We start from the raw sequence: 141,963 nt of genomic DNA on the forward strand, positions 1-141,963 counted from the left end.
GAGACACTTGCTGCCTCAATTCAGGTGGGGCTGATGCCATGACATCTAGAGGGTAGACCCCAGCGGCTCTTCTGAGTCTTCTACAAATGCATTACTGACCCCGCAATAAGCAGTTATGGAGACCCGAGTGGCAGTGGCTCCCTGACTGAAGGGCTGCCTCAGTGCAAGCCCTCAGCTGCAGGGACTTTTGCTGGAGTCTTTTAAAATTGGCCTTCAGCCAGCAAATCTTCCTTACCTGTCGCTCCCCTGGCCCCAGGTCATTTCTGTGGGGTAGTAATTTCACCTTGGTGGCTTTTCTGTGAAACCTCTGCGCCTGCCAGTCTCCATGTGTTTTTGAATCTGTGGTTTATATAATGGAGTCTGCATCATTTTTCTGTTTACCCTTTTGCTTTTTGAGCTTCCTGGAAAAGAAGAGTGGATTTGCTGCCTCCCGCTTCCCCATTCCTACCCAAATCTCTGGAGGCCCACTTTAATCTAAAACTTCAGCTTCAGATGTTTCAGTTTAACCAGGGAATGTGAATTCAGGCCTCAGAACCACTGACGGCCCATTTGGGATTATGAATTCTCAGGGAAAATGCTTTTCCCTCAACCCAGTACTGATTTCTTTGTAGGTCTTGGTGGCGATGGAGCATGGAAGTGGGTCTTGTTCTAAGGATGTCGCTAACCTGGCAGTGGAGACCACTAGTTTTGTGCCAGGGGGGACTCCTGTTAGACCCCACCTCAAGTGGGCTCTGGGAGTGGACTCCTGTTCACATTTCTGTCAGTCCCTGGGGAGAAGGTAAGGTTCACCGGATGCAGCAAACCTCTCATGGCGAAAGGCCACCCCGCCCTGGCCACTGCTCAGGATTTCTGCTTTTACTTAGTTGTTGGCTTCTGGGTGTTCTGAACTTTCTTGCCAGATCACCAATTGTTGTTATTATTCTTTTAAAAACTCTTATTTAGCCAGATTCTTAGGTTGCTTGTAGCACAAGGGTCAGCGGGTGGGTCTCTTCCTCTGTACTGCCACAAACAGAATCTCTGTCCTCACCTCTCTAGGCCTCTGTTTCCTGGCCTCCAGAATGGGAATAATGGCAGAGGCCAGCCCAAGGATTTCTGTGAGGATGAGGTACACACGTCCATCACCGGAACAGAGCTTGGCAGATGGCAGGTTAGTGGACCAACTGAAATCTCCTCACCTTCTGCCCACACCCCGCTTCCCACTTCCCTGGCGCCAGCCCCCAGGGACCAACCCTGGCCTTACTGTCCCCTGGCTGTTTCCTCCCTCACAGGAAAAGGGCCAGAAATAAGGTTTCTTTGAGTCAGCACTGTCCCTGTGCCTGAAGCAACTCTGTCTGTAGAGAAGCCCAGTCCTCGGTGGGTTTGCAGAGTCCCCAAGGGATCTCAATTTCTCTGCCCCCTCGCTCCCTCCCTCCCTCCCTCGCAGCCACACTATCCCCTACCCCAAATAGACCTAAGGGGATGGTTGGAGTTTTATTGATATGGGGGGATAGCTTTTCATTTTAATTTTTTAGTTGTAGATGGACACAATACCTTTATTTTATTTATTAATTTTATGTGGTGCTGAGGATCAAACCCGGTGCCTCACACATGTGAGGCAAGCACTCTGCCACTGAGATACAGCCCCAGCCCTTAATTTTGATTTTTAAATGATTTCAGATTTAGGGGGGGAAAAAGGGCAAAAATACACAGGAACTTTTGTGTGATTTTACCAGGTTCCTCAATGGTTCACATTTGACCTTGTGTGCTTTATCATTTCTATCCATCAATCTATCCCTACCCCAGCGGCTCAGGAGGCTGACGCAGGAGGATCATAAGTTTAAAAGCCAGCCTCAGCAAAAGTGAGGCCCTAAGCAATTCAGTAAGACCCTATTTCTAAATAAAATACAAAGTAGGGCAGGGGATGGGGCTCAGTGGTTGAGTGACCCTGAGTTCAATCCTGGGTCCCCCACCCAACAAAAAAATCTTTCCATACGTACAAAACATGCACACATCCATTATCATCACTCCCATCACCGTCACCATCCTTATCATCATCGCCATCATCGTCGTCATCATTTTCTGGACTATTTGGGAGATAGTCGCTTGTGTGAAGCTCCTGTACCCTTTCATACCCCTTTAACAATAGTGTCCATTCCTAAAAACAAGGATTTTTTTTTTGTATTTTCAGTTTGATGATCAAATTTAGGAAATTAACATGAACTTAATACTATGAGGTAACCTAGAGACAGTCACAGTTTTTCCGTTGTTCCAATCGTGTTCCAATCTTGTTCCACTGTAGCAAAAATAATAAACCTTCTTTCCTGGCCCAGGATCCCATGTTCACTTGGCTGCCAGTGCTCTGGTCTCGAGGGGCCCTTGGCCTGCTTTGTCTTCACATCTTAACATCCTGAAGGTTACGAACCAGTTATGTTGAAGAGTGTCTCTGGCTTCGAGCTTGTCTGATGTGTCTTCAGGGTTAGATTTGGGTTGTGCACATCCCATTCATGATCACTCTTCCACTCTGTGGCTCTAGCAACCATCAGCAATTCTTGCTTGAACTGTTTATTACTATGGTATTTGCCAGTTGGTGATTTCTTAAAACTTCATGTCGCTTTCTCAACATTTACTTGTTTGTTGGCATCCTAACATAGTGAATAATTTTCCTCTTCCCACCCTGTTTATTTATTTGTATGCTAGCTTGTTTACTCAGTGTGGAATCATGGATTCTTGTTTTATTTAACACCTTATAATTGTTATGATTTTTATTTATCTCAGTGCCCCAGATTTGGTCAGTGTGAGCCCAGTAGCTTTTTTTTATTTTTAATTTTTTTGTATTGGGAATTGAACCCAGAGGTGCTTTACAAACTAAGCTACAAACCCAGTCCTTTTTTATTTTTTATTTTGAGATGGAATCCTATCTGGCTAAGTTGCTGAGGGCCTTGCTAGTTGCTGAGGCTGGCCTCAAACTCACCATTCTCCTACCTCAGCCTCCTGAATTTCTGGGATTACAGGCAGGTGTCACTGTGCCTGGGTCCTCAGCAGCATTTTAATTGTTCAGGGCCTGTGTTTGGTTTGCTTTCTGCCAATCCTAGCTACTAATACTGTACTAATACTTTATAAATGAATGAATGAATGCTTTTCTATAAAGTGGCAGTAATGATAGTGGCCGTCACAGGATTTTTGCAGGAAGTAAATGAGCTACTCTGTGCAAAATTCTTGGAACACCAGTAATATTAGAAGCTAATATTTCTCCCCTACTCACTCTGTACCAGGTACTGTTCAAAAATTTTACACATGATTCGTTGCACTGATGGTATGAGGTCAGTAATATTATTTCCATATTTCACCCAAGAGGAAACTGAGGCTGAGAGCGAGGAAGTGTCTTTCCAAGGTCACACAGGTGACAAAGAGTGGATCCAGGATCTGGTGTGTTTGCCCACAGCCGCTTCTGATCACTGTGCCACGTTGCCCATATATGTGTAAGAGTGAGACAGGCGAACTGATGTGCATAGACAGGAAGGGTTAGAACACTGGGGATGGAAAGTCACCCACAAGGGCCAGCAGGAGGCCTGTCATATGGAAGACAGAGCACAGGCGCAGAGGTCCAGCCCCCTGGACAGTCCTCCTGCCTGGCCCCCTGATGGCCTCTCTCGCTGATCTGCGCCGTCCTCTGTTCTGGACCCCTGTGCTGCCTTCTGCCTTCCTACTGCCCTGTCTCTTCTCAACCCAGGGGAGCTCCGCCCTGCCGGCAGCTGGGGTCAGGCCCTCCCCAGTGCTCCTGGTGCTTATTTCCTGCTGTGACCACTCACTCTCTTCTTAGCACTTACCACTGTTGCAGTTTCTGTTATTTATCTGATTGGTCAGTTCATATATCTATCTGCTCTGATCAGCTCCGGGTTTGGGGGAAGCAGATGTCGTGGCTGCCTCTGCGGCCCCTGGTGTTCCTGCCTTGGGAGGCACATGGCAAATACTTTCTGAATGTGTCATTGGCCCCTTACCTTTTCCCCTGTTCCTCCACTGAGTTCCCAAGAGCCCTGTAGAGAGGTCCCGGGCTACAAAGAATAAGGACATGGTGCAGGTGCAGAGAAGAAAAGGGCCTGACCCCAAAATTGCACCCAGGCAAGGAGCACAGCTGGAACCAGACCAGGGCCCAGCCCTCCTCCCTGCACCTGGGCCCCTCTGCCCTTCTCTCAGCATTCAGCTTTACAGCCCTATGGGGGTAGCCCTGGGCAGACTCTGGGTGGTAAATATTTTGTAGGAAAATGGAGTTATTTATATTCCTGATACTTGACTTTGAGATTTATGTGATTAAGTTGTTGCTGGTGATTCATCTGACACCAGGAGTGGCCTTACAACTCATCTCAAAGTGACAGCGACACTGGCTGCCCAGCCCTGTGGGTAACCAGAGGACACCTTTCTGGAAGACACTCTCACACCTCCCAGGAGAGTCAGGATCCACCTGTAATGGTAGGTGTCAGGGCTGAACCCAGTGGATTAGGAGACATACCCCAGGGAACAGGTGGATTGCCATCCTTGCCCTACATGGGAAAGGAGTTTCTTCATCAGGTTTATCAACAGGGCCAAGTAAGGGTAATATCAGCTAAAAGCAAAAGGTCATTTATAGCCCAAGCAGCAACCAGGGCCAGGTGGGGGAAACCCAGGAGCATTTCCTCTGAATCAGAATCACTGAGGAAGCTGGTCAGGTGCAGATTCTTAGACTTTACCCCAACAAATGCCAACTATCAACTTCTATGAGGAATTTTCATCTCTTGTAAGCGCTTATCCAGCCAAAGTGATAATAATGTTCACTGGGCCCTGAGATCCAGTGTCTTAGAGAAAAGACTGCATGACATGACCCAGAATGAGTCATGTCCAGTGCCATGTACAGGTGAGGACACAGGTTTTGTGAGAAAATCCAATACTGTTTATCTCAGGCAGCGAAGTAATTGTTGTGTAATAAGTTTTGTGCACAAAATGATTCTGATTGGTAGTTTTAACATGCAAGAGTTCATTTGTGGATAGGTATATACAGCATGTATTTTTAAACACAGGCGCCCTGCTCTTTGCTGGATTTGATATGGAGACTGGAAAAGAAACCTCCGTGTGTGTAATAATATTTTGCAAGTTATAATGCTTAACCAATGCCACCCCATGTTCTCAGTCACCTAAGATATTGTTTTAGTCTTCCCTCAACCCCATGGTGGGCTAGGGGGACATAACTTGATTGCAGTCCATACAAAAGGGGCTTCCAGACCAGGAAAGAGAAACATCTAATGAAGTGGAAAAGCAGGAGCCGCCAGAGGTGGTCTCAGTGGATGTCGGGACAGCTATCTTTGCTTTCTCACTTAGAGAATGAGGTCTGTGGGCAGAGCTGCTAGAGGATAACTCACTTCCCATGTTTCTGTTGAATTAGTCAGTGACACAGAACTCTGTATTTCTTAATTTATTAAATGCATCCTCCTACCCCAGAATCTTATTTCCCTCCAGTGGCTCCATAGGATCCTTATAAGGTGGGGAATTTGAAGGAGCCACAGTTCCAAGATATTGAATTGATATTCAATAGAATGAAAGTCCCACAAAAGCAGAGATTTTGCCTCTTTTGTTCACTGAGGTGTCCTCAGCACTGAGAACAGTGCCTGGCAAATTGTACGTATTCAGTGAATATCTGTGGAATGACTGTCATGAGATTCCACAGGGCAAAAATGGGCGGAGGCCTCCGTCTCCCCTTTGTGTTGAGTGAGAATCGCATCATGGCTGACGTCTGGTGGCCAGCTGTGTGAGTGCACTGTGGCTTCTATCAGTCCAAGTGTTGGCAGGGTTGATTCCTTCTGGAGATTCTGAGGAAAATGCATCCCATGCCTCTTTTCTGGCTTCTGGAAGCTTTCAGAAATCCTTGGCATTCCTTGGACTATAGACGCATCACTAGTAGCTCTTCCTCATCTCTCCATGGTCTTCTATCTATACCATCTCAGAGGACATTTGTCTTTGGATTTAAGAGGTAATCTAGCACAATCTTTAGATGTTTAACTTAATTACATCTGTAAAGACCCCCCCTTCCAAATAAGTGCACATTCACAGGTTGCAGATGAACTCACTTTTTTTTTTTTGGTACCATTCAACCCCAACATCAGCCTCTAAGGATCCTTGCCTCCCACTATTCAAACTCTTTTGTATTCTGCTCTCCCAGGGTACAAGGTTGCTCTGTGTGACCAGCAGAATACAGCCAGCTGCCATGTCATGAGCAGCCTCATGGAGAGGACCATGTGGTAGAAACTGAAGCCCATGGCTGATGGCCACACTAGGGAAGCTGGGAGCAGAGCCTGAGGTCCAGCCAAGCCGCTAGCTGGCTGCAGTCCTCGCCAACATCTCGATTGAACTTTGAATGAGGCTCTGAGCCAGGACCTCCCAACTACGCAGCTCCCAAATCCCAGCACACAAAAACTGAGAGAGAACACATGTTTGATAGCATAAACTACTAGGTTTTTTATGCAGCAATAGAATGTATAACCCAGCTTTTGGTACCAGGAGCAGGACACCATCATAAAAAATATCCAAAAATGTTTGAATGGGCTCGTCACAGTGGTGCATGCCTGTAATCCCAGCAGCTCTGGAGGCTGAGGCAGGAGGATTGTGGAGTTCAAAGCCAGTCTCAGCAACTCAGCGAGACCTGTCTCGAAATAAGATATAAAAAAGGGTTGGGGATGTAGCTCAGTGGTTAAGCACCTCTGGGTTCAATCCCGGGTACCAAAAAAAAAAAAAAAAGTATGAATGCCTTTAGAACTAGGTAGTGGGCAGAAGCTGGAAGAACTTTGAGGGCAGTGTTAGCAAAATCTGAGTGTCCTAAAGAAGCCATTGGGAGAAGCATCATATCTTTCATGGAGGCTTCCAGTAACGGCTATAAAGAAACACAGGGATCTTATGGAAACCAGAGGAGAGGAGATTCACATTGTGTAGTGGCAGGGAATTTAGCCATGCTGTTCAACAAAAAAAGTGAAGCCTTGATAAATTTGAAAATTCTAAACCTCTCAAAAATTCAAAATGTTGATAATAAAAAATACCTCTGACAAAGATCAAATCCAAGGTACTGACAGTGAAAGAGGTGGTCTATAACCTAAATATAGGAAAAAAAGGTCTAAAAATGAGGCCTAGGGTGTGACTGTCAGGTCTTTTGTTAAAACTTCAGAAAAATCGAAAAAGAGGAGGCCTGCGAATGCTATGCACACAGACGGAAGACCCTGCTATTTTAAGGCTGTGCTGGGCGCGGTGGCACAGGCCTGTTATCCCAGCTGGTAGGAAGGCTGAGGCAGGAGGATTGCAAGTTCAAGGCCAGCCTGGGAAATTTGGTGAGACCCTGTTTCAAAATAGAAAAAATTAAAGGGCTGGGTATGTAGCTCAGTGGTAAAGCACCCTGGTTCAATCCCCAGTGATGAAAAACAAATTATTTAATAAATGAAGTATTAAGGTTGTGTCTTAGATTCACTCTACCAAAGGATAGAGGGCTTCTAAGAAGCTCAGGGTTGTTGATAGAAAAAAAAAGATTGAAAAGGATTTATCTCAATTAGACTTGTGTTCATGGTTTTTGTGTGATGGAAAAAAACCTAATAGGATTCACAGACCTCCAAGACACCTTTAAGAAAAAAAATTTTTTTTTTTCGTACTGGGACTGAACGCAGGGGCACTTAACCAATGAGCCACATCCTCAGCCCTTTTTCAATATTTTATTTAGAGACAGGGTCTTGCTCATTAAGTTGCTGAGGCTGGCTTTGAACTCAAAATCCTCCTGCCTTAGCCTCTCAAGCCACTGGGACTCTAGGCATGTGCCATCACACACAGCTTCTTTAAGAAATTTTATCAGCAGAAACATCACAGCTAGAACTGAAAGAGACCGAGAAGATACAAAAGGAAGAGAATGATTGGGGCCTGCAGATTTTTTTTTAATATATATTTTTAGTTGTTGATGGACCTTTATTTATTTATTTATTTATTTATTTCTATGTGGTGCTGAGAATCAAACCCAGAGCCTCACACATGCTAAGCAAGCGCTCTGCCTCTGAGCCCCAGCCCCAGCCCTGGGGCGCTCAAATTTTGACAAAGGGAAAGCAGGCTACGAGAACTTCTGCTCTGCAACTGTGCTCTCTCTCGCAGGAAGGAGGGGCGACTCAGAGAGGGGATAGGTTTAGATGGGCCCAGAGCCTGCAGAAGTACTTCTCGTTTCCTTGGTGGGGCTAGGATTGAACCCAGGGGTGCACTATTGCTGAGCTACACCCTCAGCCCTTTTTCTTTTGTTTGGAGACAGGGTCTCACCAAGTTGCCCAGGCTGGACTTGAACTTGAGATCCTCCTGCCTCAGCCTTCTGAGTTGCAGGGATTATAGGCATGTGCCACCATGCCTGGTGAGAATGACTTCTTGACATGAATAAGTCTGAGTCTTTATTAGTTGTTGATAGACTTTTATTTTATTTATTTATATGTGGTAATGAGAATCAAACCCAGTGCCTCACACATGCCAGGCAAGTGCGCTACTGCTGAGCCCAGCTCCAGCCCAAGACTGAGTCTTAATCAAGGAACCTACAACATTTGTACAATCTACACTTTATCATTTATGTGCAGTGTCTCCTTTTTGTCTCCCACTTTGTCCAAACAGGAGTGTGTACAGTTGTTATTTCACTATTGTATGTTGTGTGTGTAGGGAGCAAAATAACTTGTTTCTTTAGTTTATAAGTCTGCAGATTGTTAAGAAATGTATTCAAGCAGCTGTACTTGAGGACCCTAGGGTCCTCCTCAATTGCTAGGTCTGATTTGGATGATGAAATTCTGGACTTCAAGCTGATGTTGTAATAGGGCACGACTTTGGAGGTCCTGGGATCGGGGTGGGTGTATCTCACATGTAGCTAGTCTTCAGGATGTCTCCTGATCTTCACATCTTTGTATCGTCCTCTCTACCGTGCACCAGTGTTGATCTATGTGATCAACACGATATGGCACAAAGTGATGAGAGGTCACTTCTAAGATTAGTTTACAGAAGACACTTCAAACTTAGCATCTCTCTTCCCTCGCCCCAGTATTCTTCTCTGGCACTTAACATTCTGGATGTGTTTCATGTTTCAGAATGGTTAACTAAGATAAGCTGATAGAGTACACACACACACACACACACACACACGATAACCTAAATATAGTTCTTTTGCAAATATCTAAGAATGTTGGATAAAATAAAGCAAAAATTCCATAGCATGCCACCCCCAGAGAAAAATGGGGGAGGAAAATGGGATTCTCTGCTTTTGAAACAAAGAAAGAAAGAAATGAAACCAGAAAAATAAGTGTACATATGTAAACTCAAAGATGGGTCAGAGGAAAATCATCCAGAATCCAGCAAGGAAATTTGAAAAATAAAGTATATACGCAATGATATGAGATTTAAAGAGTAGAGTTAGAAAATCTAATCTATATTTTATCCCAAAAGGAGAGGAAAGGGAGAGAGAGTAGGAGGTAATATTCAAAGAGATAATGGCTGAGAATTTTCTAGAATTGAAGGAAAATACCAATCTACAAATCCCAAAAGCCCAAATAACCCCAAGTAAAATAAGTAGAAAGAAATCTCTACTTAGACATTTCATGGAAAAACTGCAGGGAATCATTGTAAAGGAGAAAACCTATTAAAATCAACCAAAAAGAAGACAGATTACTTTCAAAGGAGCAGCGGTTAGACTTAGGGTTGATCCCTCAGCAGTAACAGACAGGGCCAGAAAATAGACAGCCTTTTTGTTTTTTTTTTTTTTTGGTGCTGAGAATCAAAACCAGGACCTTGTGCAGGCTAGGCAGGCACTTTACCCCTGAGCTACACCCCCAGGCCCCAGAAAATATCTAATCACTTATTCAATGCGATGAAAGAAAGTAAATGTCAACCTAGAATTATATCCCCTATGAAAATATTATTCAGGAACATTGAAGCAATATTCTTCCAGCAAAATAAAAAAGACAAAAAGACAGAAAAACTAAATTGTTCACTACAGTATTGTGTGTGATGGAAAAGACTGAAAGCAACCCAGATTCCATCAATAGGGGACTGGTCCAAGGAACCATGGGACATCCGCATAATGAAGGGCTGTGTAACCTTGAGGGGGAGGGGGAGGGGGAGGAGTTCTACGTGACACTCCGGAGTGACTTCTAAGGCTTATTAAGTGCAAGAAGCATGTGCAGTATGTTGCCCTTTGTCTGAAATTGTGAGGGCACACACATACATCTATCTCATACACACACACACACACACACACACCTATTTATATTCTAAAAAGGATAGGCCTAGGGTTGTGGCTCAGTGGTAGAGCGCTTGCCTAGCATGTGTGATGCACTGGGTCCGATTCTCAGCACTGCGTATAAATAAATGAATAAAATAAAGATCCATCAACATCTTAAAATAAATATTTAAAAAAAGATAAAGCAAATCTAGCAGCATGGTCAGAGGGTATAGTGATATGGATAGAAACTAGACATTATAAGTAAACTTGTTTTATAAATTTGACTTTGGAACCATGTAAATCACTTGCAGAATTACAAAACAATTAAATTTCATGAGGAATACCAATACTAAATGTAGAATAAAATGAATGAGTCCAAGTGTGTATCCAGTGGGTGCCATATCAATATAGAGATGAATTATTCCAAATATTTGAAACATGGCAATTTTTCTGCATGTCCTTAGAAGAATATACACGAGGAAATAAGAACTTCCAAAATAACAGCATCAAACACAATGCCACCACCTTGGGCTGTTTCTTGTCACCACATTGTTGGTGCTTGTTTGGGGGTTATTGTTCTTGGAGTGTTGTATGTACAGGGTTGGATCAGGGCCAGAGCTAAGGTAAGGCAAGTGAGATCCTTGGGACTCAGAAGTTAAGGATACATTCATGCACCTGCATTCTCGCAGGAGTGGTGGCCTCCTTAAAAATTGTACAATAGGTGCTTCACCTCCCTCACCCTAATCTTGGCTCCATGTACAATAAAACAAAATGAATGAATATGTCAGTGTCATTGAGTGCCACAGTTTTGGTGTGGAAGAGTGACTGAGGAAATTAAATAAAAACCTGGTGGTCTTAAATCTGAGTCAGAAGTATCAGCATCAATTCCTAATGTTTTTCTTCTTGTGATGTATTTTTCATGGAAATGAGAACACATTTTCTTGTTCTGGTCACTGGAAAGTCCAGAGACAATGACTATCCCAGTATATAATAAGCACCCCTGGTGTCTAGATTATAGTCTTTAAGTACCAGTTGCCACTAAAAGTTATTACGGATCTTTGTAGAAGTATGCAGGGTGAGCCTGGAAGGGCTTTTCTTACCAGAAAGAAGGTACTATCAAGTGCTGCTAGGTCAGTCAGGAGGTCCTAAGGGCCTCCTGGAATAAGCTCTCTCTGACCATAGACAGACAACTGGAGCATCAATAAGGATAATACTGCAGCAGACTGAAACACACCAGATATGTTTCATCCCTTAAGTCCATAATGCTACCAAGAAAATCTCATGAGTCACCTTTGGAAATACCAAGGAACTAACTATATTTGAAAATGCAAAACATAGAAAAAGAATAACTTCTTCTACTTTCCTATATAAACTGATTAGCCAACAATAGATGAGGAAAGGTCTCTTCATAGACATGTTCCAGCTAACTAATGAGGAGGGACTGCTGGAACTAGAGCATCATACATTTCCAACCTCTGAATGAGCAGGTTTGGGTAACAGCCATCAGCCTCTGTTTATGTCCCCTGAAGAGCAACTGCCATTCAGTGCTGCTTTAAACAAAACAAAACTGGGATTTGAACCCATGAACATTTACCCACTGAGCCACATCCCCAGTCCTTTTTATTTTCTATTTTGACACAGGGTTTTGCTAAGTTGCTTAGGGCCTCCCTAAATTGTTGAGGCTGGCCTTGAACTCATGATCCTCCTGCCTCAGCCTCCCAAGCCATGGGATTACAGAAGTGTGCCTGGCCATTCTGTCCTTCTTAATGGAAAACAGAATCTCACCTATGTAGTAGTCTTGCCAAAGAATCAAACCTGAATTTGATCAAGTCTCCAAATCCTGTGATGAATTTTTAGAAAATATAGAAAACAGAGATTGGTGAAATAACAGGATTGGGTGTGGACCACGAAGACCAGGCTGTTCCTTCAACATGCACCAACATGCAAGAAAAAGAAGAGTGGAAGGGAGGAGCCTCAGAAACTAAAGCAACACGTTGCCCAATAACCATACAAAGAACTTGTTTGTACCTTAGTTCAAACAAATCGTAAGAAAAAACATTAACAGGGCAGTTGGGGAAATGTGAACCCTGACGATACGGTCGATGATATAAAGGAGCAATTGCTGACATGTTTTGGATTGTATGGCTGTGTTTAAAAAGGGAGTCCTCCTCTTTAAGGGAAGCAAATTAAAATATTTACAGGTGAAGCAGGGTGATGTCTGGGGTTTGCTAAGTAGTTCAGGGCGAGGGGACGTGGGCAGGAGGCTCCAGGACACAGGCTTGCCCCTGAGTTTTTAGAACTGTTGAAACCTGTTCTAGGCAGATAGGGGTTCAGTATGCCTGTTCCTGCTGTGTTTTCAAAATAAATTATATTTTAAAAACAACAAAGTCAAAATAAAGATTTTTTCAGACAAACCCCCTAAAGTCAAGGATACTCTAAAGGACTCTCAGGCAGAAGGGAAATTTCTATAGGTGATTACTGTAGGAAGGTTAGAAGTGTAAGAATGAATGATGGAAAAAATGGTGATGAAGAAGTAAATCAAAATGAACGTTGATATGTAAAATAATTATAGCACTGCCCTACGTAATCCTAAAATTATAGAATTGCAAGACCCACCACAACAAAAGCATGTAATTAGGAAATTCAATAAATGGAATTAAAGTGGTGGATGGTCCTTGAATGTTCTAGAAAGAGGGCTTGGGCTGGGGTCCTAGCTCAGTGGTAGAGCGCTTGCCTGACACATATGAGGCCCTGGGCTCGATCCTCAACACCACATAAAAATAAATAAATAAAATAAAGGTATTGTGTCCATCTACAACTTAAAAAAATTTTACAAAATGAAAAAAGAAAGAGGGCTTGGTACTGAGTTTCACTGGGCTCTAGTACATTTTGGATCCATATTACGACTTCTAAGATAATAACTTCAAGAATACAAAGAGAGGGCTGTGGTTGTAGCTCAATGGTAGAGAGCTTTCCCAGCATATATGAGGCACTGGGTTTGATCCTCAGCACCACATAAAAATAAATAAATAAAATAAAGGTATTATGTCTATCTATAACTAAAAAATATATTTTAAAAAGAATATAAAGAGTGTATGATGTCTGATATCATTGTGGGGAAGAAATTGGATTCTACTCAGTCCCTCCAAAGACCAAAAGAAGAAAAAACATAATGTTAAAAAGAAACTATAATGGACAGACTAAAAAGAAAGCACAAAATAAGGTGGCAGATCTGAAGCCAACCATGTGGGTAAATCTTAAAAATGGGTTAGTTTTAAAAGAAAACTAGATAGATGGGTTAGTTTTAAAAGATGGTCAAATTAGATTTCAAAGATCAAAATATGCTTTTTACCAGAGATGAATCTAAACTACAAAGAATGAAAAGTAGAAGAATGAAAAAATTATCCCATGTCAATACTAGGCAATAAAAATAATGGTGAAATTATATGAATATCATACAAAGCAGATGTTGAGAGAAGAGCCCTGGTAGAGATGAAGAGGGTTATTAAAGAGCCGTGAGCATTTTGATTACCGTGAGAGTCTGCACAGTGCGTACCTTGGGGTGGGGCCAGGTGGGGCATATGGTGGCCACCCATGGTCAATTTCTTTCCTGGATAGTGATTATATGGGTGTTTGCTTTATAATTACTGGATATGGGACACACTGTACCTTTGCTTTTCTCCTCTTCTGTGTCATGTTTCACAATAAAGTTTGGTTGTTGTTTGAATGAATGAACGAGGGCAATTCTATTCCAGGAAGCTTGACATCAGACCATGAGCCCTTAATCACATTAATTCTGTGCTTACAAATTACCTAATAATAGGTAAAGAGCTTTACATGTGTCAACTCATTTAACCCTCCGAGGGGGCCTATGAGATAGATTCTATTTCTCATCCCCATTTTACGATGGAAACTGGGACATAAACAAGTTAAGTAACTCGTTCAAGGTCAGAGAAGTAGAAAGGCACAGAACCAGGAATGGACCCTGGAGTCCAGTTGCAGGGCACCTGTGCCTGACCGCTCTGCTGAAGGGCATGGCATCATCATCAAGCACTCAGGATAGAGAAAAGGGGGGGCTTTGGGGTTGTACAGATGACAATTTATTTTTATTTTTATTTTTTTAGTTGTAGATGGACACAGTGCTTTATTTTGTTTGTTCATTTTATGTGGTGCTGGGGATCGAACCCAGGGCCTCACACATACTAGGCAAGCGTTCTACCACTGAGTTACAACCCCAGCCCCAATAATTTTTATTTTTACATAAATCTCTGCTATCATATTTGAGGAAAATCCTCACTGAAGAGCTGGGAACCTGGAAGAGCAAAGACAATTTTGGAGGAAAATGGAAAGATAATCCTAAAAGATAGTAATGTTTACTAAAGCAGTGATATTTAAATACTGTGTTTTGTGGGGAAGGAATAGATGGAGCTGTGGGATAGGATTTAACCTGGAGACAGACACACACAAAGATGGGAGTGTGGACTAGATGGAGAAGCAGTACAGATCAGTGAGGAAAATGTGGACAATTTAACATATCCTGTAGGAAAAAGTGGTCTTCCCTATGACAAAGCATAACTCTGAGTGGGGATTTACTTCCACTCCATGCAGTCATAAATCAAAAATCTTCTTAGAAGAAAAGGTTTGTCTTCATGACTAATCACACTGAGATAAATAAAAACAGACAAAAGACCCTCCAGATGACAAAGAGATCATATGTCATGTAAAAGGATGTGCCACAGATGGGGTGGAAATATTTGGAACTCATAAAACTGATTGTATCCAGAATTACAAAGGTCATCTCCCAGTTAATAAGAAAAAAAAACAAGTCAATAGAGAAATGGTCACAGCTTTTGAATTGGCAATTCACAGAACTCATCAAATAAAAATGTAGGCCATATAAACAACAGGTATCTTGTTTGTATAAGTATGTCCTGTAGATCCTGTGTTCCTGGTGTACTTAACATCCTGGACTTCCTGCATTTTATCTGGCAGCCTTACTGATAAGAGGCTATACAGTCCATAGGTATCATGCCAATTGCAACAATATGATTTTGCATCTGTCAGTTTAGCAAAAATGGATCAAGTCTAATTGTACTTGCGGGTGAGTACAAACCATCAGACACTGACTAAAGTTAACAATGTTCATGACATTACAACCCAGCAATTCTACCTCTAGTATCTATCAAGAAACCCTTTTTTTTTTAAAAAAAAAAAAAGAGAAACTTTTTTATCAGTACATAAAGATATTTGTACAAGAGCCAGGCACAGTGGTACGTGGCTATAATCCCAGCTATTCAGAATGCTAAGGCAGGAGAATTACAAGTTCAAGGTCAATGCTGGCAACTTAGTGAGATCCTATCTCAAAATTAAAAAAGCTATGAGGATATTAGTTTCTCAGTTTTGGAAGTAAAAAAAAAATTGAAAAGACTTCCTAGTGGATCAACCCTTTGTGGTCTGATCATATAACTGTATTGTCATAATTGCATAACAAAAAGCTAAGCAGTAGCTAAAAATGATTGAACCAGAGCTGAACATATCAACATGGCCAAGTTGCAGAGTGACTGAGGCAAACTTCAAATGGAAGCTTGGAGTAAAACTTAGATATTCAAAGTTGTAGAATGAGCTGGAACTGATTGCATTGTGTGTGTGGTGGTTACCTCAGAAGAAGGGAAACAGGGGAGGATAGATGAGTTTCTGGCTGAATTTCTACTCCTTTCTTCTATGAAAGAAGAAATGAATAGAAATGATTCAAATATGACTTAAGTATTTAAATCGATTTAATCTAGGTGATGGGCATAGGAGTGACTGCTTTAGAAATTTCTGTGTATTTGAAATTATTCAAAATTAAAAGCAAGAAGTGATTTTTTTAGGGAGATAAACAATCATGTGGGTCCCCAAAGCTGGATGCCTTTCCCACTTGGGGTTGCTGTTGGGTGTCATCAATCTGTGGCTCTCCTAGGGTCACTTCCAAAGTGCCTCAACCCCTCCTAGCTCCCCAGGAAAATCCTGAGAGCCCTTTTGGGTTCTTCCTCCACAGCCTTCCCCCAGCTGGTGGCTGCAATCAGGTAAGCAGGAGCAAGTCTGGGTGGGAGGCCCTTCCAGTCATGCCTAACGTGTCTCAGCAGGCTCTGCAGAGGGCCCAGGTCGCCAACCCAAAAGGCTGCTCTGATCTGTCCTGACCTAAACCAGGCATTAAGTACAGGAGTCCTCTCTCTTCCTAGGAGGGGCTGAGGCACTTTGGAGGTGACCCAAAGAGAGCCACAGGATTGATCACTGTAATCAGAGATGACACCCAATAGTCACTCCAAGTTGGAAGGGCACTGAACTTTTAGGACCCACCTGATTATCTACCCTCATTGCTGCGTACCCATCACCACCACCCATCCCCAGAACTCTTCATCTTGCCACAATGAAACTCTGCACCCATTGCACACAAAATGGCTCCCTCCCCTACCCGCCTGCCCCTGGTGACCACCATTCTGCTTTCTGTCTCTGTGAATGTGACTATACTAGGAACCCCATATAAAAGGAATCAGGTGATGTTTGTCCTTTTTGTGGCTTCTTTCACCGAGAGTCGCGTCTCGAAGGGTCATCATGTTGTAGCCTGTGTCAAATTTTTTCTCCCTGGGGAGGGAAAGGGAAGGTCATGGGACGAACTTGACCAAATTATATTGTTACATTGTGTGCATGCACGAATATGTAACAATGAATTCCACCATCATGTGGGATTATAATGTGCTAATAAAAAAGAACAAAAAGTTTCTCTTCGCTTTTAAAGCTGAATAATGTCCCATTGTATGGCTATTTCCCTCCATAAACAAATTCTTGCCTTCTTTGGAAGGGGTAACATAGAGCATGACATAGAGCATGTTTTCAGGTGCCAGTAACTGAAGACTCAACACCAAGTGGTTAATCAGGAAGGATGGCTTATTTTCTCATATCACCAGAAGTCTAGGGTTGGGTGGTTTGAGGGCTGATTAATCCAGGAGCTCAGAGATGTCTCTCAGCATCCAAGAAGCCTCCGCCTTTCCTCTGCACCATCCTCAGGACACCGGCTTGTCCTCTTGGCCTGCTCTCATGATGGTACCAAGATGCTTGCTACAACTCTGAACAGGATCCTGCCCTGTGTCTCCTTTTAGGTGCCAAGAAAACCTCAGGATCCTCCTCTCAGATATCCCTGAGCATTTCCTTGGGTAGATGTACCCATGTTTTAGCTGTCTAGAAGGACCCATCATGGACCCGACCTGTCTTTAAGAAGGAGAAGGACCCAGAGTGCCTGGAGCACATGGACAGGAGTGAAGAGGAAAAAAGTCAGGAAGGGAGGGAAGGGAAGGCCATTCCTTGTCTCCTATCCTGGGTGCAGAGCCAGTGCTTGATACACAGCAGCCATTTAAAAATTATTTCTAAAATAGTGCTATAAGCCCCAAAGACAGGATATGGTTCCCTTCATCCAGATCTAAGCAGGATAGACTCTAAATTCTGGTGGCCAGGAATATGTTATTATGTGGGTCCAGCATAATCCCTTGGGGAGGTTGATAACATGGAGGACCCCTAGGACCGCCCATCTCCCAGTCTGTGATCCTGTGCCCACCCAAATACTGGATAATGAAAAGAGAAGTGCAACCTACCAATTCACCCTAGTAAAAATTAAAACATACCAAGGACAATGAGACATTGTTTCTTATCTGCCACATTGGCAGAGATGGTGCAGCTTGTAGGTACGAGGATTGGCAAGGGGTTGGGAAAGTGAGCATTTTCCTTCACTCAGTTGACATCAGTTCAGACTTAGGAGAAGGTGCTTTGATGAAAATCCTTCAAGATAATATTTTGGAAAGAATGATGACCTTTTCAAAAAAATGTGTGAGTGAGCCTTTGGCTCCCAGCTGTTCCCCTGTGTGGGAGCATGGCCTGCAGAACTGCCACAAGGCTGTGGGAAGGTGGACATGCAGGAGTCTGGCAGTGCTGTTGCATCAGAAAACAAGAATCGTTTGAAATGTCCATGAAGGGTGTGGCTGGCAAGGTCCGTCACAGAGCAACTTTACGTGGAGAAATTTGACGCCATTAAGAAAACTAAGTAGATCTGTATGTACCAAAAGATGCTGTTGACTTACTACTAAATGAAAATAACGAGTTTCAAAATAGCATTCATATAGAGACATAATCTTTTCTTAATTTTGCTATATTTAGGCATCATTGACAAATAAAGACTGTATGTATTTAAGGTGTACATTTGAAATTATTATGACAATTGAGCTAATTCACACATCTACCACCTCACGTAGCTACCATGTTTTTTGTGTGAGAACACTTGGCCGACTGTCTGAGCAGACCTCAGGTGTACAAGACAGCACTGACTATAGTCACCATGTATGTCAAGTCCCCAGAACTCATTCATAAGTGAAAGTTCGAACTCTTTGACCAAGACACTGTTTCTCTATTTGTGTTAGACTTATATGCTTTATGTTTCTGTGATGTAAACCATCCTGGATGATCTAACAAATTTTAAATGAGTATTTTCTACAATGAGCTGTATAACAACCGACCAAAGCTCCTTGGCATACACCATGAAGCATTATTTCTGGCTCATAAAGTCTAAAACAAGTGCTAACGAGCCTCTCTCCTCCAAGCAGTGACCTGGAATTCCAGTTTAATCCTGAGGCTCTGCCATGGTAAATTGGAGTGTTACAGTTCTCCAAGGAGGAGAAGGAGCAGGGAGGGTCCTCTTGTCTGTGGCTGGGCCTGGAAATGGGGCCCTTCCCCCCATGCTTATCCTCATTGGTCAGCATGTGTCACATGGTGCTATGGTTTTGATGTCATTTGAATGTGTCCTCCAAGTGTTCATGCTTTGGAAGCCTGGTCTCCATTGCGATGATATTCAGAGGTGGTGGGATTTTTAAAAGGTGGGGCCTCATAAGAAGTCATTAGGTCTTGCTGGGGTGCCGTTCTCAAAAAGGATTAAGTGGTTTTTATGGGACTCTGAGTTATGTCTCTCCAGAAGGTTGCTACAAAAAGAGAAAAATTGGACAAAGACACATCAAGGAAAGTAAACTTCAGACCAATATCCCTGATGAACATAGATGCAAAAGTTCTCAATAAGATTCACTGCAAATTGATGCAGCCAATGTGCAAAGCGATATGGAGATTCCTTGGAAAACTGGGAATGGAACCACCATTTGACCCAGCTATCCCACTCCTTGGTCTATACCCAAAGGACTTAAAAACAGTATACTACAGGGACACAGCCACATCAGTGTTTACAGCAGAATGATTCACAATAACTAAACTGTGGAACCAACCTAGATGCCCTTCAGTAGATGAATGGATAAAGAAAATGTGGTATATATACACAATGGGCTATTACTCAGAATAAAAAAGAATAAAATCATGACATTTGCAAGTAAATGGATGGAGTGGAGAATATAATGCTAAGTGAAGTTAGCCAATCCCTCCAAACCAGTGTCAAATGTTTTCTCTTATATAAGGAGGCTGATTCATAGTGGGGTTGGGAGGGGGATCATGGGAGGAATAGACAAACTCTAGGGCAAAGGGGTGGGAGGGGAAGGGAGGAGATATGGGGGTAGAAAAGATGGTTGAATGAGATGGACATCATTACCCTAAGTACATGTATGAAGACAAGAATGGTGTGAATATACTTTGTATACAACCAGAGATATGAAAAATTGTACTCTATATGTGTAACATGAATTGTAATGCATTCTGCTGTCATATATAACAAATTAGAATTAAAAAGTAAAAAAACAATCTGGCAAATCACATACAAAAACATACTAAAAGTATAGTGTACCACAATCAAGTGGGGTTCATCCCACGGATGCAAGGTTTGTTCAATATGGAAATCAATAACTTTAATACAGGTGCTGGAGTTGTGGCTCAGCGATAGAGCGCTCGTCTTGCATGTGCAGGGCCCTGAGTTCAATCCTCAGCACCACATAAAAATAAAATAAAGGTATTGTGTCCAACTACAACTAAAATAAAATATTAAAAAATAAATAAAATGAATGTAATACATCATATCAATAGATTTAAACAAAAGAATCATATGTTCATCTCAATAGATGCAGAAAAAAGCATTTGATAAAATACAGCACCCCTTCATGTTCAAAACACTAGAAAAACTAGGGATAGCAGGTACATACTTCAACATTGTAAAAGCTATCTTTGCTAAACCCAAGGCCAATATCATTCTAAATGGAGAAAAATTGAAAGCATTCCCTCTAAAAACTGGAACAAGACAAGGATGCCCTCTTTCACCACTTCTATTCAACATCATCCTTGAAACTCTAGCCAGCACAATCAGACAGACAAAGAAATTAAAGGGATACAAATAGGAAAAGAAGAACTCAAACTATGACTATTTGCCAATGACATGATTCTACATTTAAAAGTTCCAAAAAATTCCACCAGAAAACTTCTAGAACTAATAAGTGAATTCAGCAAAGTAGCATGATAGAAAACTAACCCCCAAATGTTAGTTAGGAAAACTAACCCATTCCCAATAGCCTCAAAATTTTTTTTTTGAGAATCAATCTAACAAGAGAGGTGAAAGACCTCTACAATGAAAACTACAGAACATTAAAGAAAGAAATTGAAGAAGACCTTAGAAGATGGAAAGATCTCCCATTCTCTTGGATAGGCAGAATTAATATTGTTAAAATGGCCATATTATCAAAACTGTTATACAGATTTAATGCAATTCCTATTAAAATATCAATAGCATTCTTCATAGAACTAGAAAAAGCAATCATAAAATTTATTTGGAAAAAAATAAGAGACCCAGAATAGCTAAAGCAATCCTTAGCAAGAAAAATGAAGCAGGAGGCATCACAACACCAGACCTTAAACTATACTACAGAGCTATAGTAACAAAAATGGCATGGTATTGGCATCAGACAGAGGAATGAGAGGTTGTGCTCCATTTGTTTACAATGTGTCAAAATGCACTCTATTGTCATGTATAACTAATTAGAGCAAATTAAAATAAAATGACTTCCTGGATCTTGCCCCCGTGCTTGGGCTTTCTATCATGCCCTGTGGTCTCTTCCTCTCACGTGCACCCCCACCACTGTAACACTGTTCTCCTTAGGGCCTCACCAGAGCTGAGCAGAGGCCAACAGCCTGATACTGAACTTCAGAACTGTGATCTAAACAGTTCTCCTTCTAAGTGCCCCAGCCTCAGGCATTTTGTTTTAGTTATGGAAAACAGACTAAAACACACGGCCACACTAGATGACGGGAAAGTCTGGAGAGAGGGCAAGGGTGTTCCCAGGGAGAGCAGGAAGAGGTTCTGGTGAGCACGTTACAGTGTCTCACTGTCACTTCTGCAGTGTTTGAATATCTTACAGAGAATACTTTCATAAGAGTACATGTGAATTAGATTGTGTAAATAATCCTCATGCTGGGTCTTTCTCTTTTAAAAAAATATTTTATTTTTTAGTTATAGGTGGACACAGTATCCTTATTTTATTTTTATGTGGTGCTGAGGAATGAACCCAGTGCCTCATGTGTAGTAGGCGAGCTCTCTACCACTGAGCCACAACCCCAGCCCATGCTGGGTCTTTCTGACCTCGTCAGGGACAGGACAGTGGTCCCTTAAGTGGACATGGTCTCTGGAAATGCTATTTCTCTCACTATGATAGGCCATTACTTGCCTTTGATTCACTGTCTTGGACATTTTTTGGTAAGGCTAAATCAGTGTCTCACTTCCTGTGTGAAGGTAAAAGCCAGACCCTGGATTTTGATGACCTCATGAACTTACTGCTTCTCTGAATGTGGTGGGCAGAAGAATGTCCACCAAAGACATTCTCTTCTCCCTCACTGCCATGAATAATATGTCATGTTACATAACAAGGGGGAATTAAGGCTGCAGGTGGAATGAAGGCTGTTAATCTGGTAACCTTAAACTGGGAGAGTATCTGGAATTATCTGGATTATCAGGGATAATTATTATTACCAATATAATCCTGATGATCTTTCAGTGGGGATGAGGAGGACAGAAGAGTGAGAACCAAAGAGGTGGCCAGGTGGGAAGGACTGGATTGGCCCCTGCTGACCTTGAAGATGGTGGGAGGGGCCGTGTGCCCAGGAATGCAGGCGGCCTCTAGAAGCAGAAAAGGAAGAGGAATGGATTTTCCTTAGAGGAACCAGAAGGGAGCACAGTTCATCCAGCACCTTGATTTTAGCCTGGTGAAAACTATTTTAGACTTCTGATCTCCTTCTGAACTCGAAACTAATACGTTTGTGGTTATTTGTTACAATAGTGATAAAATAAGGTAATTAACATCTTAGGAACCAACTGAGTGGGTTTCAGAGCTCTCTCTCTCTCTCTCTCTCTCTCTCTCTCTCTCTGAATCTAACAGTACTCTCTAATGCTGGAGTCGGGTGGACTTAGGTTTGAACCCTGACCTTACTTCACAGCAGTTGTGTGACCTTTGCAAGTCACCTCATCTCTCTGAGTCTCAGTTTCCTCATCTTCAAGATGGGGATAATAATGGTTAGGACCATGTGGGTCTCAGATGACATCATGCTTGTACAACACTTAGGATGTGCTCCAGATATAATGGGCAACTAACAATGGACACGGTGTCACCAGGCAGGAAAAGTATTTCCTTTGTCTCTTGGAGGTGAAGACCAGCTCAAGGTGGTGAAGTCCTGTCCTTGGACCATTGTTTTATCTGACATTTTTGTAAGATGCTCTTAGAAGATAATTAAAGACAGAAGCCTTAACCTATGATAAGTGGTTGACAGATGGCTGCGTGATCAATAAAGAGAGCCTAGTAAGGTGGGGGGATCAAGGGACCCAGAAGCTCCCTCCTCAGCCTCCCCATTGCCAAGACCCCGTTGGCCCACACCCACAGGTGGATCCCATCACTGCCTGGAGAAGGGAGGCACCTTCTCCCAGCGCTGCATCCTTTTGAAGTGGGGAGACTTGTTTTCCTCCCCTTGCTTGAGACAGTGCTCAATGGGGTTGATGAGACACCTCATCTCCTTGATGCTTCAAAACCCCGTATGAAATGGGTGGGATTGCTTGGTAGAGAGGTGGGGCTTCAACCAATAAAAGGGAAGGCTGCTCCTCTCTCAGTTGTGTCCTTCACGTTCTCCAGGGTCAACTGGCCTGGTAAGGAGTTCTCATTCCTTTAGTGGTCAGCCCAACTCTGCGTGGGAGAAACTAGGATTTGGGATTTAAGGGGGAAGACTTTGGTATTGATTATTGTTGTTATTATTTCTGGGTAAAAAAAAGGTTCTAATTGTTTTTGTTTAAGTCTGAGTAAGGGACCAAGGAGAGACCCTCAGGGCAGGTTCAAGGTGGCCTGTGTCTGGCCAAAGTAAGATTGCTCATGGTTTCTATTTCTCCAAAACCTGACCCGGATCAATGCTTGATGAGATATATTGCCATCTCCATGACAGCTAGGGATGGATTCCCTATTTTTTGCAGAGATCCTGGTCTTTAACTATAAGCTAAAAGGCTACAACCATCGAGAGAGGCCTTAGACCCACCTGAGGCACTTTAGTTTGATTTCCATATGGACGTTTTTTCAGTTTTTCACTATTTTCACTATTTCAGTTTTTCACTATTGCCTGAAAGGTGAGTTATGCCAAGTTGTGGCCATCCCTCTTGGATGTCATTTCTTTAAAATGTGTGTGCTTTGTTTCTAAGTGAGGTATTTGCTTATAGAAAATATGAGAAATACGAGAAAAATCATAGCAAGAACAAAAAAATCACCCATGGGTCTCTCCTGTAATATTTTGCTGTTTTTCTCCTTCCATTTTTTTCTTTGATGCACATAATTTTGTCAGCGTGTGGCACATGTGTTATTTTTTGAGATTTCTTTACTTATAATTATTCCGTTACTGGGGCTAGGTCTCTTATTGTCTGTCTCTAGAATCAGTAGAATGCAGCATGTCCCAGGTGGTTTTGGGGGTGGGGGTGACACTTGCATGGGATCTACTCCATAACCTGTGGATCAAGAGAAATGGGGAGTGAGGAAGGCAATGGGGGTTGGCATGGTTCCTGATTATATGCCTGTTTTAAAATTTCCAACACTACAGATGTTTGAGACTTCATGTAAAAGTTTTCTATAATCCTAAACCTCAAAAATAACTTACCACTGCCAGAAGCAGAGGCACATATATTCCCAGTAACCTGGGAGGCTGAGGCAGGAGGATTGCAAGTTTGAGACCAGCCTCAGCAACTTAGGAGACCCTTAGCAAATTAGCAAGACCCTGTCTCAAAATAACAAGAACTGGGGATGTAGCTCAGTGACAAAGCACCCCTGGATTTTTTTCAGACAAAAAAATTAAAAGAAGAAAAAGAGCTACCACTTCTTGCTGTTATTTCCAGATTTATCTATGCAATTACAAAAATTTACAAGGACACATGAAAGTGTCATTTAATCAGAAATAGAATCTTACTGTTTACAGAGCTGTGCAACTTCTTTTTTCACTCATAATCAATCTCAGTGTTCTCTTCCCCACAGCTCATGTAAATCTCCTCTTCTCCTTAATTGCCTAGTATTCTTATTTGGATATACCACGATTTCTTTATCTGATTCCCTATCAATCATCATTTGAGTTGCTTTAATTTTTTCTTTACCCAATGGCGTAATAAATATTCTCGCAGCTGACTCTTCTTGCCTAAGTGTGGGACTCCTATAGGAGAAATCCTGACAAGTGATCTGTGAATTTGAGTAAAAGCGACCAGCTGCTCTGCTGAAAGATTGGAGCAATTTACGTTTTCATCAGCTGCCCGTTCTTGCTGCTTCCTTATCACCCCAGGATATTACCAATCTTTAAAAAATATTGCCGGCAGAAAGACAAATACTGTGTGCTATCATTTATATGGAAAGCTAAAATGTTGATCTCTTGGCAGGTGGAGCCTAGAGTAGTGGTGTGCAGGGGCTGAGGGTGTGGGAGGGGACGAGAGAAGGCCGCTGCCAGGTGGGGGGCACAGTGGGTTGCAGGAGTGGCTTCCAATGTTCGTGAGCACAGTAGGTGACCGAGGTTGGCAACAGGTCTTTGAATATTTCCAAATAGCTGCTGCTGGTGGTGGGGCTTTTGAATGTTCCTAACATGAAAGAGTGACAAATGTCTGAGGTGATAAATATGCCAATGACTTTGATCTGATCATTTCACATTTTAGACATGTATTGAAATGTCACACTATACCTACCCCTAAATATGTACAATTACTAAGTGTCAATTAAAGATGAAAAAAAAAATAGCTGAGTGCAGTGGTGCTTGCCTTTAATTCTAGTGACTCCGGCGGGGCTGAGGCAGGAGGATTCTAAGTTTGAAGCCAGCCTAGGCAACTGAGGGAGACCCTATCTCAAAATAAAAAAAAAATAAAAAGGGCAAAAAAAATGGGCAGTGGTAAAAAGGGCAGTGGTAAAATGCCCCTGGGTTCAATGGTTCAATCCCCTGTACAAAAAAATTAATTTATTTTTAAAAATAAAAATGTTGCAATTGAACAATTTTTACATGGTTGCATTATCCTGGTTTTCTTTTTTCTTTCTTTTTTGTCATACTGGAGATTGAACCCAGAGGTGCTCTACCACTAAGCTATATTCCCAGCCCTTTTTATTTTGCTAAATTACCGGGGCTAACCTTGAACTTATGTTCCTTCGTGCCTCAGCCTCCTGAGTAGCTGGGGTTATGGGGTGGGAGGGCGGACATCACCATGCCCGGTGACAGCTAGTAATAATTCTGAGTGTTTGCCAAGCACCAGGTACTGTGAACACTGCTTTATATGAATCGTCTCGTTCCGTCCTTACAATATGCTATTGTGGTTGGGCTCTTATTAACGTCCTCATTTAACGGTGAAGAAATTGAGGCCATTCGCTTGTCACCTGGCTGGCAGAAGGTGAAGCCAGAACTGGAGCCCAGGCCTCACTGCGTGTCCTCTGTCCCTGAACATCCAGCGTGTCGTTGGTATAAGAACCCCTGGAAGCAAACCTGAGGGGAGAATTTTCATGCAATTTATTTAGGGTGTGATTTCAGGAGACGGGGAGGGAAGGAGAAAGGAGCTAACGAAGGAAGGAAACCAGTGTGGGTTGCACTCCCGAGCAGGTCACCTTGGTGGGAGGTGGACTCAGTCCACCTGGGAACCTCTGGGAGACTGGTAGCAGATGCCTCCCTGGAGTCCCACTTGTGGGGTAAGAAGCAGGGACATCAGGCTCCCATTCCACTGTCTGAGCTCAGCTCCTAGAGAGCACTGAGTCCCTGGCACCCTAGGACCTGCCCCGGGGAACTGGACTCTGGGGCTGGAGGAGAGCCCCAGGCCTCGAGGCTGGGCTTGAAGATGCTCTCAGCTCAGAGCTGCAAGGCGGGGTGGATGTGGCAGGATGTGCAGCAACAGCCAAACTTACCTTTAAAATAAAATCGAGAACACAGCAGTCATCTTTGATCAATGCATATGCACCAGAAAACACTCCTTCCTCCCAAGGCGGCCTTGCACATGCCCCTCCCAGTTAGCCGACTCCTCCTGCCTCCCAGGGCCCCTGGGAGGACAGGATGGAGGCTCTTCCTTTGCTCTTACTCTGGGGAGTTTGCCTTGGGAGGCCCGGGAGGTGGCCTGAAGCTGAGCTCTGGCCACCAAATCTTTGCCCACGAGCTGCTCCTGGGCTGTCCTTCTTGGCAGAGTTCCCCAAGCTGGGGAGGGCGTGGCCTTGGTGCCCGTGCCCAAGATTGGCTTTGGCGGAGGTTGTGAGGAAGGCCAGCTGACCCCTTCCTCGCCCCTCTGCCTGCCTCAGCCACCGTCCCCACCTCCATTTCTCATTCTACCTCCATTGAACGTCCTCCCTGCAAAGAAGTGAAAGCCCAGAGTCTCCACTGTGGGGTCCTGTTCTCTGTGTGACTTTGAAGGCAATGAGTGGCAAGGATCCTTTGCTGACAAAGCTTTGACAGACGTCGGTGACATACCCAGCTCCCTGGAATGTAGCGAAAGCTGTTGGTGACCCAAAGGGGTCTCCAACAACTGCCTTCCTAACTCGCTAATTCTTAGGGTGACAGAGCCTGAACCCCGCCCCCCCAGTCTTGCCGTAGCCAGGAGCTGTGGAGCGTGGTGGGACCCTCAGCTGGCCCCTGGCCCCTTCCGTACCTAAGGGAGGCCTTCCCAGGACCACCTAATGACCCCTCTCTCACCCCAAGGCCTTCTTGACTACTTCTCTGGCTTCTAAACTTCTCTCTATAGATCTCACCACCACTTTATCGGCTCCCTTTATTGGTGCTCGTGTGACTCTGGCCATCTGCTGAGCGTCTGGCCTGGTCCCCACCACACTGGACTTGGCATGCAGTAGCCCAAACGCTCCAACAGAAACTCCAGGCTCCGGCTCGGCCTCAGTGGACTGGCTGGAGGATGTGGAGGGGAAGCTTCCTGTCTAGGGCCAGGTCCCCAGGGGCCGACACGGAGAAGGAGAGCTGTGTGCAAGGCCGCAACCAGGAGTCACACTGTGGCAGGGAGGGAGAAGACGGGGGCAGCGCTCTGTGTGCAGCTGACCACCACCCAGGTCCCGCTGCGTGGGCAGCCCTGGGGGTACTGTCCCATGTGGGGATCCAGAGGCAGGCCTCCACATGGGTCAGTCAGGAAGGTGTGTGACACTGAGGAGGAAGCTGTCATTAGCCGAGGCACTCCCCAGAGACAGCTGCTGGATAAGGGTGGGGGACAAGTCCCTGAACCTTGTAGGGGGTCTGAGTGCACCCCATCCCTGGCCCCTTGCCTCCTATTTGGCTCCTTCCTCAATGGGGATGATCATACCTCCCTCTCCCAAGCTCTCGAGGCACTTGAATGGGAAAATAGGATAAGAATTTGGGTAAAAAGGCTTTTCATTGTTGAGTTTTGTTTGTTTTGGTTTTGGTGGTGGTACTGGTGATGGAACCCAGGGCCTCACACACACTAAGCAAGTGCCCTACCACTGAGCCACATCCTCAGCCTTTTTAATGTTATTTTGAGGCAGGGTCTTGCTAAGTTGCCCAGGCTGGCCTCAGACTTGTAATTCTCCTGCCTCAGCCTGCAGCACAGCTGGGGTGACAGGCAGCACCTTCAGGCCTGGCTGTGAAGAGGCTCTAGAAAAAAAGCACTTCAGGAAACACTCGATTACTTTGAATTAATTAGAAAGAAAAAGGAGGCCAAATTTTCATTAGAGAATATTTGTAAGCAATAAGGAATGAACTTTGCTTTCATTTATGTATTCACCAGAAATATTTATTGAGCATCTACTATGTGCCTAGGACAGGGGATGTGGTCCTGACTTTCATGACTGTGGGGTCTGGCTCGAGGGACAGGCAGTCTCTAGCAGTAAAAACACAAGATGCATTTGGGTGCTGGTCACTGCCAAGAGGACAGTAGAGAGAGGAAGGCACAGAGGAGGCTGACAGGGGCTGGGGAGCTGCTTTCCATGGTGAGGGACAGAGAAGGCCTCTCGAGAGCCCGCAGACCTGAGTGAGGGGAAGGAGGTGTCATGGCCGGGATGGATGCTCAGGGCTGTGGAGCGCAAAGATAAAGCCGAGAGTGCTGATAGGCTGATATCATGAGAGTCACAGTCACTTTTCAAGGAACCCATGGAGCGATGGAGGATCCCTTTTGTGAATCACGCATGAAATGCTGTCCTTCAGAAGAGTCATGAGGAACCTGTGGGGACTTGGTTTGGATTCCAGCCCCTCTACCCAGTAACTGAGGCTTGGGGCAATGACCCGAGCCCTCAGAGCCGCAGTTTCCTTGCTTGGGGAACTGCTAAGACAACCTGCTGTGGGAGGCCTGTGAGCTGAGCAGCGACACACATAAAGTCCCGTCCTGAGTCTGGCCCACGGGAGTGTGCAACACGTGTAACTATGCGCAGGTTCCAGACGAGGGCTCGGTTATTTCACTATCTTCAGGACTACCTGGGCCTCTCCTGCCTCTCTGTCCCTTGTTCACTTTATTTGACTTGATCCAAAGCAACTTTTACTGGATACTGAGAGGAACCAGTGCTGGACTTGAGAGGAAGCGCAGGGAACGTGCCACACGCTCAGGCCACCTCTGGGTACAAACCGAGGGGCTGAGTGTAGGTTTCACTCCACTCCATGTCAGTGGACACCAGCCCTGCAAGGCTCCGTCTCCAGGGATGCCGGACAGGACACTGCAGCCAGGCTCTGAGTCAATTAGCAGTGACCGAGAGTTAGTGACGTCCAAAAGGACATTTCTTTGTGCATCTTGCCAAGATATTCATTTCAAAGAAGGCCCTGGCTCCTTCAGACAGCCTTCCCGTTGGCCACGTGCCTCCCCCGCCCCAGAAGGACAGAGTTGCACAATTGGTTTTCCAAGCAGAGGTAGATTCTGTCCCTTTCCTGTCACAGCCTTGCCTAACAGGGAAGCTGCTCAGACCTGGGGCCACAAGACCTGGATGCAGAGAGCAGGTGGTGTGCCTGGTGGGAAATGGCTGGGTGCTCCTGTGGGGCCCCCTGGCTCACAGCCACCAGAAAGGGGTGGCCCTGTCAGGTGTGGTGCTGGGAGGGGGCATCATATCACAGTCTCTAGGTCCAACTGGGCATCAGTGGGAGTGGGAGCGCGGGGACCTTTGGATCAGAGGGACACGGGATGAGGACTGGAAGAAGCCTGCCACAGCGCATCCAGTTCCCCGTTTGCCACATGAGAAAACTGAGCCCCAGGAGTTTCCCGAGGCGGGGCCTGAGTTCTTCCCAGCCTCTGCAGGGTCCTCCATACTGCTGGGAGAGGCTGGCCTCTAACATAGAATCTGGAGGAACCTGGGAGGCTGTGGAGGAGGCTGGCTTTTCCCTGGCATCCTGTGCAGAGGTGGGCAAGGGCCTTGTGCAGCAGTCACCTGCCACTCGGCCCTGTGTTCCTGGAGGCCTTGCCCAGCCCGGCTCGTCCCTTTGGCCTGATGTCACATGTCTGTAATGCCACCAGGGATGCTCTGCTATGGCCTGAATGTTTGTGTCCCCTCTGAATTTGGATGTCGAAACCTGGTTCCAAGGTATAGGACGTGGGGCCTTGGGGTGGTGACTAGGTTAGGGGTGGGACCCGCGTGCATGGGATCAGTGTCTTTTAGGAGCTGGAGAGAATTCCTCCCTTCCACCATGCCAGGACACCCGCAGGAAGGCGCCATCTGTGAACCAGAGGGCAGGCCCTCACCAGACACGGAGTCTGCAGCGCCTTGACATTGTGTTTCAGCAGCCTGAAGGAACTAAGGCAGACTTCTCCTGCTGAGGTGCTTCTGGCCATTTATTTTAAATGTGGAGTCCCTCAGGAGCAGGAGGCTGCCAGACTTTAGCACTTCCTTGTGAAGCGGGGTGACAGGAGGCCCGCGTCCCACCCCTGGGTGCTTTCTCCTTGTCTCCTGTCGGCAGCAGTGCTGCTCCTCTGCCCGCTGCGCCCAGGCTGGTTTCAAGGACACTCCAAGATAATGGGAGCAAAGTGCTCTGGGAAGGAAGTGAACTCCGAAGTCAGAGCTGAGTCTAGTTAATGATCTAGGTGAGGGGCCGGTGGGGGCTGCATTTCCTGGCAGGAAGCTGGCAGGCAGGGAGGGAGGAGGGAGACGCGTGACCGAGAGACACGAGGCTGAGTCTCCCAGGGACCGGCCGGGACCACTGTCTCCGTGGGCCCTTTGCAGCTGTAGGTAGAGCTGTCCCTCTGGCCTCTGCCCCTACGGATTCTTTATTGGGTTCTTGATGCTGAAAATGGGGCTAGGAGCAAAGAGGCTCAGCCCTGCCCTGAGGGCGCCGTGATGCCTTGTCAGTCAGTGAGCACCCTGCGTCTTCCTCCCGGTCTCCCCACAGGCCAAAGGGCCTCTCAGGCTCAGCTTGTCCCACGCCCAGGGCTTCAGCCCATCCTCCCCCATCTTCAGAAATGGCACATGGACCCTCTGAAGCCACCAACTGGGCCATTCCCAGTCGTTTGGCCACCCTGAGCTCCCTTCCACACTGCCACCAGGCAGGTGATGTCCTTTCCCATCCTGACCAGTGTCCCTCTCCACCCCACCCCTGTCACCCTCACTCAGAGCCTCCCACCCCTCCCACGGCCTCCTCAGCTGCCCCTGTGGGACTGGCCCGGGCCTGGCCAGCCTCACAGACCTCTCCTGGGGCCTGCCCTGCCCCTCACGATGCCCCAGGCACTGTGGTGGCCTTTCTTTGGTGACAATGCCAAGCTCTTGCTCACCAAAGGGACTTTGCACCTGCTGCTGCTTCTGCCTGGAAAAGCCCTTTCCACAGGGGTCCTGGGTGCTCTCCTTCTCATTTTCTTGGCTCAGCCTCAGAGAGGCCATGAAGACCCCGCCCTCAGGCCGTCCTTCCCCTCTACCAAGCCGCCTGCGCACTGCTGCTTCCAGGCCGGGGACCCAGCTGGCCGTTACCTCTTCCTTTATTTGCTCCTTGGGTGTTCGTGCCCCCCAAGGGCAGTGCAAATTCCATCTTCAGGGCATGATCCGCCCCCAAAGAATTTCTGGTTAACTAGATGCAGGACTCTTTCCCTGACCTCCCTCAGCCCAGAAGAGGAAAGAGAAAGGCTCTCCAGGAAGAGCCAGAGAAAGGGATTCCTGGACTCGAGAAGGCAGGTCCCAGCAATGCCCAGGACCCAGCACTGCCCGGAGTGGGCACAGCGGGGCTGGGCCCAGCCGCAACCCTGAGAGCCAGCTTCTCGGTTCTCCATTCCTCTGACTCTGCGTCCTGGCTCCGTCCTGGTGTCCATCCATCCATTCATTGATTTACTGAACAAATACCTGCTGAACTCGCTGAGAACCAGTCGGAAGACCAGAACTGGGTGTCTGTGACTGTGCCACCCACCCAGGGTGTAGCTCTGGGCAGGTCTCTGCCCCATTCTGGGCCTCAGTTTGCCCCTCTGTGGAATGGGGTGTGGCTGGACTGGGTGTGCTGATTTCCAGACTCCATTAGAAAGTGCCAGGTTCTCTGTCCCAGTGGGACAGTGTGGCACTGGGAAGGGGCTGAAGGGTGACTGACTCAGAGCACAAGTGGAGCCAGAGAGGCTGCTTCTCGTGCAGAGCCAGTGTAAGGTTTCCCGCTGGCCCGGCTCAGTGTCTGTGCAGCTGGTGTCTGGGAAATGGAGAGAAGAGGACAGGAAGTGAAATCTGGGTCACCAGTCCACCAAGTCCCCCCCTAGCCCCATCACTCCTCAGCCCGGCTCCCTGGCTTGCTCTGTGTCCCTCAGAGCCACAAAGGTCACCCAGGCTGGGGTCAGTAAGTGTTCCAATCTGGGGAAGGAGGAGTCAGCACAGAGCACGAGACCAGGCCCACTTCCCAAAATAGACCGGAGTCTCTTCCCAAGTGAACAGAACCAGGAAAATCTAGCAGGCTGGGGTTCAAGGCCTGGGCAGGGTGAGACTCTGGCAGAAACTGGTCTCGGCTGGAAGGTGGTGAGAACAACAATGGGCTCTTGGCCAGCAGAGATGATTCTTTCCTTTGAGGCACTTTGAACCGATGCCTCTTCCTCTACCTCCTGCAGGGAATTTCCAGATTCTGCAAGAATTTTCATGGAAACTGGTTTTCCTGGTTTCTGTCTGGGGTCAGATCTGCATTCCCACCCCCACCCAACAAAGCACAACAGGATGGACAAATCCCCCATGCCCTAGCCTCAGGCTAGAGTTTCCTGTGGTGCCTTTGCTCAAGTGGGCTTGGTCCTTTCACTAGGAGGTGTCCTCCCGGCTTCTAAGTTTGTAAAACTAATTCACACTAAAGTGAGAACAACTCCCTTTTGGCTCTGGCCTGCTCTGGGCATTTGGCTGTGCACTCCTGGGCACGGGGACTCTTGTCTTTCCCTCTTATAGTTCTAGTGCCAAGCACGGGACCTGCAGCAAGGTTCAGCTGTGTTCTGTAACACGGCTGGCACCGTAGCTGTGATGGGTACCCACAGCTGACAGTTCCTGGGTATTTTCTAAATGCCACGTGCTCTGCCGAGTGCGTTGCCCAGGTCACCTTCTCTGACCTCGCTCCAGGTGCTACGTACCCTTCTTGCTCCCATTTTACAGTGGGGGAATCCAAGGCCCATGGAAATTGGACAACGTGGCCAGCATCAATTCTCAGCGCAAGGCGGGCTGATCCCAAGTGCACACTGAACAGAGGACTAACTAGGGAAGTTCGGACCAGGACTCCTCGCCTCTTTCTCAAGAGCCTTTTCACTTTTGCGGGGCTGGGATAGGACCCAGGGCTTTGCGCATGCCGGCTGGGTGCTCCACCCCGAGCCACCCCGCAGCCCTGGGGGAGCGCCCTCCCGCGGTGTGGCTCTAATGGTGGGGTTCAGGCGTGTTCACAGGCTTCCGTGAGACAGTGGGGAGGAGGCCCCTTCCAGGAAGCCCCAGATCCCACTCAGGACTGAGGAGAGAAGCGAAAGGCGTCAGTGATGCTCTCTGCCACCTGCCTTCTCGCGCTCCCACTGTTGCTGGAAACTTCTGGAGCCCCGGGAGGCCCAGCTTCATGGTAGCCCCGTTACAGGCTGAGTGGGGCTCAGCTTTCTGGAGGCGGGGAGCCCATCTCCCCTTTGCTCTCAGGCCTGTTTATTTTTGTTTGTTTGTTTGTTTTGTTTTCAATATTCTTAGCTGTAGTTGGACATAATACTTTTATTTGTTGATTTATTTTCATGTGGTGCTGAGGGTGGAACCCAGGGCCTCTACCGCGGAGCCCCAGCCCCAGCCCAGGCCTGGCATTCTCATTTGGACCCCAGCACAGGTGTTCTATCCTGGTTTCCTGGTTGCATTTCCCCGTCCCTCACCAACAGTGTACTCCATGAAACCCGGGAGGCTCCCCGGCCACAAGCCCAGGCCCGGTGCAGAGGTCCTGAGAAAATGCGGGAGCCACCCAGACCAGAAGCCAGGTGTCCCAGGGCCCAGAGCTCTTGGGAGGGCGAGCTGTTGAGAAGCACCCAGGGTGCGGCCTGCAGAGGCGGGTGGCCTGAGCGGGGCCTCCTGTGCATCTCCACACACGTGGCTGGACCCTCTCCAGGAAGCCCTCCTGCCTGCCCTCAGGCACCCACGGGCTCTGGATGCCCCTGACCCAGGCTCTGCTGCTGGCTGCCCCGTGGGAAAGCTGGGCGCAGTGGCCGCTGTGTTCCTGCGCCCCCTCCTCGCGCAGCAGCACTTACCTGTCCTCCTCCCGCTCTCCTCCTTCCTTCTTTTGCTGTTCTCTCCCCTTTTCTTCTTTTCTCTTCTTTCCTCCCCCTCCCCTTCATGCTGTTCCCTGACCCCTGGTGTCCCTCAAAGAATTTGCCCTCGCCGCCACCTCCTGACCCCTGTCTGCATCAGGGCGCCCAGGCAACACTAGCTGGAAGGGTTGCTGGCAGGGGCAGCGGTTGGGGGTAAAAGCCACCCCTGTCCTGTAGGCCCAGCACTGTCACCAAGGCCTCCAGAGGGATGGAGCCCCCTCCTGCCATACCTCATGGGCAGCCACAGGCTTGTGACAGTCTAGTCCTCATGGTGAATCACAAACTCGGCTTTTGTTGGGGGAGATAGGCTATGGTTAGATTCAAGGCCAGAGACTAACAGGGGGTCCCAGGGATGGTGCAGGCGGCAGCTCTGCTGTTAGGCCTCCAGGTGCTGCGGGGATGGCTGAGCACTGGACTCAACTCGGCTCTGCTGCTTACCAGCTGTGTGACTTTGGACAAATCACTTTACCTCTCTGAGCCTCAGTTTCCCCAGCTGTCAGATGTCCTTGATCTTTGCCCTACAGTTATGCTTTAAGAGTCCGAAGGAGGAACGCCAGGCCTGGCAGGGGAAGTGCTGGGTGAGGGCTGGGCGGCCTTCTTGGCTGGACTTGACAGTGAGAGCCCATCCACACGCAGGCTGTCCCCTCCCCCGCCTCTCTTCCGGCCCAGGCTTGGCCAGATGGTGGGAGCTGGGAAATACAGCTGAGCTGCATGCTCCTGCTCTATTTTGAGAAGCCTCCTGTTTCCTTTCCTGCCTGAGGCCATGTGGTGGCTGCAGGTCTCTGCTCACAGGATGGGCTCAGAGGGCCCGACCTTGCCCTCCTCTGCCCCTCACTCCCAGCCCTGCCCTTCCTTGCAGCCTGGGCCCCGCGAGTCCCCGCATCCTGCCTCCCAGCCCAGGCTCCATAGCCCCCACCCAGCAGGGATGCAAGTTGGGCACCCAAAGGGGATTCAGGGTGGGGGGCTGATTCCCCATCTGCAATATGGAGAAATGGGGGGCTGGCTCTGGCCCCTTGGTGCCCTGGCCTGGCCCCAGCCTGCCTGCCCCCATGTGCAAAGCTTGCCCACTGACTGCCAGAACTGGACACCAGCAGGGATTCTGATGCGGGGGGTGGGGGTCTGCAGTCCACTCACTCCTTCCTTCAGAGACTCCTTGGATCCCACCGAGAGACGGGGCCACCCTGAGTACTGCCCCAGCCAGGAGGTCAGGCAGCCCTCTGGCTTGCAGCCTGGCCTGTCTTCATTCCAGGCCAGCAGGGAAAGCGGAGGCCCCACAAGTTCTCAGTTACTCTGCCAGGAACCTGGGAGCTGCCCTTGGCTCTTGGACCTTCCTGACTCTTCGCTGCAAAAGCTCTCACTCCAGTTTGCCTGGCTCCAAGTCCCACCTCTGCCACTTACTAGATCTGTCACTTTTCATTTCTCTCTGCCTCAATTTATGCATCTGTGAAATGGGATGAGTATTCTACTTCATGGGTCTGTGGGGAAGAGATGTGGAGTTAATACAGGTTAGGAGCTGAGGATGGTACCTGACTGTCTTAGTTCATTCCTGCTGCTGTAACAAAATGCTTTAGGCTAGGTAATTTATTTATCATGATTCTGTGGCTGGGAAGTCCAAGATCAGGGTGCTGGCAGATTCTGTGTCTGGTGAGGGCTTGCTCTGTTTCCAATATGCTGCCTTATTTCTGTACCCTCTGGAGGGGACAAATGCTCATGACAGAAGGAACAGAAGGGGGAAAGGGTCTAGGATGCCCCTTTTGACCTTTTCTGTAGTGTCATAGATCCCATTTAGGAGGCTGGGGCACTCCTGGCTTAATCATGTCCTAAAAGCTCCATCTCTTAACACGATCATGTTGGAGATTAAGTTTCAACAGGGGTGCTGCGTTCCTGCTCAGAGCCCTCTGATGGCCAGCCTTACTTCACTTTGCTCAAGTGCAAGGTGTGATCAATGTCAGAGATTCACTTTCCACTGGAAGAAAGAGGCCTTGGCAAGTTCCATCTCCACTGCCAGGTGCAGCAGCTATGACCCAGTGTCACCATATACTAGTGTCACGGACTATATTAGTTAGCCTAGACTGCAGTAGCAGACAGACCACAGGATGTGTAATGACTCGAACACAATAGAATTTTGCAAAAGAAATTCACAATATGTCGGCTCTACATGGAAATCTGAGATGACCGTTCCTGGTTTGCGTGTGGTTCTCCTCCGTACAGTAATTCAGGGACCCAGCTCGCTGGTGGCAGGGCTCCTCCATTGTTTAGGTCCTTGTCAGCTGCATCCTGATGGTTGAAAGAGCAGTTGAGAATATGGAGGAGGCGCAGCTGCTCTGAGAAGCGGGGCTCTGAAGCAGTACACGTGCTTCTACTAGCACCTTGATGGCTGGTGCCTAACCACCCCGCCAGGCCTGAGAGCAAGGGCCGGGTGCCTTGGAAGAAGGGGGGATGCGGACTGGAGAGAACACTGACCATCTCTGCCAATGCAGTGTGTAGTGACAGCAGGGTAGGCCACCAGGCCACAGAGAAAGGGGCCATGCTACTGGCCTGGTTGACCCCACTTACCAGACCATGCTGGGCTAAAACAACCCGAGTATTTCATGGCTTATGGCTCCTCCTGTCCTTTTGGGCAGACTGAGCCAGCGGAGTCTGGCTGTTGGTCGGGACGGGGGCGGGGCGGAAGTGGGGCATCCAGTGCAGCCCTTGGGGTTGGCCACCAGACCAAGCAAGCGTGTCCAGGCCCGAGGCTTTCCTGGGTTCTGGGACTTGGCTTCCAGCCTCAGGGGTTCAGACCTAGGCAAACTGCAGCTCTTCTTCCTCTGCTGGGCGTGGCTGGGCTGCGTCCTCAGTAGTGTCCTGGCCTCTCACATGGTTGTGGCTGCCTAGAGGAGAGATGTCTGTGGACCCAGCACCATCCAGAGAGCCGGGAAAGGGCCTTTGGAAGCTGAGCCTCTCTTTCTGCTTCATTCCAGCCATTAGGAGCAAAGAGCAGCCCCCTGGCTGACCCTTGCAGGGGTGAGCAGCATTGTCAACCAGGACCACGGGCATCCTGGGTGACTCACCCTGCCTGCCCAGTCCTCTGCATGCGTCCTTCTCTGCCAGCCCTGCACCAAGGCCGAGGATCTCCTGAAACCCAACAAGGGGATCCTCATTGACCATCTAGTCTGCTGCTCCTCGGTGGGGCTGTTTGGGACCTGTGGGGGGTATCAGGGGCAGTGACTGGGGGTGAACTGGAATTTGTGGACAGAAGCCAAGGCTGCTGCAGATTCTGGAATGTACAAGAAGACCCTCCCTTCATCCTGCACAACCTATATGCAGCCGCGTGCTGCTCTAGATCAGTATTTCTCAAACTTGAACTGGGCTTTGCTTCAGGTTTCCTGACTCGGCAGGTCTGTGGCAGGGTGAGGAAACACCATTTCTAACAATTCCCGGTGATTCTCATGCTGCTGATCCGGGTGTCACACTTACAAAATCACAGTTGTGGTGGGGGGTGGAGGGGCTACTGATTTTAAATATCCAAACCTAGAATATTATTCTGTTCTATATCTAATGCAAAGTTGGGTTTTTTTTTCCATTTTGATATTCACTTAATATCACTTTTTTTTTCACTTTGATATTCACCGTATGGACCTATCTTTTTTGTTCTGAGCTATACCGAGATGTTCACCACCTCAGAAAACGCAGCCCTTGCTGGCAATGCCGTTGACATCTAAGTCACCAATTTAGGATTCCAGGCAGTCTGCACGCCCAGCTGCGATGTGCCTAGGGAGTCCTCGCATGCAGGGCGGCCTCTGCTCCATCAGGCCTTCAGTGTAGCCACAGCATGATTCATTGTGACTTTAGGCCACCTTATGATCCTTACAGTTGTCCTTTATATTATAGTTAAAGCAGTGTGTGTGTGTGTGTGTGTGTGTGTCTGTCTGTGCGCGCATTTCACTTTAGTGAACGGATAGTTTCTTTTTCTATAGATTTCATTTTGGAAGGTAAAGGGGGTATTACTAAATATTTATTATAAAGGAGAGACATTGCATCTGTTAGGGCTGAGACCCTGGATTTAGCCCAACCTCCACACTGACTTTTGATAGTTCCACTTACGATTTATCAACTTTACAATGGTGTAAAAACAACATGTATTCAGTAGAATTTCAGATTTTGCTCTTTTCCCAGGCTAACAATATGCACTACAGTCCTCTCATGATTCTTGGCAGCAGTAGGAGGAGTAGGAGTCACAGCTTCCAGTTGACAACACCAAAACAGGTGACACCCTACAGCGCACGGTGTGCCTAAGCTGTAGTATTTGGTGGGTTAGGTGGACTGAATGTATTTTTGACTTAGTGACAGTTTTGCCTTAGAGTAGGTTTGTTAGGATGTAACACTGTAGTGAGCTGAGGAGCCTCCGTATGAAACACTCTCCCAGGCAGGGACAATGACTTGTGCAATGCGGGTGGCAAGTCCCTGGCCAGTGCCCTGACTCCTAGTCCAGAGCTCTGTCTTGGAAGAGGAGAAGTGACTTCTACGGAGAGCCTGCTACATGATTAACAGCTGAGCTGGGTATTCTAGAGAAGGTCTCACGAGGCCCATTTTAAAATAACTCTGTGCTCAGGAAAGTTGGGTGACCTGCCCAGGAGATGCGTAGCTATTAAGTCACGGTGCCAGGATTCCAGCCTCAGACTAATTCCACTCTGAAGGCTGCTCTGACTCCATGTTGAAGGAGGACCTCAGCAGTGACTGCAGTCTTCACCAAACAGTTGACAATCAACACATACCGAGGACACGTGAGAGACCCTAGGAAGGCAGATTAGGAGTCCAGCACACAGAGCATGCGGGCTAGTGCAGAACACAGACTGGAAATAGTTAATTGCGATGACGATATTCTACCAAGTAGCAGAGGACAAGGAGAATGTCCAGAGATCCTAGGGGGCTGGCCTGACCTGGGACTGAGGTCAAGAAGGCTAGGATGAGGACAGAGAGGGCGTATTGAAGCTGGTTCATGAGGAACAGAAAGGAGACAGCTCTGCACCCAGGGAAACAGTTGTGGTAGAGTTGGAAGCAGCCACGGGCATTTAAGAGGAAGAAGGAGGTCCATGAGGGTGCAGCCCAGGCAGCGATAAGCAAGAGAGGTGACTAGCCAGGCCACACAGGGCCAAGGTGGCCATGGCAGGAGTTTGGTCTTTCTCCTAAAAACTGTGGGAAGTAATGTGTGATGGGCCGAGTTGTGTCTCCCCAAAAGATACTGAAGTCCTAACTCCAGAACCTGTGAATGTGACCTTAATTTGAAAGGAGGATCTTTGCAGAGGATCAAGTTAAAATGAAATTAGTATGGCAGTCTCCAATCCAAAACGACTAGTGTCCTTATAGAAAGGCAAAATGTGGACACAGAGGGAAGGTCATGTGAAGACACAGGGAGATCACTGTCTGCAAGCCAAGGAGTGCTTGAGGCCATCAGAAGCAAAGGGAGAAGCCCGGAGCAGCCCCCAAAGGGACCTAACTGCTGACTCCTTGATGTTGGATCTCCAGCCTCCAGAACTGTGGGAGAGCCAATTCCTGCTGTTTAAGCACCAGGGTATTTGTACTTTGCTTTTTTTGGTCCCAGAAAACTAATACACCACATATGGCTATTAGCAGGGAGCTGACATAATCAGGAGTTTGGTTTTAAGATGGTCTTGCTGATATGGTGTGGAGAATGTGCTGGAAGGATGTAGTGGCTATTGGGAGACCGGTCAGGAGAAGGTGGCCATGTTCTGGTGACAGTTGATGGCACTTGGTGAGAAGGGTGCAGATGGAGGAGAGTGGATGATGTGGGGGTAATGTTTGAAGATAGAATTTATAGGTTATGTCAAAAATGACTCCTAGGACACTGGCTTCTATCAGTGAATGGCGGTGCCAGTTTGGGATTGTGCCAGTGGCACAGGTTCTGTCCCTCAGAAGAAGGACATCTGGATTGGAGATAATGTTGGAGTCTCATTCCAGGTGTTTCCAGAAGCCTCTTCCTTGGTGACTAGCTGGGAAAGCTTTGATGGCCACGGTGAGGAGACTGGTCCTCCACAGAGGTGTTGACTTCAGCTCACATCATACTTGTGGGAGTTTAAAATAATTCAGTATCTAAGCCATTCCCCAGGCTGATTAAACTAGAATCTCTGGGGTGGGGGGGTATGAACCAGTAAGTATGTATGTCCAGTTGTCCCTCTGAATCCATGGGGATTTATTCCAGGACACCCTGCACATACTCAAATGCACGAATGCTCACGTCCCTTATGTAAGTGATGTAGTATTTGCATATAACATAGGCACTCCTCTCAAACACTTAAGCCATCTCTAGATGACTTATACTACCTAATAATGACAAGAGGTCTGTACCTGCCAGTACAGATACAGCCGTCAGGTTCTAACTAGGTGGTGAGACGCAGGAGAGATGTGGGCTGAGTGCTGGGGAGAGGCCCGTCTGTGGACCGAGGGAAGCTGCAGGCAGGCGCACCGCTAGTTACTTCTCAAGAAGTTTCAGGGCAGGGCTGAGAACGAGGCATGGATGGAACCCTCGAGTACAGAGAGCTGTGTGTCTACATGCATTTACAGTCACGAGTTGCTCAACGTTGGGGCTGCATTCTGAGAAATGCACTGTTTGCCAATTTGTCGCTAGGCAATCTTCAGGGAGTGTACTCACACAAACCAAGAGGCTACGATGTCCCCACGCCTTATAACATCATGGGCCACCGGTGTATGCAGTCCATCGTTGACAGAAAGGTCCTCATGCAGCGTGTGACTGTTTCCATGTTTACTCTTCAGCTAAGGGCGCCAGGTTGCTGCTTCTCTGCGGGGTGGTCTGGTGGACTGGATTTTGAAAGCCCCTGGTGTTGGTTTCTTTTAGGTTGCAGAATTCCAGAGAACATTCTCCCAGTTTCCTCCTGTTTTCTGGTAGAGTGAGGTTGGGTGATCCTGGAGGCTGAATAGAGGTTGTCAACTGCAAGGAATTAGACAGGGGCGCAGGAATCTAAGTGTCTCTAAGTTTTCATCCAGTCCTCTTGTTTTAGTTCACTTGTGACCTTGCGCCTCCCTCCCACGTCCAGATATCCTGAGAGACCTCCATTCCCGATTGTCTAGGGGGTTCCGCAGTGTAAACCAGGCTATTCTCAGTTTTCCCTGAGTGCTGGCTAGGACTCACTTCTAGGGGTCTGCAAGTCAGCTGCGTGTGCTCAGCTGTGAAGCGTTTCATGCTCCTTCTTCCTCTCTGAGTCTCTCTATACTTAAAGTTTTGTGCCTCAAAGAACATCCTTGACACAGAGGTTGGGGAGGAATCAAAGGAAATGAGTAATTCCAGCGTCTCCCAGCCGAGATTTGTGTATGAAACACCTTGAGATACAAATGCCCGTGTCTCCTTGGGAAGGCTTTTTGGCTGCATGTAACAGAAGCCCTAACTGACAGGGACTGGAACAAACGTGGCTTTGTTGATCTCGTACAGACGTGGTTCTGTTTGTCCAGTGAAGCTGCTGAGGCAGGGCTAGGCGCTCACAGTCCTGTTGATCTGGCCTTGTGCAAAAAGGACATCGCCCTTCTCCAGCTTCTGTGGGGAGTAGGGTGGAGACGGTGCTGGCGAGCCACCCAACCATGCTGGTCTGTCACCAGATGGCCACAGCAGAGCACAGTGGTTTAAAACACGGCATCATGGAGAGAGGCAAACCTTGGTTCGAATCCCAGTTCCACCCTGGCTGGCTTGCCTCAGCTTCCCCATCGGTGAAAGGGGGTGAAGCAGACCTCACTGGACAGGGCAGTGGGTTGGTGTGACAGGTTCAGGGGCTCCCTGTGGGACTCACTGAACACGGTGCCCATGACATCATCACGGCCACACGTGCCCCCCTCAGGGCGCCTGGGGGTCGGTGCACTCACAGAATTTTACTTAGGTTCCTTTCTGAGTTCCAGATCTCTCTTCAGCTCCTTCCTTTCCCTGGGCAGTTAGGTTTTTATGCCCCACCCTCCCTCCCTCCCCCATCCACAAAGGAACCCTTCTGGCTGGTTCTATCAGATGCCCTGGGCTGGGCACCTCCCTGAGGCCTCGGCCTTCAGGTCCCCAGTTCTGTGGGTTCTGGTGGCCATGGTGCCACAGGCTCCTTGGCCCAGGCATTAACTGGACTCCCAGCGCCTCTGGTTTCAGTGGGTCTGGCAAAGCAAGAGTTAACGATTTTCCTTTCTCAGTGAGTATTTATTGAGCTCCAGCATTTTCCCTCATCAACACTTCTTGGGTTCCTCCATTCTCTCTTCATTTTTGTGGTGCTGGGTGTGGAACCCAGGGCCCTGCTGATGTCAGACAGTGCTGAACCACGGAGCCACATCCCAGCCTCTCATCCACGGCTGACCCGTTCATTGTGATTAGTGTAAGCTTTAACCTTGACGCACATGGCGGTGAGTCATATAGACCTAGTTTTAAATCCTGGTTTTACTATTGACTATGGGATGTTGGAAAGTTCTTTCACCTCTCTGTGCCTCAGTTTCCTTATGGTCCCCATGAGGATAGTGATGATCCAACAGACAGCATGAAATGAGCTATGGTGTGTCAGCTGCCTCGGGCTCAGCACTGGCCCATGGTATGCACTCAGTAGTGAAAGACACGCCCTGTCGTGGGCATATCACATGCATGACATTGGATTCATCCTTTATTACCCTGTAAATGACCACAAACCCACGTCTCGGCCTCTATGGGTTAGGAGTATGGGCTTAGCTGGGTCTTCTGCTTCAGGGTCTCTGAAAGCTGCAATCCAGATGCAGCAGGGGTTGGGGTCTCATCTGAAGGCTGGACCAGAGAAGGCTCTGCTTCCAAGCTTACTGGGGGTTGGCAGAATTCAGTTCCTGAGGGTTTGGGACTGAGGGCCTCAGTTCCCAGCTGGTGTTGGATAGAGGCCACCCTCATCTCCTTGCCCCATGGGCTTCTCCATGACACCTGTTGCGTGGAAGCTAGTGAGGAAGAGACCGTCCTATTGAGTCTCCCATCACAGGGGTGACAGGCTGTCCTCTGTTGGTTAGAAGCAAGTTACCATGTGTAGTGTGCACTCAGGAAGAGTGGACCACTCAAGGGCACAAACACCAGGAGGCAGAGACGATCAGAAGTCAAGTTCAGTTTGGCAACCACAGTTAATTCTCTACTTGACCCCAGGAAGTAAGCACTCTAAGTTCATTTCACATTGCTTGAGTGTGCATTGTGTGTGTGTGTTTGTGTGTGAGGGAGCTGAGTCACAGAGAAGTTAGGAAAGTTGAGCCTGGATTCAAACCCAGGCAGTGTCCTGGAGCTCACCAGAACATAATTTGCAATTATTACTTAAATGCTTATTGAGCACCTGCTTTGTGCCAGGGGGTCACAGACATATAGGGAAAGTCCCTGCTTCCAAGAAGCTCATAGTCTTGTGGGGGAGACAGAAACATAAGCAGACACACATACCAAGGAGTGGGGAGTCTGGGAGCAGTTTTTACCAGCAGAAAACTTGGGAATGAAATCACCACAGGAGGGGTCTCCTGCCCTGCCCTGGTGGTGGACTGAGTCCAGGCCTCCCAGGAGTCCTTTCTGGATGGTTTTTAGTTATTTGTTAGCAGACAATAGCAACAGGCATCCACGCTTAAAAAAAAATGGAGGAGAAGCCTTAAAATTGGGAAATGTTATGATTCTGGGGTAAGACTGTATGGAAACACATGGGGGTCACACACCTCCTCTGCTGGTGACATGTTTGGTGGCTGAGTCAAGCCTCAGTGTATCCATCTGTTAAATGGAGTTTCATTCACACATTCCTGGGCTCATTGAAGCAAAATAAGAGCTCCTGTCACTCACCTTTGGAGCTGGATGATAACTCGAAACTGCAAGGGGACGGGAGTGATCAGAACAGCCAGGAGGTGATGGGTGATTGTGAATGTGTGTGTGTGTGTTTGTGTGTTGTTGTGAGTTTGTGTTTGTGTGTTGTTGTGAGTTTGTGGGTGTTTGATTGTTTGTGAGTATATGTGATTGTGGGAATGTGCTGGTGTGCTGTATGTGAGTGTATGCGTGTGATTGTGTGCTTGAGTGTGCATTGTGTGTGTGTGTGTGTGTGTGATTGAGAGTGTGTCTGTGTGGAGAGTGGATGATGAGACCCCTGCTTCTCCCCGGGTCCTTCCCTCTCCCCCGAGGGGTTGCCAGGGGCTGGGAGGCTCTGAGCCCCTCTGTTCCCGACAGCGAGCACCTGGTGATGGGTCCTGTCACGGCAGAATAGCGCCTTCTCAGTGTGGCTCAGGGAGGGGCCTTGGTGGCAGCCTGGGGAGGAGATGGGTTTACTGCTATGTCCTTGTTTTTGTTTTTCTTTCATCTGCAGGCAAAGGGGGTGGGGGAAAGGGCCTTGCTTGTGTCCCTGCTCCTGTGCCAAGGTGGAGCAGGAAGGGAGGGGGAGGTTGGGATGGAGCCTCCCCCCCTGCTCTGGGCCTTGAGCATGGCTTCGAAGGATTCATCCCCTTTAGATCTGTTCCTGCCCCACCCCAGCTGGCCTGCTTCTACCCTGGAAGTATGAATCAGGACCCCTGGAATAATGACACACTCTTTGGGAGAAGCTTCTGGAAGAAGCCCCCAGATGGTTTCTAGGGAAAGGGTCTCTGGCAGTTGAGCAAACTTCTTCCCTCTGGCTTCTATTTATATCTAATCCTGACACAGGAGGGTCAGTGTCAGCCCTTGGTCCATCTCAATGTTCACCACTCACCTCCCCAAGAAATTGGACCCTGGGAACCTTCCTAGATCCCAGAGGATGTCACTTTACTGAGGATGGGAGGGGTGTCTAATTGGCTTCTAGAAAGTGCTGCTATCTTCTGTGGCTCTGAATGCTGTGTGACCTCAAGCAAGATAGTCTCAATAGTAAAATGGAGAGAATCACTCTACGGAGCAGTGATTTTGTTGTGGAAATTAAATAAGATAATATGCACAAGCCCACAGCAAGGTGCCTCAAGGAGATACTCATGAACAAGAATGGCTGCTGTGGTCTTGTATAGGAGTGGGAGTCTGGGTGGGAACTGTGACTGCTGTGGAGGTGGTGATGTTTTATTGCGTAAGCTGGGTACGGGGGAGGGGCACCTGGGTAAGACCTTCAGGTTCATCTGAAATTTCATAATAAACATTAAAAATGTAAAATGTTACTACATTCTGCAGAAAAGTAATTATGAGTAAGTGTTTTTAAAAAAAGAGTGGGAGAGGGGCTGGGGATGTGGCTCAAGTGGTAGCGCGCTCGCCTAGCATGCATGAGGCACTGGGTTCGTTTCTCAGCACCACATAAAAACAAAATAAAGATATTATATTAAAAAAAAAGTCACTGAAGGATTAAAAAACAAGAGTGAGCGAGGAAGAGAACAATTAAAGGGGAAAGATTATAATGAAAAGTTACAGCACAGTGTTCCAAGTGTAGGCAGGAGTGAGGCCCAGGACGGCCCCTCTGGGTGGGGACACGGCTTTTCAGCCATTGCCAGATTCTCCCCTGGACAGTTTTTGTTTATTTGGTTGTTTTTTCATTGTGGCAAAATACACAGTGTGTCAATTCCCCCCTGACCACTTTTGAAGGTACAGCTCGCTGGTGTGAAGGTCTTCCTGATGTCCTGCAGCCAGGCCCCATCCCCCTCCAGCATGCTCTCCAGTTTGTAAAACTGAAGCCCCCCCACTAAACAATGGCCGCTGTCCTGCGACTTTCCGAGGGCCCTCCGGGTTCTGGCCTGGAGAGCCAGCCCAGGAGGCTTCCCGGAGCCCTCCTGACTCTGCCTGGGCTGTGGGTCCGCTCCACCCTGGACATGTGCCCCCCAGGGGCAACTTCTTCCCAGACCTTTGCCCCTGGTAACAGCCATGAAAGGAAAGCGAGGAAATGAAAGACGGGGACCAGGCAGAGGTGCAGGGGACCAGGCAGAGGTGCACACGGGAGTTTATCTGTTAGAGCTGACAAATAAAGGCCACCTCTCCAGAGACGGAGAGAGGCAACACAGACTTGGAGTTCAGGACTTGGATGGGGCAGGCTCAGGGATTGGATCCTGGTGGGTCCCAATGGGGGTGGTTAAGGTGGGGTTGGTATGAGGGAGTGGGGAGCCTTTCTCAGAAAGGCTCTTGGGCGGGAAAGCAAAATTTTTCTTAAAATGGCAGGTGTCACGTAAGACGGCCATCCAGATGCTAAGCAAAGACCTACATTTCCCCCTTTTTTGTTTGTTTTTGGGCCCCTTAAGGGACAGGGCATAGATCAATCTTCTGTACCTCTTCCTGCTGGGAAGGGGTGGCGTCTGGACCCTTGTTAGGGGCGTGCGGTGTCATTGAGGCAGTGGAGATGGTCAGGCGGTGCTGGGTGATGCTGACTCCAGATGGCCCAATTTTGGTGAGGGGTTGGAGGTCCTGCAACAGAAGCTGGTTCACGGTTTGGTTAGAGATCCTTTGAATCTGATCTTGAATAAATCTAACGACTCAGGGGGCAAGCATTAACAGAAGGCCTATGACAAGGAGAGAGGTCAGGAAGAAAGTGCCCACTGCAGAAGGGGGTCACTTAGCTGCCATCCTTCAGTTCCAGTGGCAGTGGGAAGCTTTGAGGCCTGAAGGAGATCGGAGGTAAAGGGGCATTAGTAATTGAAGTTCCCTTGGTGGTAAGGAACCCACGCTCCTTCCAAATAGCGGAGTGGGAGAGAAGTATGTGGAAAGCGTGTTTAGAGTCAGTGTAGACATGGAGGGAGGCTCCCTTTGCCCCAGTGAAGGCTCTGAGGAGGGCAACCTGGTCAGCCTGATGATTGGATGTATTATTGGGGGGGAGCTGCTTCCACAAGGAGGTTAGAGAGACTATAGCACACCCTGCCCGAGGAACTCCCTCCTGAAGGAAGGAGGAGCCGTCTGTGAACCACGTGTGTGGCCTGGAGCAAGGGGCCTTCCTGTGTGGGAGGGATGTGGAAGAAGCTCCTCCAGAGTCTCAGGGCAGGAATGGGTAAGAGGAGAAGAGGTGGAAGAGTCCCGAGGAGCGGGGAGGAGAGGAGCAGGGTTTAAAGGTGAGCACGTGGGGAAAGTAAGGCTGGATCTTCCACCAGGGACACCTGTAGAGATAAAGGCGACAGTGGGGCAGGGAACATAAGCCCGTGTAGGTGAGCAGTTCCTTTAGGGGATGGGGAGCCAGGATGGGGAGTGGGGCCCCAAAGGTGAGTTTCTTGACTCATTAATGAGTAGAGAGGCTGCAGCCAATATTTGTGGGCAGGGGTCCCATCCCAACAGTAGGGTCAAGACCCTCCCATAGATAAGCCACAGGGCAAAGGCTGGCCCCAGCATGCGTCCAAGGACCCCTAGTGCAAATCCCTGCTTTTCAGTCGCTAAAGGTGAACCGGGCGTGTGAGATTGGGGAGATAGAGAGACAGGAAAAGTTCTGAAGTCATTCTTCTGTGTTATACACAAGGGAAAAGTTAAACTGACACTTTTTCCCCCTTAGGCCTCTTATCCAGCCTGCTGAGTCTGTCCTATGTGTTTCAGTGCTAGCCTCAGTGTGGCCGTGGCCAGGGAGATGGCTGCCCAGGGCTTTACAATGTAGAAAGGTTCTGACCCTAGAAGTAGGTCTCTGGTGGCATCCAGAGCTTTAGTGGCAAGTAGAAACTGGGGGGGGGGGGAGCAAGAGGATCAGAGGGAAGGCTTAGGATGGAGAAAGGAGAAGCCTGCACAGAAGGGCTTTCCTTCCATTTTCCTGAGCGCTTGCAAAAGTTATGAAGATCGGAAGGTTGAACTGGTCGATGGGCCTTTGAGGAGGAAGGAGGGAAGGGCGAAGTCACTTACCCAAATGAGGCTGGAGTGTGGATGAGAAGAAGAGTGCTGGGTGAATGGAAGGAGGTGTGTGGTCTTTGTCCTGGGCCCTCAGGCCAGGGACCCAAAGCAGCTCAAATCCCCAGGAGGGAGAGCAAGGCTGACATGAGAACATGACCTGGTCACTGGCATCAATGAAGAAAAGTGGCGCAGGACTAGTCACACACCCCTGGGGTAAGAAGCGGGTTTATTGTCAGGAGCCTGATGAGGCTGCTCTGCAAAAAGAGAGGAACAGCAGCAGCCAGGAGGGACAGTGGGTATTGTGACTGGGCCAAAAAATGGAGGGGGCTTTGAGATGGATGGGAATGGGCTCATGGTGGCCTGAACATATGATATCTCTTTCCATTTTCCTGACTTGGAACATCCCAGACAGTAGGTCCTCCTCGGAAGAGGCTAAGGGGAAGGCACTGGCAGACGAAATAGGGGGTGGTCCTAAAGTCAGGGTGAGGACCAGGGGAGCAGCAGGCGAGTCTGGATGGAAGCATATATGAGAGGAGAGGAAAGTGTAGCCCCCAACTTTGTGAGGATGTCCTTTCCCATAAGGGGAACAGGGCCCTGTGGAATGACCAAAAAGGGGTGGGTAAAAATTAGAGCCAAAAGCGCAAACAAGGCGAGGTGCCTGTAAGGGCTGGTAAAGTTTACCCTCTACCCCACAGTAGAGGTCACAGGACGAGTGGTAGGCCCCCAGAACTCCTGAGGACTGAATATGTAGCCCCGGTGTCCAGGAGGAAGGAAGACAGGCCTACCTGAAATACGCAGAGTTACCCTGGGTCCCCATGGAGTGATGGCAGTGGTCAGGTGATGGGACCTGGGCCTCGTCAGTCCTCGGCAGCCAGTCCTAAGAGTTGGAAAGGGGAACCAGAAGGGCTGGATGGCTGGGGGCCGCTGTGGGCCCGTGTCCCTCCTGATGGCATTTAGGACAAAGGCCCGGAGGCTTGTGAGGCTTGGGACATGTACGAGCCCAGTGACCCATCTGACCACATTTAAAACAGGGTCCAGGTGGTCCCCAGGGACCCTTCCATGGGCCAGTGGAACCAGCGACAGATGCGAGGCCAGACGGACGACTTGAGCGGGCATCTGTTACTTCTGCTTCTGGGCTTTCTCGTCTCTCCCGTTATGCACCTTAAAGGCCAGAACCTCAGCTTGGGGGAGTTAGGGGCCCCCTCTAAAGGTGCTTTAGTTTGGCCTTAATATCAGGGAAACTGTGGGAGAAAAGGTAGGTCATTAGTAGTTGTCTCCCATCTGGAGTCGCAGGGTCCAGATTAGTATATTGTAATAAAGCCTTGGTCGGGCGATCTAAAAATGCTGAGGGTTTTCATTTTTATCTTAGATGACTTCCTGGAGCCTTTCATAATTGATAGGCTTATGGGCAGCCTTTCTAAGTCCTTCCATGAGGCAAGTAATGAATTGGTCTCTACTAGTTACTCTTCCAGGCGAATTATAACCCCAATCAGGGTCCTGATGAGAGACTGCTTCAGTGCCAATCGGATGGGCAGGGAGGTCTGATGCACTTCATCAGCATAATTCCTAGCTTGCTCCCAAACTCGCCTGCCTTCCTTGGACAGGAGGGTGGTAGACAAGATCACATGGACATCATGGAAGGTCAAATTATGTGATTGGGTCAGATATTGAAACTCTTTGATGTATGTGGTGGGGCTTGAAGTGTAGGACCCAAGCCGCTTTTCTATCTGTGAAAGATCTGACAAAGAGAAAGGCACAGGAACCTGGACTACACCATCTACCCAGCCACCCCGCATAGAGGACACAGAGATAAGGGTTAGGCAGCCACAGCCCATGAGCGTGTGGCAGGAGGAGAGAAGGACAGAGAAGCCGAGGGGACAGTTGCTGCAGAGGCTTTGTTAGAAAGAGAATTGTGGTGTGGCGGGGGCTCATCTGCTGGGTCGAAGGAGAAGGAGTCCTGGGTAGGATCTTCTGTCCCTTGGGAAGCAGGTGTAGACTTGTGCGGGAGAGCAAGAGTTGCAGAGAGAGGGCTCAGAAGTAGGGAGGAGAAGGCTTGAAAATATGATATCTCTTTCCATTTTCCCGAATGCTCATAAGAGTCGAAATATCCCTGATAATATTGGGGTCTAGAGTCATTATCCAAAGGATATTGAGGCCAGATCTGATTGCACAATTGGATAAGTTTTGGGGGTTTTAGGTCCAGGGTGAGAGAGAGATCCTCTAGGTTAGCCAGGAGGCAGCCTAGAGGACTATGGGAGGGAATGGATGAGGAGCAGCCCATGGTGAGACATAGGTGGTGGATTTAGAGGTGGCACGTCTCCCGGTCTCTAGTATCACCCAGTCAAGAGGATGGTTACACTCAGGGGGTCGTCACTGGGTAAGCATCAGGGGCAGGGCCTGTAGAGGCACTGGGCCGCAGGGTTGGGACTACATAGGGGCAGGAGGTCTCACCAGGAACAACTCCCAATCACCCTGGGTGGTTTTTCTCAAAGCCCAGGACCCAAATAAAAGACCACCTATAGACCCAGTCGACCGTAGGGATCAGTCGTAGCTGGAAGCTGTGGCTGGGGGAGCCCCTGACCACATGGTAACCGTGGGAGTGCTGGATGATCACCGTCACTTCCTGGGACCCACAGGTCGACCAGAGACAGGGGTCTTACCTGGAATGCCCCGTGGTGGATGCAGAGAGGGCGTTTGGCAGAATGGAGGGCCTGGTCCCATGATGGAGGTTGGATCGGGGCCCAGGGATGCTCAGTGACCCTCAAAGAGGGAAAGGGGCACACCAGGGAACCTGAATCCCGGTTTTGGCATCAATGAAAAGAAAGCGAGGAAACAAAAGACGGGCAAATGAGAAATGAAAGACAGAGACCAGGCAGAGATACACACGAGAGTTTATTTGTCAGAGCTGACAGAGAGATGGAGAGAGGCAAAACAGGCTTGGGGTTTGGGATTTTGATGGGGCAGGCTCAGGGATTAGAGCCGGGAGGGTCCTAATGGAGGTGGTTAAGGGTGGGGTTGGTATGAAGGAGTGGGAAGCCTTTGTCAGAAAGGCCCTTAGGTGGAAAGTAAAAGATTTTTCTTAAAATGGTGGCTGTCACTTAAGATGGCCATTGAGAGGCTAAGCAAGTGTTGAGGGCCACAGCGGAGTCGGAGTCGGGATGACGCATGGCATTTTTGCCAGAAGTAGTGGTTGAGAGGTGACGCCAGCGAGCCATTAAGATGATGACTTTTGAGTTCTCGCGGAGTTCCCGTTGAGTTCTGCTTGAGCTCTCGCGGGGATTCCTGAAGAGTTCACATTGGTTGGGGAAGTGCCGGAGGAGGGATTTCCAGTTGGTGGTTCCTGGAGGAGCCGCGTGGCGTTCGGGAGAGTTCCTGGGGAGCGTGTGTGGAGTGTGCTGGTGGAGTTCAGAAATAAAGTTTGTTCCTGCTTCAGTGGCTCGTGATTTGTGCCCCGCCAGACTGCGGCAAGCAAGGACCTTACAGCCACAGTGGGAACTGTGTCCCCAGACCAGAGACAGGGAAGACGCTGCTTTCCTGGGAGGGGCCAGGGCCACCAGAACCAGGCACCCAGGACCCTAAGCAAAGACCGCCTAGAAACCCACAGCCTCCAGTTCCAAAGAAGGGGGGGGGTGAGGACAGGGCGGGGCTGAGCCTGCAGATGGGAGGGGAACAGAAGCGCCCAACTGAGGCCACCAGGGAGGGAGTGTTCCAGGCAGCTGGAGCGGGGCAGAGAGCTCTTGGAGAGAACCCAGGTTAGAAGGCCAGGCAGGAGCCTAGGTGGGCATGGAGCAGGTTTTCTGGGCCAAGTTCTTCTTGATGTTGGCCCACCCCAAGTTTCCCACTCCCAGCAGGACCCCAAAACTATTCAGAATAGTACCCAAGATCAAGATCTAGAGAAGTAATTTCTCCAGTCTGGTGGGAAAGCCTGGGCTTGGATAGCTCCTGTCCCCCGACCCCAGGCCTCCAGGGCCAAGCTGAGCCGAGCTGAGCCAAGCCCAAGCCCACCCCTCCCAGGAACGCTGTTTGTGACACACAGGGCAGGTTCACAGCTGTTTTCTTATTTTTCACTCTCTGCCCAGCCCTGTGATGCCCAGCCCTGTGATGCCCAGCCCTGTGATGTGGGACTGCAGGTCCCTCTTTACAGCATCATGACAATGAGGCTCTGGGAATTGAGGGGCTTATCCAAGGTCACAGAGCTGGACTATAACCTAAGGGTCTTCCCGAGATGCACTGGAATCTTGCTCCTGGAGCTTAATCTGAGGCCAGGAGGAGCGGATTGGGAATGCATGTGGAGTTTAGGTCCCTCCCTAGGCCATGGCACTGGAATCTACAGTTTAGTGTGAGCCCTGGTGATCTGCTGGCACTTTCCAAGTGAAGAGCATTCCAAGAGAGAAAGGCCTCCCCTTGAGAAGGTGCAGCTTCCGGGCAGGGCAGGCGAGTCTACCTACCTGGAGAGGGCAGGTCCCCTCACAGGACTGGAGGGCGCTGGCTGTGTTTTCCACGACCTGTCCTGCCCACCCGCCACTGCTCCCCCGGAGGAGTCCTCGGCCTGTGCTTTCCAGTCCCAGCAGGTGCACCCCCACCCCATTGTGCGGCAGCTGTAGCGGGGGCTGGGAAGCTCTTTCAATGGCTGCCCCCGACGAGCCCCACTCTTTCCCCACCCCCAGCCCCCTCTGCCTGGCGAGGCTGATTGTCCCATTCAGCACCCCTCCCCGGATTGGCTCGTAGGCTTTCCAGCGCCTTTAGCTGCCTAATTACTGCTGATCGAGGGCTGCACGTGCGGCCTCTGTGAATAAGTGATTCTGTAATTGCTGCTGGCACCCAGCCCGCCGGGTGGGGGAGGGGAGGCCTCCAGGGACAAAAGGGTTCCACTTTGGGGAGGGGGGCATGGAGGGCAGCCCCAGCCCCAGGCTTTGTTCTGTTCCTGGACTTGGGGGGGGCTCTGGATGGCAAAGCCTGCGGCAAAGGCAGGAGCGAGGCTGAGCTGCAGCTGAGCAGTGAGCCTGGCAGGCCACTGTGGCTTTGAGCATTGAGTGCGTTCCGCCAAGCCCTGTGCTCTGCATCCCAGATCTCACAGGGCCACCGGCTCTTCCTGGCCTCCCCAGGACATTTCCAGTTCTTACCACAAGAGTCTCACATCCCCACAATACCCCCACGCCAGTCCCAGGGCAACCTGGACGGGTGGCCATGCTCTGTCTGATTCTGAGCGCCTAGAGATGGTGGACTCCTGACCCCAGTTTTGCGGAGGAAGGAACTGAGGCTTAGAAGGGTGGAGGACTTTTACCCCTGGGTCAAACAGCTGCTAAGTGGCAGAGGCTGGGTTTGGATCCAGGCCTATTAACTCCAAAGACTCCATGCAAGACTTGGCCAGGGAGGGCTGGTCCGAGTGCCCAAGTGTGCAGTGTGCCCCTACTCCATGTTTTCTCTAGCCCAGGCTCCAGTACCCCACACCACCTCTATCTTGCCCGTCACCCCTGCCCACAGGGTTCCATCCCTTCTCTGTCCGGACTGGATCCTGGAACTGGTCCAGTCACAGGAGGGGTGGACTCTGCGCCCCCTGTGGCTCCTCCTGCAGCCAGGGCCTGTCTAGACCCTTGGGGAGAGAGTACCCACCAGGAGGACAGAACTCTGGCCTTAGAGTCCAGATGACCTAGGCCTGGACCTGCCACCAAGTGGGGCCCAGGGGGCCCAGGCCTCTGCGTGGGATCAACAGGTTGGCTTGGGTGCAGTCCAAAGTCCCTTCCAGCCCTGGGTACCAGCTGGAGGCCACTCATAAGCTACTGGCTGAGTGTACCCAGCTTGTAGCTCCTTGCTGACTGCGTGACCTTGGGCCAGTTACCTAATTTCTAGAAGATGCTTGGTGAAGGGGGATAAGGATGTCGCCCACCTCTTGTTCTTAAGCAGACAGTCCAGGGAGAGCTCCCAGCAGGAGGCCCAGCGAGCAGCAAGTAATAGCTAGTTGGTGCTTGTATTGTTGTTGTTATTTTTAGCCATTTCCTCCTCCTCCATGAGGTGGGGACTCAAGCTAAACCCCCTGCCCCTCTCCCCCATGGCTGCTTCAGGGATCCTGGCAGGCCCCTTGGCCTGGTGTTTGAGCCAATGAGAGCTGGGGGGAGAGACCGACACTACCCCTGGGGCCTAAAATAGAGAGAAAGCTCACTCCCAAGCCAGGCTTGGCGGGACAGTTTTGCCCATACAAGGCCAGAGTCAGTGCCACCTGGCAGCCCCTTGGGGCAGGGAGTAGCAGGGCAGACTGGGCCTCAGGCCTGCTATGGTTTTTGCCAGATCTGCACAGGGCCACCCCCGGAATGTCACAGGCTCCTTCTTCCTCAAATGGATGACTCTCTGGGGACTAAATTTTATTTGAATTGGATTGAGAGAGAAGCAGCCCCTGGCTCCAGGCCCCCTCCCAGCCAGACATGCCAGAGCCTGGAAAAGAAAGAGGCCCAAGGCTGTAGACTCCCAGATGCCCTTGAATGCGGAATCTGGAGCCACTGCTTTTGAGGAGTCTGCTCTGCTGACTGACATGCTTCCTCCCTGAGCAGCCAGCAGACTGCAGGAGGCTCAGAGAGGGACTCAGCAGGCCCGGGCAGCAGGGTCCAGGGTTCTGTTTGAGTTCTGGTCACTGGGCCGCCTACCTCTTGGGAATGTCCTAGGGCTCTCAGGACAAAGAGCAACATCAAAGAACTGCTCTGCATCACAGGGGCCATTCTTTTTCTGTTTTGGGGTGAACAGGGCAAATCTGCCTCTCCTTTTTCTCATCTGTGAGAGGGAATTGGAGAAGAGTGGTTGAGAATGGGGGTTTGTGGCCAGCGGCATGAATTTAAATGTGGTCCTTCCTCATATGAACTGTGTCAGTTTCCTCATCTGTAAAATGGCCACAAGGACAGCACCTGTCTCATCGATTGCTGTTGTGCTCAGTCCCAGGAGCCCAGTAACATGTGTAGAACACCCTCCAGGGGAAGGCACTGCCTGGGCCGTGACATCTTCCCAACAACCCTGAGAAGCAGGTGTTTCCAGTTGAGAAAACGGAGATCCGAGGTCACGTGGCTCGTAATACCAGAGCCAGAGGGATCGGTTCTAGAGCCCACATTCTTCACAAATAAGTGCCAGATTTCATGTTACTTTTATCAAAATTTAACACAGTGCCTACTGCTCCGTAAATGTGAGATACTGTTATTACTGAACCAGAAGAAAGAGGCTGTGGTATCAGTGCCCCCAGGCCTTTGCTCCCCCAACTAAAGAAGACTCTGTTGTGACTCAGTTTCTCCCCTTCCCTCCCACCCAAGAGGATTCTGAAGTCCAAGGTCATGTGGCTAGTAATGTCAGAGCCAAAGGGATCGGCTTTAGAGCCCACACTCTTCACAAATAAGTGTCAGATTTTATGTTACTGTTATCAAATTTTATCTATTGGGCCTGGCCGAGGACTGGCGAAAGACTTGGCGGAGTTGGGAGGGGACAGCTAGAGAACACAGGTGGGAAATGGGGCAGGGGAGCGGAGGCTGCCCCGAGGGGCCTTGCTCAGTGCTGAACTGGTTTCTCTAACCTGAACTAAACAATTCTATTAATCGCTCACTATTGGGTTGTGCTATTTGAATCCAGTACCACTTAGAGACTGGACCACAGAGGTCCTGACCCCGGCAGGGTTACATTCAGTGTTGAGTGCAAATGTGCTCCCAGGCCTCCTGGGAAGCCTTGGAGTCCCCTGGGGAGTTATTGAGCATGGGCTGACTTTTGGTGCATCAAAACTGGACTGGAAGTCCAGGGCCAGTTGTGAACACCTGAAATCCCAGGGACTCAGGAGGCTGAGGCCGGAGAATCACAAGTTCAAGGCCAGCCTCATCAACTTACAGAGGCTCTGGGCAACTTAGTGAGACCCTGTCTCAAAATAAAAAATATAAAAGGCTGGGAATGTGACTCAGTGGTATAGCGCCTCTGAGTTCATTTCCGAGTATCAAAAACAACAACAACAACAAAAATACTATACTTGAATCAATGCAAATTTCATGGGTGCCTTCCCCTTGGGACACTGAACATTGTACCTTCCCTTGTTCTCTGGCCCCTGCTGGGATGGTGCATGTGAAGGGGCCTCGCTTGCTTGCCATTGAGGGCTTAATCCCTCTCCAGGCAACCCTGCGGGGCAGCGAGGGTTAGAGGACAGGGTCACTAGGGGGATGGGAGGACCCAGTGTCTCTGTGCAAGGCCAGGGCGCCCTTGCTCATACAGTCTGGTGCAGGCAAGTGGGGGTTATTTTAAAAGGAGAGTCACTGGTCAGGAGCAGGACAGATAAACCACCGCATGGGGCACCACGGTCACCATACCTGCATCCCCAGGGGAGGGCCAACATGGCTCGTGGAGTTGAAGCACTGAAATCTGACGGGTGACCGACTGGCAGTGCTTTTAAAATGAATCTACTGTATATTTTCCCAAGTTGCATGACAAACCACTGACTTAATCCTGCATCTTTGGAAAATAAAAACCAGCACTGCCTTTTAAATATTTATGTCAATCGGAAAGCCCATTCACATCCCCAGGCTTATTAAAATATGAACAAATTGTGCATCTTGGTATCAAAGAAGCTCTTCCTGCCCCTTGACAAGGCATCCTTGTTCTCTGAGTGAACAAGTCCCCACGACCAGCTCTCTCATTCCTCTGTCCTTCCTGGTCACAAAGGTCTCCTTTCTTATTAAGTGATGCTAAATGTGAGACCAGAGCTGCCCACTCTAAACACCTGTTTGGTGATGGAAAAACTAGACAAAGGGGCTGATGTGTCAATGAGAGATAAAACATCCCTTGTTCATTCGTTCAACAAGATTAGCTGAACACGTATTTTGTGCAGGACTGCTCTGGGTGCTGAAGATAACCCGGATAAAAGTCCCTGAAACAAAGCAAGCGTGGGGTCTGAGCTAACTCAGGTTTTCAGAGGGGACTCATACAGGACTGGGTATGTTTGCCTTGACCCCTCTCATGTCTAAGTGGGCAACGTGAAAAGAAAACTGTTGAGCTGTCTCTGCGGAGTGGCTTTGTCCTGTTCCTGCGTAGCCACCCGTGGCTCTGACATCTCCAAACGCTGAAATGTAATCTGCAGAGCCAGAAGCAACTGATTTACTTTGTTCTCCAAACTTAAGACCCTTTCTGGAGCCTTATGAGAAGCTGTCTGGTCTGGAAAATAGCAAAAGAAAATTAAAAAATGGAACAAGGACAAGAAGTGCCGCCGTTGCTCGAGGCCCTGCTGAGTCGGGAGCCAGGCGTGAGCAGTTTGCACTATATTTTAAGAAGAATTCGTAAACATGTCCACAAAGGTTACCTCCATCCCCAGGCACTGAGGGTGACTCAAGTTGGGCAAACTGTGGATGGAAAAGCAGGGACATCAAAGTCCAAATAAGTTAAAAAATGATGCTGCGCTCAGGGCTGTAACCTGGGGCTCTTCCAATGTTTCCACTCTTTGGAAAGGCTCCCCCACCCCATGAGCCTGAACCTGAGTCCCCCACCTTTCTCTCTCTCCCCGCCCCATGATTTTACTCCCTCAGTATTAGGATCTTATATGCCAGGCCCTGCTGCCTCTCCCGTCCATGTTACCTTCACCTCCCCTGGACATCTGTGACATGGCCCCTCCACCTTGACCTCCACCTCCCACCCCATCCCATCCCCTGGAGCCAAGTCCTCCCTGGCCAGCTCTGGCTCTTCAGAGCACTTAAGGCAGCCCTGACCATGATTTATCACTGAGTTTGTTTAAACTCTGGCCGCCTCCCGGCTTCAGTATCGCGTCCTGAGTCCAGGGACTGCGCCTGGCTTTGCTCATCTCTGTCCCCTGCACTCAGCACAAAGCCAGGAAGGAGCTTGAAGTGTATTTTGACCCATGCTTTATAAATGTCACCATAGAAGTTAGCTCTTTTCCTACATTTGTCTCTGGCTCTCCCTGTCCTGATCTTAACCACTGAGCCACATCCCCAGCCCTTTTTATATTTTGAGTCGGGATCTGATTAAGTTGCTTAGGGTCTCTCTCTAAGTTGCTGAGGCTGGCTTTGAACTTGCGGTCCTCCTGCCTCAGCCTCCTGAACCTATACTGGGATTAAAGGCATGAGTCATCGCCCCTGGCAGAATAAGGGAGTTTTTTAAAAATAAAAAAGATAATTTTTGCATGTATAAAATTAGTCCCCCCAACAAATGCTAAAGAAATATATCAAGACTGTGTTTGGAAGGATGAACTGGCCTATTCTAAGCTCACATGGGGTGGTGAAATGTGGGACATGTATGTGTGTATGTACGTGTGCATGTGTATGCACACATGTGTGGAGTGGAAAAAGTGTTCCCAGGTAAGACTATAAATAGGAAGATGGTGAGGATTTTATCTGATAACTTACTACAATACAAATACATCCAACCTAGCGCCCTGGAGTCTTACAGTAAATACTTGTGCTGTGCAATGAATATTTGCACAAATGCAGGTGACCTTCCTTATCACATTCATGGTTCTATATCCACATATTCAGGCAAGCAAGGATTGAAAATACTTGAAAACAATTGTGTCTGTACTGACCATGTACAGTCTTTTCCCCTTATTTATTATTTCCTAGACGATAGAGTGAAGCAACTGTTTATACCGCACTTACATGAGGTGTTATAAGTAATCTAGGGACAGTGGAAAGTATATAGGAGGATATTTGTGGTCATTTTATATAAAGGACTTGAACATCTGCAGGTTGTGGTATGGAGGCTCCTGCAACCCCCCTGGAACACTGAGGGATGACCGTGCGGCTGAGTATTTGTGTGCCAAGTGCAGGGGTGACAAATTAGCCATGTACACATGCTAAGAGGGTGCAGGAGAAAAGATGAGCACCTTCCCCTCCCAGCCTTTTCACTGTCTGTCCTGCTAAGGGCTTCTTCTGGATGACCCTGTGGGCTCCCCCGAGAAGGTGGTGGCCCAAGAAGTGGTCTGCTGTGGTCAATGGGGCAAGTGTTTGGCTCTCGCCGCAAGTCCCCATTTATATCCACTTTGTGTGCTCAGACTCCTAAAAGACCTGGCGCTGCCAAGGTGTGGAGAAACAGGCTCCCTTATGTACGAGGGGAGGGTGAGTTTGACTGTTTGCAGGCAATTTAGCATTCTCTTTCAACCATCCAAAACATATATCCTTGATGGTGGCAAATTCTCTTTCAGGAATATAGCTCATGGATATGCTTGAAGCTGTGTACAAAGAAGGATGTATAAAGATGTTCATCACAGTGTTATGTATGCTAGCAAAAACTTAGAGCCATTAGATGTCTTAGGAAATGGTCTAACACATCGTGATCCAGCCTGTGGATGTGGCTTTCTCCATGTGCCACCCTCTTTGACTTTCTTCCTGACTCAAGAGTGTCCTTTCTTGTAAAAGAAGTCAAACTACTCCACTCCCATAGCATGTTAGATGTGTTTGTAAATAATGACATTAAAAAGTACAATGCCCAATCTCAATTCATTCTAGGAAAAAGAAAAGGGAGAGGGTGCTCCTTCTAAGTGTTCTTTTCTATTTATCTCTCAAAGACAAATAATTATCCGGCTCTCTATGTCAGTAGTGTTGGGGTTGAGAAACCCTAGGTAGAAAGGTGCCTGGAATCTACTAAGTATTTATAAGTCTGTGAAATATGATCAGGGTCTGGCACATGGTAGTTGCTCAATAAATAATTCTTAAACGATTGAAGGAAAGAGAAAAAAGTGGCTCTAAGTGCAGCAATAAGAAGCCCAAGATACACTGTCAAAAAGGAAAGCAAGGGCTAGGGCTATAGCTCAGTTGGGAGGGTGTTTGCCTGGCATGCACAAGGCCCTGGGTTCAATCTCCAGCGTGCGCGCGCGCACACACACACACACACACACACACACCCACACACACAAAGAATCAAAGTGAAAAACAATGTATATGTTATTATTACTTTGGAGTTAAAATAGGCATAAGTAAATGAATACACTTGTCTATGCATAGGAAATTTATCTAAAAGATTATAAATAAATCCCAGTAATAGCTATCTGTGAGTGAGACAGTTTAGACCAAAGAGTAAGGAAAGATGGTCACCTTTTATGCCACAGGGTTTTGAGCTCTTTTAGTTTTGTATCATGAGAAGACAGTGATTCTAGAACAATCACCACCACCAAACACAGTTTCATAAAAAACCAAAACCAAAACCCAGGACTGTCTGGTGTCCCTCAGCAATGACAAGACTTGGCTGTAAAGAGTGGCATTGGAGTCATGTGAGTGGAGCCTTCTGGGTGGGTGACAGCTGGATGTTTTCACAGCAGACAGGGGACCCCCTCCTTACCTAACAAGCCCCTGGCTTGGAGCTCACTTCTGTTGGCCATCGTGTCAGCCCTGGGGAGGCCCCTTGGGGCTCTTCTTTTACTGCTGAGGAAATAGGCTCAGGACAGTGCCTCACTGGGGACACGCTGCCAGGTGCCCCTCTTGCTCTGCCCACGTGGGGGCAGGGTAGTGCAGTTATCTCCTGCTGGGAAACTGTCCTGAGTGGCATCTTCTTGCCTGCCAGGAGCACCTATCCTCTCCTGGTCCTGGGGCGGGGCTTAGCACGTGGTCCCGCCCCCGTTCCCGCAGGCACTCCCGAGAAGGCTGACCTGGGGCAGGAGCCACTTCCCGGCTGCCCTGTGGTCCTTGGCAGGCCTTGATGGCACCTCAGTCCTCACCACGTGGCCACAGGTTGCCCACGTGTCCTCGGGATGTGGCAGCTGGCCACTCCCAGGGATGAGCTGAGGAAAGACAAGAGGCACCATCTGTCCTAAGCTAGGCTCAGACGTGAGATGCTGTCACTTCTGCTGTATTCTTTTGGCTCCTGAAGATCCACCCTGGCATAGTGTGGGAGGGGACTACACGGGGTGTGACTACCGGAGGTGGGGTCATTGGCGTCATTTTAGAGGATGGTGACCACAGTTCCTGGGTCCCGTCTTGGGCTGGTCCCTGGGTGGGCGGGCAGGAGGACCCCCTTGAACGCTCTGCTCACTGTATTCCGAGTCCTTTGCAAGGCACGACTCATGCACTGAGTAGCATTTCTCCACCCTACACGGTGAGGTTGGTAGTGATATCAGCCCCATTTTGCAGAATGGGCAACTGAGGCTGGTTAAGTTCATTGCCCAAAGCTGCACAGGATACACCCAGAGGGGCCTTGCGGCAAAGCCTCCACTCTTAGCTCCAGCATTGCCCTGTCTCCTACCCACTCCCTTCCATGGCAGAGAGGGCTGTCCAACAGGGAGGACGTGAGCTTCCAGGCCACCAAGTCCTTACCAAGCAGGTGGAGAAGGCGCGGTCCCAAGGCGAAAAGCGACATCGCTCCTTGAGTGAGGACAGAGCACAGACCCAAAAGAGCCAGACCTGAGGCTCCACTTCTGCCTGGAGGTCCGTCTTGGTGCAGAGGTTCTCGGCCACAGAATGAGGCTGGGTTCAAGTGCGGAGCTGATTCCCAGCAGGATGGGGTACCAGAAAGAGCCTGGGCGATGAGCGATGGCATCACAGCTCTGCAGTCAGATCCACTCCTCCGACCTTGGGCAAGTATTTAGGTTCCTGTGTCTCTGTTTCCATACCTGTAAAATGGGACGGTCACACTAAGCTTCTTTCTTTGTTTATACCTTTATTTTATTTATTTTTATGTGGTGCTGAGGATCGAACCAGCACCTTGCCTGTGCTAGGCGGGCGCTCTACGCTGAGCCCCAGCCCAGCCCCAATCACACTGAACTGCTAAGTTGGTTGTGAGGAGCGAGAGGAGGATAAGAAGTGAGGGTGTCGGGCGTGCCACTAGTTTCTGGGGCTCATTTCTTGGTTTTCTTCAGTCTTTTCTTTTAGTTCATTTTCAAAAGTTTCAACTCTCCTTCTGATAACAAATGTTCTTTGGACTGAAAAAAGGGACCCTCACTTTAGACTGTTCCCCCTGTGGCCTTAAGGTCCCCAGACACCTCTTCCAGACAGTGAAGACCTTCGTGGCACTGATGGGTCCCCCACTTCTGCGTTCTGAAAGTCAGTGCTGAGGGCCCAGGAAGATGGGGCCCTGAGACCCTGGCTTGTTCTCGGCCCGTTGCTGCTCTGGGGGGCCAGGCAGTGGGGGGCAGGCAGGGTGAGCCTGCAGCTCTCCAGTGGAAAAACCCCGGGTTGCTGGGAGGTGGCCGCAGTGCTGCTGGCTGGCTTAGTCACTGTGGGCAGGCCTGGAGGAGGCAGGAGTCTAGCAACAGAGGTCCCCTGGGGAGCAGCTGCTGCTGTCCTGGCTGAGCTGGGGGAGGGGAGAAGTGGCACTAGTCATCAGCAGGATTGGAGAGGTCCAAATTCCTCCCAGCTGCTCAGACCTGAGGTTTGAGGAGAAATCAGGCCCCTGTAACGTGATTGCTCAAAAATATTTGCTGTAAGCAGTTATTGGCTTTATGTAATAAAGGAAGAAGCATTTTAACTGTAAATAATAATAATAATAATAATAATAAATATTTGGTTTAATATAACCAGAAAAGGATAGTATCTAAATGTAGAAGCCTGCTCAGGACAAAGAATAGGTGGTCTTCAGGATCTGAAGGGTAGCTGGGTCAGGCTGTGAAGGTCATTTTTGGGGGGTAGGGGGTACCGGGGATTGAATTCAGGGGCACTCTGCTGAGCCACACCCCCAGCCCTATTTTGTATTTTATTTAGAGACAGGTCTCCCTGAGTTGCTTAGCACCTCACTGTTGCTGAGGCTGGCTTTGAACTCAAGATCCTCCTGCCTCAGCCTCCCCAGCCGCTGGGATGACAGGTGTGTGCCACCACATCTGGTTTGAAGGTCATTTCTAATCCCCAAATTAAAGGACTCTGTGATTTGGGACTTTAGTGGAGAAAAAGTAGACAAGTCTGGGGGCTACAGCACAAAATCTGCTGTCACATATCTGGGGAAGAAGAGGGCCAAGAACAGAGCCCCCCAGGGTGGTGAATGAGAGAGGAATCAGAGCTCGAACAGATCTTAGGACTCCGGGACGGTCATTCCCCTCCCCGAGCCTCAGTTTCCTGATGAATAAACTAGAACTGCTGTTCTTCTAGAAGCCCTTCCAGCTCTGAAAATCTGATTCGCTTCTGGGGTTTTTGCCTCATCCCTCATAATTTGGAGACCTGCCAGTGAGCAAATATTTATAGAGCCCTTGGCGTCTTGTCAGGTGAGGCGGGAGACAAGCAATTTCAAGGCCAGCCTCTGTCCTCTTGGAGCTTGTCAAGGACACTCAGATACACAGGCACAGCACAGAGGCAGCCTTCCAATACCCAAGGGAAGGCACTTATCTGTGGAGGTCCAGAGGAAGAGTGTCCAGGAGGTCTGGGTAGAATTTGAGGCAGGTCTTCCAACATGGACAGAAGTCACTAAGTTAGGAGAAGGAAGCGGGGCCTGGTGAAAAGGCAGGGCCTACACATACAGCTGTGTAGGCTGTGCACTGCACAACTCCAGGGCACCACTCACATTGTGGTCTGTATGATGAAGCTCCCTGTGTTCAGTCTGCAAGGCTTTATGCAAAAGCCCTGCAAAAGGAGCTGGGGTAGGTGACTGCAGCAGAGGGGAAGGGTGGGCCCTGGGGCTGCCTCTTTTGTCTGCTGGCCTTAGGGCACCAGCCTTGTAAATTACCTGAAGAAGGCTCCAAGTGTTCGTGAGAAGGGTGCAGCCAGGTGGGTGCCTTTCTGAGCCATTGACGTAACTCTCTGCCTCGGCTTCCTCCTGGAGAGTGGGCCTCTTCAGCCTTCCCCACCCTCTGGATGGAGGAGGTGGAAGCAGGTCACGTCTGTAGAGTGCTCAGCCTTGGGCCTGAGAAATGATGCACGTAATGGTGACTGACCTTGGGGACACAGAGAAAGGCGGGCGGAGTGGTTCCCGGAAGCTTCTGGGTGCTGGGGAGGGGAGGAGTGGGGGCGAGCAGCTCGTGGTTGGGCTGGCAACAGCCACTGCCAAATAGTACTGATTTTGCCATAAACTGTAAATATAGATGACTCCCCGGGGCACCAGCAGCGTCTCAAGGGAGGACTGTTTTGGGAAAAATGCTTCTTGAAGAACATTGAAGCTAGGGACCCAGGGGACCAGAGTTCTTTTCCTCACCCAGCAGGGACCTTGGCCACTCCCTGCCTCTGGGCCTCTCTGTCTGTCCACTACCCCCACCAGGGGAAGGAACTGGGCCCCCGGCCACCAGGGCTCTGGTTAAGGAGATTGGAGATCTGGTACCTGGGAGGGGAGCTTCAGCACTCTGGGTGGACAGTTCAGCTGGACCTGGATGACCTCCGCCCTGGGGCCTGTGCTGGCCGGGCTATGCTTCCACCTGTGCGTGCTAGCAGCCCAGACCCAGGGCCCAACTCGCTCCAGACCCACTCAGGTTGGCCCTCCTGACCCAAGTCCTCAGGCCGCAGCTGCTGCTCAGTTAGGGCAGAGCCTTCTCCCCCAGACTTGGGCTCAGCTGTGTGCAGCCTGAGGTTGAGGGGCCTTCCTCTTGGGCCTGCTGGGGTGTGCCAGCACCCTCGGACTCAGGATAGAGGGATTTCTTCTAGGCTTGGGGCAAGAATCATATAAAAATCATCATAATAAGAACTCATTAAAAATAAGACTTTATTGAGATATCATTCACATTTAAAATTCATTCTTTAAAAGTAAGCAATTCAGTGGTTTCATAGACTCACCATGTTGTGCGATTATCACCATTAACTGATTCCAGAACATTTTCATCACTCCAAAATGAAACTGAGTACCCATCAATGATCACCCTCCATTCCCTATGGCCCTAGCCCCTTGCCACCATCAATCCATGATCTGTAAATTGGACATTTCACATAATGAAGTCCTATGCTGCGTGGTCTCCTGGGGCCACTGTCTTTCACTTAACACAGTGTTCTCAAGGTTCATCAGGGCACAACATGTGTCAGCACTTCATTCCTTTTTATTATCGAATGATATTCCATTGTTATGGATGTACCCCATTTTGTTTACCCTCTCATTAGTTGATGGACTAGATTGTCTCCACTCTGGGCTATTACAAATAGTAACTGTTAGGAACATTGGTTTACATGTTTTTGCCTGCACATTTTTATAAAATTCTCCTGGGTAGAAACCTAGTGTAGGAATTGTTAGTTATAGGGAAACATGATTAACCTTTTGAGGAACTGCCAAACCAGCAGCCTATGAGGGCCCCTGTCTCTTTACATCCTTGCTAATTACTAATTATTGTCTTTACTTTTGATTCTAGCCATCCTAGTAAGTAGGACATGGTATTTGGTTTCTTTGCACATAACTAATAATGACTAATGATGTTAAGGACTTTTTCATATGCTTATTGACACATTTGCATATATGTTTTGGAGAAATATCTGTTCATAGCATTTGCCTATTTAAAAATTTGGTTGTCTTTTTTAGTATTGAGTTCTAAGTATGTTCTAAATACTAGATTCTTCTCAGATATACAATTTTCATTTGTTTTTCCTCTTTTGAGGTTATCTTTATACCTTCTTGATAGTGTCTTTCAAAGTATAGAAATTCTTAATTTTGATGAAGTGAAACTTACATGGCTCTGGGTTCAGTCCCTAAAGGGAAGGGAGGAGAGAAGAAGAGAGTAGACATCTTTTCTTGTTCCTGATCTTCCAAGGAAAGCTTTCCTTCTTCCACTATGAAAAATAATGTTAACTGTGGGTTTTTCATAGCTGTCCTTTATCAAACTGAGGAAGGTTCCTTCTCTTCCTAGTTTACTGGATGCATGTTTTTAAAAATTTTATTATTTTTTTTTGTTGTTGTGGGTGAACACAATACCTTTATTTTATTTATTTATTTTTATGTGGTGCTGGGGATCGAACCCAGGGCCTCATGTGTTAGGCGAGTGCTCTACCACTGAGCCACAGCCCCAGCCACATTCTTTTTTTTTTTTAATCATAAGAGACTATGAATTTTCTATTGGGTGAGGCATTGTTCTCACACTTTCTTTTAATTCTTTATATTTGGCTTCCTTTAGTTCTCTGACCATATTTATAGGAGCCAATTTAAAGCCTTTGTCTAAAAAATTCAATATCTGGGCATCCTCATGGGTAGTTTTATGGGCTGTTCCCCGCCCCCATATAGGTCATATTTTCTGTTTCTTTCTTTTGATGGGTGCATCATCACTATACATAACGGTAGGATTCCTTATGCCTCATTTGAATACGCACAGTGGATTTGATCCACTTCATTCCCTAGTCCTGCCCCTCCCTCTCCACCTCCCTCCTGCAGTCCACTTCCTCTGCTGCTCTATTCCTCTCCCTTCTATGGTTATTATTTTAATTATGTATATACACCATTTCTGTCTGTCTGTCTCTCTTTCATCTCTCTCTCTCTCTCATCATATCTCTCATCTCCTGATCAATACAGTACTTGGATTTTTAGCGAGAGCATTTAGGCAAGAGAAGAAAATAAAAGCAATACAAATATGAAAGGAAGACGTCAAATTATCACTGTTTGCAGATGATGTGATCCTATACTAAGAAGACCCAAAAAGCTCCACCAGAAGACAAACTCAACAAAGTGGCAGGACATCAAATCAACATATAAAAATAAATAGCTTTCCTACACACCAATAACAAACTGCTGAAAAAGAAATCAGAGGGAAAAATTCCATTCACAATACCCTCAGAACAAAACAAAAATCTAGGGATAAACCTAAGCAAGGAGATGAAAGACCACTACAATAAAAATTATAGAACACCCAAGAAGGAAATTGAAGAGGATACCAGAGGATGGAAAGACTTCCCACGTTCTTGGATACACAGAATCAACATTGTTAAGATGACCATAGTGCCAAAAGTCATCTACAGATTCAACGCAATCCCCATCAAAATATCAACGACATTCTTTTGAGTCCTAAAGTTCACATGGAAGAATAAAAGACCCAGAATAGCCAAAGAAATTGTAACTAAAACAGCGAATGTTGGAAGCCTCAAAATACCCAATTTCGAATTATACTACAGAGTTGTAGTAACAAAAACAGCAAGGTACTGGCCTAAAAACAGACACATAGACCAATGGAATAGACTAGAAGACACAGAGACAAACCCACATAGATTCGGACATCTGCTCCTTGGCAAAAGTACCAAAAATATACACTGGAGGAAAGAGAGCCATTTTAACAAATGGTGCTGGGGAAACTGGTTATGTAGAACTGCCTATGTGAAGAATGAAATTCCACATGTAGACGATCCCTATCTCTCACCATGCACAAAAGTCAACTCAAAGTGGACCAAACCCTACGTGCGTATGTGATGACATGACCTGTGTGATGTTACATCATGTACAGCCAGAAGAATGAGAAGTCATACTCCATTTATGCATGATGTGTCAAAATGCATTCTACTGTCATATAAAACTAATTAGAACAAATTTTTTTTTTAAAAAAAGTGGATCAGAGATGTAGAAATTAGACCTGAAACTTTGCAACTGCTAGAAGAAAACATACATAGGTCAACACTCCAATATATAGGCACAGGCACCAACTTCCTCAATAAGGCTCCTACATCTCGGGAAATGATACCAAGAATTAATAAGCAGGGTGGCATCAAATTAAAAAGCTCTGCACAGAAAGGAAATGAGAGGGTCTGCAGAATAAGAGAAAATCTTTGGCAGCTAGTCTTCCAAAGAGGATTAACATTCAGAATAAGGAACTCAAAAAACCACCAAGAAAAAAAAAAAAAAACAAGTGGGCAAATGAACTAAATAGAAAGTTCTCAAAAGAAGATATACAGATGACCAACAAATATATGAAAAAATGTTCAACATCCTTAGCAGTTAGGGAAAAGCAAATCAAAACGACATGGAGATTTCATCTCACTCCATTTAGAACGGCAGCCATAACAACAATAATAACAAATGCTAATGAGGATGTGGAGGAAAAGGTACAGTCCCACACTCTTGTGGGATTGTAAATGACTACAACCACTAGGGAAATCAGTATAGAGTTTCCTCAAAAGACTAGGCATGGAGCCACCATATGACCCTCTATGCCACCTTGGTATTTATCCTAAAGACTAAAAGTCAGCGTACTCTAGTGACACATGAATTCCCATGTTTATAGTGGCACAGTTCACAATAGCCAAACTGTGGAATCCGCTTAAGTATCCTCGGAAGAATGGGTCAAAAAATGTGGTATAGATACACAGCGGAGTTTTACTTAGCCATAAAGAAGAACAAAATCATGTCATTTACCAGACAATGGATGGAACTTGAGAGCATTATGTTAAACAAAATAAGCCAGACTCAGAAAGTAAAAGGTCTTATATTTTCCTTCGTATGAGGAAGCTAGAGGGGAAAATGGGGGGAAAGCAGGGAGGATCTCATTAAAATGGAAGGGAGACCAGTGGAGTAGGGGAAGGTCCAGGGGTAGGGAGGAATGGGGGGCAGGGGAAGGATGGGAGAATGAAATTGACCCAATTATGTTATGTGCATGTGTGAATATGTAACAGTGAAACTCACTATTTAGGTACAATTGTAATGCACCAATAAAAATGATCTTAAGATATTTTTTAAAGCAAGCAAGAAGAGAGAGAGATGGACCCTCACAGCGTGTGTGTGTGTGTGTGTGTGTGTGTGTGTACGTGCACAAGGCATATCTAAGTATTTAAGCTTAAAAAGTGAATCAACCTAAAAACAACCATTAAGTCCCAGTACAGGTGGTGTGCAGCCAGGGAAGAAGCTGGCAGTGATGGAGGCGGTGAGCGGTGACCCTCTACCCACAGGCCCTCAACTCTGGCAGTGGGGCTGGGGGGGGGCGGGGACAGGGAGGGTGGTCCTGTCAGCACGTCCAGTAGAGTTTTCCGTGGTAACAGAAAAGTTTTACATCTGTGCTGCCCACTCTGGTAGCCAGTAGCCACAGTGAGCACTTGAAATGTAGCCAATATGACTGAAGAATTCATTTAAATTGTACTAAATATTAATTAAATAAGCATTTAAACAGCTACGGGACTGCTGCACACAGCTGCTCGCTGGACAGGTCAGCCACAGACCAAATTCTTTGCAGCTGCTCAAGGGTCTGCAGCATTCTGTGGTCATCCTGGAATCCACCCGCTGAGCAGAGTGTGTGGCCCAGGGGCTGTCACCCAGGGCTCAGCAGACAAGGGTCCCGACCGACCCTGATAGTGTGGCGGAACAGCCTGGCCCTAGGGATCCTTCTGTGCCTCAGTTTCCTCCTGTGTGGAAAGGAAGAGCAATGGCCTCCCTCACATCTCTCACAGGCTTCTGAGGAGGACCGTGTGGATGCTAGAAGAATGCTCTATAAACCAGTAGAGAGAAGCAAGTACTGGCTTAAGCAACATTTCCATAATGGGTGCATCCCTCGGAATGCTGGGGCCCAGCTGGTTGTGTGGAGATGGATGGGAGTGGATGGGGCACTGGTGTCTGAGCTATAATGCAGCCTAGACAGAGGCCACCTCTTAGCCACACAGCTGGGTGCTGAGCTTGGGTTTGGGTGCTGCATACTAAAGGCAGAGGGGAATCTGCTGGGGTGGGTTCTGAGTTGAGGCTGGCCCATGCACTCAGCCCCTCCCCCACTCACCCCTCCCACCGTCCCCCACCTCCCGAGACCGCAACTCAGTCCTCACTTGTGCAGGCCCAGGCCCTGCGGTTATCTTGAGGCTTCTCTCCGTCCCCTCCACCCCATGAATACTGGAGCATCAAGCCTTGGCTTGACGGCTACTCAGAATCCACTTCTCACCACCCTCACAGTGACCACTCTGGGCCACATTGTCACTCTGTCCTTCTGTATAGTCCTACCCTTGACCTCTACAATGGCGACACTATAATCAGAGGGATTCTTTTATAGGAACCCCATCTTGCTCAGAAGCCTGCAAAGCCCCATCTGGGAGAGAGCCACAGTCCTTCCAGGGGCTGCTGGGCCTGCTGCTCTGTCCGTGACCTCATCTCCAGGTAGCTCCTCGCCAGCGCCCAGCTTCTTGCTACTCCTGCAACATGCTAAGCCCCAGAGCCTTTGTGCTTTCTGTCCCGGCCTGGAATGTTCTCCAGCAGACGTCTGTGTGGCTCACCGTGTCCTGCCTTTAGGTCTCTGCTCCTATGGCACCTTATCCGAGAGGCTTGCTCTGTATTCGTGACAAAAGAACACAGCCTCCCACCCTCATGCCCCACGGACCTGGGACCTGCCGGGCACACAGCAGGCGTGCGCTCATTGCTGTTGGGGAACCGCTGGTGGCTCAGGCAGAGCAGCAGCGCTGGGTTGGAGGTCTGGGGACCTGCCATGTGACCTGGCAGCTGCTCCCCGTCGCTGGACTTGGATGGAAGCTTCATCTGCATGTTGAAGCCTTAAAAAGGCACTGAACCCTCTGGAAGGTCCTGCTCGCCTGCCTGCCTGATGGCGTGGGCGGCGGCTCTCCAGAGGCGCTGCTTGATCTCTGGCTGGCCTCGAGATCACTTAGGAAGGAGAAAGATGGAATCTAACTGGGGTCCCTGGGGCCAGGACAGCCGTGCCGAACACGGGCCTCTTGGAAGTGATGCCATTACCCTGGGTTTGTTCCAAACCGTCAAGCCAGGGTCCCCTGGGCCTTGTAAATTTTTGTTTGGATTTTTTTATTTTTAAATGCACTAAGGGGCTTCTCCCAGTCTTTCTTGTTTGGTGACAGTAGCAGCTGGCCTCTTCTCAGGTCTGCCAGCCGACTGCCCTCTCGGGGTGTCTGTATTTCTCCCTGGGTAAATCTGAGAACACACACAGACATTTTCGGGGTTCTCTGAGTCAACGGCTCTAGGAGTCCTGACCCCACTCTTTCCTCCGGGCCCTCAGCAGGAAGTCCCCCACCCCGGGCCTCCCCTCCTGGCCCTCAGACCCCGCATTGGGGAGCCGCACCCTCCTTCCTGTTTCTCATGGACACAGGCGTGGGGAGCGTGGGGAGCGAGCCCCCTCTGTCCTTCCCCTCCACTTCTCCAGTCCCAGAAGGGCCGCCTGCTGCTTGGCTATTTTTACCTCAGGAGCTTTCTCAAGGAGAGGCCGAGCAGCCGAGGCCCCCACGGCACAGGCTGGTCTCTGTGGAAAACCTCCCTTCATCGGGAAAGAATCCAGGGGATTTTTTTGAGTTCTGGCTTGGAGCCTTTGATTTTTTGTGTGTCCCTTGCTAATTTATCAGGGTTTTAGTTGTTGATGTGGTGTGTGTGTGTGTGTGTGTGTGTGTGTGTTTATAAGAATAAATGCAACCAACGCTGAATTCTGACTCAGGCCTGCTATCAGCTCTCCTGCAATTGGTGATCAGCTTGGAGCTGGAGCTTAAAAATAGTCCTCATCCTGCATATGTTAATATCGGGGCGAAGACACTCAGTGTAGAAGGAAACGACTGGCCCGGAGGTGTGAACTCCACGCTCACAGTGGCCCTGGGAGGAAGAGATGGCGAGGGTCCCAGTTTGACAATCAGGGAAACTGAGGCTCAGGGGAGCTAAGTAGCTTTTCCAAGGAACCCTGACAGGGCAGGGGTTCACACCTGGGGTGTTTCCCTCTGGCCTGAACACTCAGCGCTGTCCACCTCCAGGAGTCTCACCTGCGACAAGGGAAGCACTCTGCGTGTCTCAAGGTGTTTGAGAGGATTCAGGGAGACGTGTGTCGCGTGCGTGGGGCAGAGATAAAAGGTCAGCATCGCTGCCAGCTGCCAGTCCTTCCTTGGAGGCTCTGCATCTGGGGGTCCTGAGCAGCCAGGTGTCTGTGGGGGACCCTGTGTCTTCTTCTTGTCCTGGGGTTTTCCTCTCCTGCGGCCTTAGAAGTCTGAGGTCGGGATGGGAGTGATGTTTGAAGATGTTTGTTTTTCCTGGGAGGAGAAGTGTCTAGAGGGGAACAGAGGTGCCTGGGCAGGCCCCAAGGCTGGAGCGCGGCTCCCCCACTGGGTGGGGCAGAGGTGCCAGGGGTTTGCTGGAGGACTCACCTGTGGAGCAGAGGGCGGATCAGAGCGGGTGGGAGAGGCTCAGGGCTGCGAGGCCCCACCAGGAGAGAGGGGCTGGGGTCCCAAGAGTCCTGTATGGCAAGGCCAGTCCAGGAAAGGGTCAGTCAGGCACCCGGGTCCCTGAGACCACGCTGGTGCTGTGCCCACTGTGCTCAGTCACCAGCCTCAGTGAGAGGACCACATGGATCCAGAGACAGTGGCCAGGGCTGTCAGTCCCTGAAGCTCCCTCCAGCCAGAGGCCTAGGGGGTGCAGGGCCACAGCCCACCCTGGCTTACTGGTGACACCGGGAGCCTCAAGAAATCTCCCCGAACCTCAGATCCAGCATCTGCAGCCTGGGAACAATAGCAGGCATTCCTTCCCCGTGTGACAAAGTGGCCCCAAACTGAATGGCTCATAGTGAGAGCCCACGGGCTCTGCTGGGGGGTTCTGCTTTGCTTGGTCTGCTCTGTGACTGGCTGTCAACCCATTGGGGCTGGGATGTGCCAGGTGCCTCCATTCTCTCTGTCCCTCCGCAGGTCCTGTGGCCACTCTGAGGTCTGGTCTGAGCTTTGCAGTATAGGGGCTGGCTGGGTGGGACAAACGTTCCTCAGCAACCCTTGCACTTGTAGCAAGCTCTGCTTGTGAACGTCCCCTGGATCACAGCAAGTCCCCTGGTCAAGCCCAGAATCAACATGCAGGGCGTGAATACCAGAAGACTCACTGAGGGCCACCAACGTTCAGCTGCCACAAGGTGTGGGGCCAGGTGCTGACGGTGCTTCGTGCTTGGTGCTTGGTAGAACTCCATGTGCCTCAAGAGATGTGCCCATGGACAGCGGCTGGGCACCAAGATTGCTCTCTGAAAGGCCCTGGGGGTCAGAGGAGCTCCCAGGAGAACACAGCAGAGTGGGCTGGGTGGGGGTCAAGGGGGAACACGGGTGCTGTCCCTGCCCGAGAATTCCTAGGAAGAAGGGAGGCTGCAGAGATGACTTCGCGGTGTTTGGTCTTGAGGGAGACCCAGTTGACAGAGCCTAATGGGTCAGAGGAGGCCTGGGGGACAAGGAGACGACCTCTGCAGAGGAGCTTTCCAGCAGAGGAGCTTGTGAACTTCGGGTGACAGGGAGCAATCGATCAACTCCTTGTGTGTCAGAGGCTCCCAGGGCTGCCGCATGGTGGAGGCTGTGGGGAGACAGAGGTCCCTCTGGAATGTTCCCTGGAAGGGCTTCAGTCTCAGGAACCTGGTGAGAGCTTCAAGTGTGGCTCAGGGAAAAGTGACTGAAAGAAGGAAAGCTTCAGAGGCAGGTGAAGAACGGCCTGGGGACGGCAGGGCAGGAGTGGAGGGGCTCAAGTTTAAGTTCAGGGTCTCAGCCGCTCCTGCCGGCCCTCACTTTGCAGGTAGGAAAGCGATCTGGAGGGACACTTTGTAGATCACCTGTAGCTACACAGTTTGTAAGTGACTGAGCCGGACTTAAACTTGGGCTTTGAACCCTCGACTCTCTTGACATCTCCATATGAGACCACAGCAAACCAGGGCGTCGGAGCAGCTCAAGGGACCTGGGCAAACAGGCCCGGGCTGCAGCAGACGAGTTCAGCCAGCCACCTGTCCCTGCGGGAACCAAGGCACCCAGCCACCTGCGCTGCTGGCCCCTGCTGCCTACTCAGCCCAGGGCTGGCGCACTTGGTGTCTCTCCCAGCACAGGGATCTTGAAGGGCGCCCCTTGGCTTCGAAGAGTGGGTGACAGGAGCAGGTCGCATCAGTGGAAAATGAAACAAAACCCTTTTCTTTGTGTCGAAGCAGCACACCAAGCCTGGTCGGGGGAGAACGAACGGGTGGCGGCAGCAGACGCCTCTTTGATGGCGGAGCAGGAGACCTTGGGGGACGCAAATAGAAGAGCCCGGGAGGCTGCGGGGACGGAGCCGCAGCCCTGGCAGGGAGAGGGGTTATTCATATGGAAGAGGTGCTGGATCCTGGCAGCCTGCTGAGTGCTGGAAAGGAGGGAGAGGCTGCCAGCGGAATACACCCAGGCCAAGTAGCGAGACGGAGGAGCCCGGGAAAAGGCGGCGCGCGAGGGTGGGGCGGCGGGCGGGGCTGGAGCGAGGGGGCGGGGCCTTCCGGGCCGCAGGGAGCTTCCAGGCCCACAAGCTTTGGGGACATCTTCCAAGCTTTGGGGACATCTGGTAAAAGCTCAGTCCTTAGCACTCCTCAATGTCCATGCAGACAACATTAGGACGGATGAGAGGCCCCCCCGACACCCCACCACCCATCCACCCCTAGGACAGTGGGTCTTGGTGCGCAGTGCTTATCCATGCTCCACCCCAGAGACTGGGTCAGCAGAGCAGAGGGGAGACTCGGCCTTTGTTTTGGGAAAAGCTTTCACAAGAGCCCCATGTGCTCCCTGGTTGAAAATATTGCCCTGGGAATGGACAGCCCCAGATGGCTTCAGAGCAAAGACACTCTTCTCTCGGCACTGAGAACCAGTGACTCCAGGCCAGGGACTATCTTACAACCCTGGGTATCCTGACTGGTTGGGGGACTTCCAGCCAGTTCCATAAGACACTTAGGAACTCCTTTGACAATTCGGGAGAACTGTGCTGTCTTTTCACCACGGACAGAATAAAAGCCAAAGTCCTCATCAAGGTTGCAAAGCCTGACATTCCATTTCTCAAATACAACAAATATACACTCCTGCCCCAGGACCTTTGCATGTCATGTGCCACTCCTCTGCCTGAACACTCTTCCCTTAGCCATCTATGTGGGCTGCTTTTTCACTTCCTGTGGGTCTTTGCCTGTCTCTAAATAGCACCTTCTCTTGCTCTCAGCCCCCTATACTAACTTGAGTGTTGTCCACAGTGCCTATCTAATTATGTTATATTTATTTATATATGCTGTTTACTTTCGGTCACCTGCTTTAGAAGGTAAACTGCAAGAGAACTGCTCCTGTTTTGTCACCTTCTGTATTGTCAGCACCTAGAAAGTGTCTAGCACATGGCAATTACTCAATAATTATTTCTTGAATGAATGAATAATGCAAATTTGCTCCTCTCTGTTGTCCAATAGGATACAGATGTCATTTTCAAATTGGGTAAAAAATTCCCTGGAAACAGAGCACTGCTTTGTCGATCTGTTTTCCCTTGTAAACAGTTAAACAAGTAAACAAAAGCAGCTATTTGGCACCGACTGTAAGCTCAGCTCCCATCAGTGAAGAGGAGGAATAAGTAGAGCAAAGGCTTAGTTCTTTATGACCTGGTCCGGTATGAGTGCCGAGGTCCAAGGACACCTAGGACCACTCCCAGAACCTCTTAGAACAGCCAGAGCTTGGGCTGTGGTGGGGGCTTTCAGTGCCTTGGCAGAACAGGCCAGAAGGCAAGTAGTTTAAGGAAGACTATTCCCCAGAGGGCAGCCAGGTTGCGACCAGCTGGGTGACTGACATTGTGACATTTCTCCTCATGCTCCCCACACCAGGTAACCTCACATAACCTAGAGACCAGCCAGCCCTAATGAAATTATTAGGGGACTGTCCCTGTAGTCCAGAAATCTGGAAGGAGGACATGCTGGGCCTGGCTTCAGATGAGCCTGCAGTCCACCCAAAGCAAGTAGCCGACCTTGGCCCCAGTTTGGCCCTCTTAAGTGAGCCTCAGAGGCTTTCCTGCGGAATAGTTAGGAGGCCTGTAATGTGGGACCCTGGGCCCCATCCGAGCAAAGAGAGCCGCATCAGAACAGGTGTGCACCAGCTGGGGTCCTCTCAGGGACCTGTGGGGGACCCCGCCTCTGTCTGGGCTTCAGGTTCAGTGCTGCCCTTCTCTGAGATGGGCCTAGAGGGGCATTTGCGGTCTCTTTCCACCTGCCTTCACCTGGGCCTGCCAGGCTGCTCCCTCTGGAGTAAATTTGTGTGGCCAGTCCCCACCTCCGCCGCCTCCTCCACCTTAGAGCCCACGGCTGCCTGACTCAGGCCAAGCCACGGGCAGGACCTGGGATCATGTTTGCTTTGGGCGCGGAGATGCCACAACACTTCTGCCCAATCCCGATTTCCAGTCCCATCCAGAGGTTTTCCAGTTGTGGGACCTGGGCCAAGGCTCGCCTCTCCCAGGTCCCGTCTGCAGAACGGAGATCCCAGCAGCCGCCAGGGGGCGCAGCGGGTCGGAAGGGCCGGGCGCCCTGTGCGCGGCACCTGGCCCGCTGCAGTCCCGCGCAGCCCTCGGTGACTGGACGCCGGCTGCTCCCTGGGGAAGGGTGACCCGCCCGGGCTCGGCCTTTCCGTTCCTCGTTCCTCTCACCCGCTGCTTCTCCGCGTCTGCGCCGCTGGCTGTCCCTTTTCCACCCGGACAAGAAAACGAGGTTTCAGCGACCTCTGTTGGCACATCATCGTGTGGCTCTGCGGTCCCAGGAAGGGCTCTGGAGGGTGGTCCTCCGGGAAAATCTCGTCAACATTCTCCAGGTCCCTACAATTGGACGATTCCCTTATTTTCATTGTTGGTCGCTAATCGATGTTGGTTACAAAGGAGTGTTCAGCACACACTAACCAAGAACCCCTCTGTGACTTAGACCTGTGACAGCAGTAGACCAGAGAAGCTTCCAGAACCGAAGGGACCCAGCCTCCAGCAGTTGCACTTTGATATTCACCATCCGTCCATGCCTCATCTACTCATTTATTCTCAGACCTTGTTAGTCAACGTTCTGTTGCTCTAACAATTCCTGAGAGAATCAGCTTCATAAAGAGAAAGACTTTATTTTGGCTTCCAGAGCCAGAGGTCTCTACCCATGGAAGGTTGGCCTGCTGCTTTTGGGCACGTGGGAGACTGGGGTGGGGGAAAGCCCTCTCTTCTTGGCACCCAAGAAGCTGGAGAGAGAGCAGAAGAGACAAGTCTCCCCTCCCCATTTTGAGGCACATTATGCACCCTGATGTCCTAAGACCTCCCAAGGGTCCGGATATGGAGGTCTCTACATCCCCAAAGCCTTTAATAACACATAGGTCTTTGGGGGACATTTCAGATCCAAACTTCAGCAATCACTGAGTTCCTCCTTGGCCAGATGCCCTTCTTTGTATGAATATCAGTAAACAAGACAGTTGAAGACCCCTGTCCTCCTGTGGTTGATTTTCTAGAGATTGAAAGCGTTGGACATAAACATTGAAGCATCTGGACATAAACAATGACATGATGAGTCAGTCAGATGATGCTTTTGGAGGGGAAACCAGGGCGCCGTGACGGGGAGGAGCAGGTCTCAGAGTTCAGGGGTGGTGACAGTGGTCCTCTGGGAGAAGGTGAGATCTGGGTAAAGACTGGAAGGCAGGCAGGGAGGGAGGGAGCCAGGCAGGTGTCTGGGGCAGAGCAGTCCAGGCAGTGGACGTGAGCAAGAGCTGACACCCTGAAGCCCTATCTGCCTGGTTGTCCTAGGCTACAGACAAGAGCAAAGAACATGGGAGCCCAGGCCGTGGGCCCCTACGTCTGCCTGATGAGCCAAGAGGAAGGTTCTTTGAAGGGTTAACAAGGGAGCTTAGACTGGGTGAGCAGGAGTGGTGGAGCTATGAAAGGGCTTTCCAGACTGTGCTGTGGGGAGTCATCCAGGTTCCATGTCTGGGACTGTTAGAGGTTGGGAGGAAAATGGGGGAGGGGGGAGTACAAAGAGCAAGCCTATGAGATATATATATATATATATTTTTTTTTTTTTTTTTTTTGCAGTACCCAGGGTGCTCTATCACCAAGCTAGATCCCCAGTCCTGCTTCTTCTGAGACAGGAGCTCACTAAGTTGCCCAGGCTGGCCTCAAACTTTCGATCCTCCTGCCTCAGCCTCCTGAGTTGCTGGGATTTCCTGGGTGTGCCGCAGCACCCAGCCACTTTTTGGTTTTTAATCTGAATGCATATAGGAGGGGTGGCAGCTTCATTTCGCCAGCGTTCTCCCCAGTCTTCCCTTGTCTTGTGTCAGTTTTGTGTGTGTTACACTTTGTGTCCCTGGGGGTATCTGAATTTGCTGCCTCTGTAAGGGAACCACTGAAGCATCTTGTGCCAAGGAAAGAGGTGACCAGACTTTAGAAAGCTTATTCGAGGACTCCTTGAATTTAGGAAGCTGTCTTTCATTTTGATAATCCCAGGGTCTAACAAGTGCTTGATACCCAAGAGATGCTCAGTGGACTGTTTCCAGTTGTATTTTTTAATGAATGAGATGAACATTGCAGTAAATGTTCTAACAGGTGACAGAGAGATGGGAGGTGAACCAACGACGGCGGAGATGGGCTGTCAGTGCAGCCAGGGTGGGGTACGTGAGGCCCTGCCTCTGGGTAGAGTGCCTGCCCACAGCTCATGCTCCCCCAAGTGTGGAGTCTCCATGGCAGGTGTCAAGTGTCCAGGGTCACCCGCCATGCTTGTTTTAAAATGCAGATTCCTGGGCCCAACTATAGACCTGAATTACAATACCTTAATGGAGCTCAGGCGTTTGTATTTTAAATAAGCACCTTTTTAAAGTTTGAGAATAGCTGGGCACCGTGGCACATGCCTGCAATCCCAGCTACTCGGGACTCTGAGGCATCAGTTCGTAAGTTTGAGGCCCATCTGGGCAAATCAGTGAGACCCTGTCTCAAAATAAAATTGAAGAACAGGACTGAGGATATAGCTTGCTTAGCACGTGCAAGACCCCAGGATCGGTCCCCAGTGCTTGGGGGGAAAAAGTCACAGAGCACGGTATCCTGGGGCCACAGGTTGCTTTTGGCTTTGCTTCTGGCCGACCAGGAGCTGCTGGGCACGATTGACAACCCCACCACACCCCTCACGTGGCAGTTCTACCTGCCCTGTACACAGCATGTGCGCAGGCTTCCCCTGGGTCTCACATCACCTCCCAAGAGAGAGATTTTATTACCTCCATCTTTAACAAGAAGAAAGGGGAAATCAGAAGGGCTGGGTCAGCTTGCCAAGGCCACACACGTGCAGGTGGCCCTGGAGAAGGGATCTGTCCATCCTGAGACGCCCCCTCCTCCCTGGCCAAGTTTTCCTTCCTGCTTTGGGTTAACTCACTTCAACCTACTCTCAAATCATGGCCTCCCCAGAAACAGGGAACAATTAGAAGCTCATTTGCGCTGTAATTGGGTTTCCCTGCTGCAGTAGTCCCCAGTGGTTGCTAAGTTAGAGTCACTTGGGGGCTTGGGTAAAGCACACAGGCCCAGGCCCTACACTCCTTCAAAGGGCCTGGGCCTGGTGTTTCCTGAGATCTCCAGGTGATGCTCATACCCTTCAAGCTTGAGAGCCAAGGTTCAGGACGTGGTTCTTTGCTAAGCCATTTCTCTGTAATGTTGCAAAGAAAGGCATTTGAGGTAATAAGGATTCCCTGGGGAGACGCCCAGGAAAGGATGGATCTTATTATTACCCGGGAAACCACCTTGTGCTTAAAAGCAGAGCTTTCAGGGCAGAGCTTGAGGCAAGCTTAGTGAGAGGAGGGCCGCCGCCGGGTCTCAGCCCTGACCTGTCAGGACACTTTCATCCCGAGGAAGGAGTTTAGGTCGGTGAAGGGTTGAGTGAACACAGACAAGGTAAGTGTGGGTGGTGGGTGGTGCAGGCCTTGGGGTGGGCAGTGAGTGAGGAGCTTTGGACCAAGTCGTGCCTGGGGCTCAGGGCCCAGGCATCCCAAAAGGGAGGGCCAAGCATTGAGGGCCTGTGCACTCTTCCAGGAAGAGGCCTCTGGGCGGATGGCCTAAAGGGCACACTGGGGTCTCGCTCGGTAGCTGACTGAGTTGGCCTACAGCTCCCCCATCAAACGGGCCCCTTTATGTGCGATTCACTTCATTCTCCTGAGCCTCTGGTTTCTCACCTATAAAGTGAGGCTAACAGTGGTAACTTCTTCAAAGAGCCATTTTGAGAATCAGGTGATGCCTGCGAGGGTCCTAGAGCAGAGTCACGCGCCGGCACGGTAAGGAACAGGAGGGCAGCCCATTCCTACCCGTGTTGACAGGTTCCCAGCTTCTACAGTTCAAGGTCGGTCCCTCAGCGCTTGTCAGAGGGCAGTTGGCAGCAGCTGATCTCATCCTGAGCTACCCCCTGCTGGTAGCTGCCATTGAGGTCCCTGAGTGACAACCGGGAGGCAGGCGATGGGAAGCCGAGGAACATTGAAACCCAGGACTAGCCGGGAAGACTGGAGGAAAGGGTTGTGCACCCCAGTGAGAGGCAATTAAGGCTGAATCTTAGGGGCACGTTGCCTTGTGGAACAGCGTCATTGGTGATGGCTTTTAATTAGTGCATTATGATTTACATAGTTGTGGGATTCATCTTGACATCCATAAAGACATATAATTTGCTCCATTCCGGTCTCCAGTGCTACCCCCCTCCCCCCACACACACACTGTTGGTGTTCCTGTTAATTGATTTTGTTTAATTGGTACATTGGTACCTGAAAGTGGAATTCACTGTGACGGTCATGCCCGCACCTGACACTGTTCTGTCAATTTCTTCCTGTAGCTCCTCCCCTTTCCGTCCCTCCTCTAGGCCCTCTGTCCCCTTTCCCTACACCGCTGTTCTCCCTTCTATTTTCATGAAATCCACCTCTTAAAAAAAAAAAAAGCCTTATTTCTCCTCTAGCCTCTGCTTCTGCTACAGGAGAAATAGAACGTCCGACCCTTGACCTCTGACTCTGGCTTTTCCTTTTCCTATACAAAAGGCAAGTTTGGGCAGAGGGCTGACCTCGAGGCTTCCTCCTGGTCTTGCCCTACTCGCTTCTTTCCAGAAAACACATTTTATCAGGAAAATACATTCCTTCCCGTTGCCTGCTGTGACCCCCATTTTCTGCTCTGTCATTCTGTTTGAGAAGTCCTCTAACTGTCCACAGAGCTGCCGTCTCTGATTTTCTTAGTGAGGTGACGCAGGACGGAGACCCTTGATACGTGAGTCTAGGCCTGGGTGAAGGTGATGAACTCTCCCCTGTTGTGGGGGCCGCCGCTGCCATCTTGGCCTTCCTACTAGCTCTCCTCAGGCTCCGCAGAGATGATTAATGCTGCCTGGGGAAAGTTAGATCAAGGGAACTCCCTGAAGCGCCTCTCCATGCCGTCCAGGAATCCCCAAGGACGGGTGCCTTACCCAGAGCTGAGGGCCCTCTGAGGTAACCCTCTTCCTTGTGGGAGAGTGAGTTCAGACCAGCTAGAAAGTTTTGCTTGTGGAATAAAGGGTTACTCTAGGTGTAGACACCCAGTAGTTCAAAGTCTTTCTCAATAGTGTGTAATCCCCTGGCTGGTGAACAACGTTCTTTGTACCACTGTTGGTGAGGGTTGCACCATGAGCCTTGGCACGGCTTTGTCCTGTGGCTTCCACAGCCCTTGCTCCATCGGCCATGAGCCAGGTCTTAGTTCTTGGCTCCTGTCTTCACCGACTGCGGCTGGGCTTCTCCTACTCAGTAGCTGGGTTTGTCTGCTGGGTGCCAGGCACTGTGCTAAGGCTGTGACGGTGATGGCTGATCTGGGCATACACTGGACAAGTATGATATTAAGTGTCAGGGAGGAAAAATAGAGGTTGCCATGGGAACATCTCAAGCAGACGACATGGTTTGGAGAGGCTGGGAGGAGCATTTAGTATCTGAAGTGCTGGTGCCATAAATCTGTAGAAGCAGCAATAAGGTTGTATTTCCATGGGAGGGATGTTAGTGGAAAATGAACTTGAAATTGTAGCACTTAGTGGAAGCGGCGTAAGTCTAGATTTTGGGAAATGGGTCTTGTTATCTGGTGATACGGACATTGTCTGAAAGAATTAGAGAAAGCTCTTTGCCTCAAGTTGCCTTACCTTCTAGATTCTTGAGATCTAATTTATTTTGATTCCTTGAGGCTTTAAGAAGTTGCTTCTTGGATTACCTGTCTTTTTTCATGTTTTCAGAAATAATGTTGACTGAACCGTCAGATATTCTCCATGTGTGGTCTTGGGAACTTGGTAGAGATGAGGACTCCCGGGTCTGGCCCCAGACATACTGAACCAAAGTCCAGTGGTTTGACTCCGCCCTCTGTGGCCTAACAAGCCCTCCAGGTGATTCTGGTGGACTCAGAGTTTGAGAAGCATCTTCTTGGGCTCTGGTCACTAGTGATGTGAGCCTAAGGCAGCTTCCTAGCAAGTAGGTTGAAGTCATTGACAGGAAGCCATGTGAGATCCGATGGAAGGACTGGGTACCTGCTCTGGCAAACTTGGGGGAAACCAGTAAAAAGAAGGGCTGAATTTCCACAGCAGCATCTGGTTTTGCTATTTAGAACCTGATAAAGCAGGCTCTGGTTGAAGCACAGGATGGAAAACTGAGAGCACCTGTTCAGTCCCCCTTCCTCAGTGGGCCCTGAGGCTCTTTCCTGGATCGCCTTCTAATGCCACTTGATGGAGGTGCACTAGTGTCTGTGCTTGGTCACTTGGGCATCGCCCTTAAACGAGTAGGTCATTTCCCGAACCACTCTGAACCTAAAACAGAGGCAGAGCAATGGAAAGATCCAGTGATGAGCTTGAGATCAAGAAGTTCTGACCCTACCCATGCCTGGACCCGAGGCAGGGAGAATCTCCTTGGTGTTAGTGCATGTTCTCTTTCTCGTAGGTTCCAGTCAGTCTTCTGAGGACAATAACATTTCCTGAAGTATGAGTAACCCATTGGATGCTGACCCCACACCTTGTAACCAGAAGAGTGGCATGGACTTCCGAGACAGGGGCATCTATGCTCAGCTATTGGAGTTGATGCTGAACTTGCAGCAGACCATAGGGGATCACTTCGTGAAGTTGACAACCAGGCAATGGCAGGCCCAGTCACCGGAAGAGGCAAATCGCATTCAAGTTGTCCGTGAGCAGGAGGATGTCATAAACCATACTGTGTGCCAGATGATCAGCCTCCTATGGACTGAAGCTGCAGCTGACCAGAGGCTCCAGGAGTCTCTCCATTCCCTGAACTCTCGAGAGGTTTGGAAGAAGTCCCCATCATCTAGGCAACCTGACCAGCCAGTTCGGCAAAGTAGTTTTCAAGCTTCATTTGTCAGTCACGTCCTGTCCAACCGCGGGGTTGACATCTCTGACTTTTACCAGTCACACTTCCAGGACTATGATGCCTACCAGCAAGACAAATACCATGAGGAGAAGAACCCTTTGGTAAGAATGAGGGACAGCTTGGAGTCCCCATCCCTGGGATTTACTGAGTCCTGTGCCAAATGCTGTCTGCCATCTTGCCTTTCACACCAGATGAGCCCTGGTTGTCTCCTTCCAGCAAGGCTGATAAGGTGGCATGGCCCAGGGAGCTGGAGAACTGGGACCTGGGTTCCTACCCCCCACCATCTTTCCCTAAGTCCCAACTCTTGACCCCTAGGAGTCAGTCCCTCTGGTCATTGCGGGGAGTGACGCTGGCCTGTGGAATGTGGTGTGGTGGTGGCAGTAGTTGGCCAGCAGGGAAACAAACGTGAATGCTTCGAGAGCCCTAGGGGGCCCCGGCTCAGGTGGTCTGGGAAAGTGTCTTAAAGGCCGACCCAGCCAGCCATGTTGGGTCCCTTCCAGGAAGGAGCAGCAGGGTCCATAAAAGCTTCACAGAGGGAGGGCTTGGAAAGAAGGCCCCTGTGGCCCGAGTAGGGACAGTGAGTGCCATGGCAGGAAGTGCAGACAGCAGTGGGCGGGAGCTGTTAAGATGTAGCTCTATGGGTGGAACAAGGGGACAAAAGTCTCCAACAAGGAAAGCCAAGCAGCTCTTCAGCTAAAGGTGGAGGCCAGTCCTAGCCACGCATCCCCTGTCTGTCCCCATCTCAGGGAAGTGTGGCCAATGGCCACAACAACTAAGGGGTTCGGTTGGCCATCTCTATTGCTCTGTGAAGGGCCACATCTCCTGGAGATGTCCTAACCTGTAAGACCAGAGATGGAGACCAGTCAGGGCCTGTGGTGTTAAGGGTCCAGGTCAGGCGGGTGGCGCTCTGCCCATCACACGAGGTCACGTGGCTGGTTGACTGTTCAACTTTTCTCATCTTCACTCTTTTTGCTCACTGAAGACCCTCTTCTCAGAAGTTAAGGCTGCTCACCGTGAAGCACTGAGTCCAGCATCCGGCACGTGATAACTCAGTGACTGGTAGATGGGACACAATACAGCTACCATTATCTTTGTGGCTCTGAAGGGGAAAATTGGCAGGCTGTAAGATTTTGGTCCTTGGAAAGGTCTAAATGCTTAAAGTTGTCAAACATGGACTGAGTTGCCTCAGGGGGCAGTGAGACTTCCTTTGAGCATCTGAGACGAGCATTTATGGGTGTGTCTACAGGGGTTACCAGAGGCTGATCTCAGATTCTTCCACCTCCAGGGCTTTCTTAACCTTGGTGTCAGTGAGAACAAGCTCTGCGTGGATCTGATAACGGAAAGGGTAAGTCGTGTTCTGAGCTGTGCTGAGACTCGCCCCTTCAAGTCTTCTAGCATGTTCCTCAGCCTCATGGGGGAGATGAGTAGAACACGGGGAAAGGCAGTGGACAGATAGCTTCTAGAACAGCACTCTAACCTCCGGGCCTTGCTGGCGGTGTCCAGAGGTATTCTCTGATAGGCTGCCGAGGAAGCTTTGGGGTGGGGAGGTTGTCGCAGACTTCCCAATGGGACATCTCTGTGCATAATATGACAAGACAGGGTATCCGATCACGATGGAGCAGGCAGCATTAGCGCCACGCCTCTTCTGGGAGGCCATGTAAGTGGACAGCAGACACTTGCATGCAGACTGGGTGTGGGCCGAGGTCTCCTGGGCTACCCAGGTCAGCTGCTTCAAGCTCCGTTTGTCAACAGTTGTGTCAGAATGACATGAACTGCATTGAGGAGGACCTGCTGCAGTACTCCGACTGGAGAGGGCACCCACTGTAAGTGACCTCCACCCCCAGGATCCTGGCCCACGGAGATCTTCACCCAGGGAGGGATTTGACGTGCCTATTCATGGTGGCTGTCTTGTATTTCTGAGTAATAACTTCCAGGAAATGCCTACAGAGGAACCTCGGCAGGAGGCAGCCTGTGGGTGCCCTAGCCTTGCCTCCAACTCCAAACCCCGGCTTTCACGTCTCTCCGTGACCTGGGCTGGGGTGGGTGATATCCTTGGTCCAGAAACCTATAGGACGAGGTTGGACTAGGTAGCAAAGATCTCTTTGAAGTCGGACACTGTGTCCTTTGAAAAAGACTGACATCTAGACCCTGAGTAAGGAAGGTGTCTCTGGGTCTGTCCACAGCCTGCGGGAAGAAGTCGCTCGGTTCCTGAGCTATTACTGCAGGGCGCCCACTCGCCTTGATCCAGAAAATGTGAGTCAGCCTAGGGGAGGGCTCTATTCCTGGGGAACCTCTGTATTAACTGGGGAATACGGGGAGAGCCAGTGGAGACCTCCGAGCCGAGGCAGAGTAGAGGCCAGCAGGTCCCAGCTCAGGGGGCGCCTGGTGCCTGTCCCCTTCAGGGGGCGGGAGATGGCACGGCCACATCTTCACCTTCTTCCATGGGTGCTGCGTTTCTTCCCCCACCCCGTGTGTGTTGCCCTCAGGTGGTTGTTTTAAATGGCTGCTGCTCCATCTTCTCTGCCCTGCTCATGGTTCTCGGCGATCCAGGTGGTAAGTCGGCGGGCTCGGCTCTCAGTGAAATGTTGGCACATGGGCAGGAAAAGCCAGGCACTGGGGCGTGGGGAAGAAGAGCATCCTGATAGGAGGCCCTTCCCTCAAAGAGCTGGCCCGTCTACACTGGCTATTATTATTTCTGGGGAAGCGAGGGATTGAGATTCCTCATTTACTATGAAAAAAAAGACATGTCAGGCCTCAAGGAGGGACACCCAGGAATGCTGACAATGGTGCCGAATCATTATGTTCCGAGCTGGGCTCAAAAGTAATACAGGGAGCCTTGGTCACTGGCTTGGGCTTTATAGATCCCCTGTTTCTCAAAAAAATGCGAATTATTTCTGGATCACATAAAGCTGAGAGTTCTGTTCTCAATCTCCCTTTAGCTTTGCCCAAGCAAGAGGCTCAGGTATTAAAGAGATCTGGTTACATGGAAGGAAGTGGCCAAGATGAAAGTCTTGGGTCCTTGGTTAGCTCATCAGTGAGGCCAAATGGGTAGGAAGAAAAGAACCTAGGAGGTCACCAGGTCCAAATGACAGGAGCCCTTCATGGGCATGGACCTTGGTTGGCCTCTAGTGTTTGGCTGAAACACACAAGACTTTCCTGATGACCAGTGTTCCATCAACTAGCCAGCCCAGCATGATCCAGGCCCCTGATTCTGAGTCATTCACAGTGATGGCCCTTTCTCTTCTCCTTGACTACTTCACCATCAAAAGGAAACTAGACTTTTCTTCTCCACATTATGCCTATAAAAATGGATAAATTTTGCTGCGTGTAGTGGCGCAAGCTTGTAATCCCAGAAACTTGGGGGGCTGAGGCAGGAGGATTGCGAGTTCAAAGCCAGCCTCAGTAAAAGAGGCACTAAGCAACTCAGGGTCTTACTATCTCTAAATAAAACACAAAATAGGACTGAGGATGGGGCGCATGGTTAAGCACTCCTGGGTTTAATCCCCAGTATAAAAAATTTTTTTTTTTTTTATGAAACCTGAGCCCGAGAACATCAATCCCCTGATAGAAGGGATGGCCAAAGGGAGCTATTCTTGGCTTTGCTGTCATTCTGGGGGGCCTGGAAGGTTCTGACTGACAGAGCCTGGACTGATAGCTGTGTCTTTCTGTGCTTCCAGAGACCTTTCTGGTCCCTACTCCCTTCTATGGAGGCTTCACCTTTGTCTCCCACCTGTATGCAAAAGTTGAGCTCTTTCCTGTCCACCTGGAAAGTGAGGTCAGAATGGGCCCTTCACTGTTCAGCCCACCTTGGCAAGGGATAGTTCTGGGGCACTTGGGAGTATGGGGGACCTTATTCTGTACCCATGTATGTGATGGGGGGAGGGTTGGAGAATTGGGATGATGACATGCTGGGCTGGTGCCCTGGTTAATGGGGATGCAGGATCCAGACCCAGATGCTTTTCCATGGGCATTTCTCACTAGTGGCTCTCTTCCAGATAACTGAGGAGAACTCGGAGCCTTTCCAGCTCACCGTGGACAAGTTGGAGAAAGCCCTGCTTGAAGCTAGGCAGAAGGTAAGGAAGGAATCATATTTTCAGGGGGCCACTGTTTGGCCTTGCAAAGAGTTGAGTCCCTGAGGCTGATCCAACCTGCTCACCAAGACCTGAAGTTAGAAGAGGCTGCCAGTGATCAGGGGCAGGTCCCCATAAGAGCTGAGAGTCCTGCTCACGGCTGCTTCCTCCAGCTCAGCAGGCAGTTTGGTGATTGCTGCTTGAAGATCCTATCTCGGCCTTATTAGGTATCCTGTGTTGAATGTCCTGATCTGTTGTCAGATTTTTCTCACTGTGACAAGATATCTAAGAGATAACCTAAAGGAGGCAGGATTTATTTTGTCTCAGTTTCACTCCATGATCACTTGTCCCCACTGTCTTTGGCCCTGTGGCGAGGCAGAACATCATGGCCGGAGTGTATGGCGGAGGAAATCTGTTCACCTCATGGTGACCAGGAAGTGAAGAGAGCTAGAAGGGGACCAGGGTATGAATATCACCTTTCAGGGCACACCAACAACTAACTTGGCCACACCTCCTGAAAGTCCCACCACCTTCCCAGAGCCCCTCAGGCTGGCCACCAAGCCTTTAGAATGGGCTTTAGGGGACATTAAAGATCAAACCAAGATGTCCAGGAAGGATCCTTGGCAGAATTTGGAGTAGCTATAAAGGACTTGCATTCCCTTTGTTGTGGTTTGGTCTTTTTAGGAAAAAAAGGTCAGAGGCCTTGTGCTCACCAACCCCCAGAATCCTCTGGGTGTCGTCTACTCCCAAGACTCACTGATGGAATATCTGGAATTTGCCAAAAGGTAACCTGAGTGTTTATTTTGTGGGCACTTCACTTTACAAAAGGTATGAGTTCTATCCCTTGAGATTAGATGGTGTCCCTGGAAAGGGTTCCTGTCACTTGTAGTCAGGAAGGCAGAACCAGAGGTAATCTGCCTAAACATTCCTGGTGCACATTGTTCTTTGCAGAGTTATGTACAATGAGCAATGCATGTAACTCTGGAGATTGAATTGGAGGCTGAGGTGCCTGCATGCTTACCATTCCCAACCTTGTTGTCCTTTCCTTTCTAGACTTTTCCCTTGTGTAGACATCTATGTAGTAGTCATAATGTATTTTTGTGGCATTTCTACTTATTACAGCAGAAGCATCTGTTTCCCCAACTACTTGGACTGAGGTTCCAAGGAGGACGCTCTCAGTCCTTGTGAGACGAGGCTGAATTTCTGTAGAACTTTCACGCCCCCTCCTAAGAACACACCAACATCTGTTCTCTCCAGACTTCTGAAATAGCTCTGAGTTAAGGCGGATAATCTTTTGTTTTCTAGAAGATGTGGACTTATTCAAACTTGAGAACTAACTGAGGCCAATTAGTGGCAGGGCATAGGAACAGAAAAAATACAAGAGTTGTGGGCAGGAACCCCACAGAGCTGAGTGTCAATACCAGCTCTTGTACCTGCTATTTGGAGGAATTAACTTTACATATTTAGACCTTATTTCCTTTTCCTCTGTGAAATGGGCATGACAGCATGCTGTCAGGGATTGCTGGGACAGCAGATGGGTGGTGCACAGGTGCTCACAGCCCACTAGTCCACGACTAGATTCAGACCCCGGCTGAGAACACCTGGCTGCACTAGAGCAAAGACTCTGGGACAGTTTCAGTCCATGGTCACTTGTCCCCATGATCTTTGGCAAGGCCAAAGACGGTGATCTCTGCTTAATGGTTGATGGGTTAGATAAGATGTTCTCATGTTTCTTTTTTGTTTTATTCCCTCTCAGTGTCCCTAAGCCAGGTGTGAAGTCTCTTCTGGTATATCAAGACCTTTGTCTTACTGTGCCCCCTGGGAGGCTGGGATGGGCTCCTGGGGTGATGGGACCATCTGATCTGTATCCAGAGAAGGACATCAATGAAAATGAGTTAAAATTACAGTGAGAAGCTAGATCTTGTTTCCCCCTCTTTCACCCAACTATAGGCATAATCTACATGTGATCATAGATGAAATTTACATGCTGTCTGTGTTTGATGAATCCATCAAGTTCCACAGTGTTCTGAGCATAGAACGGTAAGTTGGTCTCAGATGAGGTTAGGGATGAGGTGCCTGCTTTTCAGGGTGAGTTTGAGATATCTGCTTACCTGGCTATGCCCTAAGAGGTGGGCAACAGAGGTGGTAAATATGACCAAAGTGTCGTCTTCCCTCCCAAGTATCTTCCAGTTTAAATGTCATTTCATATATCTGCTGTCTTGACCTTTGACAATGTCCTTTCTACCTTGGCCTCAAGTTAAAGTGCCTCAGAAGGTTGGCGCAGGAATTTCTTGGTAAATAGAACACAAGGCAAAAATAGACCAAGAACAGAAATTTCTTAGGGGTAGGATTTGGCCCCGTGGATAGGATTCCAACAAAGCAAGGGGAGGGCATGCCAGTAGAAGGAACAGCTTCACCAAAGGTGGGACAATAAGAAATACAGGCCAACGTGTGCTGGAAATGGTGGGCAGCAGACATCTGGAGAGCCAAGCCAGAATGTGGCTGTGGACCAGGTGTGGGAGAGTCAGCCAGGCAAGGGTCTGGACTTGACTCAGTGGGCCTCGGGGGCTGTTCCATCTGGTTCTTCATGGAGACCTATGTTCCTGGCTTAACTGGGGCAACTGTTCCTTGAACTTTGGGCCCCTTAGGCCTTGTTATCTAGAAAGGGCCTTAAGTCTACTTTCCCCTTCCCATCATAGACCCTCAAGTCTCCATCCTCCAGATGGAAATAGATTTTGACTTTATTTTTTTTTCCATTTCTTCTCTAGTTTGCCTGACCCTGACAGGACCCATGTGATCTGGGGTACCAGCAAGGTGAGCCCCAGCTGTGTCCTTGGGTCTGGAAGGAGGGGGATCCAGGAATAGAAAGCGAACAAACCCCATGTTCCTTCCCCTCCTTCTCTTCCTCTAGGATTTTGGCATCTCTGGTTTCCGCTTCGGTGCTCTGTACACCCACAACAAAGAGGTGGCCTCTGCCGTGAGCGTCTTTGGCTACCTCCACGGTATCTCTGGCATCACCCAGTATAAGCTGTGTCGACTGCTCCAAGACAGAGGTACCAAGCTCCACCCCAGGGCAGCATCTTGGCTGGACCTCATGGCCATGGGGAATTCTGGGTTTTCTTGGGCCTCTGACATGCCCTCTGCACACCTAGACCCGGCTCGTTGTCTCAGGTTTACCCCTAGCTCAGTATTTATGTGAACGCCCGTGATCCCTTCCCAGGGCCCTGCTTATTTCAGGCAAAGATTATAAAGAAACATCTCGACTCTTCCAATACAGTTTAATCTTGTTCTCCAAGGTAGCCAAAGGAGAATAGCTGTGAGCGTCTTTGGCTACCTCCAATTTGGGTGAATTGGTGTGCTTAGATCTGGGCTCCCAGATTTACTTTTCCCTGGACCCCAAGGGAGCATCCTTCTTTAATACTCTGGCCCAAGATTAGAAGAGACCCCCCCCCTTTTTTAAATTGCCTGTAATAAAACAGATGCCAGGCTGGAAGATTTAAATTAATACCTGCATAAAAATAAATAAATAAAATAAAGGTATTTTTTAAAAGGAGGGAGGCTGAGGCTGTGGCTCAGTGGTAGAATGCTTGCCTAGCATTATATCCAGAGAAGGACATCAATGAAAATGAGTTAGAATTACAGTGACAAGCTAGATGTGCGAGGCCCTAGGTTTGATCCTCAGCACCTCATAAAAATAAAATGAAGGTATCAAAAAATGAACACCTGCAATATGATGAGCCAAACTAATGCCATTAGATTAGTAGGTTTAGAAAAAAAATTGCGTTCAGCTTTGGATGGGGAAATGGAGAAATCCAACTGAATGCTTCCTTACATGGAATCGGGATTTTTGACAATTGGCCAGACCATATCCCAGCCCCTTGAACACCATTTCTCAACCTAGGATGTAGGAGACCTTGAAGCTTAAATACTGACGTACGAGCTACATCCCCAAACTGTTCTGATTTAGATACCAGAGGATAACCTAGGCATCGGGGCTTCTAAAATCTCTCCAAGTGGCTCTTTTTGCTGTCAATGCTGAGAATAACTAGGCTAAAAGCAAACCTGAGCCCATCTAGGCTCCTCTCAGCCCACTGGGTGAGGTCCAAGGCAGGAGGCAGGGGAGTTCCTGCTGACTTGCTCGCTGAGGAAAGCAGCATCAATGCCTTCATAGAAGACCCTGGCTTACCTCAGGGGTGTAAACCCAAGGGAGCATTCCTACTGGACAGTGAGAAGCCCAGAGTGTCCTCCAGGGCCCTTGGTAAGAGATGGGTGCATTGGATGTGGACACCATCAGCTCAAATATCAGATCACTCATCATGGATAGAAATAGTTTTCAGGAAGCCCAGGCAAAGAATATTCGGGAAGCAACCCTTGGCAAAGGTCTGCATAAGGTCTGTGCCCGCGCTCTCCCTCCTCCCCTCCAGAGTGGATTGACACAGTGTACCTGCCTGCTAATCACTCCCGGCTCCGGACAGCTCACAAGTACGTCACCAAGAAGCTGAGGGCCTTGAAGATTCCCTTTGTCAATCATGGCTCTGGCCTGTACATCTGGGTCAACTTGCAGTCGGTGAGCTCTGGGGGTGAGGATGGGTGTTCTCGGGCAGACCTGCCAGGTGGATCTTGGGCTCAGCTCTGTCCCTCTGCCTTTGCTAGTACCTGAAACCGTGCACATTTGAGGAAGAACGGGCACTCCATCGCCGCTTCCTGGACAACAAGCTGATGCTATCCCGCGGCAAATCCTACATGTGTAAGGAGCCAGGCTGGTTCCGCATCATCTTTGCAGAAAACCACGTTCCACTCAAACTGGGTGAGTGGTGGGGACCCCCCAGGCCTGGCATCCTTTAAAGATGCCTCATCAACTGTTCTCACTCAATTCCTGAGTCTTCCTCTTCTATTTTTATTTTTCCCTTAGCAGCCACTAGCTTTAGGCCTTCTGCTTTCACTGTCATTTTACATTATGCTCCTTTGTAAACGGGAAGTGATCTGCACCTTGAGCATCAGTCTATTCATTCCTTACACCTTCTGGGTACCTGCCATTGGGCAAGGCACTGAGACCATAAGCTAGTATGAAGTGGTACCCTGTCCTTGTGGAGCTGGTGGTCCAGGGGGAGAGACGGGTGACTGTGGGAGTCTCTGCAGGTTATTCCATGGGGAATGTGACATTTGAACAATTGTGATATCCCACTGCATGCCAGGCATGGTTCCACCTGCTAGGAATATAGCAGAGTCATTCATTTCCATGTGGAAATGTCTTCTGGTCTAGTGTGGAAAACAGACTGAAGAGTTAAGAAGCAGGTAGGCCCCAGGGTACAGAGTTTGATAAGAGACCCTGAATGCCTGGCAGGCTAATGATATGACAATGAAGTTCCCAAAGAAACATCAGAGCTGGGCCTGGTGGCATACCTGTAATTTCAGCAGCTCAGGAGGCTGAGGCAGGAGGGTTGCGAGTAAAAAACCAGCCTCAGCAAAAGCGAGGCGCTAGGGTCTCACCGAGTTGCCTATCTCTAAATAATTTTATTACTAATATAGGGCTGGGGATGTGGCTCAGTGGTTGAGTACCCCTGAGTTCACTCTCTGGTTCCACCCCTAACAAAGAACCACCAGAGGTATAACAGGTTGCCTGGGAATCTAACCCAAAGAAAGGAGGGCTGAAGTTTGACATGCCTGCATAAGAGGCGCTGATGACCTGGGGACATCTGGGTCCCACCTGAAAACCTATGATATCATTTCTGTCTTTGTCCCCACGTGGACCCTCTAGCCATGCATCGGTTCAAACAAGTGCTAGAGGAACAGAATTACGACTGGATGGTGAAGCAGCTGGAGGAAGCAATGAGGGAGTAGATGGCCTGCCTTGTGGCCAGCGGCTCTGCCAGGCACACGCTCGCTCAGCCCCGATGTCGGCCTCTGGTCCAGGAGTTGACGATTGATCACAAAACAGACATTTCCTGGAGGAAACGTCTCATCTGACCCAGTCACCCCTCTAAGCTAAGCATCTGTCATCTTTGGCTGTTTTGCGTCTCAGTCTTTACTGGTCCTTGTGTATACAAAATGGTGTTTTTATCGGGGTTAGGGTGGGAGGATCTTCAGGTACCTGAAGGGATCTGTAAGGGATCTCTTGGGGTTTCTATTTAGATGGTTTTATTTTTATAGTCAATACCTAATAAATTCTATATCCTGTTTAAATTCCACACCTGTTTTATTTTTTGTTCACATTCTTTATAATCGCCTTTGGGAATGAGATTTTCTGTCCTAGGGCAGGTTGTAGGTGAAAAAGACTGTCTGGAGCAGACCAGAAAACGAGGAAAGAAGCGTCCCTTGACTAGTGGAGCACTAAGTGTCAGATGCAGTGTCTTGAGGATCCTTACGAGATCCTGTCTGCCTTCACGGGAGCTGCTAAGTGGTGTGGTGGGGGTGGGACTGCGGGTATTTCTACTTCTAAATGCCAGAGTTCTTACCGAGTTTGGCTTTAAAATGCTTTTTGGAAAGGCAATCTCTGGGTCCTACATGTGTTCGGGCTGGAGTACAGCTGCTTCGGCTGGGGTCTGTGATTGTTGGGTCTGGAGTGTGGAGTTTCTCTGTGACCTCCTGGATGTCACCATGCCTGAAGTACCAAAGGGAGGAAATACAGGACAGGAAAAAAGTCATCCATCCAAGTAGTAGAAAATCAGCTCAGATTATGAGAAAGGCCCACAAACAAGGAAAAAAAATTAAAGAATGAACAGGCCTTGCGTCTCCATCTTATTGGTGGAAAAACTGCAGTGGTTTCAAAATCATCTGGATCCCCCCAAATTGGGGCATTCAAACAAAGATGCTTGTGAATTAGTTGAAAGGTACTTAAATAGATTCAGCAGTGAGCTGGAGCAGATGGAATTACACGCCAGCATCAGGGACAGGTGGGGAAGGTGGCACTTTTCTGTTATCAAGCAGCCGATGGAGCACAGTGACAGCAGTCTGAAGGATGTGGCCTTGAGATGCCAGGCATTTTAAATGCAAAGGATCTGAAAAGTTTTATGGAATGGGATTTTGATTGGAAGAAACTGCCAAACATTAAAACGAGAAAACTCTGTGCTAATGATGCAGTTCCTAAGAAAGGCAAGAGGGAAAGTATTTTGACTATAGACAAAAATTTAGGGGAATCGGAACTAAAAGGTGAATCAAATGACTCTGCCAAAGAAATGACCCCAATAGCCTGATTGCCTTAAGTTGAAAATAATTTGAGAGCTTCATGTCATAAATAAATAGCAAATTCTTATGTCTAATTAACTCATTTTCTTACGTAATAGCACCATTTGTAATTTAAAAAATGGTGTTATGATTTTTATTTAGAAATGAAGTTTGCTTTTTATTTACATTAAGTTGCTAAAATAGAAGTTGTATTAGTCTGTTTTCAGTTACTATAATGAAATACCCAAGGCTAGGTTATTAAGATGTTTATTTAGCTCAAAGTTTTGGAGACTGAAAGTCCACCAGTAACTTAGTTCTGGCTCTGGCAAGGGCCTCAGGCTGTAGCACTTCCTAGTGGATGACATCACAATCCATGCAGGAAGGTGTGACAGGATGGTGAGACTGGACACCAGAGGGTGGGGAAGGGCCAGTAATGACCTCTCACTAGGCCGCCTCTCAAAGGTACCACTGCCCCTTAACATCACCACACTAGGCACCAGGCTTCCAGTACATGAGCTCTTGAGGGACACATGCCAGAAGTGGTCATTTAAAGACATTTAATCTGAACTTGGTGCAGAGGAAAAGGAATATGTGTGGGGACAAAACATGTTTTGAAATATTTTTATGTGGATTTAGGATTGCCTAATCTCCTAGGGTGAATGGACAGTGACCTGTTTTCTAAGAGGTTCCTGTGGATATTTCTTAAATTCTGATAATAGCAAAATTGTGTTAAATTGATTCCTTTCTTCAGCATTAAACCTAATTTATTTCCTTATAAAACAGGGAAGAATTTGATAGTGAATTCATATTTACCAGTAGATTGTGCATTATCATTTATTTTTTCCTGAGCCAGAGGTAAAGGTTAAAAACAGAAGCAGTCTGTCTCTATGGTTAGGTTGAACCCCACATTTAACCTGTTATCTTTTGACAAAGAGAATAAATGACTCAGGCTTGTTCCTTTTGATTACATTTTGTTTTCTACTTTCTCAGTGTGAAAAGTAATAAGTTTTTAAAAGGTTAAATTGACATAACAGTATCCTGAAAAACATGGATGTATTTGAATTTTGCTACTCACAGAAATTGTTGATAAGCACAAGTATCTTTGAGTTTGTTTTTTAAAAGATGTGATATTAAATACATTCATTTTCAAGGAAAGGAAAATACATTCATTTTTTCAAGGAAAGGAAAACATTAATGAATGGAGTTACTTGATATCAACTGTCAGCAGTTTATATTAAGTGTTATGACTTTTTTACTCCTGAAAATTAAAAACAAAATTTAATTTAAAAATGTGAAAAAAAAAACCCCAAAAAACAAATCTCTGGTGACAATCTTGGTATCTTAGTTTGTCAGGCTGCTATAAAAAAATACCAGAAACCAGATGGCTTATAAACCAATAAAGATTAATTTCTCATAGTTCTGAAGGCTGGCAAGTCCAAGATGGAGGACCTAGCAGATATAGTATCTGTTGAGGACCCATCTTCTTTTTGTAACTTCATGTGGCAGAAAGGATGAGGGGTCTCCCTTTGCCTTCAAGACATAATCACTTACCATCGGCCCCACCTCCTATCATCATCTTGGGGTGAGGATTTCAACATGAATTTCTAGGGAAGATATTCAGTCTCTAGCACCTGGGGTCTTCCATTTCCATCTTTAGACTTTTGAGCTGTTCAAGTCACACCCACCTCTGAGTTCTCTGCAAAGCCCTGTGTACCTGAGTACTGAGGCTGGGGAGTGGCTGAGCAGGGGCTGCTACTATTTTAAAGTGAATGAAAATGCTTTCAGTACCAACTGATGGCTTTTGTCGGTCACTTGGATTTGTGACTCTCCTGGCCCACCCCTAGGTCCAAATTTGATTCTTATTTTCCAAAGACAATTTTCTTCCACCAGTTTATTTTAATTCACAAGAAGAAGTCGACCAACCAATTCCTGGCTCTTCAAGGTGTTTCACACCAGACAGGTTCAGAAACCAGTTATGGCTCGTGGAAACAAAGGGCGTTCCCTGGAAGGCTGCTGGAGCTCGTGGAAACCAGGGATGCTCTGGGGACCTCCGTAGTGGAGCTAATAGACAGTCTCGTTGGCACTGGATGGAAGGATCGTGCCTTGCTCTGGAGGAAAGGCTGTTTCTATCGTCTCTTCAAGATTCAGATGGAGAATGTCAAGCCAAGTGTGGGCCACAGGCTGGAGTAAACAAATGAGACACAGCACAAGAGGAGAATTCTAAGCAGCATTCCGTTTTTTACCAGGAGAAGGGTGGAAAAACAACAAATCCATGTTTCTCAGGGTTGAAGGTGGTGTTGGGGGTTTTCCCAGGTTGGTGAGGTAACCCCAAAGGGCTCCCATGCAGGAGAATTCGTGCATGCTCTGTGAAGTAGAGAAGTATCAGAAGGTACCTCTGTGAAGTTGAGGAGGTACCAGACAAGGTACCAGAAGATCTGACATGCAGATACTGTACATGTTTATGGGGTCAAGAGCTCTGAGACACATTTGCAGATACAATGCCAGAGGTCCTGACTTTGACTCAAAGTAAGTTAGGATGATCCAAGTCAGGTGGAAGCAAAAGCATCCCAGAAAGTGACTACACAGGTGATAAAAAGCTCTTTTAGTGGAACAAAAAATCAAGTTATACTTTATATAATAGAATATGTGTGAGAATGAATATATCTTTTTTTTTTTTTTTTTTTTTGGTACGGGAGATTGAATGCAGGGATGCTTTACCATGAAGCTACATCCCCCGTCCGTTTTATTTTTTATTTAAAGACAGGGTCTCACTTAGATGTTGAGGGCCTTGCTAAATTCTGAGGCTGGCCTTGAACTTGCAATCCTCCTGCCTCAGCCTCCCAAGTCACTGGGATCATAGGCATGTGCTACAATGCCCAGCTAGAATGCATACATCTGAAGCATCCACTTAAGTTTTAAAATTTATACTCAAGTAACCCATGCCCTAATCAAGGTAGAGAACTCCAGGAAACTCTTTCTTACACCCCTGGCCAATCCCTGCCTCATATGCTCCCAGGGATTAATCCTGCCAGGTTCAGAACTCCATGTACATGGAATCATAGAGGCGTGTCTTGTGTATGGAGTTTTGTTTATTCAACATGATATTCAGCCACGTTGTCATATGTATTAGTGGTTCATTCTGCTTCATTGCTGCGGTGTAGCCTATCAGATAAATGTTGCAATGTATCCATTTACCATTGATGGACATTTGTTTTTTTTTTTTAAATATTTTTTATATGTGGTTGGACACAATGCCTTTATTTTATTTACTTATTTTTATGTGGTGCTGAGGATCAAACCCAGGGCCTTGCACATGCTAGGCGAGCGCTCTACACCTGAGCTACAACCCCAGCCCCGACATTTGTTTTTTTTTTCTGGGTTTTGACTACAGGAATAAAAGTTACAAATATTTGTGCACAACGTATTTGAAGTTATAAATTTCCACTTCTCTCAGGTAAACACCTAGGAGGACAATTTTTGGAACATAGGTAAATGTGGATTTAATTTCATAAAAAAAAAAATCAACAAAGAGATACCCAAAGTGGTTGTACCATTTTACCTTCCCACCAGCAACATACACGAGGTCTGGACATTTTACTCTCTTGACAGCATCTGGTGTGGACGATCTCTTCAACTTAAGCCCTGGGAGGTACACAGATTTTACTCTGTTTCATTTTGCATTCATCTGATGAATGTGAGGAGCTTTTGTGTGGGATGCTCAGAATACAGCAGGGCCGTTAGCCAGGCTTAGTAATAATCACTCTGCATTTATTGAGCCCTGATTATGTTTTATGCATGAGAAACTATATGTATTCTCTGTTTTTAATCAACATAACAATCCTCAACTTAAGTATCAAGTATCCCAATATTAGTATTGCTAACTATCCACTAGTTTTACATGGTGACAGATGAGTTTGGAAAATGCTGATAGTCTGAACAGTGATGTAAATGACAATTCTCCAAGAAAGGAATCTACGTAGAATTTTCTAAGCTTACTTAGTCATAGAGCAACTTGGAGTAACTGGGTATTTTAAGGAACCCAAATTTGAAGCTTGAGCAGATGGAATAGAAGTGAATCAACAGAAAATATGGTGTCCTACGAGGAGTGGCCTAAGAAGCACTTGGAGTAGGTAGGGTTTATCCATCATGGCAGAACTCGTGCCTCTGTCTTTGAAGATGGACGCTCATCGTACACACGGGATGGCCAGTGACACCTGAAGGTAGCTGTGTGGCATCCACTTTAAAACTTACCAAAAAGGCTACAGTGATATCACAGGAGCAAGGAGCTGCACCTGCTTCTCACTCCCAGTCACAAGTGCAAGGAAGAAGGATGCTGAGCCACTGATGTTCCCAGGCTGCCCCTCCGCTGTGTCCACCTTCTCCAAGGAGGTGGAAGGCTCTCTCCTGGGTGCAGCACTACATGGGCTCAGGACCAAAGCCACTAGATAGATCGACACCCCAGAACCCATACAAGCTGCAATCTGACCCTTGCTGTGTGTGTTTTTCTGAATTTGCATCCTAAACACACCTTCTGTCCTTTTCTTCTCCTGATATACTCAGAATATTTCAGTCCGTTTTTGCAGCATGTATACATCTTTTATACAACTTCATGTTCATTCCACCAAATGCCTTTGAAGAACTCCCCTTGGTGATTCAAATACTTCACATCTTCTTAACTCCTAGTGATTCTGATCAGACGAACGTGACCCTATGTTTAGGACTTGGGACAGGTCAGGAAGGAAATTTCATCACATAAAGTGAAGGTGGCCTTGGTTGAACTCAACACTTTCCCCAAACCAGGCCTTACTTTGAAAGCGATGTAATCATGGAAGTTAGTTTCTTCATTAGGTTACACAGGCATGAACATGTGTGGGACAGTGTCCAGCATGGTCTAGGACAATATCCGACTCTGAACTTCAGTTGAGCCTTTGGTCTTGTCAAAGGGACCTACTGCTGCCCACCTTTCACATTTGTGAAAATGAGGCACAAGGAGGGTAAAGCAGGGATTTGGACTCAGCGGAGTAGCTTCCGGGGTCTTCAGTGTTAACAAGGAATTCTCAGCAAACAAGACCTTTTACCAGTTTTAGAGTTTAATTGCCATTTGTGTGATCAAGGGCTTGATAAGCACATGGCATTTTCTACCAAAATAGCACATGGCCCGCGATAGGGCTGCCCTCTTGCCAACTACTCAGAAGATCCTTGGAAGCATTTCTTCATGGAGCCGTGTTGTTATAGGACTAAAGTTTTAACAAATTGGACTCTAAAACTTGGAGTTAAATTAAGATGTGTCCAGCCCAAATCATTATTAAAATGCTACAAAAATTAAAATTCTAGAAGCTATATTTATTATAGATTGAGAGCAACTTTCTGGATATATTGGAGAAAATCTATCATATATGAACCTGATAATACTGATTCTCTTCTTTCCTACTCTTACAAAATAATATATATGGTTTAAACAGCATGAGAAGGGGCTGGGGTTGTGGCTCATTGGTAGAGCGCTCACCTGGCATGCATGAGGCACTGGCTTCGATCCTCAGCACCACATTAAAAAAATAAACAAAACAAAGGTATTGTGTCCATCTACAACTAAAAAAGAAATCTTAAAAAAAAAAACCAGCATGAGAGAGTATTTGTACATTAAAATTTTCTTCTTGTCTCAAGGTGAAAACGGGGAGAGTGTTAAGGTGACACACAGGACACCGTTTTGTTAGCGGTATCAAGTTCTGACCGCTGCAGGGAAGGGCGGGAAGAGCTGCCAGAGCAGCCGTGGGCGTCCAGAGCGCAGAGATCTGGGGCTGGAAGGTGCTCGAAGCCCCCTGTCCTAACCTGAGCGTCGCTGACTTGTTATTTGTGTGCACTTCACTTTACAGAATTCACTGTCAACAGACCCCAAAGATAAGAGCCATTCCACTCAGGTGCACCATGCTTTTACCTAAGTAGCATCCCTGTCTCTGCTCCCTGAATCCCATGAGTTCCCTCTCCATGACCTTTAGCTGTGACCCAAGGAGCTCTTGGCTAGGCACCCAGCCCCCACTGCAGACAGGCCCACCCCTGCCCACTGGCCCAGTTCTGCTCCCTGCACATGGGATCGTAGCCAGAGAGTCCACAGAACACTCTGGACTCTCCAGCGCCTTGCCACAGGTGTCCTCTCCAACAGCTGCAACCCACCCTCCCCACACTGCAGGGAAGGGCCTGAAGACCCGGAAAAGGATTCCTTCTGTCTAAGGCGACCAGCTCAAAGTGAATCAAGTCTACACTGGCTCAAGAGGAGAATCTCCGTCTACATTAGGTCAAGGAGAGCAAGTCCCCATCGCCGTTGGCTCAAGGCAAGTGAGAGGAGAGGATGGCTGCTGGGCTTAGGCCTTTGTCCTGAAGCCTCCCTCTTAAAAACAACAAACAAACAAAACTACCTTTTTAAAAATATTTAAAACATCAATTTTATTAGACAATTTGTGAAAAAAAGAAATTAAAAATAAATTTCTCCCAAAGCATGGGAGAAACGACAAAGGGCAGGGCAGGGGAAGAGTCCCAGGGAAAAGTCTCTATGATGTGTCTTCACAGATAGGGGCAGAGGAGACTCCTGGTGGATGCAGAGGTGCTCCTGCCTGTCTGGGACCCGGGCGGGGAAGCCGGGGCCAGGTGGCACTGAGGTGTTCTGGCTGTCTGTCGGTTCTGTTGGTTCTGTCTTGGCTCGGAAGGTCCGTTGGAGCCACTGTGCTCCTGATCGCTGAGCAACTGAAGCATGGTACACAGCACAGCTGCTGGGTGCAGGTGACGATGCTCCTCCTCACCCTCTTCCAACCCCTGACTTGGTGGTGGGATTGCCCTGTCTCAGGGGTCCCTTGGGAGGATGAGCTGTCCTCTTCTGGGGCCCTCCTACTGAGGCTCATGGAGGGCTTGGGCAAGCTGGGCACACAGTGGGGCTGGGAGGTGAGGCTGGGAGGGGGTGTGTCCATGTTGAGGAAGTGCAGCCGGATGGCAGGCACGCTGGCACTGCCACCACCCTTGTGCTGGGTCTGCTTGGCCTCCCCAGGCTGCTGCAGCTGCTCACGGGGTGAAGGAAGGGCAGGCTCACTGGAATGCTTCTTGGGGAGGACCCAGGGGGGATCCACAGGGCCCAGGGGAGGCCAGACCCCCCCATGACTCACACGCTTCACCTGGTGCTTGCAGCCCGCCCCCTGGATTCTCTGGTGTTTGAGCAGGAGGTACGTGGCCATCGCATTGTCATACTTTTTCTTGGCCAGGGACATCCAGGTGTTAAAGGGGTCGTAACCCATGTTGACCATGGTTGCTATAATTGAGGGATCTGGGAGTTCAGGGAGCGCCTGGACAGAAGGACTGGGCGATGCTGCCTCACCCTGGCTCAGCCACGGGTGCCTCGTTACCTGCTCTAGGGTGGGCCTCTGGGTGGGGTCCACCGTCAGGATCTCACGGATGAGGCTCTGGGCTCCCTCGGAAACATTCAGGGGAGTGTCATAAGTTCCCTCCAAGATCAGCTTCTTCACCTGCTGAGCGGTGCTGGCCATAAATGGGCGTCTCCCCGTGAGCATGAAGTAGAGAATGACACCCAGGCTCCAGACGTCGGCAGGGGGGCCCTCGTATGCCTCCCCCAGGACGATTTCAGGGGCAAAGTAGAGGAGAGTGCCCCAGAACCTGTTCAGCTTCTGCCCAGCTGTGAATCGGTCGCTCAGGCCAAAGTCGATGAGTTTCACGTTGCCGCTGTCATCCAGCGCCATGTTCTCCGGCTTGAGGTCCAGGTGCACGATGCCCTTGATGTGGCAGTACTGCACGGCCCGCGCGGTCTGCCTGAACAGCCTGCGGGCCTCCTCCTCCGGCATGCCACCAGGTTCCGCGATGAGTTTCCGTAGGTTGCCCCTACCTGCATATTCCATGACAACATAGACATAGTTGATGGTCTCAATGACCTGGAAGAGCTGGATCACGTTTGGGTGGTCCAAGCCCGCCATCAGATCTGGCTCAGATAGGAAGGGGAGGTTCCAGAGTACTTTTGCCAAGGCCTTCACTGCAACCTCTGTCCCAGTCAGGCGATGGCGGGCAAGCTTCACCGTAGCGAAGCCCCCTTCCCCAATGCCCTGCACAACTTCATAATGGTCTGTGAAGGCAGGCTCATAGGAGCCCAGCCCTGGGGGCTCTAGGCTGCTCTTACTACTCTCACTGCTTATCCTAAAATGGAACACCATCTTAGGATGCTAGCTAAAAAAATAATAATAACCTAAAATAAATATCCCCCCCCAAAGAATCCCAAAACACAAAAGCAAAAAAAAAAAAGGAAATAAAGAAAGAAAGAAAAAGAAAACAATATTCAAAGACCACAACCACCAGCCACCAGCCACCAGTCACCACCCACCAGCCACCAGTCACCACCCACCAGCCACGAGCCACCAGTCACCACCCACCAGCCACCAGTCACCACCCACCAACCATCAGCCACTACCAAACATGCTAACTATCTGGGAGTCCAACAGGTCACCACCAAGAGCTTTCTGTTCTTATGGACAAAACCCAACCGCAGCCACTCTCTTATATACAGTTTGAAATTCCCTCATTGTGGCCATGCCAAACCTAGGGCTCAAACTTCTCCTTCTAAGGACGCAGGGCCCCACTGGGTCGGGCATGTTGGGTTCTGCCCAAGCTGTTTCTGTCTTATTCAGGCTGAAAAAAAAAAAAAAAAACCCACAAACACATGGTGTTAGATATCTTAACTATATCTTATGGGGACATTTGTGATATTATAAAAACTAAGTGTTGAGTTTACATTCCCGATAACTCTGATAATATAACTAATATCCTTAAAGATTTTCAAGCCAAACAGAGGCCACGTCCACCCCCGCATGGCCATGAAAACAGCTTCTCAGCCCTTGTACCTCTTGGTAAAAAAAAAAAAAAAAATTATCATCACATTCAAATTTTTGTACTCATCTCACCCAGCACTCACAGCTTCTTGTTTCTTAGAACACCCGCCTCTCAGAAGACTTTACAACCTGCTCTTTCCAAACCCTACTTTTACCAGAGACCTCTTGACCAAACCAAAACATTCCTGAAAGAGAAATTTAAACCGCTTACCGCATGTCACCCCTTCTCAGCCTGAAGCAGCCAGAGTGGTCATCACCCATTTCCCCTTACAGCAGTCAGGGTTCCCTTAATCAGAGGGGGGAAAGAAATGGGGACAAGGGACAGACAGTCAGCATAGATAATGAATGATTCCTAGGGAAGATGAGGCTGATTCAAAGCCAAGGAAATGAAATGCTAACACCTCCACAGCACTTCCCACCCTCTTGGCCAGTTACCAAAGTTACCTATACCTCCAGGAACTGCTCCTCCCAACGTGAGGAGTTGCTAATGAGCACCCCTGGGCAGCTCTTTTCCTGCCTCTTGGTCATAGAGGCAAGATAGGAAGAAAACTGAGATCTAGAAAGGAATAACATATACCCCCTCCCACAGGCACCAGCTTTGGGTCCCCCCACCCCCCAAGTCTTTCTCTACCTCTCTCTCTCCTCTCTTCTCTCTCTTAAATAAACTTTGCTTCGTACACTTGCCTCAGCATTTCTTGGGTGTTTAATCTTCAACACCAGGGGAACAAGAACCCAATCCTGATTTTTCCAAGACCAGTATCAATTTTATCATTATGAAAAGCTCCTTTTTATTTTGGGAAATTCTTTTGTCTTGAAGTCTCTCCTGCATCACACTTACTATGAACACTTCCGTTTTTCATTATTGCTATTTTTTCCATTTTTACTTTTAGCTATTTGTCTTTAAATATAAACTAGGTCTCTTGCAAACGCCATCTTCTTGATTCTTGATGATGACATGGTGATCTTTCAGTTGGTCTTCAGTCCATTCACATTTAATGTAATTATGGATATGACTGGCTTCAATCGACTGTTTCCTGTTGGTGCCACATGCTCTTTTTCTCTCCTCCTTTCTTTTAGATTAACCAAGTGTTATTTAGTATTATGGGCTCTATGGCTTTGCTTAGTCCTTCTGATTTAAAAAGAAAGTTTGCCCTAAGGTTTACAGTACATGTATTTCAAGGGACCAGACTGAGCTTGAGATGAAAGAGGCTAGGCATTGGAGACTAGGAAGGGATAGTACAGATTGATGAGAGGGCAAGCACAAGGGCAGCATCTTAACTTGCTGCAACATGTTATAAGACAGTTCCTGCTTCTTAGAAAGGTGGAAGTCTCCATCTTGCCCAAAGTGACTGCATCATCCATAATGCGGCCCATGCTGGCTGTGGGACAGTTGCAATACCAAAACCAATAAAGAGGAACTTATCGACTTCTCCTTATGTGCCTTGAAAAGGAGGAGCAATGCGAGACTTAAAGGGCACTTTGCCCCTCCCAGGTGCTCTGTTCAGGGAGTTCTAGATCTTTCTCTCACTTTCCTTTTTAATAAAATTCCTGCTTCCTTGCTTACCTCCAGGGCGGTGTTCATTCTTCGACTCCAAGGAACACAAACCCATCCCGACTCTGCAGGTAACAAGCTGATGCCTCTGCACAAAGTCTAGCCAGGCTGTGGAGCCCTGAGGTGGCCATAGCAGTTTGTGTTAAGTGAAAGAATTCAAAAAAAATGACAAGTGGCCTGATTTTGGACTGAGCTCCTGCATTAGGGCCCGAGAGGCCTAGTTAAAAATAAAAATGGACTTACGCTGAAGTTCCAGTCACCAAGCTGAAACTAACCTGTTCATCTCAGAAACCAGGATTTTAAAGATAGTCCACTTTCCCAGAGGCCATTTTCAACTGGAATGATAATTAAGTTCCCTCGACTTTCATCTTTTCACAAAAATGATAAAACTAAAGTGACCTGATGTTCATAATGTTTTCGATTTTTCTGCCAATCCCCCCACACACATAAAGGAACTCTGCAATGACCAACTTGCCTTTCAGCCTAGTGTGTTGCTGCTCCCCTCAGCCCTCTCTGTCTGTAAAGGTAGCTGCCTCTGCTCATGTCATCAGAACACTTATTCAATTTTGTGGAATGACTTATTGCCCTACTCTAGAATGGAAACTAAAGCCAAGAAGTATACTTTGGTTTTCATCCATGGTCCCTGGTTCAGAACTCCTTGACCAAGGCAGGCGGTAGAAACCAGACTGCTCTTCTCCAGCCTGGGCAGTGGAGACTCCTATTCCCCTGCCTGTGGGTCTTAGAGTGACTGAACGGAAATTCTCTGACTTACCTTGTCTGACAGTAGGTGATGAGACCCCTATTTCAGAAAGGAACTGCAACCGACCACGAGGAAGGCAGGCTGTCAGAGGGGCCAAGGGGAACCTGCACACGGGCCTTGCTGGGTGTCCCAGATGTCCATCAGCATAGATCAGGCCCTTTTCTGTCCACTCACACTCGTTATCATGATTTATTGTCCATGCTTCAGTTGTGTCACCACAATGATGTGTCCATAAGGGGAGGGGTCAGGAAGCTTCTGGCCAGCTGAAGATGTGGAAGCTTACAGGGGGAGGAATAAAACCACATCCACATCCCGGGAGGGTCATGCACCCCAACTCCCTGGCACACAGGCCCCTGTTCTGAGGACCCTTCCAGACCTTCCCCTGTTTACCCCTTCATCTGGTTACTTACTTTTATCCTTTGAAACACCTTTTATTTTTACTTGTTGCAGTCCTGGGTTTGAACCCAGGGCCTCACACATGCTAGGCAAGGGCTCTACCTCTCGGCCACATGCCCAGTTCTTCAAATATCCTTTCTAATAAGTGGTTAAATGTATTTCCCTGAGTTCTGGAGTTGCTCTAGCAAATTAACGAAGCATAAAGTGGGGGTCGAGGGAACTCCAAGTGACAGCTAGTTGATCTGAAGGTCCATGAGTTCAGACTTCTGGTGACAGAAGTGGGAACAGACTTATGGGTGTGAGTGGTCAACCTCAGGGAGTCCACTGCTATCTCCAGGCTCTGTGTTGAGTGTACTGTAGGAGAAACTGATTCTGAGTCTGTTTTTTTTTTTTTCTCCAGCTTGGAAAAGTTAATTGTTGTGATTGTGTTATTTGACAAAAGTTAAAAAAATCTATATATATTACACACATACACACACATACATGCATATATATGTAATATATATGTATATATGTTATATATAATATATATATATAATATATATATATATAATATATATATATAATATATATATATATCTCACATTATTGTTTACTCTTCAGTGATTAAAAGCACTTTAAAAGTTCTCCACACTTTTGTCCTCAGTGAGAAGTCCACAGTCGTTATCATGAATTATTTTCAGGGATTCATGGTCTCCCTCCTGTTTGTATCTCTAGCCTTTCCACCAAATTCCAAAAACTCCAGTAATATTGGACTTGCTGCAGTGTTAATGTCGGACGTCTTTAAACCATCCCCTCTGCTTCCAACACCTCAGGCTCCATCGTGCTAGGACTCATCTTTCAGAACCCAACCATCTCTTCCTAAGAGGCAAGGTGTGTGTACGGGGTGGGGTGCGATGCCAGTGTTTGTAAGGGTGGGGTTAACTACCCCTTATGTCTATAGAACCCCCACCACCACACTCCTTTTGAGATGGGCTATTACTATGTTGCTCAGGTTGGCCTTGAACTCCTAGACACAGTCATCCTCCTTCCTCAGCCTTCCAAGTGCTGGGACTACATGCATGTCCCTTTTTTGGGGGGGTGATCTACTACTGAGCTACATCCCCAACCTTTTTATTTTGAGACAGGGTCTGGAACTTGCAATCCTGCCTGGGCCTGCCCAGCCGCTGGGATTACAGGTGTGCTCCAGCGCTCCCAGTTCCTGCCCTTTTTAAATAGTCTTCCCACTCTTCACTGCAGTCCTGTGGGTAGTCTTGCGGTTTGCTTTGCCCATAGAGGGCATTTTGCAGAGATCTACCACAAAACAGGCATTCATTAAGACACCTTAGCTGAATTAAACAGAAGTCTTTACATGGAGGGAAGTGACTTCTTTATCCTATAGAAGAAAAGACCGAGGGCCAAAAATTCTTGAGACATGCACAAGGTCACAAAGTTACTGAGTGGCAAGGACAAAGTGAAGCAGGGAGTGGCCAGATGACGATGTTCCCAGCCACACCTGGGTGGAGGGAGTCTGCTTATTTCTTTCACAGGAAAAGAGACTTTCCTGTTGAAATCCCTCAGAGATGAGTGACTCTACCTGCTTGATGCACCCAGGGCCAGAGTATTCAGGGTTCAGGTAGAGGTCACAAAACAGTGCATCCACGTGTGGCAGGCCAGCATATGCCTCCTCAAAATATGGATTGTCAGGCTGAAGTCCTTAAGAAGCAGATGCTGGAGAGCTCGCTGCCCTCCCTCTATTTGCCTAAATGCAGGACACAGATTTACAAAGACAAGGTCCCCCTCCCTTCTACAGGGAGAAGGACAGTAATTACTACAGGCACTGTGAACTCCCGTTGGCTGAGAGATGGTGCTAGAGGAATCTACATTAACTATACCAGAGGTGAATGCCTGTAATCCCAGAGGCTCAGGCAAGAGGACTGAGAGTTCAAAGCCAGCCCCAGAAACTTAGGGAGATTGCCAAGCAAGGCGGTGAGACTGTCTCAAAATAAAATATAAAAAAGGGCTGGGGTAGGCTGAGATTGTGGCTCAGTGGTAGAGTGCTTGCCTAGCAGGGAGGCATTGGGTTCCATCCTCAGCACCGCATAAAAATAAATAAAAATGAAGGTATTGTGTCCATTTGCAACCAATAGGTATTTTTAAAAAGCCAGGGCTGGAGATGTGGGTCAGTGGTTAAGCGCCCCTGGGTTTTATCTCTCATCCACCCCCACCACGCCCTCTCTCTCTTTTTGCCTTTTCTAAAGTGCAGTTTAAAGAGACTCAGAGTCCTTTTCCTTTGTCTTGTCATGTCTCTAAAATTCCGTTTTTTGTTGCAATCCTTGGGTGGCTCGCGTTTGTCTGTTAAGTATAATGTCAACAAACTTCTGTTTTTCTCTTGTTGAACAACCTTCTTTGCCTCCTTCCGTTTCTTCCTTCTTTTCCTCCCTCTCTTCCTTTCTTTCAGCCAGAGTCTGTTCCAACTAAGGACCTAAGGGGGCTGAAGAAAACCCCATACAGATCTGTCACAAGGCTGTGAGGCGCAGGAGGAAAGAGGTTTTAATGATGCGCCTACCATAGTTTGGGGAGGACGTTTCGTGGGTCGCAACATTTGCCAAGAAACTTCTGTGCCGTTAAACGCCTCTGGGAGCAGCGGTGGCGCCCCACGTGCCAGCGTGGATGGATCTGCTCCAGCGTCGCGCGCGCGGCCACCGAGGGCGGAGGTGGGAGTTGGCGGCCCGCCCCTTCCTGGAGTAGGTCTGTCCCTTCCCGGTGTCCAGCTACTCCTCAGCCTCTCCCCCCCACAGAGCCGAGCGGGGGAGGCCCGGACACCGCGGAGGGCCCATCTGTGCGGCCATCACCGCTCAGGCCACACCGAGGGTGCCTCCCGCCGGCGTCGCGAGGGGGCGGGCTGCGCGGAGCAATCCCGGAAGTCCGGCCCAGGCGCGGGGTCTCGGTCCCGAGTCCCGCAGCCGTCTTCCCCGCGCGGGAAGCTCGGGAGGGCGTTTTCCCCGCAAAGCAAACGGACACGGATCGCGAGTCCGCCCCGCGCCAGCGCCGGTCTCCAAGTAGGTGCGACCCGCCGCTTGGCAGAGGAGGACGCGGCGGGGCCTCTGGGCACTTTTCAGCCTCAGCGCTTGGCGCTGAAGCCCTGGGCACTGGTCGCGCTTCCTCTTCCCGGAAAAGCCGCGGCCGCCCCCGCCCTGCAGGGCGCCCTACCAGAGGGGTTCCGAGAGCTGATCCCGCGCGGGTGATCACAGTCTGTCCTGGGACTCGCTGGACGCGGAGAACCGGCCCTGCGCTCCAGGACGGCTGGGACAGGAAAACCGGCGGCCCCAGGCCCCAGGCTGTGCAGCTGACCAGACCACCACCCACAGCGCTGCCCTTCCTCAGACCCGGTTGTCTGGTCTAGGGAAGCTCCTCCGTGAGCCCTGCCAACTGGGGGAGGAGCCCGAGAAGACATCGTTCCCAAACCAAAATTAAACCACGGAGGACACCATGGTTTCTGGGTTGCCCACGGATCACCCGTCATTTGGTGTCAGGAGGCTTATACTTTAGGACGGGAACATAGGTGAGGACTATTATATAAGGATCCATATTCTATAGAACGGTGGCCTTGAGCCAGGATTTGGTCTAAGATCTTGATCACCTGACATCCTCACTGGTGTCCAGTGAGGTGGCTGCTGGTACACCCACTGTGCAGATGAAACTGGCTCAGAGAAGTGGAGGCGCTCACCTCTGCTGGCAGGAGGACCCTTTCCTGGTGCCCCTTCCTGCTTCCAGCATGAAGACCTGGACCTGGGCTCTCTGCACTTGTTGGAGACTCCTACCCCTCCTTCCCCTCAGTTCCCATCACCATCTGCTCCACACACCGAGTAATCCCATCCTACCCTTTCCACCACAGGACATCTAGGACTCCCTGGCAGTGATGTGTGTGGAGAATTTTAACCAGGATGATGATGATGATGATGATGATGATGATGATGATTTTGTGAGGAGGGATTGAACTCAGGGGCTTGTAACCGCTGAGTCACATCCCCAGCTCTTTTCATTTTTTACTTTGGGACAGGGTCTCATTCAGTTCTGAGGGCCTCACTAAGATGCTGAGGCTGATTTTGAACCTGTGATCCTCCTGCCTCAGCTTCCTGGGCCACTGGGATGACAGGACTGTGCCACTGCACCCAGCTTAACCTACAATTTTGAAATTGAGATAAGCAAGGATGGGAAAAGATCACTGGCGACCCCTTAGGCTGGTCAAGGAAAAACATATGCAGAAATGAAATGAGCCAAAGCGGCAATCTATTGAAATGACTCAGATGTAGCCAGCACAGGCCCTGGCTCACTACGTGTCCTTAAGAGATTTTGCTCCTTGAAGTGGTGGCACCTATGGTTGCAGCTAGTTAGGGACACAGGAAGTGGTGAGTGCATGAACTTAAAGGAAGGGGCAGATGGCCAGTGGGTGGAGGCAGGAGGATCATTGAGGCCAGCCTGGGCAACACAGGGAAACCCTGTTGCAAAATAAAGTGAGGTGGGGCTGGGATGAGCGGGGATGGTGCCTGACTGCTTTTCTGGGTGGTGCTCCCCAGGGCCTTGAGCAGCCCTGGGCACTGAGCAGCTTCTGTCTTTTGCAGATGTTCCCCCTTCCTCAGAAGGAATGCAGGGAGCCTGCCACCTGTCTGGGCTCGGCCTCCCCACAGGACATGGGCCGATACTGTCGGGGTGACGTGGAAGGAGAATGCTCCAGAAGAGCAGAGCTGAAGCGGCCGGAGCTCTGTGGAGTTGGTGATCCCATCGCCATGTTCTCCTCTGCCAGCTCCTGCCTGTCCTCCAGAGGCCGGGTCATCAAATGGTTCTGGGACTCGGCTGAGGAGGGCTACAGGACCTACCACAGGGATGAGTATGATGAGGACAAGAACCCCAATGTGAGCAAAGCCCTTCCCGGGCCCAAGAGGGAACTGTGGGGCGGGTACCTTCCTTGACCTGTAGGACAGGACCCAGCTGGCACCTGTAGGGTAAAATCACGGTCCTCTGCCTCCAGGAGGTCTTCTGATGGAGGTCCTAGAGGCCCACAAGCAGGGGCCTTTTATAGTGACCCCCTATTTATAATTAAGTGGACACGGACTTGTGAAGGAAGAGTTCAAGAGCTGTAGAGTGTTCCTGCGTGGATAGCCTGACAACTATTCACCTTGATTTTGTTTTCTTTTTGTGGGGCTGGGGTTAGGATCAAACTCTTCCTCCTGCCAGGCAAGTGTTCTACCCCTCCCCCAGCTGTCCCCACCCCTTCAACTCTGGAGCTAGGACAGAGCTGGGGTTCAGTGCACGATGGTTTCATTTCTTTCAATCTCTGCTCATCTCCACAATGGGGTAATTATACCTGCTGCAGAAGAGTGGAGATTAAATGGGATTTATGATGGGATTAGCCCAGGGCTTGCTCTGGGGTACAGGGAATAAATGTTGCTGCTATTATATTGATATTATCTGCCCAATTATTATGAGGTATTACTAACTACTGTTAGTGATACCTTCACAGATCAGAGAGCTGCACAAATTACCCTTTAATAATCTTTATTTCTTCAGCAGCACCCAGGTACCAGCCGCTCTTGTAGGTGCTGGCATTTTAACATTTTAACAGTATGCATTTATGTTCTGGGTGGGAGACAGCGAACAGACAAAAGCATGTCTATATAATATAAGGTTATAATAGCTGTAGAGAAAAATAAGGCAGGTGAAGTGGATAGAGAATGGTGGTAATGTTGCTATTCAATAAAATGGTCACAGAAAGCTACTTTAATGAGGTGACATTTGGACAGAAACCCCCCCCCCCAAAAAAAAAGGGTGAGAGGTGGTGTTAGCCATCAATTGCTGTAACAAATTCCTTCAAATCTCAGAAATTCAGGTGGGAAGAGTCTCAGTTTCTGGAATCCTGGTGGGTGCCTCACAGTCAGGATCTTCTGTGGAGTTGCCCTGAAGCTGGGGACATCTCCCGGGGGAGAGAGAGGGAGAGGGTGGGGAGGCGCCATTTCCAAGCTAACTCACCTGGTGACTGGAGGGCCTCATTTCCCTCCACAGGGGCTTTCCCACCAGCCCACTTCCTACCTGGCAGCTGTTTTTCCAGGGCAAATGACCAGGAGAATGAGGCCAGGTGTTCCCAAGATGAAGCCACAGACTCTGTAGTACCCAGTCTCAGAAGTGACATCCCATCACGTCTGCAAGTTTTATTTTGGTCATCAGAAATGAGTCGCTAGGTCCAGCCCACATTCGAGGGTGTGAATAGCAGGATGTGGGGATCCCTGGGAGCCACTGTAGAGGCTGCTCACCAAACAGGAGTGAGCCATGTTGTACCTGGGGAAGAGCCCAGGGTGGAACCATGCTGGATGAACCAAGGGACAGAAAAGGGAACATTGGTCTGCAATGAAGCTGTGAGGTTTGAAGGTCATGAGGTGGTGTGGTAATAGGTCCCATGGGTGTCAGGGGCCACTGCGAGCCTTCTCATTTTGGATCAAGTGGGCGAGGAGGTGTTGCAGGGAGATGCGATATGGCCTGATTTCTGTTTTTAAGAGATGCCTTGGACTGTGCATGAGCCTGGACAATAGGTGAGGGAGTGGGGAGGACAGGAAGTGGAGAAGCTGGCATGGTGATGGGGTTGGGCCAGGATCTCTGCAGTGGAGCTTGGCATCGGGTGGACTGTGGGTATTTGGAAGGCAGAGCTGTCAGGGTTTGCAGGTGCATTGGCTGTTTGTCCCTCAGGGGGAGATCACGGCCTTTTATGTGTCTTTATCTCTGCTCATTCCAGGTCTATTTTTTCATCTTTCCGTCTTCCTTTACTCCCATTGCCCCTCTTAATTTGGAGGTCAGGAGTCAGCGGGGTGGGGGGCAGCACTGCGTCTCTGGGGACTCTAAGGGAGAGCTTGGGCTGGGCCTTGCATCATATCTCTCCTATGAGAATAAAGGCCTTCTGGGGTAGGGATCAGGTGTTGGCTGGGTCTCCAGGGGGAACATTTACACTGACACGAGGCCGTTCTTTATCTGTGGGGAGGATACTGGGGACTGAACCCAGGCTACATCCCCAGCCTATGAGGGCTCATTTTTTGAGGGGGGGGTACGGGGATTGAGCTTAGGGGTGCTTAACCACTGAGCCATATCCCCAGCCCTTTTTTGTGTTTTTATTTAGAGACAGGGTCTCACTAAGTTGCTTAGGGCCTCTCTAAGTTGTTGAGGCTGGTTATGAACCATGATCTTCCTGCCTCACCCTCCGAAGCTGCTGGGATTACAGGTGTGTGCCACTGCATGTGGCCGAGGGCTCATTCTTATTGACCTCCACCTGGTTTCTGTTCCTGGAGAACATAGTTCTCTGTGTACATTCTTTCATCCTGTAAACATGTATGGATTCCTGCTAAGCTCCTGAGAGATACTGTAAGGTCCTGGGTGTGCATCTGCCTTTGGGGAGTTCGCCTGCAGCAGGGGAGTAGAGTATGGACTTCTGTCCCCATGGCCTGGAGCAAAAAGTCAGCAGTGCTCTAGAGGGGTGACAGATTAAGAGCCATGGAACCCCAGAGAAGAAAAAGCCCTTCTAGGTGGGATTGGGGGGCAGGCTACCTGGAGGAGATGGCATTTGAGCAGAACTTTAGAAATGAGAAGAGAGAGCCTGAGGCCAAGGGGGGCAGGGCTGGAGTGAGACCAGGAGGGGTGGCAGGAGGGCAGGGTGGCAGAGCTCCCCGTTTGCTGACCCTGTGGGCTCCTTTCGCGGGCACTCCTCTGCCAAGCTCACGTGGCCCCGTTCCTCTCGTCTCCAGGGCGTCATTAACTTGGGCACCAGTGAGAACAAACTCTGCTTTGACCTGCTGTCCAGGCGGGTGAGTCCAGGGGATCCCTTCTTTGGAACACTTGTCCCTAAAGGACCTGCTGTGGGCTCTTGGCCTGGCCAGGGAGTCAGGGGACCCCAGTTGCCTTGGGAACCACTTTCTGGGTGATCTAGGCCCATCACTTCCCTGTGATCCTGATCCTTCATCAGTTCAGGCTCTGCCCCTTTGGTCCCTCCTGCTGTGTTGGGTCCCTCACTCCAGGGGACTCAGTGCCATCCTTTTTTTTTTTGTACCAGGGATTGAACCCAGGGGTACTTCACCACTGAGCCACATCCCCAGCCCTTTTTATATTTTATTTAGAGACAAAGTCTCCCTGAGTTGCTTAGGACCTTGATGAGTTTCTGAGGCTGGCCTTGAACTCTCAATCCTGCCTCAGCCTCCCGATTAGAGGCGTGTGCCACTGTGCCCTTCAGGGGAACCCAAAGTCCTGATTCATGACTTTGGCAATTTCCATTACCAATTTCAAGCTCCAGGTGTGCCATCCTGGCTCAGCAGGATTGGAAGAGAGATATGGTGGCCCAAGCTCATTTGTATTCCCACCATATGGAACGTGACCCCAAGAGTGGGGTGGCAGCACAGTGCAGGACAAGCGGGAAGTGACTATGTTCACGTCCTCATTCCCTTGCTTTTATTCTTTGCTTGGTCTATATTAAATTATTTCTCAAAAGACTGTTTCCGGGCTGGAGTTGTGGCTCTGTGGTAGAGCATGGACCTTGCCCGTGTGAGGCTCTGGGTTTGACCCTTAGCACCACATAAAAATAAATAAAAGTATTGTGTCCATCTACAACTTAAAAAAAGAATGACTGATTCCAACATAGCTTTCAGATTCCTGGAAATCTGGAAAGTTCCTGGATTTCATAATCCAGTTCCTTGCGCAGGGGGTCTCCAGTTGGAGCTTGGGTTTGTAGAGGCAGCGATGCTTCCCCCAGAAGACAGCTTTCCAAAGGAGAAAAATCCAAGCCCCAGGGGCTGGGTTGTAGGGAGGGTCTTCAAAGCTGGTTTTCCCTAAAGCCAGCTCTTCCTGAGACAGCTCAGCACTGAAAAAGAGAGTCACATATGTAATTTGAAATTTTCTGTTAGAAAGTTAAAAGAAAGCTTGGTAAAATTTCACCATGTAATCGATATAACAGCTGTCAATATAGTTTACATACTTCCTCATAGTAAGTTTTCAAAATCCAGTGTCTCCATTTAGACTCACCACGTATCAAGAGTTCAGAAGCCACAGTGGGCCATGGGGACCATGTTGGACCAGCTCTGAGGGATGACAGGAGGAGGGAAATGGCTGGACACGTGGCTGATTCCCATTCCTCTGGTCCCACCACCCAAGGACCCTGCGTTATTAGTCCTTTCTTTGACATTTGGCCTGTGATGCCCTAGAGGTCTAACCCAGCACCTGGTCACGGAGGTGATGGTCCAGAAATTGCCATCTTTTCCACAGCGTGATACTAAGCCAAACCTGCCAGAGAACAAGTGGTCTTGAGTCCTTCTAGAAGTTGGAGCCAAGACCCAGGTGACAGCACCCTGCTCCCTCTTCTGGCACTGTCTGTGCAAGCCACACCTTTTTTTTTTTTTTTGGTGGCAATGTTGCATGAAGAGCACTCGACCAGAGTCCAAATTTCTGGGTTTCGGTCTCAGCTGTGTCACTGAATGGCTGTGGGACCTTGGCAGAGTCACCTCACTTTTTTGACACTCAATCTCCTCATCTGCAAAATGGGCATGGGACATGCTGGTGCTCTGGGGTTTCTCTGGGACCTGCTGCCGTGTGGAAGCAGGAGGCAATGGATCCCTCAGCCCGTCCCTCTCCTCTTTGTCCCCAGCTGACTCAGAGTGACATGCTGCGGGTGGAGCCGCCCCTGCTGCAGTACCCTGACTGGAGGGGGCACCTGTTGTAAGTACTGCTGTGGGACAGTGGATCTCAACATGGGCGGTTTTGCTCCCCCAGGGACGTTGGGCAAGGCCTGGACACAGGTTGGAGGGTCCTAACTTGGAGGTGGAGATGCTCCTGGCCTTCAGTGTTAGTGGCCAGAGATGCTGTCTGCACAGGACAGCTTCCCCAACAGAGAATTGTCCAGCTCCAAATATCAGGCGTGGCCGAGTCCTGGAGGCCTTGATCCTGGGGTTCCCTGCCTGTCCCCGCCCGGCTCAGGAGCTCCCAGTTTGGTTTCCATGAACCTGGGTCTGACGTACAGGCAGGGCCTTTGGGTGAGGAGTCTGTTCTTCTTCTCAGTAGCTGATAGAAGCCAGATCCCATGTCTCTGTGAGGTGACTCTGCTAAGGTCCCACAGCCATTCAGTGGCAGAGCTGAGACCAAACACAGAAATTTGAACTCTGGTCAAGTTCCCTTCATACAACATTGCCACCAAAAAAAAAGGGGGGGGGGAGGTGTGTGGCTTGTGCAGACAGTGCCAGGAGAGGGAGCAGGGTGCTGACTCCTCAGTCTTGATCCCATATCGGGGAGCTGGCTGGGCTTTTCCTAGCCCTAAGAGAGGAAGTGATGGACAACACTGATGCTTGGCTCTACTGCCTGAGAGACACCAGGGACCAGAGAAGAGGGGTTCAGTGGCCAAGGACTTGATCCCAAGACTGATTCCAAAGCTCCTTTTAAACAGTGATTAGGATGGTGAGCCCTGGAGACAGGCCGCTGGGCTTGGGCTTGTGTTCTGTACTTACCAGCAAGTGTCTTGATTTCTTCAGACCTGTTCTGCTTTGTGCTGGGGATTGAACCCAGTGACCCTTTACCATTGAGCTACATCCCCAGTCCTTTTTATATTTTATTCTGAGACAAGGTCTCACCAAATTGCTGAGGATTTCACTAAATTGCTGAAGCTGGCCTTGAATTTGAAATCATCCTGCCTCAGCCTCCTGAGTTTCTGGGATTACAGTGGCTAAACCTGTTTCTTTGTCTGTAAAATGGAAATATCAATAATTATAGTGTTGTGTTCTCAAAATAACATCTGGGTGTAGGATAAATGTAGAACTACAGGGAAAGAAAACTCAGCACATGTGGGAGGGACCTGGGAGTGAGGACAGGTGCAGAGCATAATGCCCATGTGGGAAATGAGGGGAAAGTAATGGCAGGGGCCTGAGAATTCCCCAGAGGAGCTTCGGGGTGGCCTGTGGGTTGAGGACCTTCTGGTAAGCAGGGCCTATCTGTGTGTCTGATCTCTAGCCTCCGGGAGGAAGTGGCTAAGTTCCTGTCTTACTACTGCAAGAGCCCAGCACCCCTCAAAGCAGAGAATGTGAGTATCCCCCTCCTCTGCTCGTTCCTGCCCTTTTGCTGTGCTCCCACTTTTGGCTGGCCAACAGCGAGGTGGGTTGGGATCAGCCTGTTTTTTAAAAAATGTTTTTTAGTAGTAGATGGACACAATACCTTTTTTTAAAAATTTATTTATTTTTAGGTGGCACTGGGGATAGAACCCAGTGCCTCATGCATGCTGGGCAAGTGCTCTACCATTCAGCCCCAGCCCCAGCCCAGCCGTCAATCTTGATTTGGTTCACAATAGAATAAGCAATGCCTGCTCCCTTCTTGACCCCTGACCCTAGATGCATTTTTAAAATTTTTATGTTTTGGTATTGGGGATTGATCCCAGGGGTGCTTTATCAAGGAGCTACATCCCTACCCTTTTTTATTTATTATTTTTATTTCGAGACAGGGGCTTGCAAAGTTGCTTAGGGTCTCACTGAATTGCTGAGGCTGGCCTCAACTTATGATCTTCCTGCCTCAGCCCCCCATGTTGCTGGGATTGCAGACGTGCACCATTGCACTCAGCTGGCCCTAGATATTTAGAGTTGGGGTAGAATCTCTGCCCCACATTGTGCTGTGAGCCCTCTTGGCCTCCTCACCTTCTGGCAAGACCCTCTTGAGTGACCAGCTCCTGGGTTCTTCCTCAGGTGATACAGAGCAGGGTCCCCTCAAATGACTTTGGCTATAGGGGAGGAGGGTGTTTGTCTAGACAGAGCCTCAGGATGCTGAGGGGGAACCTGACTCTCTTCTGTGCTGAACTGGGACAGAGGTTATGGGTTTTCACTCCCTCTTGGAACTCCGTCATCCTGTCCCTTTATGTCACCCCCAGGTGGTTGTTCTGAATGGCTGTGCCTCTATCTTCTCTGCTCTGGCCACGGTGCTGTGCGAGGTGGGGGGTAAGTGAACTCAGGGTCTGCTCTGAACTGGGGTCTACACGGCAGGACCCCCAGTTGTCTGACCTCACGGGCTGCCCTAATGTGCTTAGAATAGAATATGGGAGGCCACAGAGGTCTTACATCAATGGCTTGAGGAGACTCCCAGGGCGTGGCCATACCAGGGGAGGGTAGAGGGAGCTGGCTCTGGGCTTTCTGCATCCTCCTGTGACACCATGGCCCAGAGCAGGAGGAACAGGAGGAGGTTACGTGGTGCCATCTCTTTCACATCGGGGGAGGGGAGTGGGAGGGAGCACTTCCCAGAAGGGTCTCCACAGAGCCCCTTTGAACTGACCTACAATGACTGAAACCCATTCCCAGAGCAGTCGTTGGGCAAAGGGGAGGAGAGAGCCAGGGTTGGCTTACACTAAACTTAGTTTGTCCCTGACGGCTGGGGAAGGCCTGCCATCCCCTCGTGTCTTAGCAAGGAGGGACACTGGGATGACCATTGAGTAGGCAGCCAGCCAGGCCTGCTGCACAAGCCGTGGTCTTAAGACCTGGCCTTGGTCAGGGGTTTCTGTTGCCGGGGACAGAGGCCTGTTCACCATGGCTTAACCAATACTGGTAATGGCCGTGGGTCTATTGGCCACGTACTACATTCCAGGCCTTGGCATAAGGCTCCACACATCCATAATATCTCATTTAACCTCACAGTGTTCCAGGGAGGTTGGTTCTATGGCAAACCCATCCTATAGGTGAGGAGCCTGAGGCCCAGAGGTTAAGGAACTGTCATAGAGAAAGAGGTAGTCACCAGGAAGATCCCTGGTCAGAATATAATAGGCAATTGCCAACCCTTTCTAGAATAATCAAAGAAATGGACCTTCCCAACAAAAGTTCAGCACAGTCCCCAGCACACTAAGTGCTCAGCAATGTTAGTCATTAATTGCAAAAGATCTTGACTTACGGGTTTTCACCTTGACCATGGTGTGAAGGCGTGTACAGTCAGTGGGAACTGTACTTCAGATTTTGAACTGGGGTCCTTGTCCTTGCTGGCGGTATGTGCTACTGTATTTTCTGCTACGCTGGGCAGTGGAGTGAGCCCAGCTCCCAGGCAGCCATGAGATCATGGACCCCACACATGGGCCATGTGGCTAAACTACAAGGTTTGGCAGGTCGGATGGATTAAATGTACTTTTGACTTAATGACATTTTGGACTTAACGTGGACTTATCCGAACAGAACCCCCATAAGCACAGGAGCATCTGTATTAGGAAGGGGACCAATGTCAGTGGCCTGAGCTTTAGAGTTTTGGGAATTGAGCTGGCACGTGCTCCAGATGATCCTCCAGGATGCCCAGGGGGTCAGGAGTGTTGCAGCCAGAGGATGACAGGTCCTGCCTGTTCCTGTCCCCAGAGGCTTTCCTGATCCCCACCCCTTACTACGGAGCCATCACACAGCATATCTACCTCTATGGCAACGTCCGACTGGCCTATGTCTATCTGGACAGTGAGGTGAGAGTTCCTGCGTCCCAGGTGGGCCTGGGCCTTCCCCTGGCCAGGGGTTTCTTGGGTCTGAATTGTGGGTGGGCACGGGAGGAAGTCCATGCCGAGGGCTCTGGAGCTGCTGTGGAAAGGGCTTGGAGCCCTCCATTGCCACATGGCTGCCTGTGCCTGGGTCCTGGAGGGTCCCCTGCTCTAGGCTCTAAGATTCCTGGGGTCCACATAGAAGACAAGAACTAGCCACCAATATAAAGGTGGTGGACAGGGGACAGAGACCTTAACATGGAAGCCCTGGGATCCTACCAGAGGACCCCTGCGGGCCTCTGCTAGAAACCTGAGAGCCACAAGAGGTGTCCCTGATGTGACTTGTAGAGTGGAGGACCGGAAGAGGAAGTGGCCCCACCTGTTTTCCAGGGACTGATCTGAGGCAATGCGGAGTGAGGGACCTGAGAACTCAGGGTTGGGGGGTCCCTGAATTTGGCTGGAGACGTTGGTGGGTCTTCTTCCAGGTCACTGGGCAGGACACACGCCCCTTCCAGCTCACGGTGGAGAAGCTGGAGACGGCCCTGCAAGGAGCTGAATCTGAGGTCTGGACATGGTTCCAACCAGGGCTGGGAGTGGGTGGGTCTGGACACAGCATGGACCCCACTTCCTGTGGCTCATCTCCTGAGAGCTGGTTGGTGGCCATGATGGGGACACATGGTAGTGTGGTAGCACAGAACCTGGAGGTTCTGCCAATTAGAACAAGACCCTCATGCCTCTGTGTAGAGAATCAACCCGGGACCTTCGTGGAAGGTGCCCCCCTCTCCCCACTGCCTCTGACTCGGCTTCTAGGGGTCAAGTATGGAGCAAGGGGACTGTGGGTTAGTGAGTCTCCTGAGAGGTGGAGGGGCTGGTCCTGTTCACTAGAGGGGATTGAAATGCAGAGGGCCCCCTTCTCTAGGGGCTCCTTTTAATCCACTTTTCAACCGTCTGCCTGCTTGGGTGATTTTACCTTGGTCCTTAGAGCGATCACATGTTCACTGTAGGAAAGTTGAAAGTTGAAACCCGTGCCCTCGAGTTTTGCAACACAGGCCACCTCTCATTCTGTGTCCTACTGTGCTTCATGTGGGTCCTGACCATGTCCCCAGGACACTCAGTTCCCTGGGAGCCACCAGGGATCAGCCCCATCTAGTGGGTCTGCCTGGCCTTGGGGAGGAGCTGAGGTCTCTGCCTGTGGATGGTTTCAGGGTGTCAAGGTCAAGGGCCTCATCCTCATCAACCCCCAGAATCCTCTGGGGGACATCTACTCCCCGGGAGAGCTGCAGGAGTTCCTGGGATTTGCCAAGAGGTGAGCGCCCTCCCCTCATAGCTCCTGGGCCCAGGAGGGCTCTGCTGCAGGCCCTGCGCCCTCTCACCCCACCGCGGGCTTCTACCTGCCTTGGCCTCTCGCTGGCAGCGCGGCAGTGAGAGGGTAGGGCTTTGCTGGATGCCATTTCTCTCTGTTCCATTTTATTTTTAAAATTAGGCTTTTTGTTGTAGTGGTGGTGCTAGGGTTTGAACCCAGGGCCTTACACATGCTAGGCAAGTGCTCCTCCACTGAGCTTCATTCCAGCCCTTTTCAAAGTTTTATTTTGAGACAGGATCTGGCCAAGTTGTCCAGGTGGACCTTGAACTTGCCTCCTCCTGTCTCAGCCTCCTGGGTGCTGGGATTACAGGGGTTGCCACTGCACCTAGCGTGTCTTCCACGTGATAGTAATGGCTTCACCCACTGCACGGCCCAGCCCTTTGCTTACTGTTTCTTTTAATCCTCACAACGACCCCATAAGAAATAGACACTTGGGGCTGTGGTTGTGGCTCAGGGGTAGAGCGCTCGCCTCGCACATGGGAGACCCTGGGTTCGATCCTCAGCACCACATAAAAATAAATAAACAAAATAAAGATTTTGTGTCCATGTATAACTTAAAAAATATTAAAAAAAAAAGAAAGAAATAGACACTTCATGATCCCCAGCCCTGGGAGCCTTGGAGTGGACACGTCAAGGGTTGGGCCAGATTTGAATGTGGGTCCCTCTGCCTTGAGCCTCATCCTTAAATGTTCCTCCCAGGGAGGACCCTGAGGTCCAAGCTCTCCCTGACAGGGCTTCAAGCTCCTCTCCCCTTTGCTTTGTAAGTGCTGCTTCCTGGTTGAGAAAATAGGCAACAGAAGGGTGTTCCTGGACACCCTGGGTAGGCGGGTCCCTCTGGGCTGGGACAGGCTGCTCCCTGGGAGCACATGTGGCTGTAACCTGTGGCCCAGCTCTCTCCCGCCCTCTCCTGGCGGCAGGCACTCGCTGCACGTGATCCTGGATGAAATCTACATGCTGTCAGTGTTCCAGGAGTCTCTGGAGTTCCGCAGTGTCCTGAGCCTGGAAAGGTGAGGCTCCTGGGCTGAGCTGACCCCCCAGCCCCACTGGCCTCTCTGTGGCTGGCCCACAGGGTGTGACCTGGCCAGGGCAATGCTACTAACACCTAGCTGACCCAAGGGGTCCTCAGGCCCCCAAGAAGGTGGGTGGCTGGGCTTCATCCGTGGGTTTGAGACTCTTCTGTGGAGACCCTGAGACCTCCAACCCCGGGCCTAGGACTCCAGAGGGAAGATGGGAAACTGGCTGCCTGGCCATTCCTTCATGCCCAGTGGAGCTGCGGTCCCTCCTCCATCCCTCCCTGCCTCCCTCCCTCCCTCCCTGCCTCCTCCCTTCCTTCCTCGAATCCATGGAGCGAATAAGCATTTTGTGCTACTTAAATTAGTGGCCTTATCCATTAGATTGGGTCTGAGCACAGAATTTATGAACAAGATACCTTTGACACACTTGGACCAGATCATCTGTGAAGTCTGTAATCTGACCTCGAGGCAGGATGACAGTTCCTGATGTTCCTACTGACTTTTCAGCCCTGTTGTGGCCTTTCTGTCACTTGTCTCAAAAGCTCTGAGAGGACGATGGCATGTGGAGTGTGACTCCCATTCATTTTATGCATTAGGAGAGTGAGACAGAGAAAATAGAGACTTGCCCATGAGCCTTGGGTAGACATGGGAACAGTATCTATGGACGTCTGCTCTGTGCCTGGCCCTGTGCTAGTGCTGGGGGACATCAGTGAATGACCAAGACCTTGGCCCTTCCCATGTAGAACCTTTGAAAAAACCCAAAACCCTAGCAGCACAACACTCAGGTAGTCATTTTGACCTCGGTGGTGGCAAGTGCTAAATGGAGAATTCTGGGGAGCTCTGGGATGACCTGCAGGGGTACCCCACTGGCTGGGGAGAGTCAGGAGGTCTTTGAGGAAGTGACACTTGAGCTGTATTCTAGATCAGAAGTTGGCAAATTTCTCCTCTAAGGGGCCAGATGGTACATAAATTTAAGGCTTTACAGGCCTCATGGCCTCTCACTCAACTCTGTCATGCACATTGTGTCAGCCAGTGAGCATGGCTCTGTCCTGATAAAATGTTATTTAAGAAAACAGATACCAGGTGGATTTTCCTGCAGGCTGTTGTTTGCTAACCCTGCTCTAAAGGATGCACAGGAATTGGTGGTTCTGAAAGATTGAAACAGGGCCCGGACCCAGGACCAGATCCATCCATCCATCTCCTCATTTGTTCGTGGAAATGGGCCTGGGTGCCCTGGTTCTGGCTGACTCTGTTCCCACACTGTGCCATCTGCAGGCTGCCCGACCCCCAGAGGACCCACGTACTGTGGGGCATGAGCAAGGTGAGTGTCTGGGTGGCTGCGGGGAGTCAGAGAGATGGGAGGCACACAGGTGGGTGGAATCAGCTCCCTCTGTGGAGGGTGGCCACAGCCTAGGCTGTCTCATCTTGCAGGACTTCGGGATGTCCGGGCTCCGCTTTGGCACGCTGTATACAGAAAACCAGGATGTGGCCACCGCTGTGGCTTCCCTCTGTCGCTATCACGGCCTCAGTGGCCTGGTCCAGTACCAGGTGTCAAAGCTGCTCCAGGACCGTGGTGACTGCCTGGGTTTGGTGCCCTGAAAGAGGGTGGGGAGGGTTATGGTCTGTCTCGGGTGCTCCAGGGATCAGTGGCTGTATCCTGCTTGCAGGTTCAGAAAGGGAAGTCTGATGGTAAAGGACTTCATGGCCACCATTTACTGAGCCCTGCAGGTGCTCTTGCTGTATCTCATTTGTCCCTCCTGAGGACCCTAGAAGCTCAAATTCTTATATTTTCCTCATCATTTTACAGATGAGGAAAAGAAGGACCAGATACCCCACCTCCACTGTAACATGTAATAGTTTTAAAAACACAGGCGACATCACCGGCTGAGCAGGAGGCAGAGCAGCTGGAACTCTCATGCATTGCTGCTGGGGATTCAGGTGGTTCAGCCACTTTGACAGCCATTTGCCAGTTTCTCATAAAAACACTGACCACACCACCCGGCAATCCCACCTCTAGATAGTGCACAAACATGCACCCAACAACCCACGTGGAAATTGAGCTGGAAACAATCTGGATGTTCTTCCCTGAGTGAGTGGGTACAGACACCACCACATGGGCACATCCACATCATGAAGTGCTTCTGCAATAAGATCCCCGACAGCACAGATTCGTCCTGGAGGTATTAGGCTGGTGAAGGAAGTTAGTCTCAATGGATTACATACCGTAAGGTTCCACTTCCTGGACATTTTGCAAAAGGCAAACTAGAGTGATGGAAGCAGATCAGGTTGTGGGGCAGAGGCCAAAGAGGCTGTAAGTGGTATGAGGGTGTTTTCTGGAGTGAGGGAACTGTTCCTAATCTTGCCTATGGTGGTAGGCACACAAATACATAGATGGGTGATCATCTGTCAGTGCCTGTCTGGGATCTGGCCCTTGGTCTGTGTGGCTCCAAAGCCTCACTTTGTAACCAGGTACATCTTTGGTTTGCTCTGCATCCTGAGGGGCTTTGTGCTCTGGGCTCCTACTGGGCGTGTGGAGGCTGGAGCTGGAGGCCTCAGGGTTGAGGGGCGCCTTACAGGGACCCCTGAATTCCCGCCCTCCTGATCCTCCCTCTCAGACTGGATCAACCGCGTGTACCTGCCTGAAAACCTTGCCCGGCTCAAGGCTGCCCACACCTACGTCTCGGAGGAGCTCAGGGCCCTAGGGGTCCCCTTCCTGAATCGTGGGGCAGGCTTCTTCATCTGGGTTGACCTGAGGAAGGTGAGCTGGGGTGCAGGCTGGCGGGGCACAAGCCTTCCTCCAGCAGGTGACAGGCCCTGGGGGTCTCCGCTGTGTCCTGAGCCTCTACCCGCCCCTTTCCAGTACCTGCGCAAGGCCACCTTTGAGGAGGAGACGCTGCTGTGGCGCCGTTTTCTGGACAATAAGGTGCTGCTGTCCTTCGGCAAGGCCTTTGAGTGTAAGGAGCCCGGCTGGTTCCGCGTGGTCTTCTCAGACAGGCCCCAGCGGCTTCGCCTGGGTGAGCAGCCACCTGTCCCCGCCCCTCGCAAGGGTTTGCTGGTCCCCACCTGTGCAGCACCAGCGCTCACAGCCCTCACTTCTCCTTCTCAGGGATGCAGAGGGTCCGGCAGGTGCTTGAGAGCAACCCCAAGTGACAGAGGAAGCCCCTCCCTCCCAGGGCAGATGAGCTGCTCAGTGTCTGGTCAGCAGCCACTGCCTCCGACCTGGACGATCTGGATCTGGGGCTGCAAGACGGGCTGGACTTGCCCCAAGGACCTCTTTCCTACCCGACTGGGTGGCAGCAGGAGACTCCTTAAGCTGAGCTTCATCTTGGCCATTGCTGTCCCCTATTAAACAACCTGGGACCAGCTAGACGTCTGTGTGTCTCTGTCGTGAGTCATTTGTGGAACAGGGGAGTACAGAGGGCTCCTGGCCACCGCCCTCAGCTCCAGGAGGAGGGCAGAGCCGACAAGCCACCTGGACCTTCTTGGTGATGGCGTCTGCAAGCTTCTTTGTTGCCAGGGAAACAAGCCAGAGGAGCAGCGCACAGAGTACGCCAAGAAGGAAAAGGAAGTGACCACCGGCTAGGGGGATGGGGCGAAGTCAGTCTGTTCAGATCTGAGCACATCAGGCACCTAGGAAGGTCTCAGCTGGGGACCAGAGGACAGGACCCCAAGGTGGGAGTCAGGAGGGGCTTCTCTATAGGCATTGAAGTGGCCCCTCAGGATCGGGGAATCTCCTCCTACCTGGAAAGGAGCTGTCTTCTCTGATGTCCCCAGAGTATCCCAGCAATGGCTATGGGGGAATTTGGGGACTGGAACCCAGAACCGAGGCTGCCATGGCGCTGGGCTGGCCAAAGATGGCCCCATCTGTCTAAGTGGACCAGAGGTTGCCTGCCCCACCTGCAGGTGTGCTTTAGTTGAGAGCCTAAATGTGCTTTCTGATCCCTCAAGCTGTGTGCTGAGGAGCTTCTCAGCTGCCCACATCCCTGCTTAGGAAAGCTGACTCAGCTGGGCACAGAGATGCTCGCCTGTCCTCCCTGCTACTCAGGAGGCTGAGGCAGGAGGATCTCCTGAGCCCATGAGTTCAAGGTCAGACTAGGAAACAATGTAAGAGGCCACTTCATAAAGACAAAGAAGAAAATGTGGACTCTGACTCTTAACTTCTTCTTTAAGACAACAGAAGTGAAACACTAGTACTTCCATTCTCGAAACCATGTTATTTTTTAGTTTGTTCTCTCCCTCTGTTTTGATCTGTCACTCATTCACTCACTCATTCTTCTCCCCTGTCTTTCATGGAATACTGAAGGTGTGTAGACCCGATGCTGGGGGAATCACATGCCTCATTTCTGACTCCACAGTCCTCGAGAGCTGACCCCATTGACCTCCATTTTCACAAATGGGATACTGAGTTTAAAGAGAGTGACCGATGGCTGAACTGTCCAGAGCTCCAGCCTCAGAGCCAGGTGCAGGCAGATTTGGTTTGGTTTGCACTCTGTGCTCTTTCCAGGTACCAAACCAACTCTTAGCATCAGTTTATTTCTCTGTTCTCTCTTAGATATTTCTGGATTTTTAAATTATCTTCCTCTACTTTTTGTAAATTATATATCCTGTTTCTTTTCCTTCTGGTTGTTAGACTATATATTATCACACATACGTATAACTCACTAGTCTAAAATTGGTACCTTTACCCTTCTTCCAAAAACAAGAGCCTTAGAATACCAGTAATCTTTTGTAAACTAGGATCCCTGGATATTTTTGTTGTCTGTTTTGTTTTATTTTTTTTTTTAGTTGTAGTTTTACCACAATACCTTTGTTTTATGTATTTATTTTTATGTGATGCTGAGCATCTTACCTAGCGCCCCACATGGCTAGGCAGTCACTCTTCTGCTGAGCCACAACCCTAGTCTCTTTTGTTGTCTATTTTAATTCTGCCTTTTAACTGAGAAATCTTGCTTTACATTGGCTTGGATTTGTCACATAGTCATTTCATACATCTAGGTCTTTTGTTTGGGGTCACTTTCCTTCTGTCTGGTGAACGACACTTGAATATCCTTTGGTGGGGCTCTTAGCATTTGGTTCTCTGACATGTCTATACTTTACCTGTTTTTTTTTTTTTTTGCTTCAAACTGGTAAAAGAAACAATCCAATAGGATAGAAATTATAAATATGTGTCCTCTGCCACGCGACCAGCATGCTAGCTTCATACTAGAGGTTCCAAACATAGAAGTTAACTAGTGAGATCAAAATAAAGACCCATAAAACTCAATTTACCTTTTTCTTGCCCAGCTCAGAGATGGCTTCTCCTGGCTCCTGCTTCCAGGCACCTCATGGTAGCGAGGTTTACACAAGAGACCAGCAGGAGAGAGGAAGAAGCAAGCCAGAGAGTGGGCTTTTATTGGGGAACAAAAATTTCAGGGGAATATTCTATCCAATGAAGGTCGATGGGGACAGCATTCCAAGGTCAGGGTCAGTGATTGGTTTCCAGGTCAATGGTCAGTCACACCCCCACACGGACAAGCCCTCACACCTGGAAAGGGTTGGGAAGGCTCTGACACAGCTGGTCTGAGCACCTCACACCCAGTCAGGGAGGTCGACCAATCACGTGCGAGAACAACTTCCCATAGTATGCCCCAAACATGGGTGTGTATAATTATAGAAAAAGACACTACTCCAATGGAAGCATCAGATAGACCCCAGTATAATAATTTGGGTGATTACAACACATCTCTATCACCATCAGATAGACCATGCAGACATAAACTCAGTAAAGACTCTTTAGACCTGAGAAATATTACAAATCAAATGGATTTAACAGACATCTGTAGAATATTTCATCCAACAAGATCGGAAAATACTTTCTTTTCAGTGATTCATGAAACATTCTGCAATATAGATCATATTCTAGTTTACAAAAAAAATAGCAAATATGAAAAAAAATTTCCTTGCATCTTATCATAATGGAATGACATTAGAAATCTACAAAACAGCCAGGTAGGATGGGGCACACCTGTAATCCCAGTGGTTGGGCACTGAGGCAGAAGAATTGTGAGGTCAAAGCCAGCCTCAGCAAAAGAGAGGCCCTAAGCAACTCAATGAGACCCTGTCTCTAAATAAAATACAAAATAGGGCTGGGGATGTGTACCCACCCCCCAAAAGAAAAGAAAAGAAAGAAAGAAATCAACAAAACAAAATCCTATGAAACTATATAAACACAATGGAGATTGAACAATATGCCTTTTGAATGATGATGGGTAATAGAATGAATGAAAGGAGAAATTTAAAAATTCTTAGACTCAAATGAGAATAATGACAGAATATATCAGAACCTTGGGGACACTATTAAGGTAATTGTAAGAGGAAAGTTCATCCTATGAGTACCTACAGGAAAAATCAGAAAGATCCCTAATAAACGACCTAATGATGGAGCTCAAGTTCCTTGAAACAGAAGAATGAACCAATTCCAAAGCCAGTTGAAGGAATGATGTAATTAAGATCAGAGGTGAAATCAATGAACGTAATAAAATATACAAAGGATCAATGAAACAAAGAATTGGAGTTTTGAAAGGTGACGATTATTAATAAGTCCCTAGCCTAACTAAACAAAATAGAGAAGGCCCACATTTACAAAATTGTGATGTAAAAGGAGAAATCAATACATTCTCACAGAAATCCAGCATATCATTCAGGAATATTTTGAAAACTTACACTCTTATAAATTATAAAAACCTCAAACAAATTGTGACATTTCTGCTGAATAAAAATCTTCCAGACTTTACGCAGCTCCCCAGGTGCTATGAAGTTGGGGACATTGGATGGAATTAAACCAAAAATAAAAAGTAAAAAAAAAAAAAAAAAATCTTCCAAAACTGAGTCCAGAGGACATGGAAAACAGAAAAAAAGAGACCTGTGATGAGATAGATGCACCAATAGAAAAATCCTTCCAGCAAAGTAAAGGGAATCCCTGATGGATTCTCAGTGAATTCTACATGCATTTAAAGAATAACATCAATGCTCCTTAAATTACTCCATGAAAGAGAAATAAGTGGAGTACTTCCAAATTCATTCTATGAAACCAATATTCACATTCACACCAAAACCTCATAATGATACATCAGGGAAAGAAAACTACAGAAAAATACCCCTCATGGACTTAAAGGAAAAAATACTAATAAAATATTAGCAAATCATGTTCAACAATAGTTTACCTCATAAAGAATACTTTACCTCACAAAGAAGTTTATTTTGTTTCATAAACACAAGGATAGTTTAATATAAACCAATCAGTGAACATAATTCATCACATAAATAGACTGAAGGACACACATTACTTGCCTTAGTCATCTCAATAGAAGAAGAGAAGGCCTTGACAAAATTCTGCACCCATTTATGATAAAAAACAGGAAAAATTAGCAAGTGCTGATAAACAAATTTAGCAAAGTAGCAGGTTCCTAAATTAACATACAAATAATGAATGGCCTTTCTATACACCAATAACTATTCTGCTGAGAAAGAAATTAGAAAAACAATTTGATTCACAATAGCCTCAAAAATTACCTAGAAGTAAATCTAACCAAGGATGTGAACGATCTCTACAATGAAAACTATAGAACATTGAAGAAAGAAATTGAAGATGACTTCAGAAATGAAAAGACACCGCTTGTTCATGGGTAGACAGAATGAGTAACATAATTAAAGTAGGTATAATACCAAAAGCAATATGTAGATTCAATTAAGTCCTCCTTCAAAATACCTATGATATTCTTGACATAAATAGAAAAAAATAGCCCTAAAATTCATTTTAGGAAGAATAAAAGACCCAGAATAGACAAAGCAATCCAGGCCAAAAAGCAATGCTAGAGGTCTTGTGATACCTGACTCAAATTACTGTACAGAGCTATAGTAATTTTTAAAAAGTATATGGTATTCAGATAAAAACAGACACAGAGACCAGTGGTACAGAATTGAAGACACCAAGACAATTCCACACATCTACATTCATCTAATCCTTGACAAAGATACCAAAAACAGAGACTGGAGAAAAGAAGCCTTTTAAACAAATGATGCTGGAAAAACAGTTACCCATATGTAGGAGAATGGAGTTGAGCCTTGTCTCTCACCAGCACAGCAATCGTCCTAAAATGGATTGAAAACCTAGTAGTTAGAACAGAAAGTATGCAACTCCTAGAAGAAAATATAAGGCTCACACTCCAGCGTATAGGCGCAGAAGACGACTTTCTCAGTAGATCCCTGAATCTCAAGAAATGATGCCAAGAATAAATACATGGAATGGCATCAAATTTACAAACTTCTACACAACAAAGGAAACAATTAGGAATGTTAAAAGACGACCTATATAATATAATGGAGTAAAATCTTTGCTAGCTATGCTTCTGACAGAGGATTAATATCTAGAATATATAAAGAGCTCAAAAAGCACCCCAAAGTCAAATAACACCATTAATGATTGGGTAGACAAATTAGATAGACACTTCTGGAAAGAAGAAATACAGATGGCCAACATAAAAAGATGGAAAAATGTTCAACCTCATTAGCAGTTAGGGAAATGCACATCCTTAGAGTCCGTCAAGATTCTCCTTTTTAATACTTGACATTGAAGCAATTAGCAAATGGTTAACTCTGTTGACTCTACCTTCAAACTCTATGGGAATCATTTTCTCCTCATTAAAGAAGTCTCTAGACCAAACCACCATCATTCTTGTTCCCCTGGAATAAGTCTTCTCATCCACGCTTCTACATTGAGTTTTGCTCTCATATATTGTTCAGTTCAGGAGGCTGAGGGGGGCTTCGTGGCCGCAAATGGGCTAGGAAAAGTTGCCCAGGATGAATGCTCAGCACGCTGCCCTCGCCACTTACAGCCATCTACACCTGACTCTGAAAAAGAGCACCAACCTCGAGCCTGGGCAGCCATGGGCCTCAGTGGCTGCCGAGCTGGCAGCCCGCTGCCCAGTGCTTCACCTATTTTTGAAAGATGGTTTCACCGGGTGCAGAATCCTAGGTTGATAGTTACTTTATTTTCTTTTTTAAATTTATTTTTTTATTTTAAAAGAAATTTTTTTGTGGTTGTAAATGAACAGAATGCCTTTATTTTATTTGTTCATTTTTATGTGGTGCTGAGGATTGAACCCAGTGCATCACGAATATGACAGGCAAGCGCTCTGCCCTTGAGCTACAGCCCCAGCCCTTAATTTATTTTTTATTCTAATTTATTCTATACGACAGCAGAATGCATTACAATTCATATTACACATGTAGAGCACAATTTTTCATATCTCTGGTTGTGTACAAAGTGTATTCACCCATTCGCGTCTTCATATATGTACTTAGGGTAATGATGTCCATCTCATGTCATCATCTTTTTTTACCCCCATACCCCCTCCCTTACCCTCCTACCCCTTTGCCATATGTAGAGTTTCTCTAACCCTCCCATGTTCCCCCTCCCAACCCCACTATGAATCAGCTTCCTTATATCAGAGAAAACATTTGGCATCTGATTTTGGGGGGATTGGCTAACTTCCCTTAGAATTATGTTCTCCAACTCCATCCATTTTCTTGCAAATGCTGTGATTTTATTCTCTTTTATTGCTCAGTAATATTCCATTGTATATATATATACCACATTTTCTTTACCCATTCATCTACTGAAGGGTATCTAGGTTGGTTTCACAGTTTAGCTATTGCGAATTGTGCTGCTATAAACATTGATGTGGCTGTAACTCTGTAGTATGTTTTTAATTTCTTTGGGTATAGATGGAGGAGTAGGGTAGCTTGGTCAAATGCTGGTTCTATTCCCAGTTTTACAAGGATTCTCTATACTGCTTTCCAGATCGGCTGCACCAATTTGCATTCACACAAGCAATGTATGAGTGTGACTTTTCCCCCACATCCTCACCAATATTTATTGTTGCTTGTATTCTTGATAGCTGCCATTCTGACTGGAGTGAGATGAAATCTTAGAGTAGTTTTGATTTGCATTTCTCTAATTGCTAGATGTTTAGAGCCACAGCCGAAGGGGCCCCAGCAAACTTCCAGCTGCCAGCTGATGATTGGCTCACAGCGGCCCCAGCAAACTTCTAGCTGCCAGCTGATTGGCTCCTCTGTGGTGACGCTCATTGGGCTGTTTCCCCACCCTTTTAGACCACGGAGCTGCTCATTGGGGGACTTTTTTTGGCCCCGCCCACCCGACCCAGCCAATGGGCCTCAAGAGCAGGAGGAGTGGGGGTGTTGAGAGGCTTGTGGCAGTTGGGCTCTGAGGGAATTCCTGAAGAGCTCTGTGTTGTGGCGTGTGTGTTCTAAAAATAAAGTTCGTTTCTGCTTGACAAGTGGCTCGTGAATTGTGCCCAGCCAGACTGTGGCATTTGGTGTCCCGTATGGGGAACGACTGAGGGTAAGTGATAAGGTAAACTGCTTGCCCCTGAGGGCAGGGCGAGAGGATGAGTAGCCATTTTAAGATTCTTCTTTCGTTTTGTTTCGCTTTTGTTTTAAGTTGCCTGTTCCTGGAGATGTGTAAGATGGAAGGAAAACTGCTCACATCTGAGGAAAAACTATTTGCTTCTGAAAACAGATAGGGAGAAAGGACGGATGGACATTTCAGGAGGATAGAAAGGCTATTATAATGATTTTGTGTTGTTCCATTTTTGTTTCATTCTGTCTCGGTTTTGTTTGGTGTTATCTTGTTGGGTTGTATTATAGTAGAAATATGGGATCAGAAATTAGTAAAAAAACAAACTGAAAGAGTGTTAAGTAAATTGTTAGAGGAAGGAGGCATCCCAGTAAAATCAAGAGCAGTCAGGGCATACGTTGATACAATACAAAAATGTAGCCCATGGCTTTTTAAGGAGGAGTTGTTAAATATATCACAATGGGACCATCATGGTGAAGATTTAAGGGAATAGGAAAAGAAAAACCCAGGAACTCTGCCATTTGGCACATTGCCATTGTGGGCGTTGGTATCTTGTTTGCTTAGTCTAAAGCCTTCAGTTCAGACAATGGTAGAGGAAGGAGAAGACATATTGATTCAAGTAAAAGAGAAGGTCTCTCAAGTTAGACAGAGGAAGAAAGTTTAGAGCAGAAAAAGCCATCAGGGGAAAAGTTACAAGAGGAGACGGCTACTAACACCTTTCTATCACCAGAGGGCGTAAGTGTCCAACCAACAGCGCAACCTCTACAGAAGACTGCTACTAACACCTTTCTATCACCAGAGGGCATAAGTGTCCAACCAACAGCGCCACCTCCATATGCTGGGAGGCCCCCAACCCCCGTAGTTGATAGATGGGATCCTGAGATAGGACCTCAAATATTAACATGCCCTGTATTTGAGCAGGCAAGAGGGCAGTGAATTCACCATGCTTTAGATTTCAAAACAGTGAAGCAGCTAAAAGAGGCTGTAACAACCTATGGTCCTCAAGAACCCTTCACTGTAAGCATGGTCGAATCCATTACCAACTTGAACATGATGCCAGCAGATTGGGCTAGTATGTGTAAAGTTGTGCTAAATGGAGGACAATGCCTGTTATGGAAGGTTGCCAATGAGGAATTTTGCAAGGAGACGGTTAGGTGAAATGCAGCAGCTGGTTATCCTCAGAGAAATCTAGATATGTTGTTAGGAAAGGGACCTTATGAGGATCAGCAGCAACAAATTGCATATGATCCTGCCATATACTCACAAATTGCTGCAGATGAGGTTAGGGCATGGAAGACTTTACAAGGACATGGAGGTTTACAAGGTCAATTATCTAAGGTAATACAGGGAGCTAATGAACCTTAGGCTGAATTTGTAGATAGGCTTATTCAAACAGCTACCAGAGTTTTTGGGAATACAGAACAAGCAATGCCATTAATAAAACAACTGGCTTATGAGCAAGCAAATTGTTGGTGCAGAGAAGTCATTAGACCAAGGAAACATGAAGATTTAAGCACATATATTAAATTATGTAGAGACATTAATGAACAAGGGCAAGTCTTGGCAGCTGCAGTAGAACAGGCTTTGGATGCCAGGCCAAAGACATGCTACAATTGTGAACAAATAGGACATTTTAAAAGGAATTGCCCCATAGGAGGAGGATTTAACAAAACTAGGTATCAAAGGAGTAGAATACCGGGTATTTGCCCACGATGCCATAGAGGGAGACATTGGGCTAATGAATGCCGTTCTCAAACCACCATAGAGGGTACTCCGTTATCAAAAAACGAACAAGGACCAGGTGTCTATCCACGATGTGGAGAAAGGCATCGGGCTCCATTGCCAAAAAATGGACAGGGGGGCCCAATGCTCCGGGGCCCAAGACCACAAATATACGGGGCGCTGGAGGAACCCAGCAACCCCATCAGGGTAGTGCCCAGGACACATTGTCCATTAGATCCCTCGCTAGACAAACCAGAGGAAGCGCAGGATTGGACATCTGCGCCTCCGCCAGAACAGTACTAACTCCAGAGATGGGAGTTCAAATCATTCCCACAGGGGTAAAAGGACCTCTTCCCAAAGGAACAGTAGGCTTATTATTGGGACACAGTTCTTCTACTCTAAAAGGACTTATGATAAGTCCTGGGGTAATTGATCCCGATTATGAAGGTGAAATAAAAATTATAGCCAGTTCTCCAAAGGGTATATCAGTAATTTCACCAGGAGATAGAATAGCACAGTTACTAATAATACCCAGCCTACATGATAAATTTTCCAGTCGTACTGTAGAAAGAGGTTCCAGGGGATTAGGCTCCACAGGTGTAGACTGGGCTATGCTTTCTTTAAATTTAGATTCTCGCCCCATGCTAAAACTAAATAGTCAAGGACATGAATTTAATGGGCTACTGGATACAGGTGCAGACCTTAGCATCATCTCTCATCAAGAATGGCCAAAACATTGGCCATTACAACAAGCCACTCAAACGCTTCGAGGCCTAGGAGTGGCGACTAATCCCCATAGAAGTGCAATGGTATTGGATTGGAAGGATCCTGAAGGATGTGAAGGAACTATACAGCCATATGTATTGGATCATCTTCCCGTAAATTTATGGGGACGAGATGTCCTAGATCAATTAGGACTAACATTAACAAATAATATCAATCCAAATGTGCCCACTATTATGGCTAGACAAGGTTTTAGGAAAGGAAAAAGATTAGGAGAACAAGAACAAGATATAGCAGCACCAATACAAATAGATCAAGTAACAGACAGACATGGATTGGATTTTCAGGAGGGGTCACTGAGACAATAAAAATTACTTGGAAATCAGAAAGACCAGTATGGGTTCCTCAGTGGCCCTGACTAAAGAAAATATACAAGCAGCCCATGACCTGGTCAAACAACAGTTAGCAGAAGGACATATACAACCTTCTGTGTCTCCCCATAATACTCCCATTTTTGTCATCAAAAAGAAATCTGATAAATGGAGATTATTGCAAGATTTAAGAGCCATTAATAATGAGATGGTTATTATGGGACCTGCTCAATCGGGGATTCCTCAATTGTCTGCTTTGCCAAAAACCTGGTATGTTTTAGTTATAGATATTAAAGATTGTTTTTTTACAATTCCAATTCTTCCTGACGATAGTCCACGTTTTGCATTTACTATCCCTGCACTGAATCATGAAGGTCCTGATCAGAGATATGAATGGAAAGTACTCCCTCAAGGGATGGCTAACAGCCCAACTATGTGTCAAATTTATATTAACAAAGTAATCCAGCCACTTAGAAATAAAAATCCTGAACTACAAATATTTCACTATATGGATGATGTATTATTAGCACACAAAGATAAAAACACATTGCTAGAATGTTATGCCACACTTACAAACTTATTAAAAAATTATAATCTAGAGATAGCAATAGATAAAGTACACTTAAAATTTCCAATTAATTATTTAGGACTTCTATTATCCTCAACCAGGGTCCATCCACCAAAAATTCAAATACGAGTAGATCAACTCAAATCACTTAATGACTTTCAAAAGTTATTAGGAGACATAAATTGGATAAGGCCTTATCTAGGCATACCAACAGGAGAGTTGGGACCTTTATTTGATATCCTAAAAGGTCCATCCGATCCAAATTCACCCCACATGTTAACGCCTGAAGCAAGAAAGGCATTAACAATTATTGAAACATATATGGAAAATATGCATTTGGATAGAATTGATATAAGTTTGCCTTTATTATTTATTGTACTACCAACAAAAAATATTCCTACAGGAGTATTTTGGCAAGAAGGTCTATTATTGTGGATACATTTATCTTATTCTCCTAACACTATTCTTACTAGGTATCCTGAGGCTGTAGGACAATTAATATTCAAAGGAATAAAAGCAGCAAAGAGAGTGTTTGGAATTTCTCCCAATAAAATTATTACTCCATATACTATGGATCAAATTGATGAGTTAGCTAATGAGTTAAATACTTGGGCAATAATCATGTGTAAATCTAATGTTTCATTTGATAATCACTTACCATCTAATCCTTTGTTGTCTTTTTGGTCCTCGCATCCTGTAGTTTTTCCAAAAATGACAAGAAAAACACTTATCATGAATGCTCCAAATATATTCACTGATGGGTCAAATAATGGTACAGCAGCAGTAGTTACCCCAGATCAAACTTTTACATTTTTAGTACCCAAACAATCAGCTCAAAAGGTAGAGCTTAATGCAGTATTACAAGCTTTTGTGATGTTTAAAGATTCTGTATTTAATTTATTTTCTGATACTCAGTATATAGTTAATGCTATAGTATCCTATGAAGATGCTGGTAGGATTTCCCCTTCCTCTACTGTTTTCTCTTTGCTTTCCACTATACAAAGTCTAATCTGGGACATAAAAGATCCATTTTTTATAGGACATATCAGGGCACATACAGGATTGCCTGGAGCCCTTAGTTTGGGCAATGATTTAGCAGATAAAACTACACATGACATACATATTTTCTCTACACTAGAAGAAGCTACAAATTTTCATAAAAAGTTCCATGTCAATGCTAATACTTTACAAAAGAATTTTAAAATATCTAAGGAACAAGCTAGACAAATAATAAAACAATGTCAAAATTGTGTGACCTTTTTACCACAAGTTAATCAATCCTAGAGGACTGATACCTAACCATATTTGGCAGATGGACATCACACACTTGCCAGAATTTGGAAAATTAAAATATTTTCAAGTTACAGTTGATACTTCTTCCGGATTTTTGATGGGCTCCCTTCATGCCGGAGAAAATAACTAAAGATATTATAGCTCATTGCTTACAAAATTTTGCCACTGTGGGCATTCCAAAACAGTTAAAAACAGATAATGCCCCTGGTTATACTTCTACCTCTTTTAAACAATTTTGCTCATCATTTGGCATTACTCATATAACAGGAATCCCATACAATCCACAGGGACAAGGCATAGTTGAAAGAGCTCATCAAACTATTAAAATGTACTTATTAAAGCAAAAAGAGGGAATTGGGAAGGGGTATATATTCCCCAAAGATAAACTTAAAATAACCCTTTTAACTCTAAACTTTTAAAATTTGGATTCATCAGGGCTTAGTGCTGAGGAAAGGCATATGTGTCCAAAAAATGTACATAAGCCCAAGGTACTTTGGAAGGATATTGTAACAGGACAATGTAAAGGTCCTGACCCAGTAATTGTCTGGAGTCGGGGGTCTGTTTGTGTGTTTCTACAGACCAAAAATAAGATGATTTGGCTCAAATCCATAACAGCTGATATCCAAAACTCCAGTTTGGCTATCCTTACACCTGCGACAGAACCAGGATGCTTTTTTCAATATCTATTTTATTATTGCCCTTTCCCACATCATGAAGTTCTATTTTGTTTTCTGAGCTCATACAGACCTAGGTTAATGTTTTGCTGATCAGTTTTATTTTTTGACTATAGGGTTTTTAAACATTGCAATGGAGATTTCACCTGTAAAAAGTTATAAGGCCTTTACTATTATGTTATGTGTTTTATGTATTATATTATGTGTGCACACTTGTGTTTTGTGTTGTATGTTTGTATGTATGTATGTCCATACATCACATATGATGAGCGCTCATGAAAAAATGGATCCAAATTTTTTTTTATTCACGTGATTTAAATGGTTTAATTTAAATTGGGTAAACAGCTGTTGAGGATTGTTTTAATATGTGAACAAAAAAGGTTAACAGATCTGTTTGTTTACTATAACCTTTCCTTTTCATTATATTTAATAATTCTGTTCAAGATAATATAAATTGTTCAGAAAATTGTTTTCTTTTAGTGCCTTCTGGAATGTTACATAATTTTTTCTTTTGCCATTATTGCCAGAATTCCTATCTTCATCCCAGTGCTGGAGAAGACAAAGATAAAACCAATCTACAGCTTCTGCAATAGCTATCACTGAACTGCTTGCAGAACTTGCCTGGACTATATATCACTTGTATGCATTGTGAACTCACTTGTATGCATTGTGAACTATCTGTTGGTGCAGCGACTTGTGGTAGTGTTGGGGTATTTTTGCTGATGGTGTCATCAGTGGTACAATTTTTCCAAAAGGAGCCGTCAATTGGCTTGGTGTATCCTCCTCCCTTCTGCTTGTGATGGTCATTAAGCTAAAATTTGGGGGCCAACAGAGGTGAGGCAAAGAACCTCACCCCCCCACTGGTACAAAGACCTATCCACAGGTGTGGCTGTATGCTGGACTGGTAGTCAATGACGGGTAAGATCCAATTGCAATGGTACCAACCTAAGACAGGAGGCTGACGCCTTGAGGTCAGCTCATCTGATGATGGGTAAGACCCATATGTAGTATTGGACAACCTAAGGCAGGCAGGGTCCCTAAGCCACATGCTTGTTGTTTAAGCAGAGAGGGGGAGATGTTGAGAGCCACAGCCGAAGGGGCCCCAGCAAACTTCCAGCTGCCAGCTGATGATTGGCTCACAGCGGCCCCAGCAAACTCCTAGCTGCCAGCTAATTGGCTCCTCTGTGGTGATGCTCATTGGGCTGTTTCCCCGCCATTACAAACCATGGAGCTGCTCATTGGGTGACTTTTTTTGGCTCTGCCCACGTGACCCAGCCAATGGGCCTCAAGAGCAGGAGGAGTGGGGGTGTTGAGAGGCTTGTGGCAAGCCAGTGGTGGCAGTTGGGCTCTGAGGGAATTCCTGAAGAGCTCGTGTGGTGCGGTGTGTGTGTTCTAAAAATAAAGTTCGTTTCTGCTTGATAAGTGGCTCGTGAATTGTGCCCAGCCAGACTGCGGTAGCTAGAGATGTTGAACATTTTTTTCACATATTTGTTGATTGCTTGCTTGTATATCATCTTCTGAGAGATGTGTGTTCAGTTCATTGGCCCATTTATAGTTGGGGTTATTTGTTTTTTTGGTGTTTAACATTTGGAGTTCTTTATATACCCTAGAGATCAGTGCTCTATCTGACGTGATATTGGTAAAAATTTGCTCCCAAGATATAGGCTCTCTATCACCTCACTGATTGCTTCTTTTGCTGAGAAGAAGCTTTTTAGTTTGAGCCCATCCCATTTATTGATTCTTGATTTTAATTCTTGTGCTATAGGAGTCTTATTAAGGAAATTGGGGCCTAATCTGACATGATGGAGATTTGGGCCCACTTTTTCTTCCAATAGGCACAGTGTCTCTGGTTTAATTCCTAGGTCCTTGAGTTGAGTTTTGTGCGTGGGTTTAAGACATAGGAGTTTAATCTCATTTTGTTGTATATGGATTTCCAGTTTTCCCAGCACCATTTGTTGAAGAGGCTATCTTTTCTCTAATGTATGTTTCTGGCACCTTTATCTATTATAAAAGAACTGTAATTATGTGGGTTAGTCTCTGTGTCCTCTATTGTGAACCACTGGTCTATCAGTCTATTTTGGTGCCAATACCATGCTGTTTTGTGACTATTGCTCTGTAGTATAGTTTAAGTTCTGATATAGTGCCACAGTCCGGCTGCAGCAAAATAACCAGGGGGTGATGAACAACTTGTATAGATCAATACAGCAGGAGTGGAAGCTGTTTATTGTAGGACAGGAGTGGTATATATACATTCCACACAGCTTATCTTAATTAACATAAAATAGATACAGCAGTCAATCAATAAGGAATCTCCACACTTAATGGCTCGCTGGCGTTACTTCACAAACCACCCCCTCTGGCATTTTGCCAGGTGCCATCCAGACTTGTTTACAGACTCTAACATTTGCCAGGTGCCATCCTGACTTGTTTACAGACCTTAACAATATAGTGATGCCACCTGCCTTACTCTTCTTGCTAAGGAGTGCTTTAGCTATTCTGGGTCTCTTATTTTTCCAGATGAATTTCATGACTGCTTTTTCTTTTTCTATGAGGAATGTCATTGGGATTTTGATTGGAACTGTATCATATCTGTATAGTGCTTTTGGTAGTATGGTCATTTTGACAGTATTAATTCTGCCTATCCAAGAACAAGGGAGATATTTCCATCTTCTAAGGTCTTCTTTAATTTCTTTCTTTAGCATTCTGTAGTTTTCATTGTAGAGGTCTTTCACCTCTTTCGTTAGGTAGATTCCCAAGTATTTTATTTGGGGGGGGGGGTATTGTAAATGGGGTAGTTCTCCTCATTCCCATTTCAGAGGAATTGTTACTGATATACATAAATTCATTTGACTTATGGGTGTTGATTTTATATCCTGTTACTTTGCTGAATTCATTTACTAGTTCTAGAAGTTTTCTGGTGGAATTTTTTGGGTCTTCTAGGTATAGGATCATATCATCGGCAGATAGTGCTAAATTGTGTTCTTCTTTTCCTATCCATATCGCTTCAATTTCTTTTGTCTGTCTAGTTGCTGTGATCAGTGTTTCAAGACCTATGTTAAATAGAAGTGGTGAAAGAGGGCATCCCAATCTTGTTCCAATTTTTAGAGGAAATGCTTTCAATTTTTCTCCATTTGGAATGATGTTGGCCTGGGGCCTAGCATAGATAGCTTTTATGATGTTGGGATAGGTTCCTATTATCTTTAGTTTTTCTAGTGTTTTGAATATGAAGCAGTGCTGTATTTTGTCAAATGTCTTTTCTGCATCTATTGAGATGATCATATGATTCTTATCTTTAAGTATCTTGATGTGATGGATTATATTTATTGATTCTGTATGTTGAACCAACCTTGCATCCATAGGATGAACCCCACTTGATCGTGGTGCACTATCTTTTCAATATGTTTTTGTATTTGATTTGCCAGAATTTTATTGAGAATTTTTGCATCTATGTTCATTAGAGATATTGTTCTGAAGTTTTCTTTCTTGGATGTTTCTTTGCCTGGTTTTGGAATCAGGGTGATATTGGCCTTATAGACTGAGTTTGGAAGTGTTTCCTCTTTTTCTAGTTCACAAAATAATTTGAAGAGTATACGTATTAGTTATTTAAAGGTCTTGTAGAACTCAGCTGTACATCCATCCTGTCCTGGGCTTTTCTTGGTTGGGAGGCTTCTGATGGCATCTTCTATTTCATCACTTGAAATTGATCTGTTTAAATTGTGTATATCATTCCAATTGATTTTGGGAAAATCATATAAGTCTAAAAATTTGTGGATGCCTTCGATATTCTCTATTTTATTGGAGTACATGTTTCTAAAATAATTTCTAATTATTGTCTGTATTTCTGTAGTGTCTGTTGTGATATTTCCTTTTTCATCACATATGTTAGTAATTTGACTTTTCTGTCTCTTTCTCTTTCTTAGCATGGCTAAGGGTCTGTCAATATTATTTATTTTTTCAAAGAACCAAATTTTGTTGTGTCAATTTTTTCAATTGTTTCTTTTGTTTCAATTTCATTGATTTCTGCTCTGATTTTAATTATTTTCTGCCTTCTACTGCTTTCTACTGCTTTTCTTTTTCTAGACTTTGCGATGTAATGTTAGGTCATTTATTTGTTGACTTTTTCTTCTTTTAAAGAATGAACTCCATGCAATGAACTTTCTTCTTAGAACTGCCTTCATAGTGTCCCAGAGATTTCAATATGTTTTATCTGTGTTCTCATTTGCCTTTAAGAATGTTTTAATCTCCTTGATATCTTTTGGAACCCATTATTCACTCAGTAGCATATTATTTAGTCTCCAAGTGTGGAGTAGTTTTTATTTTTTATTTTATCATTGATTTCTAATTTCATTCCATTGTGATCTGATAGAATTCAGGGTAGTATCTCTACTTTTCTGTTTTTGTTAAGTGTTGCTTTGTGGCATAATATATGGTCTATTTTAGAGAAGGATCTGAAAGAACGATGAAGGCTCATCTTAAGAGAAAATGCCCGTTTATTGAGGAACAGATCTACTTATTTTTAGAGCTGGGGGTGGTTTTACAGTTGTGACAGTTTAACAGTTTAAT

At 48.1% G+C, this 141,963-nt stretch overlaps 3 protein-coding genes and 1 pseudogene across 7 annotated transcripts; 3 read left to right on the forward strand and 1 right to left on the reverse strand.

Annotated features, from left to right (window-relative positions):
- Positions 1–616: 616 nt before the first annotated feature.
- Accsl (1-aminocyclopropane-1-carboxylate synthase homolog (inactive) like) lies at positions 617–93,222 on the forward strand. 2 transcript variants are annotated; one of them, XM_046456365.2, is made up of 16 exons: positions 617–778; positions 1,036–1,147; positions 82,524–83,065; positions 84,250–84,309; positions 84,717–84,787; positions 85,148–85,217; positions 85,451–85,517; positions 86,642–86,739; positions 86,960–87,037; positions 87,719–87,819; positions 88,985–89,074; positions 89,803–89,848; positions 89,946–90,087; positions 91,459–91,601; positions 91,688–91,841; positions 92,793–93,222. In XM_046456365.2, exons 3-16 carry the CDS (start codon positions 82,565–82,567, stop codon positions 92,873–92,875), a joined length of 1,704 nt encoding a protein of 567 aa, XP_046312321.1. In that variant the 5' UTR covers positions 617–778; positions 1,036–1,147; positions 82,524–82,564; the 3' UTR covers positions 92,876–93,222. The 2 variants fall into 2 exon arrangements, with proteins under 2 accessions (XP_046312321.1, XP_046312328.1); XM_046456372.1 differs by lacking the exons at positions 617–778; positions 1,036–1,147 and adding an exon at positions 81,316–81,437.
- Positions 93,223–93,631: 409 nt separating this feature from the next.
- LOC124099970 (translation machinery-associated protein 16-like) lies at positions 93,632–94,227 on the forward strand (annotated as a pseudogene).
- A 6,385-nt stretch (positions 94,228–100,612) lies between these two features.
- On the reverse strand, positions 100,613–102,402 carry LOC124099972 (sperm motility kinase Z). Its single transcript, XM_046455267.1, has one exon. It carries the CDS (start codon positions 102,400–102,402, stop codon positions 100,744–100,746), a length of 1,659 nt encoding a protein of 552 aa, XP_046311223.1. The 3' UTR covers positions 100,613–100,743.
- Positions 102,403–108,694: 6,292 nt separating this feature from the next.
- Positions 108,695–125,001, forward strand: LOC124100761 (1-aminocyclopropane-1-carboxylate synthase-like protein 1). 4 transcript variants are annotated; one of them, XM_046456384.2, is made up of 15 exons: positions 108,698–109,326; positions 110,387–110,677; positions 113,549–113,608; positions 115,435–115,505; positions 116,787–116,856; positions 117,691–117,757; positions 119,147–119,244; positions 119,742–119,819; positions 120,462–120,562; positions 121,537–121,626; positions 122,908–122,953; positions 123,064–123,205; positions 124,248–124,390; positions 124,493–124,646; positions 124,739–125,001. In XM_046456384.2, the coding sequence occupies exons 2-15, from the start codon at positions 110,387–110,389 to the stop codon at positions 124,780–124,782; spliced, it is 1,455 nt and encodes a 484-aa protein (XP_046312340.1). In that variant the 5' UTR covers positions 108,698–109,326; the 3' UTR covers positions 124,783–125,001. The 4 variants fall into 4 exon arrangements, with proteins under 4 accessions (XP_058439435.1, XP_046312340.1, XP_058439434.1 ...); XM_058583451.1 differs by having other exon boundaries at positions 108,698–108,823; XM_046456392.2 differs by lacking the exon at positions 108,698–109,326 and adding an exon at positions 109,376–110,173.
- The last annotated feature ends 16,962 nt before the right edge of the window (positions 125,002–141,963 follow it).

This window comes from Marmota monax, unplaced genomic scaffold (assembly GCF_021218885.2).
Source record: "Marmota monax isolate L192 unplaced genomic scaffold, Marmota_monax_Labrador192_F-V1.1 WCK01_AAM20220418_F8-fsc00047, whole genome shotgun sequence".
NCBI lineage: Eukaryota > Metazoa > Chordata > Mammalia > Rodentia > Sciuridae > Marmota > Marmota monax.

Excerpts from the sequence above, each read along its gene's own strand:
- Accsl (XM_046456365.2), top strand. The coding sequence starts at position 82,565 with ATGAGTAACCCATTGGATGCTGACCCCACACCTTGTAACCAGAAGAGT. Across the intron at positions 85,218-85,450 it reads CTCGCCTTGATCCAGAAAAT|GTGGTTGTTTTAAATGGCTG; the intron begins GTGAGTCAGCCT and ends TGTTGCCCTCAG. Across the intron at positions 89,075-89,802 it reads AGTGTTCTGAGCATAGAACG|TTTGCCTGACCCTGACAGGA; the intron begins GTAAGTTGGTCT and ends TTTCTTCTCTAG.
- LOC124099972 (XM_046455267.1), bottom strand. The coding sequence starts at position 102,402 with ATGGTGTTCCATTTTAGGATAAGCAGTGAGAGTAGTAAGAGCAGCCTA.
- LOC124100761 (XM_046456384.2), top strand. The coding sequence starts at position 110,387 with ATGTTCCCCCTTCCTCAGAAGGAATGCAGGGAGCCTGCCACCTGTCTG. Across the intron at positions 119,820-120,461 it reads TGCAAGGAGCTGAATCTGAG|GGTGTCAAGGTCAAGGGCCT; the intron begins GTCTGGACATGG and ends GGATGGTTTCAG. Across the intron at positions 123,206-124,247 it reads AAAGCTGCTCCAGGACCGTG|ACTGGATCAACCGCGTGTAC; the intron begins GTGACTGCCTGG and ends CCTCCCTCTCAG.